At 47.4% G+C, this 130932-nt stretch overlaps 1 protein-coding gene and 2 non-coding genes across 6 annotated transcripts; 2 read left to right on the top strand and 1 right to left on the bottom strand.

Moving 5' to 3' along the window:
• Positions 1 to 582: 582 nt before the first annotated feature.
• Positions 583 to 110816, top strand: LRRC20 (leucine rich repeat containing 20). 4 transcript variants are annotated; one of them, XM_049855827.1, is made up of 5 exons: positions 583 to 689; positions 6798 to 6942; positions 55037 to 55186; positions 84562 to 84729; positions 108284 to 110816. In XM_049855827.1, exons 2-5 carry the CDS (start codon positions 6861 to 6863, stop codon positions 108436 to 108438), a joined length of 555 nt encoding a protein of 184 aa, XP_049711784.1. In that variant the 5' UTR covers positions 583 to 689; positions 6798 to 6860; the 3' UTR covers positions 108439 to 110816. The 4 variants fall into 4 exon arrangements, with proteins under 4 accessions (XP_049711784.1, XP_049711785.1, XP_049711783.1 ...); XM_049855826.1 differs by lacking the exon at positions 583 to 689 and adding an exon at positions 37035 to 37280 and having other exon boundaries at positions 6873 to 6942; XM_049855829.1 differs by lacking the exon at positions 583 to 689 and adding an exon at positions 37035 to 37213 and having other exon boundaries at positions 6873 to 6942.
• On the top strand, positions 27026 to 27127 carry LOC126060069 (U6 spliceosomal RNA). The gene has a single exon (XR_007513533.1). It is a non-coding gene; the product is annotated as a U6 spliceosomal RNA (small nuclear RNA).
• On the bottom strand, positions 93277 to 93347 carry TRNAR-UCU (transfer RNA arginine (anticodon UCU)). The gene has a single exon. It is a non-coding gene; the product is annotated as a tRNA-Arg (tRNA).
• Positions 110817 to 130932: the final 20116 nt, after the last annotated feature.

The following is a 130932-nucleotide window of genomic DNA, read 5'->3' on the forward strand; positions in this document are numbered from 1 at the left end:
CTTTCCCTGAGTCAGTCTATCATGGCCAAGTGCTGTGTTAAGCATTTCACAGATGAATCCTCACAAGGACCCTGTGAAGTAGTTATTTAGATATTTTAATTCCTATTTTATAGCTGAGAACATTAGGCTTCAGTGAGGTGAAGTACCTTAGTGGAGCCAGAATTATTTTCTCTAAAAACGTGAATGGACTCCTGAAGGCATCCACGTGAGTTTCCTATCCCTCATCTTCAAGTTTTTCAAAGTACTCCTGATCCGGCTAATTCAACTCCATTTCCTCAAGGAAAACAAACCTGGAGCCTCAGTCCTACGGGTCCTAGAATCTGCTGCTTGTTCCGGGCTGCACTCCCCGGCTTCCCCAAGCGCTTTCTCTCCAGAAGCCGCACACAAAGCGGACCGCGCTTCCGCACGAGAGCGCGCCGACCGCCTTTCCGCGCGCGCCGCTGCAGGGCGAGGGGGTGAGGACTTGCGCGCGCTGATTGGTTGCGCGCGGCCAAGGGCCTCCGCTTGCTCCCGCCCCGGCGCCTATCCTAGCGCGGCGATTGGTCAAGCTGTCGTGCGCGCGGCGCGCAGAGAGCGCATCCCCGCGCGCCCCTCCCCGCCGGCAGGAGCTCCCGAGTGTTGCATGGGGCGCTGGCGGCTGCCGAGGAGGGGTGACTGCGCCGTGCAGGGCGCTAGGAGGCATTGTCGCCGTAAGTGGAGCAGAAAGCGGCCGGAACTGGGCCAAACGCTTCGTGCCCCGCAAAGGAAACGTAGTCTGAGGCTAAGCGTCTGAGGGCTGGGGGAAGAGGGAGAGCAGTGTCCCTGTTTTTTGCAACGCACCTTCCCCCTCCCCCAGGTCGTCCCTTGGAAAAACAGCGGTGCATCAGCTGCGGCTTCTGCAGTGCCCGGGGCCGGGCAGCGCACGGGCTCTCGCCTGACTGTGGCTGGACCCTAGATGGCTCAGGGGAGTGGGTGCAGCGGTACCAGGGAAGAGGAAGCCGGGGAAGCGCTCCCGGTCGGGCCTCCATTCCCTGCGGAGGCGCCCTTGCTGGGAGAGGCTGCTGTGTGTTTCGTTCTCAAAGCAGCATTTTCGGGGTTTGCTTCCGCTCTGGGGAGCTGCAGAAGCCTGCCTGTGAGCGTGCCTTTCGGCCTCCGACGCCTTTTCCTGCGCCCCTGGCAGCTCGGGGGTGCCAGGCCCTCTGGGCTCACCGCCTTCTGTCCCCTGCCTGCTTTCTGATCCCCGGTCCCCGCCTGCTAGGCGAGCGGAGGGCCGACGACGAGGAGCCATTGGCTGCGGGCTCCAGGGGGTGGGGTAGGCGGGTGAGGCGGCACCCTAGAGCGTGGGGCGTTGGGACCCCGGCCTGGCCACCGCACAGAGCCCTGGGGATCATGCGCAGTGCTCCCCGGAACCCCCTGGCGCAGAAGCGAGGTGCCAGTCAGCCCCGCTCACAACCTCAGGGGGCTTTTTTCCTTGAGGCGGGAAAGTGGGTCAACTCTCCTCTGGCCTCGAGTGGGCTTTTGGGGCTACGTGGGTCGGATCCGTTCCTCCACCCCTCACCTCCTCACAACTCCCCCTCTTGGGGTGGTTCGGAGGACCAGCTAGAGGCAGCGGTAGGGGGAGCTTGCACACATGGCTCCGAAAGCTAGGGTTGCCGGTCTGCGTGGCTGCCAGGCTCTAAAGTTCCCGAATGACCACACCAGTAACTAAATATAGGAGCAGCTGGTGCGGACGGGGTGTCGCAGCAGCTCCTTTGCACAGACAAGGTAGAGTTCTTGCTGGTAAGGGTCAGATGGTGGCGGGGGGCGGTCATCAGGCTTTTAGCAAAAATCATTCCTCCTCCCAGGCTTGTATCCAGGTGAAATCAGGTTATGGGGATGGGAGGGCAGCATTGCCAGCTCCTATAAAACAGGGCGTTTTTTTTTTTTTCTGGCATTCAGTTTACTATATCCTAACTTCCTGTCTGAACCTAATTCACCTATGGGTAATGCCTTAGTGTGGGAGGCACTTAATGGTTTGCAAAGTTCTTTCTCAAAAGTTACGTGTCATTTACTTCTCACAACAACCCAAAGAGGAAGGTGGTCTTTCCATTTTACAAATGGAGCTGCTCCCAGCATTGTAATTTATCAAAAACACCGGTTGGATTAGGCTGCTTTTCTCAAAAACTTTCCGTAGCTCCCTGCAGAGAAACAGAGGACAGAGTTGTAAGAGGTCATCCACCTCAATAATCTGGGAACAGGTTGGCTGCTTGTCCACCTCTCTCCTGTATCTCTTTGGGCACCTGCTACTCAGACCCCTTCTGTGTTCCTTCTGCCCCCGCAATGCCGTGCACCTTCATGGCTGAGCGTTAGGTCACATGCTCCTTGCACCTGGCATTGGGCCCTCGTGGCATCCGGCTCACTCTGCCTCTTGTCAGTGAGTCTCTCTTACCCAGCGGTAAGCTCATTCCGGTCAGTACCCTTTACTCCTCCCAGCGTGGTCCCTAGAGAAGATGCCCAGGAGATGTTTGTTGGATTTAAACACTTCATGGGAGCACTATCTGTACGCTGCTGAGGAACGGGGAGTTGGGGATGTGTGGAGGGGGACGTGTTGCAGGGGAAGCAGTAATGTGAATATGAGCATAGCTTAGGCCCTGTGTCAAAGGGTCCTCAGGATTTGGAGTGCTTTCCTTGGAATTTTCTAAGTGCTTGGACTGGCTGGAGCCAACAGTACTATCAGGTTGGGGTGCCCCAGTGCTGGGCCAGATCTGAATGGGCTGGCAGTTCCTGTTTCTCCCCTTTGGGACCTCTCAACTCTCTGCTACCACCACATCTGCATATGAGGTTGACCAGATGCCCTGACAGGCCCAGCACTTGGGCCTATAGCATTGTCCCAGGGCCCCACAGCTGGGTTTTGGTTCCAGAAGGGCTGCCTTGTGAACTGATTGCTCCCACTGGTTGATGTGATATTTCTTTCCGGGGATTGCATGAGATTGGGCCAGCAGATGGTATTGACACACTGATTTTGGGTGATTGAAATTGTTTATATAGACCAGGGCCACTCAGACTAAGGGATGGCCCTGTTTAGCAAGCTTTGCATCAATCAGAGGTGGGTCCATAGCTCTGTCTCTTATATGTGACTCAGCCAATTTTCTGTCTTTCTTAGAAACAAAGAGAACAGAAGAACAGCTTCGTTTCTTTTTTCCTTTCCCCTGTTCTCTCTTGGCTCTGTTACATGCTAAATAAATTCTTAACTATTTTTGCCACACAGGCCCGGCCCCAGGGGTGAAAGGAGCAGTCAGTGAAGTTGAACAACCTTGTAGGGGCCCTTTTGGCATCCCAGAAACCGCTCCAGTCTCCTGTCTTCCCAAGTTTGCACTTCCCTCGTTTCTGGGGCCCCTTATCCCACCTTGGAGTCCCTGGGTGGTGCAAAGGTTAATGCATTTGACTGTTAACCAAAAGGTTGGAGATTTGAGTCCACCCAGAGGTGCCTTGAAAGAAAGACCTGGCTATCTGCTCCCAAAAAATCGGCCATTGAAAACTCTAGAGCACAGTTCTACTCTGACGCACGTGGGCTGCCACAAGTTGGAATTGACTGGACAGCAACTGGTTTGGGGTCCCCCCCCCATCATGGGACTTATACTACATGTGGCCCAGCCTCCCTCCCGTCTCACAGCCCTGCCTGTGCCAAAGGATGACAGGCTTTGCCATCTGACCTGGGAGAGGAACTGTCAGTTGGACTTTATAAAGGTATTCTCCATTGAAGGAAGTAGTTTGAGGTGAAGTGAGGGTGGGTTCCCAGCCAGTTGGTAAAGGCTGCCATTTTGGGCAGGAGAAACCTCTTCGGTGTTCTAGGGCACATCTGTGCTGTACCCAGGGCACCCTCTGGTATGCCAGGGGCCTGCCTCTTAGTGACTTTCTGACACCCAGACTTTACTGATTGCTCCTGTTCCTGGTCCTGTGTCCAATCTGTGACCCACACCGTTTTGAGCAGGGTGAGGTTTTGAATTTGGCCGTTGTGGCGCAGTGGTTAAGCATTCAGTTGCTAAGCAAAAGGTCAGCAGTTTGAATCTACCAGCTGCTCCTTAGAAACCCGATGGAGCAGTTCTACTCTGTCTTATAAGGTTGCTGTGAGTCAGAATCCACTGGATGGCAATGGGTTTGGTTTGTTTTTTTCTCCATGGTCCACCTGGTGGCAGCTAGTAGAATTGCAGGCATGGTGCCTGATTGAAAGTACCCTCATCATCCTAGAAAATGCCATGAGGATTAGCATGGACCCTGAGCAGCATCAAGATTTATCTTCCCTTCCCCCTCTGCTGTGAGGCTGTGTTGTCTCAGTGGTATTCTTCAGAAAGCCGTTCCTCATCAGAATATCACAATTAGCTCACAATTAGAGCTATTTCCTGTATTTCCTTCCTCTTCATTCTTCTGCCCTAATGAGGCTCACAAATGTTTATGATTGTTGGTGATGAATACTGGAGATGGAGAAAGGATGGAGTATGATACTATAGGAAGAGTCTTAGCCTGGGTCCTTTGTTTCCATCTAGCTGATTCATCTTGCCCCTTGGGTTCTCAGTTTTTCAGTCCACTAACTGAGCAACGTCGCTCTGATTCTGGCTGAGGGAGATGATCTCAAAGGTAACATGGTAAAGTTGTTGGGTCCAGTTTGCCACAGTCCTCACCACTCCTACACTGCCTGTCTTACCCAGGTTGCCCATCTCGCGTCTTTAGGCATTTGAATTTATGATCCTCCTCATTTAGAGAGTGTCTTAGATTTGTTGTGAGAGGCAGTTGACCTGTATTTGGATAAATGGTGGCTATTTATCGTCATCATCGGGGCATACTAATTGAGCATCCGCTTTGTGCTCGGTGTGTGGAACCGCTCCCTGCCCCAAGTTGCCCACAGGCCAAAGGAAGAAATATGTATGTACATTTTTTCTAAAAAGCTCATAAACCACCCAAGTGGTTTGTGCTAAGACATTAAGTACTGTTGGAGCTTAGAGGGAGGAGAGAGCAGTGAGGGCTGGGGCAATCGGGGAAGCCTTCCTGAAGGTGGAGAGCTGCTAGAAATTCTACTCATTCCTCACAGATGAGTTCCGTTGAGTTGTTTGTCCAGAGTCACACAGCTGTTGAAGTGATTTAGATGCTGGTGTTGTGTCCACATGTGCACTGTTTTACCTTCTCCATTAGCATTTATTGAGTACCTCAGGGACCTGGGCTCTGGGTTAGACAGGCATGTCCCTTTTTGTTCAGTCCTCATATGAAACCACGAAGATGGGTATGACACCATCTCCTATTCAGTTTAACAAACTGGGGCTCCGAGTGGTTAAGAAACTCCCCCAGGACTTCTCAGTTAGTAAATGGCAGAGCTGGGGATTAGGCCTGTCTCCAAAAAACAGTCTTTTCCCACTGCGTTGTGTGTCTTAAACCATCACCGTCAGCTTCCTTGGTGAAACACACAAACGCTGAACACACCACTAATTCTCCCCTAGCAGGTGGGTGGGCCTGGCCCTGCTTGTCCAGTTGAATACATGGGGCCTTCTTGGTGCTTGTTAGCAGCTCTGAGCACCGCCCTCACCCTTTGACTAGCCGAGTGAGACTGTGGGAGCTCTGGGCCATCCATAATGCTGGAGGTGGGGTGGGGGTGGGGAAGGCAAAGAAGGGCACTGACTGGGGAGCTGTCCTTGGTCATTTTCTCTCTGTGGGTGACTTTTGTAAAAAAAAAAATGAACACTGGATATGGAGCTGGGCTCACCTGATGTTGTTAGTTGCCATCGAGTCATTTGTAACTCGTGGTGACCCCATGTGTGCAGAGAAGAACCGCGCCATAGGGTTTTCAAGGCTGTGAACTTTCAGAAGCAGATCACCAGGCCTGTCTTTCGAGGTGCTGCCGAGTGGGTTTGAACCATCAACCTTCTGATTACTAGTTGAGCACTTAACCATTTGCTCCACCCAGGGACTCCAGGCTGACCTGGTTATTGCTACTTATTCACTTTGACCTTGACCAGGACACTTAGCCTCTCTCTATGCCTCAGTTTCCTTCTCTGTTATAAATATGGAGTTGGGGATCTTTCTAGGGTCTCTTAGGGCTCTAATACCTTATAAATCCGTTTGTCCTCAGCCTTCTTTGAGCCTCTTCTCCTCTAGTGATGCGTTTTCCCTTCTTCTTTCCGTAACTCCCTCCCCCTCCAGTCCACCTCTCCTCTCCCTTGGAGTCTTGCAGTTATACTCAGTTGATAATCAGGCCTGCAGGATGACACTGTAACCCCCCTTCCATAGTTACAGGTGAGAAGGGAATTCTTAGAGCCTGGCAGACAGTGAGCTCCAACCGGGCAGGGCTACAGTCTGGTCACTTTTGTGTTCCCACTTCCTGATACACAGAAGAGCTGGATAGATGAGTGGGGGGAGCTGGAGGAGTTGTCCTAGAGGGCCCTGAACAGGGTGCCTGCTCAGTGGTGTGGGTGGGGGACAAGTGTCTTTCTCTGGCAGTTAGCTGTGCTCTACCTCCTGCCACTGCTCCACCCTTTGAGTGAGTCACAGGCCAGCACACACCTGAGCCCTCACTGGCTACCCGTCCAGGCCAGGCCCCAACTGGTGAGGTCACACATGTCCATCCTTCCAGGAATCCTGTAGGGCCCGATTGTCCCCACCTCTGACAGGCAGACCGCCCGCTCCCAAGGCCACCCTGGATGTGGCCTGGGCTCTGGGCCCCACAGGAGGAGGTGAGCAGCTTGGGCCTCTCCTGGCAGCCTGGATCCCCCAAAAGGAGGACATGTAGGGATGGACACATGGGTGGGTCCTCTCTTGCTGGCGAGAGATTCATGGCCCTGCGTCTTCCCCAGGCACAGGCCCCCTTGTGAGCAGCAGCCCAGCCAGGGAGCTGGCGGCAGGACACCCTCGTCTGCATGCTGAGGAAGATGGGGGAGGCCGCGGCCAGAGTTGCGCGGAAGGTCAATGAGACGGTGGAGAGCAGCTCCGACACCTTGGGTGAGTGAGGCCAGGGCTGTGCCAACTGTGGGCGCCCTGGTAGCGGTTTGTGCAATCAGTTTAGAAATGAAATAGGAAGAGAAAATGAAAAGAATTGTCAGCATGCACCCCTCCGTCATCACAAGGAAAGAGTTTTGTGGAACTTGTGTTGCAATTATGTTTAGTTTAAGGAGCCCTGGTGGCACAAAACGGCTGAGCACTCAGCTGCTAACTGAAAGGTTGGCGGTTTGAACCCACCTAGCTGCTCTGCAGGAGAAAGACCTGGCAGTCTGCTTCCATAAAGCTTAGAGCCAAGAAAACCCTATGGGAGTTACTATGAATCGGTATGACTCAATGGCACCTAACAGCAACAGTATTTAGCTTGTATATACCGAGTTCCAACGTAAGATATACTTCTTATTATGGGTCATGGTCAAAAAGGTTAGAAAAACGTTGAGTGAGGCAGTTCTGCCTGCCTGGGGCCTGTCTGCTTGCCCTTGGACTGAACTGTTGATGACTCTGTGGGTGGGTGGGTGTACACCCTTGAGCCAGGTGACAATAAGGAGATGGCGCTTGCTGAGTGCCACTGTGCTGCGTCCCTCTTGAACGTTATCTTATTTCATCTTTACCACCTTCCTGGGATGAATGATATCTACCAGGTACGATTAGCCTGGGTCTTCAGATAAGGACGACATGGCAAAGGGGGCTTCTCTGAGATCACTGAGCCAGGAAGCCGCTTTGCACTCCACAGATTGGCTTGAACTGTGGCTTAGGTATTTTTTGCTTTGAATTGTTCGTAGCATTTTAGCTGGTGCAGTGAACCCAAAATGCCAGACATTTCAACAAGGATCTTCCTTAACTGGATTCAGCAGATACTCATTGACTACTGCCATGTATAAGGGCATATAGAGCAGTTACCCCGTGTGTGTGTGTGTGTGTGTGTGTGTGTGCGCGCGCGCCACTGGAACGTGTGTGCCTCGACACAACCACAGACATGCTGTGGGGACCCAGAGGAGGGAGCACAGTCCTGCCTTGGGGGTGACTGTGCAGATGGAATGGGTGGGATTTGAGTTCAGCCTTTGGCACAGGGAGAGGAATTTGACAGACAGGTAAGTGTGTTGGCGGGGGGGAGGGGGGGGCGGTTGTCTACCTGCCTGTCTCATGAAGGAGCATTTCTGTGGAGGTCATTGCTTAAGCACAGACCCAGAGACTGGAAAATAGAGTGTTTCTGTGAGTAGTCACTTGTTAGTTTTGTCTGGAATGTGGGCTCCTGAGGTAGGGGGTGGTGGCCCAAGAAGTGGAGGGACACTCACCCTTCACGAAGAGCTGGGTCATCACCTCTCTCAGAATGCTTTCAGTCTCACCCCACCCTTCCTTTGCTGTCTTCCTCCTGGTAGCTCTCATTCAGGGCCTGGCATGGTGCCAGGCACTTGGTAAGCTCTCGGAGGTATTCGCTGGAAGGTGGGAGAGGCATGTCCTCTATCAGCAAACTAACTTGAAAGTTGTTTATTTTGGAGGAAAGTCTCTGGAGAGAGCATTAAGTTTGTGAGCTGGCGGCTGTAGCTCCTCAGTAAAGGAATTCTGGGGTCCTACACCCGTCACTTTTGTGGTTGTCCTCACTCTAGCATTCAAGGCTCTCTACCACTAACTTGGGTTACGTGGACCCGACTTTCAGTCCCCACTCTGCTACCTACTAGCCTGGTACCTTAGCAGGTTTCTTACCCTCTCTGAGCCTTGATTTCTTAATCTATAAAATGGGGATGGTGATTGAGCTGTCTTGTCAGGGAGGTTGGGGGTAATTGTAATGCTGTAATGTGCTTGGCCTGTAGTGAGCTCAGTGAATGGCAGCTATTATTTTTAATTTTTAAGTCCAACTTCCCCAGCCCCCATACCTCCTCCTGGTGTCAGCCAGCCAGCTCTCGGCTGAGTCTGCTTCACATTGCCTTCAAATGGGGTGGAGGGGCTACTGGTTCAGTGCAAATCAGCAAATCTCTGGAGTGAATCCCCTAAACCAGTTGCCAATGAGTTGATTCCAACTCATAGTGACCCCATGTGTGTCAGAATAGAACTGCGCTCCATAGGGTTTTCATTGGCTGTAATCTTACAGATGTAGATCGCCAGCCCTTTCTTCCACGGCACTTCTGGGTGGATTTGAACCACCAACCTTTCAGTTAAGTAGCTGAGCACAAACTGTTTGTACCACCCAGGAAGTCAGTGAATCCCCTGCCCCTACCTTAAAACAGTTGGGGGAGATGGACATATCTGCACCTCGATCTCACCCAGATGTGTGAAGTGCTGTAGGGGCTGGAGGCAGCGGAGAAGGGAGAGGTGAACTCTGACCATGGGTGAGGTGCTGTGCAGAGCAGATTCCAGGAGGCAACATTGGGGGGATGGCTAGCAGAGGCCACCACAGAGATGTGACTGCAGCATGGGGTGGTGATGAGAGATGGTGTCCAGCTGGTGGAGAGCCTTGAGGGCTGAGCTGAGGAATCTGGACTTCAAAGTCCGTGGCCCAGGCATTGCAAACCCTGATGCTTCTGCAGGCCTGGGAGGTGTTCCTGTGACCTGAAGCATGGACACCCTGCCACGGGGTGGAGGTAGCACATGCTCCCCTGCACTCCCCAGGGGATGTGCCTACCTCGGAACCCACCTTGGTGCCTGGGATTGGGACTCCAGCTGTCTGACACAGAGCCGGGCCTGTCTCCCCACGTGCCACCCTGGGGTGTAGGCGTGGGTGGTTGGTGATTATGAGGTCATCAGCATGGCATCAGATCAATCACGGAGCTGGGTAAACCTGTTAGCCATGGGTGGTCTTGGCCAAAGCTGTGACTTCATGTGGAGGTGACTGGTTCTTTAAAGTTAAGTTAAAACTATAGGGGGGACGTTTTAACCTCTTAGCAAACTCTATATACAGCAAGATATCAATTAGGTCCCTGAGTGGTGCAAGTGGTTTGCGATCATCTGCTAGCCTAAGGGTTGGTTGGTGGTTGGAACCAATTATATTAAATATGTGTGTATACCTGTAGAAAAAGTTGGAAGGAAATAAAACGAGATGCAAATGAGAGTTAGAAGTCAGCTTGTTCTAAGAGAAATGAGCTGCATATCCTCTGTGGTGGCCTCTACCGCCCGTTCCCCCACTGCTGCCTCCTGGAATCTGCTCTCCACAGCACGTCGCCCACGAAGCTGCCGACTCCCTTGGTCAGAATTCATCTCTCCCTGCTCCGCTACCTTCGGCCCCCGCAGCACTTCACACATCTGGGTGAGACTGGCTAAAGAGCAAGCAAAGTCTCCGACCAGGCCACCGTGAGCGCCTGCAATCCTAGTCCTTGGGAAAGTGGAGCCAATCAGTCTCAGTGCGAGAGGCCTGGGCTCTAAATGGTCAGCATGCATTGGGCACCTGCTGTGTGCAGAGTGGGGAGGGGACTCCCAGGCATGTGTGTAGTAGAGTACTGCACCAGAGACCAGCCCCCTCACCCATGAGACAGTCAGAGAGCAGTGACTGACACATGGGATCCACGCTAAGCTGTGTTGTGAAGATCACAGGTTGTTATAATTCAGAGGTGGGAGATGGTGCTGGCTATGGAAGTAGTCCAGGAAGTATTCCTGGAGGAGGTGGGAATTGAACTGGGTCTTGAAACATAGGTGAAGTAACTCAATATGGTTCTTATTTAAATAGCAAACAATCTGAAGCTTTGTTGTTGTTAGGTGCCTTTGAGTCCGTTCCGACTCCTAGCGACCCTATGCACAACAGAATGAAACACTGCCCAGTCCTGCGCCATCCTTACAATTGCTGTTACGCTTGAGCTCATTGTTGCTGCCACTGTGTCAATCCACCTCGTTGAGGGTATTCCTCTTTTCTGCTGACCCTGTACTCTGCCAAGCATGATGTCCTTCTCCAGGGACTGATCCCTCCTGACAACATGTCTAAAGTATGTAAGACGCAGTCACGTCATCCTTGCTTCTAAGAAGCATTCTGGTTGTACTTCTTCTAAGACAGATTTGTTCGTTCTTTTGGCAGTCTATGCTATATTCAATATTCTTCGCCAACACCACAATTCAAAGGCGTCAGTTCTTCTTCGCTCTTCCTTATTCGTTGTCCAGCTTTCACATGCGTATGATGCAATTGAAAATACCATGGCTTGGGTCAGGCGCACCTTAGTCCTCAAGGTGACATCTTTGCTCTTCAACACTTTGAAGAGGTCCTTTGCAGCAGATTTACACAATGCAATACGTCTCTTGATTTCTTGACTGCTGCCTCCATGAATGTTGATTGTGGATCCAAGTAAAATGAAATTCTTGACAACTTCAGTCTTTTCTCCGTTTATGATGATGTTGCTCGTTGGTCCAGTTGTGAGGATTTTTTTTTTCTTTATGTTGAGGTGCAATCCATACTGCAGGCTGTGGTCTTTGATCTTCATTAGTAGGTGCTTCAAGTCCTTTTCACTTTCAGCAAGCAAGGTTGTGTCATCTGCATAATGCAGGTTGTTAAAGAGTCTTCCTTCAATCCTGATGCCCCCTTCTTCTTCATATAGTCCAGTTTCTCAGATTATTTGCTCAGCATACAGATTGAATAGGTATGGTGAAAGGATACAACCCTGACACACACTTTTCCTGACTTTAATCCAATCAGTATCCCCTTGTTCTGTCTGAACAACTGCCTCTTGATCTATGTAAAGATTCCTCATGAGCACAATTAAGTGTTCTGGAATTCCCATTCTTCGCAGTGTTATCCATAGTTTGTTATGATCCACACAGTCAAATGCCTTTACATAGTCAATAAAACACAGGTAAACATCCTTCTGGTATTCTCTGCTTTCAGCCAGGATCCACCTGACATCACCAGTGATATCCCTGGTTCCATGTCCTCTTTTGAAACCGGCCTGAATTTCTGGCAGTTCCCTGTCAATATACTGCTGCAGCCGTTTTTGAATGATCTTAGCAAAATTTTGCTTGTGTGTGATATTAATGATATTGTTCTATAATTTCCACATTCGGTTGGATCACCTGTCTTGGGAATAGGCATAAATAATGGATCTCTTCCAGTCAGCTGGCCAGGAAGCTGTCTTCCATATTTCTTGGCATAGACGAGTGAGCACCTCCAGCTCTGCATCAGTTTGTTGAAACATCTGAACTGATATTCCATCAATTCCTGGAGCCTTGTTTTTCGCCAATGCCTCCAGTGCAGCTTGGACTTCTTCCTTCAGTACCATCGGTTCCTGATCATACGCTACCTCTTGCAATGGTTGAACATTGACTAATTCTTTTTGGTGTAATGACCCTGTGTATTCTTTCCATCTGCTTTTGATGCTTCCTGTGTCACCTAATATTTCCCCCGTAGAATCCTTCACTATTGCAACTCAAGGCTTGAATTTTTTCTTCTGTTCTTTCAGCTCGAGAAACGCTGAGCATGTTCTTTTGGTGTTCCGTCTCCAGCTCTTTGCACATGTCATTCTAATACTTTGTCTTCTCGAGCAGCCCTTTGAAATCTTCTGTTCAGTTCTTCTACTCCATCAATTCTTCCTTTGCTTTAGCTGCTTGACATTCGAGAGCAAGTTTCAGAGTCTCCTCTGACGTCCATCTTGGTCTTTTCTTTCCTGTCTTTTCAGTGACCTCTTGCTTTCTTCATATATGACGTCCTTGATGTCATTCCACAACTCGTCTGGACTCCGGTCACTAGTGTTCAATGGGTCAAATCTATTCTTCAGATGGTCTCTAAATTCAGGAGGGATATACTCAAGGTCATATTTTGGCTGTCGTGGACTTGCTCTGATTTTCTTCAGTTTCAGCTTGAACTTGGATATGAACAAGTGATGGTCTGTTCCACAGTCGGCCCCTGGCCTTGTTCTGACTGATGATATTGAGCTTTTCCATCGTCTCTTTCCACAGATGTAGTCAATTTGATTTCTGTGTGTTCCATCTGGCGAGGTCTATGTGTATAAAAAAAAAAACCCACTGCAGTCAAGTGGATTCCGACTCATAGCGACCCCATAGAACGGGTAGAACTGCCCCATAGAGTTTCCAAGGAGTGCCTGGCGGATTTGAACTGCTGACCTCTTGGTTAGCAGCCGTAGCACTTAACCACTAAGCCATCTGGGTTTCCGTCCATGTGTATAGTCGCTGTTTATGTTGGTGAAAGAAGGTATTTGCAGTGAAGAAGTCGTTGGTCTTGCAAAAAATCTTATCATTCAATCTCCGGCATTGTTTCTATCACCAAGGCCATATTTTCCAACTACTGATCCTTCTTTGTTTCCAAACTTGTGCATTCCAATCACCAGTAATTATCAGTGCATCTTGATTGCATGTTCCGTCAATTTCAGACTGCAGCAGCTGATAAAAATCTTGTATTTCTTCATCTTTGGCCCTAGTGGTTGGTGCGTAAGTTTGAATAATAGTCGTACTAACTGGTCTTCCTTGTAGGCGTATGGATATTATCCTATCACTGACAACGTACTTCAGAATGGGTCTTGAAATGTTCTTTTTGACAATGAATGCAACACCATTCCTCTTCAAGTTGTCATAGTAGACTATATGATTGTCTGATTCAAAATGGCCAATACCAGTCCATTTCAGCTCACTAATGCCTAGGATAGGTGAAGTAACTCAATATGGTTCTCATTTAAATAGCAAACAATCTGAAGCAGCACCAGAAATTTGCCTGAATAGTGTTTCAGCTATACAATGCAGATTTATGTAGTCGTTAACAGTGGTGCATAAAATCCCATTGCATGCCTGAATGAAGACTAGCAGATTCCCGTGTATGATGTGATTTGGAGAAACAAACAAACAAACAAAAAACCAAGGATCCCAAACTATATATACAGTAAGATAACATTTAGGTCCCAGGGTGGGACAAGTGGTTTGCAATCAGCATTTGGGATTTTACATTTTCTAAATGTAAAAAAAAATAAAATAAAATAACATAAAATTTTTTTTTTTAATGTGGTAAACATGTTATAATTAGAGAAATCTGTAAGAATAGATTTTAGATTCCGCTATAGAAGGCGGAAATAAAGCGCATTTCCTAACAGTCTAGAGTTTCAGGAGCAGCTCATCCTCTAAGCCCCGCCCCTGGGAGTGGTCGGGGCTCCCCTGGCTTCTCTCCTACTGCTGGGTCCCGGCCCTGTCTGTCCCAGTGTGCGCAGGCCCCGTGGCTTGGCTGCTGCGGAGCTACAGGTGTCTGCAGAGTGGGCAGTCCCCTGCAGAGACGGGCTGGGAAGAGCTCAGTTACTGGCTCCCTCTCACCTTACCCAGGGAGTTAGCTTTGCACAGGTGTTGCTCACATGTGTCCAGGTGTTCCTGAGCGTACCGGAGGCGGAGCTGGGCTTTCTCCTGCTGTAACCTGAGCTTTGGATCGTAGCCCTTCTTGCCGCTCCAGGCCTCTTCATACCTGGAGAAGCAGGCACCTCCCCACCTGGCCCTGGTCTGCCCCTCAGCTTTCCTCCCAGCCCCCACCTTCCTCAGGATCATTTCTGGACTCCTCCAACATGCTTCCAAAGAGTCGAGAACACTCTGCACCCGGTATGATACTTAGCCTGCCTGAAGCAGCCTGTCCTCCCTGACCACTTGCTGACTCTCTTTGCAAAGCCTCTTGCCCGTCTGGGCTTCCCTGGGGCCTTGTACCCTGGGGGGGCCTCTGTCTGACCTCAGTTTTCCCTCCTGGCCGCAGAGGCTGCCCTGGACCCCACTCCTCTCCACAAGGAGAGGCTTCCAGGTCTGCTGTGACTTTAGAAATGGTCATTACTGCAGAGGAGTGGGGTCGAGAAAGGCCTGAGAGAGCAGGGAATGGAGGGCACAGCTGGTTGGGTTGGAGACGTTGGCAAAGATCGGAAGAAGGGAGGACCAACATGGGCCAGGAAGGCAGGGGCCCAGGATTTATCTGGAGCCTGCTGGGGGTCAGGCCGCTGTGCTGGGCATGTCACATTTGATACCTCTTTCAGCTCTGTCTGAAGTCTTGTGTACCTCCTGACCCAAGAGTCTTGTCTGTTCATTTCTAGGAAATTCCAAGCTATTAGCTCTTGGCATATTGCCCTCCCCCATCCCGCAAGCCTCCCTTGCCTAGAATTCCTCTTGGGACTTCCCCTTCTGTGCTTCTGTAGCTCTTTTTTTTTTTTTTTTAATTGTGCTTTTAGGTGAAGACTTACAGAGCAAATTAGCTTCTACACAAATTGTTCCGTGACATAGATCGCACTTCCTGAAATGTGTCTGTGTTCTTCCTATTAACACCTTCAGCTCCCCATTTCTGTTCCTCCGGTTTTCCTGCCCCTTCCTGCCTTCTCATCTGCTTTGGGCAGATGTCCTTTTAATCTCATATAGATGATTGTTCCAAGGAACACTTTCCTCACAGGTGTTATTGTTTATTTTATAGGTCTGTTTATGATTTGGCTAAAAGGTGGTATCTGGGAATGGCTTTAGTTCCAAGCTAGAAAGGCGTCTCAGGGCTACAGTCTCAGTGGTTCCTCTGGTCTCCCTCGAACTAGTAAATCTGGTCATTTTTATGAATTTCAATTTTGTTCTATATTTTTTCCTCTGTAACTCTTTCATATTTTCCTTTTCTTTTTTTCCCTGTGCTACTGAAACCCAAACCCATTGCCATCAAGCCAATTCCGACTCATAATGACCCTGTAGGACAGAGTAGAACTGCCCCATAGGGTTTCAGAGGCTGTAATCTTTATGGAAGCAGATTGCCACATCTTTCTCCCATGGAGCAGCTGGTGGGTTCAAACTGTCGACCTTTCAGTTCGCATCTGAGCACTTTACCCCTTGTGCCACCAGGGCCCCTGTCTGTGCTACAGTCTGAGAAATTTCCTTAGGTCTGCCTTCCATTTCACTGTTTGTGTCTTTATTTGGGCTTAAGCCACTGTATAGTTCATCTGTTGGGTTTTTAATTTTCAAGACAGTATTTTTTATTTTTAAAAGTTCTACCGATTTGGAAACCCTGGTGGTGTAGTGGTTAAGTGCTACGGCTGCTAACCAAAGGGTCGGCAGTTCGAATCCGCCAGGCGCTCCTTGGAAACTCTATGGGTCGCTGTGAGTCGGAATCGACTCGATGGCACTGGGTTTGGTTTGGTTTGGTTCTACCAATTTAAAAAAAAATTGTTTTAGAAGAGTAATGGGGTGTTCCTTTCTCGTGTTTTCAGCTCTTCTGTTTCCTTAATCATTTGACTAGCTCTGTCAGCTCTACTGCTGCGTCTGTAACAGGCGATCCTTAGGGGCCCAGGTCTGCTGTTCCTGCTGACTCTCCCTCACAGCCAGCTGCTCGGGGCGCGTGTTGTAGTTTTGGACCCCGCGCTGCTATCTGGTGGAGCCTTACCTGCGTCATGCAGGATTGAGGGGTGTGTCCTCGGGGGCGGGGGTTGTTTGCTTCTGTCAGATGCCTGTGTGTGACCAGCCTGGAAGCATGGCTTCTATTGATTTCTCAGTCCCTGGGGGGGTTTCTGGATCTTAAGGGAACTGAATGTTAAAACCCTAAACCCCATTGAAGAAAGGCCTGCCTTTGATTTCAGAATCTCAGGGGAGACCTTTTTTTTTTAAATCCATTACCTAGGCCAAGAAAAAAAAAAAAAAAAAACTTTCTGATTATTAAACAGTCTTGGGACTTCCCCTTCTGTGCTTTTTTTACTAGTTTACTCTTTCACTTGCTTTCGGGTCTTGGCTTCGGTTTTCTGCTTAATCAGACCCAAGGCAGTCTTTCCAGTCCCCTTTAAAACTGAGCACCTGGTTACCAAGACTGTCCTCCTGGCCCAGGGCAGTGACGCATCAACACCTGCCCACCAATCAGTCTTCTAAATTCCTCTCTGTTTTTGGCTCCTGGGGTTCACTGTTATTAAGTGCTCAGAAACCCTGGTGGCCCAGTGGTTAAATGCTACAGCCGCTACCCAAGAGGTCGGCAGTTCGAATCCGCCATGCACTCCTTGGAAACTCTATGGGCAGTTCTACTCTGTCCTGTAGGGTCGCTATGAGTTGGAATTGACTCGACGGCAGTGGGTTTGGTTTTTTTTTTTTTTTTTTTTACAGGTATTGACTAATTTAACCCTCACAGCAGCCCTGACAGAGGTGACGTTAATATCACCATTTTGCAGATGAAGAAACTGAGACACACAACATTATTTTTATCTGTTTCTAAGTGTTTTGTAGCAGGATTTAGAGAAGCTTGTTTCCTCTGGGAAACCCTGGTGGCATACATAGTGGTTAAGAGCTACAGCTCTTAAAGGTTGGGAGTTTGAACCCACCAGGTGCTCTTTGGAAACCCTATGGGGAAGCTCTACTCTGCCCTATAGGGTTGCTATGAGTAGAAATCGACTTCATGGCAATCGGTTTGGTTTGACTTTGGGGTGTTTCCTCTGCCATGTTGCCAGCCACAGCCACCACTTGTCTGTCGGTAGAGGCTTGTGTGTTGCCATGTTGCCGAATGGGTTTCAGTGGAGTTTCCAGACTAAGGTGGACTAGGAGGAAGGGCCTGGTGGTCCAGTTACAAAAAATCAGCCCGTGAAAACCCTGTGGATCACAATGGTCTGATCCTGTTGTGCGTGGCCTTGCCGTGATCTGGGGGCCAACTGGCCGGCAGCTGGTAACAATAATGATATCTGCCTGGCCGTTGTTAGGACATCTCAGGTGGTAAGGAGAAGTGGAGGCAGCCCTGTGGAGTGCTTCCATGGGGCGAATGACCTTCCGTCAGCTCCCTCTCTCCTGCAGCGTTTCCTAAAGTGTAGGTCTTATGTCACCTGCATCAGGATCTGCTGAGTGCTGGTTAAAAATGCATATTCATGGCCCCTACTTCAGAACTTTGAAAGAGGATCTCTGCTGGTGGCCTGGGGTTCTGCATTTTAATTGGTTTTCCGGATGATTCTTCTATGCCTGGAACTTTTTATTGGTTTGTTTGTTTAATTGAGAGATAATTTACATAAATAAATTAATCTTCTAGGTGTAGAGTTCTGTGATTTTGACAAATGCATACAGTCATGTAACCACTTCCACAACAAGATTCAGAGCACTTCCATCGTCTCCAAAAATACCCTTGTGTCCCTTAGTAGCTCAAATCCTCCCCATTCCCAGCACCTGGGATCCACCGATCTAGCCGCCTTTTCTAGAATATCAGTGAAATGGAACCATATGGTCTGTAACCTCTTGAGCCTGACTTTCACATTAGCGTAATGTAATTGCGATTCATCCATGTTTTGTGTAAATCAGTAGTTTGTTCCTTTGTATTGCTGATTTTTAAATAATATTATTGTATTCCATTGTAGTGATGTTCCGCGATTTGTTTACCCATTCACCTGTTAAGGGACATTTGAATTGTTTCTACTTTTTGCATATTGTAAATAAAACCTGTAAACATTCACTTGCAGGTTTTTGTGTGAATGTAAGTTTTCATTTCTCTTGGGTAACTACATGGGAATAGAATTGCTGGCTTGTATAGTTAAGTGTGTGTTTAACCTGCAGAATCTGCCAAACTGTTTTCCAGAGTGGTTGAGAGTTCCAGTTCTGCCACATACCTGCCAACACTTGGCATGGTTTTTCATTTTATACATTCTAATCCCGTCTGGGCTTACTGGTATCTCATTATGGTTTTAATTTATATTTCCCTGATGAACTGATATTCAACATCTTTTTATGTATTTATTTGCCACCTATATATCTTCTTTGGTAAAAATGTCTATTCAGATCTTTTGCCCATTTTAAAGATTTTTTTTTTTTATTATTATTATTAAGCTTTGAGGGTTCTTTACATATTCTGGATGCAAGTCCTTTATCAGATATGTGTTTTGCTCGTATTTTTCCCAGCCTGTGCCTTGTCTTTTCATTCTGTTAAGTGTCTTTTTTTAAATTGTGCTTTAGATGAAGGTTTACAGAACAAATTAGTTTCTCTTTAAACAATTAATACACATGTTGTTTTGTGACATTCGTTGCCAACCCCACAATATGTCAACCCTCTGCTCTTCTCGACCTTGGGTTCCCTATTACCAGCTTTCCTGTCCCCTCCTGTCTTTTCGTCCTTGCACCTGGGCTGGCGTGCCCGTTTAGTCTCGCTTTGTTTTATGGGCCTGTCTAATCTTTGGCTGAAGGGTGAGCCTCAGGAGTGACTTCAGTACTGGGTTAAAAGTGTGTCTGGGGACCATACTCTTGGGGTTTCTCCAGTCTCTGTCAGACCAGGTAAGTCTGGTCTTTTTTTGTGTGTTAGAATTTTGTTCTACATTTTTCTCCAGCTGTGTCTGGGACCTCTGTTGTGATCCCTGTCAGAGCAGTCGGTGGTAGCCGGGCACCATCTAGTTGTGCTGGACTCAGTCTGGTGGAGGCTTTGATAATTTTAAGTGTCTTTTGAGGAGCAGGAATTTTTATCATTTTTTTTCTTTTATAGATGGTGTTTTTGGTATTGTATCTAAGAAATCTTTGCCTAACCCAAGGTCACAAAGATTTCCTCCTATCAGAATCGTCTGGGCACTGGTTAAAAATGCAAATTCATGGGCCCTACTCCAGAGCTTGGAAAGTAAAATCTCTGTGGCGGGCCTGGTGATCTGCACTGTAACATGACCCCTGTTTGATCCTTGAATTGTGAGAATCACTGTTTACAATTTGGAACTTCCTTCTGGTGGCTTCTGAAGTGTGTGTCTGTGTGTAGGTGTGTGTGTGAGAGAGAGAAGGAGTATGTGTTTCCCCAGGGTGCTGAGCAGCCTGGGAGTGGGAGACCATTCAAGGCTAGCAAGAGGCGGCCTGTGTGCCCTCTGCTCCTTCCTCCTTCCCTTCAAGCGCTTGTCTCCTTCTCTCCTTACCAGCAGATGGCGACCTGTCACCGGCCCACCAGGTGAAAGGAAGCAGAATCCCCAGACTTGTCAAGGCTGTTGCTACGTGTGAGCTCCCCAGAGCCTGGCAGGGGACTCACTCCCTGCCCAGCTCATTTCCTGCACTTACGTTCCTGTTCCTGTCTGACCCCCCCATGGACCTGATTTTGTGGCCCCTGTCTTGAGCAAAAAGGATTTGCCTGGTACTCAGGAAACAGTCAGTGTATACTCGCCAAATCAGAACTGTTGTCTTGCTTCAGAAACTGCCCAGGCTCCTTTTTCAGCAAACGCGTATTGAATGCCTATTGTGTGTGCCCCACCTGGAGGAACCAAGTGCCCCAGGAGTGCCCAGTCAGTGGGGGAGACAAATGCACGCACGCACACACACACACTCTTTCTCTCATATAAAGACACACACACACTCATGCTTTCTCACATACACACACACTCACACTCTTGCACACACGTTCTCACACATACCACACTCACACACGCACACATACACACTGAGGGAGGGGAGCAGCAGCTGCCAGGGGCCTTGGTGGAAGCAGCTTTTCTGACTTGATGGGGATGGTCTTGGCCTTAGGAGAGGCTTGTCTGCCTGCAGTTAGTGGCCTGAGCCGAGGAGGCTGGCACTTAGTGGGGAGCGTGTTTTGCTGTGATGTTTCCTGGCCTAAGGAGCCCTGAGGGTCAGCCAAGCACAGCCTGGTGTGGAGGATGGAATGAGGCTTTCATGGGCAGCCCTCAGACGAGCCTGCAGATGATCCAGGGCTGCCTGTCTGTACACTGTTAGGGTTTCTGCCATGCTCAGCTCCTGCCATCCATAGCTCCTGCCGTCCTCAGCCCCTGCCATCCTCAGCTCTTATCATCCTCAGCCCCTGCCATCCTCAGCCCCTGCCATCCTCAGCTCCTGCCATCCTCAGCCCCTGCCATCCTCAGCCCCTGCCATCCTCAGCCCCTACCATCCTCAGCCCTTGTCGTCCTCAGCCCTTGTCGTCCTCAGCCCCTGCCGTCCTCAGCCCCTGCCATCCTCAGCCCCTGCCATCCTCAGCTCCTCTCATCCTCAGCCCCTGCCATCCTCAGCCCCTGCCATCCTCAGCCCCTGCCATCCCCAGCCCCTGCCATCCTCAGCTCCTCTCATCCTCAGCCCCTGCCATCCTCAGCTCCTCTCATCCTCAGCCCCTGCTGTCCTCAGCCCCTACCATCCTCAGTCCCTGCCATCCTCAGTCCCTGCCATCCTCAGCTCCTCTCGTCCTCAGCTCCTGCCATCCTCAGCCCCTGCCATCCCCAGCCCCTGCCATCCTCAGCCCCTGCCGTCCTCAGTCCCTGCCATCCTCAGCCCCTGCCATCCTCAGCTCCTATCATCCTCAGCCCCTGCCGTCCTCAGCCCCTGCCATCCTCAGCTCCTATCATCAGCCCCTGCCATCCTCAGCCCCTGCCATCCTCAGCCCCTGCCATCCTCAGCCCCTGCCATCCTCAGCCCCTACCATCCTCAGCTCCTGCCTCTCACCTGGGGAAGCAGACTGGGCGTTTGCCAGCAGAGGCGCAGGATAGAAATACCTTTTGTTCAGCCCCTTTCTGCTGTCAGAGGGGAGTGGTTTCCCTTGGGAGGAGGCACCCTTTCCCAATTCTGCTTCCTACATTGCATGATGTAAAGGGGTGACTAGAAGCCTTCTGCAAAATTCCATCTCCAGAGGTGGTCTTTCTGGATTGGAGGTCCTGGAAGGCTAAGCACTGGCCGTTCTTTATCTTCTCCCCTACACCCCTTAGCAGAGCGCTTTTCTGTCTCATGGGCTTGGAATTCGTTTGAAATGAAGGCTTTATATCACTAGACCAGAGTTTCTCAACCTTGGCAATATTGACATTTTGGGCTGTTTTTTTCCTTGTTTGGGGGGCTGCCCTGTGCTTATAGGATGTTTGATGGCATCCCTGGCCTCTACCTGCTAGTTGCCAGTAGCAACTCGCCCACCAGTCGTGACAATGAAATGTGTCTCCAGACCTTGGCAGACGCCCCCTGCGATGGGGGCCGAATCACTGGTTTGAGAGCCACCGCTCTAGGAGATCATTCCCTAAGTGTCGAGTCCAGTGTGGTCAGGCCAGCTCTGCCAGGCCAGGGCTGGAGCCCTGCTGAGTGTGATCTGTGAGCTGAGGAGAAGATGGGAGCTGTGTTTTGTAGGAAAGACTCTGACTCAGAAATCCAGAAGCTGGGGTTCTGGGACTGTTTCTTGTTTGTAAAATGAGGGGTTCAACTTGGACCTTTAATTCTGTCTGTGTTAAACCCCGCAGTGGCTTCCTATTGCATAGAGAGTAAAACCCAAGCTCGTGCCACAAAACTGCAGATGCTGACTTCTGCCGCGCTTTGAGCTACTCACAGCTTTGCGGTTGCATCCCAGAGAGCCTGGCCTCCTTTCAGTGTCTTGAACCGCCAAGCCCTTTCAGCCTCAGGGCCTTGCGTATGCTGTTCGCCCTTGCCTGCATGCTCTTCCCTGTTTGTCATGTGGCTGGTGACTGGGTCCTTCTCATATCTTAAGTCTCAGCCTAACGTTTCTTCCTTCCTTCCTAAGAGGCTCTTGCTCAATCTTGTTCTGAAAAAAAAAAAGAAGTCTGTGAAAATTAATTTATGGACAGAAAAGTACATAAAACAATACACTCATAGTTCAGCTAATAGTTGTAAAATAAATGCTCACGTAACTATCATCCAGGTCAAAATATAGAATAGTACCGGAGTCCTAGAAGCCTCCCCAACTCCCAGAAGTAACCACTATCCTAACTGTTGTGATAAGCTTTTCCCTGCTTTTCTTGACAGTTTCCCCACCCGTGCACTCACCGCTAAACAGCACAGCTTAATCTGCTATGTTTTTACAATTTATATGCATGGGTTCATAATATCTACATCTTTTACTTTATTTATTCCTCAGCAGTATGACTGTGAGAATCCTCCGTGTTGTTGCTTGTCGCTGGAATTTACTCATTTTCATTGCTGTATAATATTCCATTGCATGGATATACCACCACTTGTTGATCCATGTCCCTGTGCACAGATAGATGGGGCTGTTACAGGCACTGCTGCCATGAACATTGGTGTGTGTGTCCCTGATGTACATGTGTGTGTGCTTCTCGAAGGATATTCATAGGGATGGAGGTACTGGGACCCAGTTCCCTGAGCCTCGGGATTTCTGGCCCTCAGGTTTTGGAGAGCGCAGGCTATGGGGGATCAGGAGGTGTGCGCCTGGCAGGGCGGGCCGCACAGAGAGGGTGGTGTAGGTGAGACGCTGGCAGAGTGCTGTGTGAGGGTGTTATTCAGAGATAAGTAACCAGCTTGGAAAGGAAAATCAGTAAAGCTTTCAGAGAGCTGGACGGCTTTTGTGGCGGCAAATTAGCACTGGGTGAAAGCCTGTGGTGCAGAAATGCAGGGCCTGGGGCTGGGGAGCCCTTCTTGTTTCAGAGGCGAGTGATTAGTGCCAGCCCTCATCCTAGGGTGTCTGTGGAGCTCTGGCCACTTTGGAACTGGCCCCAAGAGCAGCTGTTGCAGAAGACCTGGACAGCGTGTGCCCAGAGTGCTCCTTAGGCCCTCGTCCCTTGCAGATGGGTGGGAACGAGCATACTGTTCAGGTAGGCGAGGCGGGGGCTGGTTGGGGGTTTCCGGCAAAGCTTTTAGACTGTGCCATGGTCTGGCATTGCCTCTCTGTCCAGGTCAGTGTGAGGTCAGTGGGGGTCTGTCTGGGTCCCACAACCTCACGAACAGGAGGGGCTGTGGAGGGAAAGAGAGCAGCTTACTATTGGAAGGCAGGTTTCAGATGGGAGAGAGAAAATTTGCTCCATGGCTCCAACCCTGGCATTTGGATAGGGAGGAATACTTTTAAAAATATATACATTTAATTTAAAAACAATAGGTAGTACACTTGCCTACCACACAAACCAAAAGGCATAGAATGATACACAGTGACTGGCAGGCATCCTCCATCCTGTCCTCTCACCTCTGGTCCCTTCCTCCCTGGAAACCTCTGATGTCTTTGTTAGACTGGGTTGCTCTAGAATTGCTAGGGATGAGTGAGGATGGTTCACTGGTGTCCTGAGGCTTTTCAAGTGTATAACAATGGTGACAGAGGACCCAGAGCATTACAGATATTGCTTGGATCTCTCTCTCTAGGGGTTTTCTGAGACCCTTTCTCTTAGTTATCTAGTGCTGCTATAATAGAAATACCACAAGTGGATGACTTTAGCAAACAGAAATTTATTCTCTCACAGTCTAGGAGGCTAGAAGTCTGAATTTAGGCTGCCAGCTCCACAGGGAGGCTTTCCTTTTCTGTCAGCTCTGGGGGCAGGTCCTTGTCATAAATCTTCCCTTGGGTGTAGGTGTTTCTCAGCACAGGGACCCTGGGTCCAAAGGATGTGCCCTTCTCCTGGCTCTTTTTCTTGGTGGCATGAGGCCTCTCTCTTCTATGCTTGATTCTCTCTTTTATATCTCAAAAGAAATTGACTCAAGATACAATCTAATCCTGTAGATTGTGTCCTGCCTCGTTAAGGTAACTACCCTAATCCTGTCTCATTAACATCATAAGGGTTAGGATTTACAACCCAAGGGAAAATCACATCAGATCACGCAATGGTGGACAACCACACAATACTGGGAATCATGGCCTAGCCACGGTGACACATATTTTGGGGGACACAATCAATCCATAACACCCCTTCTGGAGCTTTGGAAGCTCCAATGACAGTGAACCCCATCTGCCCCCATTTTGGCTCCTCTGTGGTACCTTGGACTTCTGGAAGGAGGGAAGATAAGAGTGGGGGTCTGTGGTGGGCAACCTTAAGCACAGCCAATCTGTTCCTGGGGTGCACTGCCATGGCGCCTGACACAGCAATGGTGCCCAGGGTACATTTGTTGGATGTATGGATGACTTCCTTTATACCCAGATATGAGAGCTGATCCAACCCTCAAGTGTCTCTAAGAAAGCCCAATAGGTATTACTTTCATGGTGAGGAAACTGAGAATGAGATTGCAAAATGACTTGTGGAGATGCCCCAGGCCCTGGAGACAGGCCACTGGACAGTGAGCCCATCATGTGGGTTGTAAAACACTTGCAGAATGTAAAATGTACTAAATAAGGATGAGTTTTGCTTCTACTGTCTTGAGTTGTGTGCACACTGGATGTTAGTTTAGCATCTGTGCTAAGGGGGTTGCAAGGAGGGGTGGCATTTCAGCTGACCCTTAGGGGATGAATCTGGTTTAGAGCTGTAAGCATGGGATGGGAGAGTGGAGATGGGGTGTCCACTCCTAGGTCTGTGTGAGCGAAGACACGGCAGCGTGCAGGTGGGAGGCTGCTCCCGGGGACTGCAAATGCTTACAGGCTGTGACGTGGAGGGGAACAGGGAGCCGGGGCAGAAGTGAGGCGGCAGTTGGCTTCTGATCTTGGAGGGCCTAGAGTGTCACCATAAGGAGTACATACAGTAAATCCTGTCTTACACAAGGGTTAGGTTCTAAAGAGAGCCTGAAAAGTGAGTATCACATAGAGTCAGAATCCTCCTTGAATACTGATGACAGCTCACATTTATTTAATCCCATGTGCCCAGCTCTATCTATTGTTTTACGTGTATTATCTCAGTCAGTCCTCGTAAAAGGCCTGTGATTTCATCATTGCTCAGCCTTTTGAAGTAGCTGCTATTATTATCCCCCATTTTACAGGTGAGGAAACTGAGGCACAGTGGGGCTGAACAACTTACCAAGGCCACACCTGGTAAGTGGGAGGGGAGGGCATTTGAACCCAGGCAGCCTGACTGCAGCACCCACTTCCTTACCCTCGTGTTAAACAATGAAAAAAAAAAATTTTTTTGAGTAAAAAACAAAAACAAACCCTGTTGCTGTTGATTTAATTCTACCTCATGGCAGCCCCATGAGTTACAGAGTAGAACCGCTCCATAGGGTTTTCCTGGCTATAATCTTTACAGCAGCAGGTCACCAGGCCTTACTTCTGCAAGACTGCCAGGTGGGTTTGAACCACCAACCTTCAGGTTAGTAGTCAAGTGCAAACCACTTGTGCCACCGAGGGACCCTTAGCATGGGGGTAGAATGTTTTTTTGGTTTGAGAATCAGATGAAGTCACTGGCTTATAAATAGCAAGCCCATGTTGTAGGGAAAATGTGTAAATCTTTAAATACTTGGCATCCAGTGTGGCTGGCTGCCTGAATTTAATAAGAGAAGTGGGTGTGTGAGCCGCCTCTGCTGTCCTTGTTCTGGGAGGCTGTTGGGGAGTCCCTGGCAATGTCTGAGCCAGGAAGTGATGTGATCCGGGCTGGGTTTGGGGAGAGCACTGCTGGGCATAGGATGGGTATGAGACCTGTGGTAGGGAAACCAGAATGAAGCACTTGGACACGTTGCATATGCCAGCACCTGTGCTAGTGTGGCCTTGCTGCGACAGGTGCCAGTGGGAGAAGAAATGCAAGGCTGTGGATGGGGCTTGGGCGACTGATCAGTTGTAGGGGGTGTTGCAGAGGGTCAGTGACTGCAGGTTTGAAACCTGGTCATGCCCTGACAGAAGTGGGGAAGTCTGGGCCATTGGGATGGGTAAAGGGATTCTGGTGAGTTGAGGTCCCAAGGGACACTCATGAGGAAGTCCATGGCAGGGGACTGGAAATAAGGGAGTAGCTGGTGAAATGGAGATTTCTGCAGAGGTGCCACTGCCCCTCAGAGGGCAAAGTCCCATGTGGCTTAGCTGCTTGCGCTACCCAGGGACTCCTGCCACAGATCTCAGTGGGACCTAATTCTGGGGTCACCGACAGCCAGTACATCCTTCCTCTCCATCTTTCACAGACCAGCCGGTGCCCCAAGGGGCAGGTGGTTAAATAGCCCACCCCAGGCTGCCTCCCGCCCTATGTATCACCGGCACTTGAAGCAGTGTTCTTGAAGGCAAAGAAAAATATTCTTTGAAACCACATGGATAATTACGCAGCTTCAAAAAGTGTGTGTTGGCAGAAGAATAAAAGTGTTCCATCTCAGAAGAGGTAACAGAATAGGTAATTTTGTGGCACAAGAGCTTGCGTCATCCAAGTAGGTAAGTGTTCAGCCTAAGGGAGGTGATTTAATGAGGCTGAGGAGTTTATTAAAATCGAAAACTTCCAGAAATGTAAACATGGCTCTGGCTGACAAGGCAGCCAGGGAGGGAGGTGCGTGACGCGGAGCCTGGCTCAGCCAGTCATTCTAGAACCGAATCTCCAATAGACCCCAAGATGTAAATGTGGTGACACAGACTTCAGGGCATGATTTCTTTGTTTTTCTCTAGAGGTGAGGACGTTATGGCCTATTCTGAGAGACGGCTGCTGCAATAGTCATTATCAGCACATACGTAAGAATTGGAACGATACAGAGAAGATGAACATGGCGCCCGTACAAAGAGGACATGCAGTTCGTCGAATGTTTTATATTTTTTGTAACTGAACTGTACACATGAAAAATATTGACTTGGCAAATGCGTTATCTATATTACAATAGTTAAAAAAAATTGCAAGTCTGAAAAAAAATCATTTGAAGATGAGGTTGAATTTCTAAAAAAAATTTTATTGTGCTTTAAGTGAAAGTTTACAAATCAAGTCAGTCTCTCATACAAAAACTTATATACACCTTGCTATATACTCCTGGTTGCTTTCCGCCTAACGAGACAGCACACTCCTCGCCTCCACTCTCTCTTTTCGTGTCCATTCGGCCAGCTTCTGACCCCCTCTACCCTCTCATCTCCCCTCCAGACAGACTATGCCCACATAGTCTCATGTGTCTACTTGATTCAGGAAGCTCACTCTTCACAAATATCATTTTCTATCCCATAGTCCAGTCCAATCCCTATCTGAAGAGTTGGCTTTGGGAATGGTTCCTGTCTTGTGCTAACAGAAGGTCTGGGAACCATGACCACTGGGGTCCTCCTATAGTTTCAGTCAGACCATTAAGTCTGGTCTTTTTACGACAATTTGAGGTCTCCATTCCCAATGCTGCCCTGTTCCATCAGGGGTTCCCTGTTGTGTTCTCTGTCAAGGCAGTCATCGGTTGTAGCCAGGCACCATCTAATTCTTCTGGTCTCAGACTGATGTAGTCTGTGGCTTATATGGCCTTTTGTGTCTCTTGGACTCATAATTACCTTGTGTTTTTGGTATTCTTCGTTCTCCTTTGCGCCAGGTGGGTTGAGACCCATTGATGCATGTTAGATGGCCCCGTGCTAGCGTTTAAGACCCCAGATGCCACTCTCCAAAGCGGGATGCAAAATGTTTTCTTAATAGATTTTATTATGCTAATTGACTTAGATGTCCCCAAACCCCCGCCCCTGCTACACTGGCCTTCGAAGTGTTCAGTTTATTCAGGAAATTTCTTTGCTTTTGGTTTAGTCCAGTTGTGCCGACCTCTCCTGTATTGTGTGTTGTCTTTTCCTTTACCTAAAATAGTTCTTTTTTTTTTTTTTTTTTACTGTCTAATTAGTGAAAACCCCTTTCCCTCCCTCCCTCTCCACTCTCGTAACGATGAAAGAATATTTTCTTCTCTGTTTAAACTATTTTTCGTGTTCTTATAAGAGCGGTCTCATACAATATTGACCTTTTGCAGCTGACTAATTTCACTCAGCGTAATGCCTTCCAGATTCCTCCATGTTAGGAAATGTTTCACGGATTCATCATTGTTCTTTATCACTGCATAGAACTCCATTGTGTGTATGTACTACCTTTTGTTTATCCGTTTATCTGTAGATGGGCATCTAGGTGGTTTCCGTCCTTTTGCTATTGTGAACAATGCTGCAGTGAACAGGGGTGTGTGTATGTCTATTTGTGTGACAACTCTTATTCTCTATATTCCTAGGAGTGGGATTGCTGGATCATATGTATTTCTATTTCTAACTTTCTAAGGAAGTGCCATATCGTTTTCCAAAATGTTGTATCATTTTGCATTCCCACCAGTAGTGCATAAGAGTTCCAGTCTCCCCACAGCCTCTCCAACCTTTGTTATTTTCTGTTTTTTTGATTCATGCCAGTAATGCCAGGGTGCGATGGTATCTCATTGTGGTTTTGATTTGCATTTCTCTGATGGCTAGTGATCGTGAGCATTTCTTCATGTGTCTGTTGGTCGCTTGCATGTCTTCTTTGGTGAGGTGTCTGTTCATTTCCTTTGCCCATTTTTTAATTGGATTATTTGTCTTTTTGTTGGAGAGGTGTTGGATTTTCTTGTAGATTTTAGAGATTAGACCTTTGTCTGATTTGTAATAGCCAAAATTGTTTTCCTAGTCTGTAGATTCTCCTTTTACTCTTCTGGTGAAGTCTTTTGATGAGCGTAAGCCGTTCTCTTTTCTTGACAGCAGTTCTCACTGTTTGATGCTCTCTCAGTTATTGGTCTCCCCACACTAGAGAGTAAGGTCGTTGAGGGTAGGGGCTTGGTCTTGCTCTCCGCCGTATCCTCGAACAGTGCTGGTGCATGGTGAGTACTCAGGGAACGTTTGTAGACTGAGAATTGCATCTGGTTTTCTCGGCAGCTCTGAGAGAGGTGGTATTTCTACCTCACTCACAGCAACACTGGGGTTACCGTAGGTCAGAATCGACTGGATGGCCACTGGTTCATAGAAGGGGAAACTGAGGCTCTGTGAGTTGCAGGGGTTTTCTGGATCCTCACAACCAGCAAGTCTGGTGCTGGGATTTGAACTGGGGTCTGTTGGCCAGCCCTTCCTCCTCTTTAATATGCCACACATCTTTCAAAAAAAAAGTTGCCGTCAAGTCAGTTTTGACTCATGACAACCCCATGTATTTCAGAGTAGAACTGCACTTCGTAGGGTTTTCATGGCTGTGACTTTTGAAAGCAGATCGCCAGGCCTTTCTTCCAAGGCATCTCTGGGTGGGTTTGAACCACATTTCAGTTAGTAGCCAGTGCTTAACTGTTTACACCACTCAGGGACTCCTACCACTGGTCTTGGTGGGACCTAATTCCTGCCCTCAAGGAAAAGTGAGACAAACACACTTAAGACAAAACAGGGTAGGCACCTGAGACAGGTAGCAAAAGTGCAATGGGGCTCAAGGGCGGGAGCAATTATGTTAATTGAGGAAGTGAGCAAGGGCATTTAAACAAGACCTTGTGATGTGGCACTGATGGGAAAAGTCCTTGAAGGTAAGGGAGGACGTCCTGCTCAGTGGAGCGGCCCCAGCAGAAGTATGGAGGTGGGAAAATGAGGGTGTTTGCAGAGAACAGTGGAGCGTGGAGGGCAGGAGTGTTGTTGGAGAGTTGTGGGAGGGGCGTCTAAGAGGGAGGTCACCCAGACCCCTCAGTGCCAATGCCAGGCTGCAGAGCGGGTTCAGTCTCAAATAGCATGGGGAATCCCTTGAGTGGGGGAAGACATGTAGAAAGAAGCCTTCAGGTGGTCTGGATGGAGGGTGGGGGTGGGGCGGAGGCCAAGGCGAGGGATTGCCCAGTGAAGATGCTGATGAGATCACTGCAGTTGTCGTGGTGGACTCCAGGCTCCTAAAGCTGCCTTTTCTCAGCTTACAGTAAAACCTCATTAGAGTAACTGTGGTTTCGCCTTGTGGGGTGATTATTACCATGAACTCAAATCCTAGACAAATATTAGCTCATTCTTCACCTTCATTCCCTGGAAGAGCATTTGTACCCCCATTTGACAGAGGGGACTGGGCAAAGCTTCCTGGCGGCGAGGGTGTGGCTAGGTTCAGAGGGGTGATTGGCAGGAGTGCACACTCCTCCTGCCATGGAGCTGACCCCTCACTGCAGCCTGACGCCAGCTCTGCAGGTGTGCACCAGCCAGGATGATGGTTCAGGACTGGTGCTAAGGCTTGAGGGGAAGTACAGTGGTTGGGGCACCATTCCTTGGGGAGGTGGGCTGGGCTGGCGGAGGATTCCAGTAGGCAGGGAAGAGAGGGAAGGGCGTTCCAGACTGTGGGGGCAGTGTGAGCTAAGTCCAGTTGGGGGGGGATGCTTGTTCCACACTGATGGTCGAGCTGGGGGATGGGAGGGTAGGGGAGACCGGATGGGTGGCTGGGCAGCCAGGCAGTGACCATTGGCTAGGCCCAAGGCTGAACACAAGAGCCTGGTTGGAGGCATTTGTTGCTGCTTCCTGGGTCCTATCAGCCATCCAGGAAGCCCAGTTACTGCTCTTGAGATGTTCCTAACTGGGACGGATTTCCTATCATTTCAACTCCTGAGACGTTGTTGGAGGTGGAGAAAAGGTGCTATAGAAACTCAGCCAGTCCATAAGTAACTGCAGCTCTGTCAGGCCAAGTGCCGCTTTGTTCAGTGAGTGCTGCCCTTCCCAGCTGTTGGCTGCAGCTCCTGCCCTCTGCCTTGTTCAGAAGCGGGCTTTGGGCTAGCTGAGTTTTCTGGCAGCTCATCATACCTGGAGAAGCCCTTTTGTGCCTGGAGAGTGTATGAAGGCCCCTGTCCAGTGGTCAGTGGTCTCGGCTATGGCAAGGGCACTGCCAGGACTGTCTTGAGGCTTTTCTGCTCAGCAAGTCAGATCAGGGAGACTTATTCTGGAACATGTATTGCCCCTTGCTGGGGGCCAGGCATTGCCTGGGCGTTACGGGTGTCAGAGAGGATGAGAGGTCAAAGAACACCGTCTTGCCACAAGGAACAAACATTGTCCAAACTTCGGTTGTGTACATATGACATTCACAGGTTTTGCCATGTCAGAGGGCCAGCTGCACACTTTTTTTTTCCTAAATTTTATTTTGTTTTTGTTGAGAATATACACAACAAAATATACACCAATTCAACAGTTTCTACATGTACAATTTAGTGACACTGATTACCCTCTTTTGATTCTCACCCTCTTTTCTGAGTTGTTCCTCCCTCATTAGTATAAACTCACTGCCGCTTAAGGTTTTTATCTGATCTTTTGAGTTGCTGTTGTCAATTGATCCCATATAGATAGTTCTTAAAAGAGCATAATGCTCAAGGTAGGTCTTTTTTACTAGTTAAGTGAAACTATTGATTGGTTTTAAGATGACTTCAGGGGATATTTTTGGCTTAAGGTTTAAAGATTATCACAGGGCAATAGTTTAAGGGTTTTATCCACCCTCCATGGCTCCAGAAAGTCTGAAGTCCATGTGTCTTAGGCTGGGTTCTCTACAGAAGCAAAACCAGTAGAGCACATAAATATATATGTAAAACACACATACACACAAAAACCCTGTTTCTGATTCGTAGTGACCCTATAGGACAGAGTAGAACTGCCCCCTAGGGTTTCCAAGGAGTGGCTGGTAGATTCAAACTGCTAGCCTTTTGATTAGCAGCTGAACTCTTAACCACTGTGGCACCAACGCTCCAAAAATACATATATAGAGAGATTTATACTAAGGAAATGGCTCATGTGGTTGTAGAGGCTGGACTGGGGGTCAGACTGGAGGCTTCTCATGATTCACGTAGCCTCAAGGGCTGGCAAACCCAGGATTGGCAAATCAGAGAGCAGAGCTGTGGCTCACAGCCTGAGAAGAAGACTGACGAATCCACAGATGGGCAGGCAATTAGAGAAATGCAAATCGAAACCACAATGAGATACCATCTCACCCTGGCACTATTGGCATGAATAAAAAAAAAAAACAGAAAATAACAAATGTTGGAAAGGCTGTGGGGAGATTGGAACTCTTATGCTCTTATGCACTACTGGTGGGAATGCAAAATGATACAACCATTTTGGAAAATGATATGGCACTTCCTTAGAAAGCTGGAAATAGAAATACATATGATCCAGCAATCCCACTCCTAGGAATATATCCTAGAGAAATAAGAGTTGTCACACAAATAGACATACACACCCATATTCACTGCAGCATTGTTCACAACAGCAAAAAGATGGAAACCACCTAGATGCCCATCTACAGATAACAGATAAACAAAAGGTGGTACATACACACAGTGGAGTTCTGTGCAGTGATAAAGAGCTGATGAATCTGTGAAGCATCTCACAACATGGATGAATGTGGAGGACATTATGCTTAGTGAAATAAGTCAACCACAAAAGGACAAATATTGTATGAGACCACTACTATAAAAATTCATGAAAAGGTTTACACACAAAAAGAAACAATCTTTGATGGTTACAAGGGAGGGGAGGGGTAGGGATGGAAAAATATTAAATAGACAATAGATAAGTGGTAACTCTGGTGAAGGGTGAGACAGTATACAATACTGGGGAAGCCACCACAACCTGTATAGACACATCCATACTCCCTGAGGGACGGAATTACAGGGCTGAGGGCTGTGGGGACCATGGTCTCAGGGAACATCTAGCTCAATTGGCTTTATATAGTTGATAAAGAAAGTGTTCTACATTCTACCATGGTGAGTAGCACCTGGGGTCTTAAAAGTCTGTGAGTGGCCATGTACTGGTCTCACCCCTTCAGGAGCAAGAGAGAATGAAGAAAACTAAAGATACAACAGAAAGATTAGTCCAAAGGACTAATGAATGGAGCACAACTACTACCGCCTCCACCAGACTGAGTCCAGTACAGCTAGAAGGTACCCGGCTACCACTACTGACTGCTCTGACAGGGATCACAATAGAGGGTCCTAGACAGAGCTGGAGAAAAATTCAGAAGAAAATTCTCACTCACAAAAGAAGACCAGACTTAGTGGCCTGACAGAGACTGAAGAAACCCCTAGAGTATGGCACTAGACACCCTTTTAGCTCGGTAATGAAGTCACTCCTGAGGTTCGCCCTTCAGCCAAAGAGTAGACAGGCCCATAAAACAAAACAAGACTAAAGGGGCACACCAGCCCAGGGGCAAGGACGAGAAGACAGGAGGGGACAGGAAAGCTGGTAACAGGGAAATCGAGGTCGAGGAGGGAGAGTGTTGACATGTTGTGGAGTTGTTAACCCATATCATAAAACAATATGTGTACTGTTTAATGAGAAGTTAGTTTTTTCTGTAAGCCTTCATCTAAAGATCAACTAAAAAAAAAAAAAAATCAGTATCACCCTGAGGTACTCTTTAAACTTGGAACCCAAACCACTCCCAGAGGTCACTTTTCGGCCAAATAACAGATTGGCCCGTAAAATAAATAATATCACCCATGAGTCCTGTGCTTCTCAAAATAATCGTCTACATGAAACCAAATGGTTAACATTTACTGTAGACCAAAGATGAGAAGGCAAGGGGGTACAAAGAATCCGGATATCCCGACTTGTTTTGTAGGGCAAGGTCTTCAAGAGGTGAGGCTCCACACCTTTCTTACTGTGTGACCTTGACCAAGTTCTTAACCTCTTTGGGCCTTAGTTTCCATAGCTGCTGAAGGATGCTAGTAATAACCCCCTCCCCCAGTGAAGGGTGAGGATTAAGTGAGATGAAGCTTAGTTAGTGTTGGCTCTTGGACTTGCCCAGGCCTCTCCAGGGTCTGGCTTGGACCAGCTGTCACTCGGAGCTGCTGGTGACCACACTGTCAACATCATGGTGACTGCTGTTTGTTTCTATTCTCTTTTGTACCTACGCATTGGCAATGAGTCACTGATTAAATTAAAATTATAGCTCACATCAGAGGCTATGTCATTTGATTTTATTCTCTGTGGGGGTTACTTTTGATTTTAATTAAATGTAATTTTGGGGGGGGGGCGGTGTGCGTGTTGTTTTTTTAGGATGGTTGGCCTGCTTGCCAGGAAGGAGCAGGGAGTTTTTTTAAAGCCCCACGTCCTGTGATAACACACACAGTTGGGTCCTTGTGGTGGGGGTTGTTAGAATAAACGCACTGCCAGGAATTCTGTTCCTCCTTCAAGGAGTAACGAGCCACAGAGAACGGAAGCACAGCTCTACAACGAATCCTCAGGGAGAAGTGATATATTCGCGTCTCATAGCAGTATCTCCTGTTTCCTGAGCACAAGCCGTCCGCCAGACACTGGGTTCAGGGTGTGGCAGACATTTTATTTCATGCTCAGAATGACCCTGTTAGTTGGATCTTTTTGTCCTCAAATTTTTTTTTTGAGATTTACCTCATATTCACATACCATAAAATTTACCGTTTACATCTGTAAATTACAGTGTACAATTTAGAAGTTTTTAGTATATTCTCAATGTTGTACAACTATCACTACTGTCAAATCCGGAACATTTTCATCACCCCAAAAAGAAACCCATACTCATTAGCAGTCGCTTCCCCGTCCCTCCCTGCCCCCAGCCTCTGGCAAGCACTGATCTGCTTTCTGTCATTATGGATTTGCTTATTTGTGGACATTTCATATGAATGGAATCGTACAGTATGTGGCCTTTTGTGATTGGCATTTTTCATTCAGCATGTTTTCGAGGTTCTTCCATGTTGTAGCATGTATCAGCACTTTGTTCCGTGTTATAGCTGAATAATATTCCGTTGTATGGATATAGCACAATTTGTTTATGCATTCGTCTGTAGATGGACATTTAGGTTGGCTCCGCTCTTTGACTATGTGAACATAATATAATAATTCACATGCAGGCTTTTGTATGAGCTCTTGTTCTCATTTTACTGAAGGGGATCCTGAAGCTGGAGTTAAGTAACTTGCCTGAGGTGCTACAGCAAGGAAGAGCCAGGTCCAAGAAAAGCCTTACCTTGGATCCCGAGAAAGTGGGTGCTCTCAGGCTCACACTGGAGCCACCTCTTCTTTTTTTAGGCTTCTGGATCTTCTTGTGGTTAGGACATGTAAGGACATGTTTGGGTGTGAGGACCACTGGCTGAGGTGCCTAAGCTCATCTCTGTTTCCTGAAGCAGACACTTGTCAGCTGTTTTACTGGAGAGGCTGGGGACTCGGCAGTCAGGCCCTGGAGAAAGCACCTCTGACACTCAGGATTCCTGTGCATTTGTCAGGGTGAGGCCGGCACAGGCCATGGGCTGTCAGGTGTGCTCTAGAATCGCCCTCTGAGGTTTGCCCTGACAGGATTTTAGCTTCTTCCCCAGTGTCCCCAGGCGTACTCCATTAAGACTGACCTACATTGACCCAACCTTCTTAGCATCTGAGTGAAAACTTCATCATATTTGCAAGAAGTAGTAAGTGTTTATTGTAAAAATCTTACATAATACAAAAATGTATGGAGAGTGAAATAAACAGCCCCCAAGCTCATGGCCACATTCAAGTTAAATGGTCTCCTCAGTCCCTGAAGACACATGCATGTCTCCATCTTTCTCCAAACCAAAACCAAACCCACTATGGTACAGTCAATTCTGACTCGTAGCGACCCTGTAGGACAGAATAGAACTGCCCCATAGGGTTTCCAGTCTTTATGGAAGCAGACTGCCACCTCTTTCTCTCCTGGAACAGCTGGTGGGTTTGAACCATCAACCTTTTGGTTAGCAGCCTTGTGCTTAACCACTGTACCACCAGGGTTCCTCCCATCTTTCCCAGTGCTCCCCTTTTCCTGAAGTGCCTTTCTGCCCTCCTTTCCCTAACTCCCCTTTGAACTCAGTATAAGTGCTGTAGCGGTGGAACTTTCTGGACTTCTGCAGCGCTCAGGGAGCTCATCTTCCTGTGACCTTCTCTCTACAGTTGGCATAATGTGTGGAAAAGCCTGGGAAGCACTGTTGTGGAGATCAGAGTTAAACACCAAAAGTGTCAATCCCTCAGTCTCTGAGAAGGTGAAAGTAGTTGCCTCTAGGGAAGGGGATTTGTCAAGAGGGAGTAGGGCTAGGGGCTGCTCTTTGTCTTAAACCTCCTAGAGCAACTTAGCTCTGTAAACTATGTGCACAAATTACCTTGTTAAAATAAAGCCTAATTGTGTGCAGTGCGTGCTGTTACTGGTCCTTTGATGCGGACACAGCCTTTGACGATCAGTTACTTTGCATGCTCTCTGCATCCGCACCTCGCACCTCCCGGCTTTGGAGATCAAGTGGCATTTCAGAGCCTGGCATCCCGAATCGCAGGAGGCCCGGCGGGGGATGTGGATGCTGATTACGGTTTTGCTTCTTACACCCAGGATGCCAGCCCCTAGCTCTAGAATTCACCTGGAAGCACCCAGAGTTCTGTCTTCTGGAAGAGAATGCTGGCTCTTCCCTTTTGGCCCGGGAGTAAGTTTTCATTTTCATGTTCTAGAAAGTTCTAATATCTTTTCTAGATCAGCTTCTTGAATGAGATTCCCATTCTGCCTAAGTCCTCTGTTCTGGTGCCTTCACACAATCCCGATCTTACTCTTTTAACTGCAAACTCCAATGCTCTCATTTACCCTCTGCCTCAGTTTCCACACAGGTAAAATGAGGATGAACATAATAGTTCCGATCTCATGGGGTTGTTGTGAGGATTAAAGTGGATAATGTGTGTAAAGTGCTTAGGAAATCTCTGGCACATAGCAAATGCCGTATAAGGGTAAGCTATGATTTTATTGCCTTTTTTTTTTTTTTTTTTTTAACAGTACCCTTCTGACCACGGAGTCCCTGGGTGATGCAGATGGTTAAGTCCTCATCTACTAACCGAAAAGTTGGTGGATTGAATTCACTCAGAGGCACCTTGGAAGGAAGAAGTCCTGGTGATCTACTTCCGAAAGATCACAGCATTGAAAACGCTATGAAACACAGTTCTATTCTGAAACACGTGGGTCACCTCGCCGTGAGTTGGAATAACTTGATGGCAGTGGCGTATTTAACTGCATATGACCATGGTAGGCAGAGCTGGTGTAACTAATGAGGTGGTGTAGAGAGACCATGGGCTTTGGAGTTTGTGTTCATTTCCTAGGGCTGCTGTAATAAATTACCACAAACTTGGTGGCCTCAAACAAAAGAAATTTACTATCTCACAGTTCTGGAGGCCAGGAGTCCTTCTAGGCGCTGAGGGAGAACCTGTTCCACCGCTCTCTCCTAGCTTCTGGTGGCTGCTGATGTTCCTTGTCTTGCAGACACATCACTTCAACCTCTGCCTCTGTCTTCACATCACCTCCTGTGTATGTCTGTGCCTCAAACCTCCTCGCTTTTCTCTTATAAGGACACTAAGATGTTCTCTTTGCAAACCCTTATTTTAATTATATCTGCAAAGACCGTATTTCCAAATAAGGTCACATTCACACATACCATGGGTGATGGTTGTTGTGAGGTGCCATCAAGTTGGTTCTGACTCATAGCAACCCTATGTACAAGAGAATGAAACACTGCCCGGTCCCATGCTGTACTCACAGTCGTTGTTATGCCTGAACTGCTTGTTGTAGCCACTGTGTCAGTCCATCTCGTTGAGGGTCTTCCTCCTTTTCACTGACCCTGTACTTTACCAAGCATGATGTCTTTCTCCAGGGACTGATCCCTTCAGATAACATGTCCAAAGTATGTGAGATGAAGTCTCACTGTCCTTGCTTCTAATAAGCATTCTGGCTGCACTTCCTCCAAGACAGATTTGTTCGTTCTGGCAGTCCGTGGTATATTCAATATTCTTCCCCAACACCATAATTCAAAGGCATCAATTCTTCTTTGATCTTCCTTCTTCATCGTCTGCTTTAACTTGCATATGAAATGATCGAAAACACCATGGCTTGGATTAGGTGCACCTTAGTCCTCAAAGTGACATCTCTGCTTTTTAACACTTTGAAGAGATCTTTTGCAGCAGATTTGCCCAATGCAATACATCATTTGATTTCTTCCCCCCACCTTTTTTTTTTTCGTGCTTTAACTGAAAGTTTACAGTTCAAGTCAGTTCCTCAGACAAAACCTTATACACACATTGTTATGTGACCCTAGTTGCTCTCCCTACAATGTGACAGCACACTTCTTCTCTCTACCATGTATTTCCCGTGTCTCTTCAACCCCTCCTTTCCCTGCCTGCCTACTCATCTCACCTCCAGACAGGAGCTGCCCACATAGTCTCATGTGTCTACTTGAGCTAAGAAGCACACTCCTTACCAGTATCATATAGTCCAGTCTGATCCTTATCTGAAGAGTTGGCTTTGAGAATGGTTTTAGTTTTGGGCTAACAGAGAGTCCAGGGGCCATTACCCCCCGGGGTTCCTCCAGTCTTAGTTAGACCAGTAAGCTTGGTCTTTTTACTAGAATTTGAGGTCTGCATCCCACTTTTCCCCTGTTCATCAGGAATTCTCTGTTGTGTTCCCTGTCAGGGTAGTTATTGGTGATAGCTGGGCACCATCTAGTTCTTCTGGTCTCAGGCTGATGTAGTCTCAGGTTTATGTGGCCCTTTTTTTCTCTTGGGCTCATATTTTCCTTTTGTCTTTGGTGTTCTTCATGCTATTTTGCTCCAGGTGGGTTGAGACCAGGTGATGCATCTTAGATGGCCGCTTACTAGCTTTTAAGACCCGAGATACCACTCATCAAAGTGGGATGCAGAATGTTTTCTTAATACACTTTGTTATGCCACTTGACCTAGATGTCACCTGAAACCATGGTCCCCAGACCTCTACCCCTGCTACTCTGTCCCTTGAAGTGTTTGGTTGTATTCAGGAAACTTCTTACCTTTTGGATTAGTCCAGTTGTGCTGACTTCCCCTGTATTGTGTGTTGTCCTTCCCTTCACCTAAGATAATTCTTGTCTACTACCTAATTAGTGAATACCCCTTTCCCTCCCTCCCTCCCTACCCTCATAACCATCAAAGAATGTTTTCTTCTATGTTTGACTCTTTTCTTGAGTTCTTGTAATAGTGGTCTCATGCAATATTTGCCCTTTTGTGACTGAGTAATTTCATTCAGCATAATGCCTTCCAGATTCTTCCATGTTATGAGATATTTCATGGATTCATTGTTGTTCTTTGTCATTGCGTCGTATTCCATTTTGTGAATATATCATAATTTGTTTATCTATTCGTACTTTGCTGGGCACCTTGGTTGTTTCCATCTTTTTGCTGTTGTAAACAGTGCTGCAGTGAACATGGGTGTGCATATATCTATTCGTCTGAAGGCTCTTATTTCTCTAGGATATATTCCAAGGAGTGGGATTGCTGGATCGTTCTATTTCTAGCTTTCTTAAGGAAGTGCCAAATCGATTTCCAAAGTGGTTGTACCATTTTACATTCTCACCAGCAGTGTGTAAATGTTCCAGTCTCTCCACAAGCTCTCCAACATTTATTATTTTGTGTTTTTTGGATTAATGCCAGCCTTGTTGGGGTGAGATAGTATCGCATTGTAGTTTTGATTTGCATTTCTCTAATGGTTAATGATTGTGAGCATTTCTTCATATCTGTTAGCTGGCTGAATGTCTTCTTTGGTGAAGTGCCTATTCATATCCTTTGCCCATTTTTTAATTGGGTTATTTGTCTTTTTGTTCTTGAAGTTTTGCAGTGTCTTGTAGATTTCAGAGATTAGATGCTGATCGGATTTGTAATAGTCAAAATTTTTTTCCCAGTCTGAAGGTTGCCTTTTTACTCTTTGGTGAAGTCTTTGGATGAGCATAAGTGTTAGGTTTTTAGGAGATCCCAGTTATCTAGTTTTTCTTCTGGTGTTTGTGCATTGTTAGTAATGTTTTGTATACTGTTTATGCCATGTTTAGGGCTCTTGGCATTGTCCCTGTTTTTTCTTCCATGATCTTTATTGTTTTAGATTTTGTATTTAGGTCTTTGATCCATTTTGAGTTAGTTTTTGTGCATGGTGTGAGGTATGGGTCTTGTTTCATTTTTCTGCAGTTGGATCTCCAGTTATGCCAGCACCATTTGTTAGAGACTGTCATTTCCCCATCATTTGATTTCTTGACCGCTGCTTCCATGGGTGTTGATTGTGGATCCAAGTAAAATGAACTTGATGTGTCTTCTTGGAGCACACAATTCAACCCACTACAGAGTTGGACTGGGTTCACATACCAGCTCTATACTCGCTAGTAATGCGATTGAGGCTTAAGTAACTTAAACTTCACCAAGCTTCAGATCCCTCATTGTGGTGCATGTTCTAAGGCACGGACAATTCAAGAATGTTTGGCTGCAGCTTACACTCTCCAAAGAGCCAGAGTCACAGGATGTCCAATCCAGTTACCAAAAACCAAACCAAACCCATTGCTGTTGAGTTGATTCTGACTCATAGTGAGTTTATAGGACAGAGCAGAACTGCCCTATAGGGTTTCCGAGGAGCACCTGGTATATTTGCATTGCTGACCTTTTGGTTAGCAGCCAAACTCTTAACCACTACACCACCAGGGTTTTACCAATCTAGTTATTTGGGAGCCCCAAAATCACACAGTCCAAAGCCTCATCTTACAGAGGAGGAAACTAGGCCCATGGAGAAGTTGTTTCCCTGAGATCCCATGGCTGATAGTGGCAGGGCTGGGATAAGAACTTGGACCTCCTTGTCCCAGTCCAGGACTGCTTCCACACCAAAGGTCACGGGTGCCTCTTTCACATCCAGGAACTGGAACAAGGCAAGACAGAGGATGAAGAGACAGTGGCTCTGTCTTGAAATAGTCTGGTCTGAGGAGGAAGCAAGAGGTACACAGGGCAAAAAAAGCTACATGAGTGAGTAAACGTAAACCTTAGCACAGGCACGGACCATCTAGTCCCCAGTAATGTGAGTTACTGTCATTATTGTCACCATGATCATCAGCAGCCAGGGCAAAGTCATCATGGCTGAAGGGAGGCCTTGTCCCGCTCTGCCGGGGATTCTCAAACACAGGTTGCTGGGCCCCACTCTCAGAGTCCCTGATTACGTAGGTCTGGGGTGAGGCCTGAGAAATTGAATTTCCAACACATTCCTGGATGATGTTGATGCTATGGCCTGGGGACTCCGCTTTGAGAACCACTGCCTTGGCCTAGCCTTGCTCCTCAGTGTGGCTCTTGGACCGGCCTGGTAGACACGCGGAACCTCAGGCTACTCCCCAGGCAGGAGCATCAAAGCTGCACTTCAGCGGGGTCCTCAGGTGAGTTGTTTACACATTCAATGTTGAGAGGTGATGGCAGAATGCAAGTTCCCCACCCTGGCTGCACATTAGAACCGTTTGGGGAGCTTTTAAAACTCCTGATTCCCATGCCCCAGCCCACACTAATAAATCAGAATCTCGGGAGTGTCCCAGGTGATTCTTGTGTGCAGCCAAGATGGGGGGAACCGCTGGCTAGAGCCCAGAGTGGCAGTGGAAGGGGTAGAGCGGCTACCGGCTCCAACTCTTGGCATTTTATGATGATGAGAACCAATGGTGTAAGAACCGCTGTGTCCTGCCCGAGGTCCCACAGCCAATATGTGATAAATCCAGGCTCCTGATACCCAGATAATTCTTTCACTAGCTATTTTAACTCTCCTCATTGCTGCTGATTCGATTCTGTGTCATAGAGACCCTATAGGACAGAGTAAAACTGCCTTATAGGGTTTCCAAGGCTATAAATCTTTACAGATTTCTTCCACAGAGTGGCCGATTGGTTTGAACCGACGAACTTCTGGTTAGCAGCTGAGCACTTTAATCACTGTGCCGCCAGGGCTCCTTTTAACGCTAAACCAAACCCAACCCAAACCCATTGCTGTCAAGTCGGTTCTGACTCATAGCCACCCTATAGGAAGGAGTAGATCTGCCCCATATGGTTTCCAAGGAGTGGCTGGCAGATTCTAGCTGCTGACCTTTTGTGCCACCAAGGCACCTTTTTAACTCTAAGCTCCATGGTAGCTGCAAGTACCAGTGCTCACAGAAATCCCTTAGAGGTCGTGGAAGATCTGCTCGTTGGAAACTCACCATCCCTCATTTTGTTGCAGAGCAGCAGACTGCCCAGAGTGATGGTTATGTCTTTCTCTAGGGAGGCAGTGTGGTATAATGGTTAGGGCATGCACTCAAGCTTAGCTCTGGCACTTGTTAACCATATGGATAATTATGCAGCTTCAAAAAGTGTGTGTGCCTCAGAGTCTTCCTCTGTAAAATGGGGACGATACTAATAGTACCAGTTATGGGATTGCTAGGAGTCCGGGGGAGCACAAACAGTTAAGCCCTGGGCTACTGACCGAAAGATTGGCGATTCAAACCCACACAGGAGCACTGTGAAAGAAAGGCCTGGTGACCTGCTTCTATAAGAATTACTGCCCAGAAGACCCTGTGGAGCAGTTCTATTCTGTAACACATGGGGTCACCATGAGTCAGAATTGATTCAATGGCAATGAGGTTTTTTTTTTTATTTCAATAACTGGATGACCTTAGGTAAATTATGTGACCGTGAGTAAATCATTTAAGTTCACTGTGACTCAGTTTCCTCATCTGTCAAATGGAGTAAGTATAGTACTGACCTTGCAGGGTGGTTGTAAGGCCTAGAGGAGATAATAGGTCTGAAGTCCAGAGCACTGTTTCCAACACATAGCGATGTCAACGAATGGTGGCTGCGGTTATGTGTTAGAGACTGAAAGTCTGTGCAGGAGTTAAGTTCTGGCTGAGTAGGCCTACCTCTCTGAGGGGAGCATTCAGAACCATGGGAATTGAAGGTTCTGGGATGTTTTTACCTGGAGAAGTTTCTGATGTCCTTTGTCCTCATATATGTATTGTCATATAGAGGAAGAGGCAGATATACTATGTGTGACTGAAGAGGGCAGAAGGATCAGCAGGTGGGAGGGAGGCAGTTATCAACATAGTTCATGAAAGAACTCTCTAACAGTTAAAACCATTCTGTGGGGGATAAGTTTCCCATCACTGGAGATGTTCAAGGAGAACTCTGTGCTCTCTGGTAGAGACATTTTGAGAATTTCAGGTCTCAGATCAGAGGTTATATCACTCAGTGTTTCTGCAGTTTGCCTGTTGGTAAGAATCACCTGGGATACTTGTTAAAAACATAAATTCCCTGGTACCATCTTATACCTAGGAGTACCTGAATGGCACAAACAGTTAAGTGCTTGACTGCTAGCCAAAGGTTGGCCGTTTGAACCTACCCAGAGGGGCCTTGGAAGACAGGCCTAGCGATCTGCTTCCAAAAGGTGACATACAGCCTTGAAAACCCTGTGAAAGAGTTCTATTCTGCACACATGGGGTGGCCATGAGTTGGAATAGACTCGACGGCAACTATTTACAACAACAGCCTTAACAACCACTAAAGCAGAATCTTAGGAGGGAGGGGCTGAGGAGCAGCCTCTCCAGGTGATTCTTTCTGGGAGATTTGGGAAACATGGGGCTAAATGACCACCATTCTCCATTTAATTCTGAGATTCCACGAAAAAAAAAGACATTTGTGAAAAAAGAAAATATTTCATGAAAAAAAATATTCCAGAAGGACCAGGTCACATCGGCCTCAGATTTCCTTCGTAGCCTTGGCCAGGTCATGGGATCCTTGCTCTCGCCAGCCTAAATCCTGACTCTGTCCTCCTTGCCCTGTGATATGGCTGTGGGGCCTCGTGACCCTTTCTGCTTACCCCTTGTGGGGCCCTATCACCAGGCACACCTCTCAGCAGGGACTGAGCCGAGGTCAGAGTTGTTTCACAACAAAACATCTGATGTCCAGCTGAATGTTCTGCGTGCTTGGATTTTGCTTGTTCTGGCTTGGTTCTGCCCATCAGCTACTTTTTATTAGGCACTCATTAGAATTAATGTGATAACCTTTAATAAAGAGCCCATGAGATTTGAATAAAAGGTCTCTTTATTAACCAAAATACTGCCCTAATTAGAGGTTTGGGGACATGCAGTTTGGCTTTCTTGTAATAATTGTAATTATGAGGGTAATTATGCCCTGTGTTTATTGTAGCACCTTCCCCAGGGATCTCTGTTCTCTATTACAGCCCAGGTATCAGCAGCTGGGGTTGCTGGGGAGAGGCACACTTGATTCCAGTTGCTGTCCAGATGTTGATGGAGGAGCCTGGTGTTGCCCCTTATAGTTAGAACCGCTACTGAACCCCCTAGGTCTCTTGGCCTGCATGCACCTCTAGGTAGCATGAGATGATTCCAGTACCCGGAGCCTTTCCTTCTGCAGACTCGTGGAGCCAGAGTGAGGCTCTTGGAAATTGTAGGAGAGGCAGGGATCAAAGGTGATGTCCCAGAGGAATGAAAGTGCTCTGGGCCTTTGCTCATGCCATTGCTAATACCTGCGCTTTCTCACTCCCCTTTCTGAGGGTAGAAATCTCTCATTCATCAGCATCCAGCTTGAATCTAGGGTGACCAACTGTCCTAATTTGCCTGGGACTGAGAAGAAAAACGTGGCAATCCACTCTCATAAAGATCACAGCCAGTGAGGACTGGGGACCATGGTCTTGGGGGACATCTAGCTCAACTGGCATAACATAGTTTATAAAGAAAATGTTCTACATCCTACTTTGGTGGGTAGTGTCCAGGGTCTTAAAAGCTTGTGTGTGGCCACCTAAGATACTCCACTGGTCCCACCCAGTCTGGAGCAAGAGAGAATGAAGAAAACCAAAGACATAGGGGAAAGATTAGTCCAAAGAACTAATGGATCACAACTACCACAGCCTCCACAAAACTGAGTCCAGCACAACTAGATGGTGCCTGGCTACCACCACGGACTGCTCTGACAGGGCTTACAATAGAGAGTCCCAGATAGAGTGGGAGAAAAATGTAGAACAAAATTCTAACTCACGAAAAAAGGCTGGACTTACTGGTATGACAAAGACTGGAGAAACCCTGAGAGTATGGTCCCCGGACACTCTTTCAGCTCAGTACTGAAGTCACTCCTGAGGTTCACCCTTTAGCCAAAGATTAGACAGGCCCATAAAACAAAACCAGACTCAGCTCAGGGCAAGGACAAGAAGGCAGGAGGGGACAGGAAAGCTAGTAGTGGGGAACCCAAGGCTGAGAAGGGGAGAGTGTTGACACATTGTGGGGTTGGCAACCGATGTCACAAAAAATGTGTATTGTTTAATGAGAAACTAATTTGCTCTGTAAACCTTCATTTAAAGTACAATAAAGATAAATAGATATGAAATTAAAAAAAAATCAGCTTTATACACCTTCTGGTTAAAAAAAAAAAAGATTGCAGCCAAGAAAACCCTATGGAGCAGTTATTCCCTGTAACACATGAGGTTGCCGTGAGTTGGAATCCACTTGACAGCATTTAGGTTGATTTTTGAGGAGAGGTTCACGGGATTTACAGTGCTAAAATTGGGAAAGTCCTGAGCAAACCAGCTGTTATGGATTCAGTTGTGTACCTCAAACGATATGCTAAAGTCCTAAGCCCTGCACTGGTGAATGTGACCTTATTTGGGGAAAAATGGGGTTTTCTTTGTAGATGTTAAGTTAATGAGGACATACCAGTGGAGAGCGGATCCTAGTCCTAATCTCTTGCGAGTGGTGTCTTATAAAAGAGAAGGATAGACAGGCAAAGAGTCACACACAGGGGAAGACACCATGTGAGAATCTGTCTGCAAGCAAAGGAACGCCAAGGTTGCCAGCAGCTACAAGAAACTAGGAAAGGGGCATGGAACTATTCCTCTCTCAAAACCTCCAGAAAGAATCAGCACAGCTGAGACCCTGATTTGGACTTATAGCCTCCAAAACTGAAAGACAATGAATTTCTGTTCTTCAGAGCCACCCACTTTGTGGTATTCTGTTATGGCCGTCCTAAGAATCTAAGAGCCTGGGATAGGAGGGTCACCCAAATGGAGGCTTTGCATCCGTCTTCAGCTACATCATTGTACAAACTGACCTTGAACAGTTTACCTACCAACACTGGCTGGGCATTTCTGGACTGATATCCTTAGAGAAGACTGGCTGCTTTGAGGACCCTTGGAAAGAAATTGAAAGGCCGTACCTCTTCTATCTTCATCATGAACACATTCTCTCTCCACTTTGGGGTGTACATGTATTCGTTGTGTGATTCTTCAATGATACCTGAATCTGGAAAGTTCCACTTCGTGGTGTCTACCCCAACCAATGCAGACAGTAATTGTCTTTTTTTCATGGGTCTGCCTTTCTCTGTTTATCTTCTTGAGGAAGAACTGTCTCCCCTCAGTTTATCCTTGAACTTGTTGGGTTCTTTTTCCAATAAAAGTTATTTTTAAACACTTGTTAAATTTATTTTTCCATTTTAAAAGTAAACTATCACTACATATATTTGACAAATGGTTTTACATAAATATACATACTAGTACTTTATTTATTTTATAAAAAATAAACACACAACAGGATTATAAGTAGTAACTAATTGCTCAAATCTCTTGTAATAGCAGCTGTTAGCATTCTGGCTATTTTTCCTTCCATCTTTTTTCCCAGCCATGCATACTTTTTACCCAGTTGCAGTTACAGTGTGCATATAATTTTTATATTCTACTTAAAAAAATAAAACCTAAACATTATAACGAACTGTTAAACAAGAAAAACAACTAACAGACATGAGTTGACTAATACTATTCAAGGAGCTCCACAAACAATATGGAAACCCTGGTGGCGTAGTGGTTGAGTGTTACAGCTGCTAACCAAAAGGTCAGCAGTTTGAATCCACTAGGTGCTCCTTGGAAACTCTATGGGGCAGTTCTACTCTGTCCTATAGGGTTGCTATGAGTTAGAATTTACTTGAGGGCAGCAGGGTACCAGCAATATCCATAATTACACAAGGAAGACCAGTTAATACAACTACTGTTCAAATTTATGCATCAACCACTAATGCTAAAGATGAAGAAATTGAAGATTTTAACCAGCTTCTGCAGTCTGAAATTGACCAAACATGCAATCAAGATGAATTGATAATTACTGTGATTGAAATGTGAAGATTAGAAACAAAGAAGGATCGGTAGTTGGAAAATACGGCCTTGATGATAGAAACAATGCCAGAGATCACATGATAAAATTTTGTAAGATCCAGGGCTTATTCATTGTAAATATCTTTTTTTGAACAACATGAATGGTGACTATACACTTGGACCTCACTGGATAGAATACACAGGAATCAAATGGACCAAATCTGTGGAAAGAGATGATGGAGTAGCTCAATATCATCAGTCAGAACAGGGCCAGGGGCTGACTGGGGATGAATTGCTCATATGCAAGTTCAAGTTGAAGCTGAACAAAATTAAAACCTTGAGTATAAGGTCATAGTTTGGCTTTTGTGTCCCACCTGAATTTAGAGACCATCTCAAAAACAGATTTGATGCATTGAACGCTAATGACCAAAGACCAGACGAGTTGTGGGATAACATCAAGGACATCATGCATGAAGAAAGCAAAAGGTTGTTAAAAAAACAGGGAAGAAAAAAGACAAAAATGGATGTCAGAAGAGACTCTGAAACTTGCTCTTGAATGTAGAGTAGCTAAGGCATATGGAAGAAATGATGAAATAACATAGCTGAATAGAAGACTTCAGACAGTGGCTCAAGAAGACAAAGTATAATGAAATGTGCAAAGACCTGGAGTTGGAAAACCAAAAGGGGAAGAACGTGCTTGGCATTTCTCAAGTTAAAAGAATTGAGGAAAAAATTCAAGCCTCAAGTTGCAGTATTAAAGGATTCTATGACTAAAATATTGAACGATACAGGAAGCATCAAAGAAGATAGAAGGAATACACTGAGTTGCTGACCAAAGAGAATTGGTTGACTTTCATCCATTTCAGGAGGTAGCATGTGGTAAAGGACTGATGGTATTGAAGGAAGAAGCCCAGGCTACACCAAAGGAATTGGTGAAAAACAAGGCTTCAGCAATCAACGGAATACCAGTTGAGATGTTTCAACAAACTGATGCAGCACTGGAAGTGCTCACTTGTCTATGCCAAGAAATTTGGAAGACAGCTATATGGTCAACCGACTGGAAGACATCCATATTTGTGCCCATTCCAAAGAAAAGTGATCCAACAGAATATGGAAATTATCGAACAATATCATATGCAAGTAAAATTTTGCTGAAGATCATTTAAAAGAAGTTGCAGCAGTGTATCGAAAGGGAACTGCCAGAAATTCAAGCCACATTCAGAGGAAGATGTGGAACGAGAGATATCATTGCTGATGTCAGATGGATCTTGGCTGAAAGCAGAGAAAAACAGAAAGATGTTTACCTGTGTTTTATTGACTATGCAAAGGCATTCAGCTGTGTGGACCATAACAAATTATGGATAACATTGGGAAGAATGGGGATTCCAGAATGCTTAATTATGCTCGTGTGGAACCTGTACATAGACCAAGAGGTAGTCATTTGAACAAAATGAGGGTATACTGTGTGGTTTAAAATCAGGAAAGGTGTGCATCGGGGTTGTATCCTCCTGCCACAATTAGGCAATTTGTATGTTGAGCAAATAATCTGAGAAGTTGGACTTCACGAAGAACTCAGCATCAGGATCGGAGGAAGATGCATTGACAACCTGCGATATGCATATGACACAACTGTGCTGAAAGCGAAGAAGATTTGAAGCACTTGCTGGTGAAGATCAATGAGCACAGCCTTCAGTATGGACTACACCTCAACTTAAAGAAAACAAAAATCCTCACGACTAGACCAACAAGCAACATTGTAATAAACAGACAAGATTGAAATTGTCAAGGATTTCATTTTACTTGGATCCACAATAGATGCAGCAGTCAAGAAGTCAAACAATGTATTGCGTTGGACAAATCTGCTGCAAAAGACCTCTTTAAAGTGTTAAAAAGCAAAGACATCACATTGAGGACTAAGATGCGCCTGACCGAAGCCGTGATATTTTCGATTGCTTCATTTGCATGCAAAAGCTGGACAATGAATAAGGAAGACTGAAGGAGAATTGATGCCTTTGAATTATGGTGTTGGTGAAGAACATTGAATATTCTGCCAGAAGAATGATCAAATCTGTCTTGGAAGAAGTACAGCCAGAATGACCCTTAGAAGTGAGGATGGTGAGATTTCGTCTCACGTACTTTGGACATGTTATCAAGAAGGACCAGTCTCCAGAGAAGGACATCATACTTTGTAAGGCAGAGGGTCAGCAAAAAAGAGGGATACCCTCAGTAAGATGGATTGACACAGTGGCTGCAACATTGAGTTCTAATAGGGAGACCCTCAGTGAGATGGATTGACACAGTGGCTGCAACATTGGGCTCTAACAGGGAGACCCTCAGTGAGATGGATTGACACAGTGGCTGCAACATTGAGCTCTAACAGGGAGACCCTCAGTGAGATGGATTGACACAGTGGCTGCGACATTGAGCTCTAACAGGGAGACCCTCAGTGAGATGGATTGACACAGTGGCTGCGACACTGGGCTCTAACAGGGAGACCCTCAGTGAGATGGATTGACACAGTGGCTGCAACATTGGGCTCTAACAGGGAGACCCTCAGTGAGATGGATTGACACAGTGGCTGCAACATTGGGCTCTAACAGGGAGACCCTCAGTGAGATGGATTGACACAGTGGCTGCAACACTGGGCTCTAACAGGGAGACCCTCAGTGAGATGGATTGACACAGTGGCTGCAACACTGGGCTCTTACAGAGCATGGCACGTAGGATGGCACAGCATTCCGTTGTGTTGAACATAGGGTCACTGTGAGTTGGAACTAACTCCACGACAGCTAACAACAACAACAACCAATAAATAATTGGGAGAACAAACACCAGAACTCCAAATAGAAAAATAGCAAGAGACACAAACTGGGTTTTCCACAGGGGAGATGAAAATGGTTAATTAGCCAGGAAAGGTAATCAGTCTTGTTATTGAAAGAATTTCAAATTAAATCCATGAGTACCTTTTTCCCTGATTATATTAACTAAGTTTTTTTTTAAAGATCCTATTACCTGTTGGGCAGGGTATTTATAAATTGGCATAAATATTCCAGAAAGCAGTTTGGCAGTACGTATCAGGAGGCATATATTTGTTCACTAATTACATTTTCTCTTTGTGGATATCCTATGTCCTTTGCCCATTTATTTGTCTCTTGGGTGGTCTTTTTCTTTTTCTTATCGATTTATATTAGCATTTTCGATAATAAAGATGGTAACTCTTTCTGTATCCTATTTACAGGTCCTTTTTCACACTCTGTTGCTTGGCTTGTTTTTTTTGTTTTTAAGCTTCCAGATGTTTTATATTTTTTATGCAGTCAGGTTTATTGATCTGTTTCTTTGTGATTTTTTTTTTTAATGGCTTCTAGGTTTAGAAAGTCATCCTCAAGAGTTTGTCAAGGTTTCACTATATTTAATTCTGATTTTTTAATTTGATTAAAAATATTCAAATTGTAATTCTAGCTAGAATTTATTTTTATTCTTCGGTTAACTGAGAGTCTCTTGCTCTCTCCTTTTTGTTTTCCCAAAATTGTGAATTGGTTATACTAACATCAGTTGATTAAACCTTCCTTTCTCAATTTGGAGCCCTAGTGGCATAGTGATTAAGAGCTATGGCTACTAACCAAGAGGTCAGCAATTCAAATCCAGCAGCGGCTCCTTGAAAAACTTATGGGGCAGTTCTACTCTGTCCTTAGGGTCGCTATGAGTAGGAATGGGCTCAATGGCAATGGGTTTTTCTCCAGTTTATTTGTGAAGCCTTCTTGAGCACTTGTTAAATTGTCACATATTATTTCTGGACTATTTGATCTATTTTTCCTACTGCCACTCTTAATTATTTTAGCTTTCTAATATTGGTTATCACCCACCTTCTCTTTAGAGAACCTTGCTTGTTTACTCCCCCATTTGAACTTTAAAACAATTTCACCGAGCTAAAAATAACTTTTTGGATTTGGGTAGATATTAAATAATCTACAAGTTAATTTCTTAAGAAAGCCAACATTTCAATATTTTGAAATGAACTTTTTTCTATCTTTACGTACAAATCTACTTCAAAAAAATCTTTGTGAATTTTTCTACTTTATTGGTCAGATATGTTTTCCGTTAGTTATTTCTAGAAAAAAAAAATATTTCTAGATATTTTATATAATTGTTGCTATTAACAACAGGATCATTAAAAACTGCGTTTTTTTTCTTTTAATTGTACTTTAGATGAAGGTTTGCAGAACAAACTAGTTTCTCATCAAACAGTGAGTACACACGTTGTTCTATGACATTGGTTAACAACCCCATGACATGTCAACACTCTCCCTTCTCAACCCTGAGTTCCCTATTACTAGCTTTCCTCTTCCCTCCTGCCTTCCAGTCCCTGCCCCGGGGCTGGTGCGTCCCTTTAGTCTTGTTTTGTTCCATGGGCCTGTTCAATTTTTGGCTGAAAGGTGAGCCTCAGGAATGACCTCATTTCAGAGCTGAAAGCGTGTCCGTCGGCCATACATACTCTTGGGGTTTCTCCAGTCTCTGTCAGGCCAGCAAGTCTGGTCTTTCTTTCTGAGTTAGAATTTCATTCTACATTTTTCTCCAGCTCTGTCCAGGACCCTCTATGGTGATCCCTGTCAGAGCGGTCAGTGGTGGTAGCTGGGTACCATCTAGCTTTACTGGACTCAGTCTGGTGGCAGCCGTGGTAGATGTGGTCCATTTGTCCTTTGGACTAATCTTTCCCTGGAATCTTTAGTTTTCTTCGTTCTTCCTTGCTCCCCAAGGGGTAAGACCAGTGGAGTATCCTAGATGACCACTCACAGGCTTTTAAGACCCCAGACGCTACTCACCAAAGTAGAATGTAGAACAAAACTGTGTTTTATTATTGGCACATAGGAATATTATTGGAATTTGCATATTTCTTTTGTTTAGCCACCTTTCTGAGCTCTTTTTAAGTTAATGACTACTTTGGTTTCAGAGATTATTCAGTCGTTTCATATGTATATAATAATAATAATTTTTTTCTGTTTTCAATGTTCCTAGTTTCTATTTCATTGACCAGAACTACCAAAATTGTATTCAGGGATACTGGTGATTGAAAGCATCCCTATTTTCTCTTTGTTTTAAAGGGAAAGCTTTGGATGTTGCTTCTGGCACGTGTGCTGAGATCTGTTTGTCCCTGTCCAAAGGGGCTGGTCAAATTTACAAGCACCACAACAAAAACTCCTTTCTGGCCCTTGGTGCATCTGGCTCACTAGGGCCACATTGTTTGGAGGAGTTTGTTCTTTCTAGACTTCCCAGCTTGCCTCAAACTCTGAGCCCACAGAGCTGGTCCATTTCTAACTCAGCCGTTGATCTCTACAGAAGGACTGACTTAGGGGGATTCATTCCTTCTTAAACAGGACTCTGCATTCTCTCCTTCGACCCCACCTGTTGATGTAAGAGAAAGTGCCTGACATTTGACAGCAGCAGGGCTGGAGTCACCTAGCACAGCACTGGACCACAGGAGGCATTCATGATCTTTCTTGATAGGTTGCCCCTTGGAGGAGTCCTCTGGAGCCTCAATCATCTGGACTTTTGCCTCTGCCCCTCGTGTCCCCTTTCTTTCCTCAGACCTCCTCAGTGAGATCCCCACAGAGCCCTGGGGGCCTTCCCAGTCCACTGGGAAAGCAGACATATGAGGGATTAATACAATACAGGGTGAAAAGCTCTCATTCACGTTATATGAGATGCAGAGGCTGTAGCAGCTAACTGCTCAGGGCAGCCAGTGAAGGCTTCATGAAAGCAAGACTAGAAGCTCTGTGAGGCAGATGAAGGAGAAGGACTTCGAGGCAGAGGGACAATATGCAAAGGCTTAGAGGCTTGAGAGAGTTCAGCCTCTTTGTGGAAAACCCCAGAGTTTGCTGAGAGAGAGATGGAGCAGTGCCATCTGAGGTGGGGAACTCTCCTGAAGCCCAGGAGTTAGAGGGTGATCACCAGCAGCAGAGTTGGTCCAGGAAGACTTCGGGAAGAAGTGGGATGGAAGCTGGCCTTGAAGCTTTGAGAAGATTTGGGTAGAGTAGGAAGAGGGGGAGTAAAGAGGAAGGAGAGGAAACAACACTACATACCTGCCAGGCACTTTATTAGCCCTTATTTCGTTGCGTTTCTTTTTCCCGACTGTACTGCTAGGTAGATAATGATACTGCCATTGTACAGATGAGGAAACTGAGGCTCAGGGAGCTAAAGTGACTTAGATCAGCTTCAGTGACTCAGATAGCAAGCTGGACAGCCTAATTTCTGAGCTTTCAGTGGCTCCCTGCTACTATTCACACACACACACACACACACAGACAGACAAAAAGCTTTTATTTATATATGTGTATATATATATAAAGAAATATATAAATATGAATAATAGCTTTATTGAGTTATAATTCACATACCGTGCAATTCCCATTTAAAGTGTACAATTCAGTGGTTTTAGTTTATTCACAGAGTTGTACAACTGTCACCACAGTCTAATTTTAGAACATTTTTATTACCCCTAAAAGAAGCCCCATACCCCTTAGCGGCCACCTTCCAATTCTGCCACTCCCGCCCAGCCCTAGCCAACCACTAATCTACTTTCTATTTCTGTAGCTTTGCCTAGTCTGGATATTCTGTATAGATGGAATCAAAGAAAATGTGGTCCACTGTGACTGGCTTCTTTCATTTAGCATAATTTTTCAGGGTTTAACCATCTCGTAACACGTATTAGTACTTCATTCATTTTTTATGGCTGAAAGTACTCCATTGTATATGTAGTCTGCATTTTGTTTATCCGTTTATCAGTTGGTGGACATTTGGGTTGTTTCCACCTTTTGGTTATTATGATGCTGCTATGCACATGTGTATGTAAGTCTCTGTGTGGATGTATGTTTCCATTTCTCTTGGGTATATACCTAGGGGTGGAATTGCTGGGTTACATGGTAATTGAGGATGACCTGTATCCTCTCTGTCAGTTTGTGCTCGGCTGTTAACCTAAAAGTTGGCTATTTCAGTTCACCCAGAAGCGCCATGGAACAAAGACCTGGTGATCTGCTTCCATAAAGATTACAGCCAAGAAGACCTCATGGAGCAGTCCTATTGTGTAACACATGAGGTCGCCATGAGTCAGAGTTGACTCCATGGCAATGGGTCATGGTAATTCTATATTTAACTGTGTGAGGTAACTGCCAGCCTGTTCTCCAGAGTGGCTTCCCTGCTGCCACTTGTGCAAGGCTTGCCTTCAGAGAGTCAGGACTGGGAAGATCAAACCACAAAGTCTATGTAAGTTGCCTGATTTCAAAGCAGTAAACCCAAAAAACCAAGCCATTGCCTTGGAGTCGATTCTGACTCATAGTGACCCTATAGGACAGGGTAGAACTGTCCCACAGGATTTCTAAGCAGTGGCTGGTCGATTGGAACTGCAGACCTTTTGGTTAGCAGCTGAGCTCTTAATCACTACACCACCAGGGTAGGCTATTGTAAAGTACTGTTAGGACTGCGGCGTCACTGCTGAGTCTGTGATGATCGCAGAGGCACTTGTGGATTTTGTGGGGCCTTGAGGGTGTGGCTATGAATGCAGGCTGTCATTGTGCCAGCAGAGCTCTGCCTTCTGCCTTCTGCCTTCCAGCTAGTACCTGTGGTCATAGAGAATGTGCTATAAAGAATCCTAAGGTCCAGGGTGTGAGGGAGGGACAGGTGTCAGTTAATGCTGCTGGGAAGGGCTCCTGGAAGAGGGGAGCAGGTTCTTAAGCCTGGTATAGGGCAGACAGATAGGAGACAAAGAGGCTAGGAGGAAGATGGGGTTGGTGTCCATGTGGGTTTAGGGCAAGTTCTTGGACCTCTGCGGCCAATAACTCTGGCCTGTCTTTGTCCTTTGGCTGCAGACCTGGCCGAGTGCAAGCTGGTTTCCTTCCCCATCGGCATCTACAAGGTCTTGCGGAATGTCTCCGACCAGATCCACCTCATCACGCTGGCCAACAACGAGCTCAAGTCCCTCACCAGCAAGTTTATGACCACGTTCAGTCAGCTCCGAGGTAGGCCCTGGTCAGCGCAGGCCAGGAGGGCGTGGCCACCTGTTGTCATTCAGGCTCTGACTCTGTCTGGGAGTGTCAGTAATTGGTCAGCTGGACCCATGAAATCATTCCCAGGGTAGGTTTTGAGGATGACTTGTGTTTTCCCTGTCAGCACTACTCCTGCCTCTGACTGGCTTGTGAATCAGATTGACCCAGTGTCAAGGTATAGACCCTGGAATGACTGTTGTTCTAAAGAGACTAGCAGGTGTTTGAGGTCCTGAAGCCTAGGGGTCATTATTTCTCAGTAGACCTGATCGAGTCTACTGAGACTTGTCTCCCCCAATTTAGCATTGTTCTCCCATGCTGCTTCCCCAGTTCAGCAGTGACAGATGCCAGGGATGTTGGAATTTCTCTGCAGGGCACATACAGAGCAAGTGGACCAGGGTGCTTGGAGGGGAGAGGGGCGGGAGGCCAGCAGGTGGGCATTGCAGATTGTTCTGAAATGGCTTCTCCGGATGGATGAACAGAATGTGCTGACCCCTGCAGTGCCCTTCTTCCTTCTCCAGAGAACTGTCCCTTCATCCTGCTCGGAGGGTCCCTGCTGCTCAGTGGCCCACAGGGCAGAGCTGCGGCCTGGGCACTTGGTGTGTGCATGGGAACTGGTGGGGTGGGAAAATAGGGTGGGGCACAGGGGACATAGGAGAGGCAATTCCTGCCCTCTGGAGTTCTCTATCTCACAGGGGCATGAAAAGGGTCTAAGATCTGTTTAGAGAAACAAATACAAACAATGTTGATGGAGCATGAGGGACGGGAGCCAGCCTCTCTCATACAGCTGATTTTAGGCTGAGCAGGCTTCCTAGAGGAGGCGTGGGCATTGAGCAGGGCCCAGAAGGAGAGGGAGGTGTGAATTAGCAAACATAGTCTGGTGAGGGAAGCAGCCTGTACAGTGGCTATCTAACAGGAGGGCACGAAGGAGGGACTGGTCTGTCCATTGTTTCTAAGTGAAGCTCACAGAGCTTGTTGCATTTGCACTAGAAAAGCTGGTGGAGGTGGTGGTGGTGGTGGCCCTGGTGCGAGGCTTGTTTTTTCCAGAGGCACCTATGGGTGCTCTTAACTCAGCCTGCTGTCCCCATCCTTTCTTTCCTGCTGTCTGCTTCTTTACACAGGGGCACAGGTTCCTCACAGCCAGCAGGGCCTTTGGACCAGTGGTTCTCATTCCTGGCTGGCATTAGAATCACCTGAGGAGCTATTCGATGAACACTGCCTTGGCCCTACTCCCAAGACCAGTTGATTCAAAATGTCTGGGCATGGGCCTGGATCTAGGCATCTGTTGGTCATTCTAAAGTGCTGGCAGCCAAAGTTGAGAACCATAGTTCAGGGATTGTAAATGCAAATGTCTAAGAGACATTGAGCATGTTGGTAATAAGTGACTCAGATTGCATATATGACAGTAGGGAGTGGTGGGGACTGTAGCAAACTAAAGAGTACGTGCCTATCTAGAAGGAACAGCTACTATTCATCTCCAGCCAAGTGTGCCATGGAGAAAATGGGCCAGAATAGTCAAGTGCTCTGATTGTTTTAAATAGAAGCTAGACATCTGGATTTTTATGTGAGTTTTCTCAAATTTTGTATAACGTCAAGCCAATAAAACACATTTGCAAGCTAGATTTAGTTCACAGGCCACCGGTTGGGAGAATCTCCCATAAAATATTAGAGCTGTCTTTGTCATCTTGTTCCATGGATGGAAAAGGGAGGTCTGGGAGGGACTTGTTCAGGGTCTCAGAGCAGTAGATCCAGGATGAGAACCCAGGTTGCCTACCTCCTACGCCAGGGCTGCCCTTCAAGGCCGTCTGCCTTAGCTCAAGGGCCCCCTACTGTTGTGTCCAACCAATTGGAATTAGGCGTTTGCTTTCTAGAAGAGGAGGATAGGAAGGTGGAAAATGGATGGCGGAGTGTTGTCTGGGGCCCCCAGGGAGGGCGCAGTCAGGCAGGGGCTTCCTCTGGGTGAGAGAAGAGCTCCTGGGTGCTTTCCTTCATTAAAACTGCCCTTGAGCACTGCCATGCTCCAGGCTAGTGTCCAGAGGCAGGGGAAAAAGACGGGAAATAGACCAGGGTCTTTCTGTGAAGAAGCCCAGCGCTGGGGGATACACGGTTCGGCAACACTGAGTACTACAGTACCGGCGCAGACAAAATGTGGACTGCTGGGAAGAGGAGTGAGTTCTTCCCGAGAGCAGCAGTGTGGGAAGGGGCAGTGGTGGATATGGAAGCCAGAGTCTTCAAAGGACTTGACATTTGGGCAGTGCCTTGTGGGACGAGCGAGTAGACCTTCTACAGGGGCAGGGTGGGGAGTGTGGGTCAGTGCTGCCTCAGTGGACTGACTGTTGATTGGTCATGGGAACCTGTTTTATCATAACGCCCCTCTGGTCAGAAGTCTGTGGGGGGATACTGTTTGAATTCCTTCTCACACTGCCAGCAGCTCCTGACTCCCCCTCAGTGTCTCGATGACAAAGGGAAGGCTGCAGTGTGCCCGCTATATGGATTTCACAGGGGCAGCTGATGGAGGGAGGGAGTAATCAGGGACAGGGAAGGGCTTCTGTGGAGATGGCTGTGGGCCAGAGCCTTTGTTGTGGCTTCTCTTTCAAACAGAAACATCCTCTCCTTTTATGTTTGAAGAGGATACATGAACAGGCTTTGCTTTGCTGTGTTCAGCCTGCCAGTGTCCTCTTCTGGGTTCTTGGCAGAGGTGGGGTTGCCCCGGTGCTGGGGAGAGAGCATGCTGTTTCTTCCTTGCCTGTCAGATTGCCCCCCTTGGGTGCTCTGGGATTATTTCCACTAGGCTCATTTCCCCATCATGGTGGGCCATCTTCGAAGTGCTTCCATGCTCTTGATGTCCTTCATGGGCAGCTGAGAGCAAGAGCAGAGAAAGCCAGCGGCAGAAGTGGGATCTGTCCAGAGGGCAGGCGGCCTGTGGGATTCTTGGCGAGGAAGGTGGGCCTCAATGTCTGGCCGTGGCTCTTCTGCCCCCTCCTCCTGGGCCTCTGCCTCCCCACTTCCCCCCACCGTAAGTCATTCAGCTCTTTTCATTGCATGTGCCCCGGGCCTGCTAGGCTGGAAGGGTATGAGGCACACCACTCCTACCCGCTCAGTGCAGCAAGTCCTCCTGAGCACGTGTTCTGGGCCCAACAGCAGGATGCACAGGTGAAGAATAACACAAGAGCCCAAATTCAAGGGGGTTCAGTGTGCCTGGCTTGGTGCCAAGTGCTTTACATGCACTATCTCATCCTCATAGCAGCACAACCAATGTTGCGGAATGATCAGAAAATCAGACCCTGACCTTGTCTTGAGGAGCTAGTCATCTAGCAGTGGAGGCAGGTGTATAAGGAAATAACCACCATATAATGTGGTTTCTCAAAGCCCTGTGGGAGCACCTGAGGAGGCAGAGGTAACTCAGCTTTGGGTGGGTGAGCAATCAGAAAACTCCCAGAGGCAACAACTTAAAGTGAGGGTTTATGGGATGGGTAGGAGCTTACCAGGTGAAAAGGGTGAGTTCCTGAGGCACCCTCCTTAGTTACCCGGTGCTGCGGTAAGAAAAACATACCACAAGTGGGTGGCTTTAAAGAACAGAAATTTCTTTTCTCACAGTGCTGGAGGTTCAAAGTCCAAATCAGGTCCTCGGCCTCTCTCCTAGTTTTCGGTGTCTGCTGGCAATCCTAGGCACTCTCTGCTTGTAGCTGGGTCCTTATATGGCACCCTTCTTTCTCCTGTATGTCCTTGTGTCTATTCTGCTTTTTATAACTCAGAAATGATTAGGCTCAGGACCCAGCCTGCTCAGCATGTCCTCATTAATATAACAAAAGAAAACTCCTATTTCCAAATAGGGTCAAATTTGTAGGTATAGGGGTTGGGACTTCCTCATTGCTTTTGAGGGGATACGATTCTATCCATAACAGCATCTTTTAGGAAGACGAGAGGTGTGTCTGGGCAATGACTAGGGAAATGGTGCTAGATTGAATGTTACAGAGCAGAGGGACAGAGTTTGTCATCAGGGATTGGCCCAAGGGAGCCTTCTGCCCAAGTGGGAACATTTGGGAGGGGTCTGGGAGGATGGGATGGGATAGGTTGCGTGGAAGAGGCAGAGGAAGGCATTCCAGGCAGAAGAAGCAGTGTGAGTGAAGGTGTGAGGCCAGGAATGTGGGAGAGCAGACGCAGGGGCCAGTGTGACCAGGCAGGAGATGGTCTTGTAGGCTGGATCTGTGTTGGGCAGGGCCTTGAATGCCAAGTCCCAGCATTTATGTTTCTCTGAATCCCAAGGGGGTGTGTGAGATCCTTCTGCCCTCCGAGGTCTGGGAGGAAGCAGCTGCTGGGGCTGCTGCGTGGCACGGTGATGGTGCCTGGACTGACTGAGTTTGGCTCAGGGCCAGGGTAACCAGTTGCCATGGAGTCCAACTCATGATGACCCCATGTGTGTCAGAGTACAATTGTGCTCTGTAGGGTTTTCAGTGGCTGGTTTTTTGGAAGTAGATGGCCAGGCCTTTTTTCTGAGGGGACTTGAACTGCCAGCCTTTCGTTTAGCAGTGAGAGTGTTGACCGTTTGCACCACACAGGGACTCCCGAGTTCAGCTTTGTTGTGGGCGTGGGAAGGCAGGAATCTGATCAGCTGAGCCAGGCACCTCTGTGGGCACTTGCTGGACGAAGGCCCTGAATCTGGAGAAAACCTGGTCTGACAGAGCCCTGCTGTCAGAGCTGTTCCCTCAGGGCTCTTAATTCGCACTGAGTTGGGGGAGCTCTCACCCCGGCCCACAAGCAGGGTGGAGAAGATATGTTCTCTTGGATCGCAGCTCATTTTGTATTGTGATTTTTCAGCAGCAATGGACTTCTTTTCCTCTTTCTAATGTTTACTCAAGTGTATGTTCTCTGAGCGCACCCTGACAGGGAGATGCCAGTCAGCCGTAAACTCGGAGCTTGCATGGCTTCCTCCTCAGTCTGGACCCTCACACTTGGTGCTGTCAGGAACATGCCCGGAGCCAAGTGCTTCCTGTGGAGGAGCCTGCCTGTGAATGGCTCCTGGCTCCTCACCAGATGGCGTTGTCCTCACCACAGGGCACTTTCCAGTCCTCTCAGCAGCTCCTTTGTTTGCTGCCAGAGAAAATGTGTCAATTTTCCTCATTACCTTGGCAGCCAGAGTCCCTGGATGGTTAACGCACTTGGCTGCTAACCAGAAGGTTGGAGGTTCGAGTCCATCCAGAAGCACGTTGGAAGAAAGTCTTGACAATCTGCTTCTGAAATATTAGCTTTTGAAGACCCTATGGAGCACAGTTCTGCTGTGACACACCTGGGGTCATCATGAGTCAGAATTGACTCAACGGCAATTTTTTTCCTTTACCTCAGCAATCAGGACAGGTAGGAGGGAAAAACTAAGGCTTTATCTTTACCTCTGGCCAACTGCATGGGGCCAGGAGACTGTGTTTTCTGCTTTGAGGGCCTCCTCTTATGCGTCTGGTGTGTGGGGTGGATGTGGGCAGAAGCTGATGTGAAGAAGCTGTGTTCACATAGACAGGCAGAGGACACCTCTCTGTCCTTAGGTCAGACCATCAAAGCTGCCCTTCTCCGTAGTCAGGAGTCATGAGAGGTATTTGGGAGCAGGAAGGGGCTGTGTACTGTGGGACAGTGTATGTCAGGGCTCCAGAGGGGAGAAGAGGAGGGGGTTGCTAAGCACCATAAACGATCCAAAGCCAGGGAATCGAGCAGCCCTAGGCAAGTTCGTCAGGAAGTAGCTGGGGGCTGGTGACCCAAAAGAAGAGAAGAATGGTGGGGTTGCAGCCTCATTCTTTCCCTACTCCCTGCTTCGCTTCAGCTCACTGGGCTTGCGTCTGTAGCTGGTGTCACTTTGTGGGTGGAGAGGGAATCCAGAAATGTGCTGAAAAAGTTGGGCTGACATTGAAGCTTTGCAGGGGTAAATTGGACATTGGCGTCTTGGCTTTAGTCTGGTATCAGGCAGATCTACTCTGTCCAGGGTGCACATCTTCTGGTTCCCTCAGTGTAGCTGAGGAATAGTGGGGTCTGGGAGGGTCCATCTTCCCCAGGTTATTTGCAAGGGGTACTCCCCAATTGCTGACGATCAAGAGTCCCACCTGGTATCTAGGTGGGGATAAGGTTGTGGCCTTCTGCATCTGTTTCTCCCATCAGTCCTCAAGAGCATCTGGCCCCTGGGGTTACCTGGCTTACCTCAATGGGGCAAAGGCAAGTGGTTTATGACCCCTGTGCAAGTGTTTTCGGTCAGTGGAGGCAGCCTGGAGGGGTATTCCTACCCACAAGCAGGAGAATGCCTATCTCTCCGTGGTGCTGCTTGACAACTCCTGGAAATCAGCCAACCCCAGTGGCCCCTCTGCCCACCCAGCCCAGGACTCATCTGTCAGGAGATTCGGGGGAGGAGGGCGCACCTGGAATACTGGGGACATGGTGACTCTGTGTAATTCTGATGCCTCTGTCCCCTAGGGGTCACACCAACACTTCTTGCCCCCGTGTGACGTGGCACTTGGCAGCTTTTCTTCATGTCCCTCTTTCAAGCTCTAAACACAGTCTCCCTTGCTCCTGACTTGAGATATGAAGAAGTTTCCATCCCCCCTTGGCCTTTCTAGCCTCCCTCCACCTGCATGTCTCTAGTTGTTGTTCATGCTCCCGCTACACTTTAAAGCTCTATGGCGTCATTTGAAAAAAATGTACCCTATTTATTCATTTTAATAATATTGTTGTTGTTGGGTGCTGTCGAGTTGATTCCGACTCATAGTGGCCCTGTTTGACAGAGTAGAACTGTCCCAAAGGGTTTCCTAGGTTGAAATCTTTACAGGCACAGATTGCCAGATTTTTTTCTCCCATGGGGTCACTGGGGGGTTTGAACCACTGACTTTTTGGTTAACAGCTGGACCTTAACCATTGTACCACCAGGGCTCCTCTATTTTAATAATAGGTATTACTATTTAATAGGTAATAGATACACACAATACAGTATTCTGAGGGTAGAAAAGGATAGTAGGGAAAAGTCCATCTCCCTCTCACTCCTGTCCCCAGACATCCAGTTCCCTTTCCCAGAGGCAACCACTGTTCCCAGTTGTAGAGATGTTCCATGTCTGGGTGAACATAAATGTATTTTATAATAGTAGGTAGTGTTCACAGTACACCTACCGTGGACAGGCACTGTTGTGAGCACTTTACAGAAGTATAAAATTATTTAAATCTTCACAATGATCCTGTGAGGTAGGTGCTGTTATTATCTTTTTTTTTTTTTAAGACGAGGAAACTGTCAGAGAGAACATAAGTGACTTGCCCAAGGTCACACAGCTAGAAAGAATGGGGTTGGGACTGTGGCTCCAGACGCAGACCTCGTTTTTCAGCTACTAATGGGAGTGGGGGAAACCCTGGTAGTGTAGTGGTTAAATCCTACTGCTGCTAACCAAAAGGTCAGCAGTTCAAACCCACCCGGTGTTCCTTGGAAACTCTATGGGGCGGTTCTACTCTGTCCTGTAGGGTTGCTATGAGTTGGAATCGACTCGATGGCAATGGTATTTTTTTTTTTTTTTAATAGGAGTGGGAGTACATTCACCGCTTTGCATCTAGCTTTTTTTACTTAACAATCTCTCTCAGAAATCGGTCTGTGTTAGTGCTGTTAGAGCTGCCTTGTCCTTTTCCCAGGGGAGGAGTGCTTAGCACTCCATTTGGGGTCTCTCCCAGACCAGGTTAGAAGAGTTTTCTCATGCTTCCACTCCATCCACTCCAAGGAGGGGCTGTGACTTGTGGAAGCTTCACCCCCTACTACTCACTCCTCTGAGCCCTATGGGCAGCAGCCCTCTGTGTGAAGCTTCAGCAGCACTGAGTGTGGGCACTTGGAGAGACACCATTCCCCTCCCTGCCATCTGACTTTGCAGGGTCTTTGTAGGCAGTGACAGTGCTTGCTTATTGACGTGGGTTGGAGCCGAGCTGCTTGATTGATCCTGGTGCCAGATATTTATGGGGCTGGCACATTTTCTCGCTGACCAGCTATATAATTACCACAGGCTGGCTTCGTTCCTTCGTCCCTTAATGGAATCAGCAGGGCCTCCTCTCTCCACCAGTGTGAGTCTGAGGCCTCTGAGTCAAACTTGGCAGTTGTCCAAGATAAGGACAATGTGGGAAGTAATAAGAGGAACTTGGGGAAGGAGAGGGCGATTCAACAGACATCGGAAATCATAGCAGGGATAATAAATAAGGAAATGTCATGGCCAGGGCCTCTCCTCGCGGGGCTGGGGAGCATCTTGAAAGCAGAGTCTTCTCCTAAGGCCCCTGGGCTGATCCTGAGAGTCTTGGTTGTTCAACTTGAACCCTGGCATAAGAGAGTGAGGAGAAGCCTAAGGCAGCCCCTTTGGGATTAGAGGGCCTCAGTCCTCTTTGTCCTTTCTGGAGGGTGGTAAGCCCCTGGGCAGCGGCCTGGCTGTTGTGACCTCAGGGGCGCAGAAGCAGAACCAGATACAGCTGTGGCTGCATTCAGAGCTCAGCACACCAGCCCCTCAGGTGGCTGGGGCTGTTTCCCATACTTTTGTTCTTTTTCTGAAGTGGAAGCAGCAGAAAGAACCTTGAGTGCCCCAGTTGGGCCCACATGGGAGATAGAAAAAAAGAAAGCAAAGTTGCCAGCAGCCTTGCTATCCCTGATTGGTGTCTCTGGACATCAGTTTCCCCATCTGAGAAATGGTGAAAGCATCTACTCGGTAGAGTAGAGATAACACACACAAAGTACCCTGTATAGCGCTTGGCGCACAGAAGGTGCTTGGTGAAGGATGGCTCTGATGTGGTGGAGATGATACTGGGGCTTCAGTGTCTGACCAAGGAGTCAGGAAGACAGTCCAGTCCTGGAAATCTTTGTCTCTGCAGAAAGGATTTCTGTGAGAACAGAATCACAATGATCCCTAAGCCCAAGCCTTCCCAGATGGGGAACCCAAGGCTCAGAGGGGAGAAACAGCTTGTCCAAACTACACCCAGCCAGATTCAAGATGGGGCCTCAGTGTAGTCTCCCTGGGCCCACAGTCAGGCTCTTCCTCATAGAAGCAGGCAGTTTGGCCACCTAGTGGTTGGCAAATGCCGAGGGGGCATTTTGAATTTGTTTTTACTCTGCCTCAGCGTGTAGGGACTTGTAAATTGGGAAGCCTGGGCACAGCCGAGGGCCCCAGGATAGGAGTGGATGTTACTCAGACCCCACTGGGTCATGACTTCTGGGAAGAGCTGGCTTTCCCGCCTGATCACTCATTCATATCAGGGAGCATGCCCCATCCTGTCTAATTCCAGGTCTTTTCCTAGGCTGCTTCCCTTCCACAGAGGTCAGATTTGGCTGCCTGTGAGATTCATGCTGACTTCTTTGATGGGACTTGGCACACACTCTGAACCGTAGAAAGTCCCCAGAGTTGGGCAAGGCTGGGTCATTGACAGGGATGAGGATGTCGGTCTCACAGGACCTGCTCTCTCCAGCCTTCTCTGGGAAGGGGGCCTGAAGCAGCTCCATGGTTAGGTTCCCATGGACCAGAATGACCCATGCAAAACCTACCAGGTCTACAGTGAACAACCTGACTCTCATAAATTTGACAACTTAGAAGAAATATACCAGTTCCTTGAAAACCACAAACTACCGAAACTCAACCAAGAAAAAAAATAGACCATCTGAGTAATCTTATTAACTATTAAAGAAACTGAATTCATAAATAAAAAGATCCCCATCCAAAAAAAAAAAAAAAAAAATCTCCAGGCCCACTGGAAGAGTCTTCCAAATTTTAAATAAGAATCAATGCTAATTTCACCTAATCTCTTCCAGAAAATAGAAGAGGAGGGAATACTTCCCAACTCTTGCCATTACCTCCAATTTACAGATAATGAAAGAAAACACAGAGATTACATAATTTGCCCAAGGTCGCATAAACTCATGCTGTCCACCCTCACCGTATTAACTTTCCTCTCCCACCCACCTAAATCAGAATTCGAACCCAGGCCAGCTGTGCCCAGAGCCCGACCCCTTGCCACATCATTCTACTGTCCCAGGGATGCTGCACCTCTCTCCTCCCCGGGGAAAATGGGCCATTCCAGTAGCTGCTTGACCCAGCTTTGGATCCCCAGCCCCAGACAGCCCCATTCTTAGAGAAGATTACTCAGCAAACCCCTGCTCATTCAGTGGTGAATGGAAGAAGGGAGAAGACACAGGAGGACCTGGTTCTGTTAACTATAGAAACATTTATTAAATACTTAACTACGTGCTCAGTCCTGTACTTGGACACGAAACAGGACAATCTTTTAAAAGTAAAAAATACTCAGTAAATGGAAAGAACCACTTTTTTTTTTTTTAGAGAGGACTACTGACTTCGTCTCTTTTCTTTTTCCAGAGATGAATCGATCCAGTGTTAGCTATTATTATTACTTTTTGTTGTAAGTCCCATACCCAGTGGACTAAACTTCTGGTATCTGACAGAAGAGCTGTCTTCTGGAAACCCTCCCCCACTCCAGCCCAGCACGTCCACATGTTCTTAATGCAGCCTGAGCCCGGTCACAGGAGTGCTGCTGACACTCCCTTTCCGGGAGCAGATCTGTGCCCCCTTGGAAGCTCAGTAATGGATAGCCTCCCCCTCTTCCCAGTTTCAATGCAGGAAGGGAAATTGCAGCCCCTTTGATTATCCTACTGCAACTAAGGAGCAGAACACCACTGGCCCGTGCCCACCTATCCATCCCTGGCTGCTCCCACTGCACCTTTTGCTTTTCAGAAAAGCTTCTGAAAAAGGCCTCTTTGTGCCATTCCAGGCTGAGCCAGCCTCTCCGCCTTGCAGCTGAGCCTTTCCTTAGAAGCTGCCACTAAGAAAGGCTGGACTTTAGAGACATCCTTCCCTGGGGAGCCTGAAGCTGGAGACAGAGTGCTGATTTTATATCCACAGCTCTCTTAATCTTTAGAGCAGTGAGCTCCAGAGAAGGACTCAGAAATCTGCTCTATTAAGTGAAAACAGCAGGTCTCAAAAGAGAAGCGGTTATTCTACTTTTGTTTTTTAAAAGAAAACTATATATACAATGAAAAGTATGGAAAATATACACCAAACAGTTGATTAACATTGCTTTTCTCTAAGGGTGGAAATACAGTGGAATTTTCATTTGTCTGTGTTCCACTTTTCTGTGATGTTCCTGTTTTTATCGTGAGCACGCACCGCTTTCATAAGCAGAAGATGCATTTAAAGTCCAGCTGTGTCATGTGGAAACGTTTCCACACAGAAAGAAACGACCTTTGATGGTTATGAGTGAGGGGATGGGTGGGGAGGGAAAAACATTAACTGGATAGTAGATAAGTGATAACTTTGGTGAAGACTAAGACAGTACACAATACTGGGGATGTCAGCACAACTTGACCAGGGCAAAGTCATAGAAGTTTCACAGATACGTCCCAACGCCCTGAGAGACTGAGCTACTGGACTGAGGGCTGGGGACCATGGTCTTGGGGGACATCTAGCTCAATTGGTGTGACATAGTCCATAAGGAAAATATTTTACATCCAACTATGGTGAGTATAGCACCTGAGGTCTTAAAAGCCTGTGAGCAGCCATCTAAGATATGTCTACTGATCCCATCCCAGCTGGAACAAAGGAGAATGAAGAAGACCAAAGACACAAGGGAAGGATTAGTCCAAAGGACTAATAGACCACAACTACCACAACCTCCACCAGACTGAGCCCAGAACAACTAGATGGTGCCCGGTTACCACCACTGACTGCTCTGACAGGGATCACAATAGAGGATCCCAGACAGAGCAGGAGAAACATGTAGAACAAAATTCAAATTCACACACACAGAAAAAAAAGACCAGGCTTGCTGGTCTGACAAAGACTGGAGAAACCCCAAGAGTATGGTCTGTGGACACCTTTTAACTCAGTACTGAAGTCTCTCCTGAGGTTTACCATTCAGCCAAAGATTGGACAGGTCTATAGGGTCAACAATAACATATGTGAGGAATGTTCTTCATAGTTCAATTCATGTATAGGACACCTTTGGGCACACGAGCCCAAAAGCAAAATGAGAAGGTAGGAAGGGACAGGAAAACTGGATGAACAGAAGGAGGGAACCTGGGGTGGAGTAGGGGAGAGTGTTAACATATTGCGGGGTTGGTAATGAATGTCACAGAACAGCTTGTGTATTAACTGTTCAATGAGAAACTAATTTGCTCTGTAAACTTTTACCTAAAGCACAATTAAAAAAAATTAATGAAGTATAAAATTTAAAAATAAATAAAGTTCAGCTGTGTCAGTCAGAATAGGCTAGGTTTGTATCAATGACAAATAAAACCAGATCTCAGTGGCTCAAAACAACATAAGGTTTATGCTTTCTCTTGGCACATGCTCACTATAGGTCATCATCATTTCTCCGGGACTCAGGCTGATGAAACAGCCACCTTCCTAAATGTTGTTGGGCACTGTGATAGAGGGAAAAGAGACAGTGGCAAAGCATGCCCTAGCTCTTAAAGCTTCTGCTTAGAAATGGCATGTAATTCTTCTACTCATTTCTTTGGCCAAAGCAAGTCACATGATAACATGTGACTTGTAAGTGGTCAGGGAAGTACAAGTCTAGGAGTGTGAGTAAAGTATTTGTGAACAGTGTTGATAACTACCACAGAATCCAAATGATATCCCAGCTGTAAATACAAGATTGAGTTTCATGGGTCCCTTTTTCCTCAGGCCCCTTAGTATAGCCCAAAGGTAGCTAAGAGAATGGAGGTCAGGAACACAGTTCCTCCAGGAAACTTCACCCTGTGGTCCTTGTGTTCAGTTCTCTGAGGGTCTTGCTTGAGTCAGCAGTTCCAAGGAGTACTCTGGCTCCCAACTGGGGGCATGGGGTGTATCAGTATTGTCTGGGGGCACAGAGTGCATAAATATTGTCTGGGGGGTCTTTTCCACATACCTACACCAGGGTGTACCTCAGAACCTCACTTCTGGTTCAAAGTCACTGGTGTAGAGAAGTTGATGGCAGCCTTTCCTTCATGAGTCCTCCATAAATACTTCTCACTTCCATGCTTTGGAGAAAGTTTAGGTGGCCGAAAGTTGAGGTGACCGCCTGAGACTAGGGCCTTTGGTTCAGCTAACTGATGGAGCAGATGGTGGATCTAGTCAGCCTAGCTGGGTGGACACATGCCTGATGCCCCTCGTTCAGTATCAGTGGACTCAGGATGGGACTGAAGGCTGGGCCATGACTTTTCTTCAGAAAACAGCTCCAGCACCAACAAGATCCAAAGGTTCTATGTGTAGAGTGGGAAAATATTAAAGCAGCAATAACCAAATGTCTCCTTTGGTGATAAAAATTTCAGCAACAATACCTAGTTTTAAGCAGTGTCCCTTTCTGAAGCTTCTTCAAGTAAACCACCTGCAAAAGTTATTGGTGGTAGCTGAGTGTCCCTGTGTGTATCCGGGGGTTAAGAGTCAGTAAGTGGAGTGGCTAAGAGCATGGACTCTGGAGCCTTTTCTAATATCCTTGTTTTGAATTGAATTGTGTCCCCTCAAAATATGTGTTGTAAATCCTAACCTCTATACCTGTGGTTATAATCCCAATTGGGAATGGGTTGTCTTTGTTATGCTAAGAAGGCAGGATTAGTGTAGAGTGTATTTTGAGTTAGTCTCTTTGGAGATATGAAAGAGATTAAACGAGTGAGCAGAGCAGAGATGCAGTAGGATAGATGCAAAGACACATAGAAATCTCCAAGGAACCAGGAAGCAGAAGCTGAAGAGACAAGGATCTTCCTCCAGAGCCGACAGTGAGAGAACGCCTTCCGCTAGAGCTCGAGCTCTAAATTCAAACTTCTAGCCTTCTAAACTGTGAGAAAATGAATTTCTGTTTGTTAAAGCCATCCACGTGTGGTATTTCTGTTATTGCAGCACTAGATAACTAACCGCCACTTATCTGTCAGTTTGTCATACTGTGGTGGCTTGCATGTTGCCGTGATACTGGATGCTATGCCATCAGTATTTCAGATAACAGCAGGGTCACCTGGGCTGGTTTCAGCGGTACTTCAGGACTAAGATAGACTAGGAAGAAGGACCTGGTGATCTACTTCTAAAAAAAAAAAAAAGGCCAGTGAAAACCTTATGAATAGCAGCAGAACATTGTCTGATATTGTACTGGAAGATGAGCCCCTCAGGTTGGAAGGCACTCAAAATACAATTAGGGAGGAGCTGCGTCCTCAAAGTAGAGTCGACCTTAATAACATGGATGGAGTGACACTTTCGGGACCTTCATTTGCTGATGTGGCATGACTCAAAATGAGAAGAAACAGCTGCAAACATCCATTAATGCTCCGAACGTGAAATATATAATAAGTATGAGTCTAGAAAAAATTGAAGTCATCAAAATAAAATGGAACGCATAAAGATTGATAGCCTAGGCATATTAGTGAGCTGAAATGTACTGGTATTGGCCATTTTAACCGTAAAACCATATGGCCACCTATGCCAGGAATGACAAATTGAAGAGGAATGGCGTAGCATTCATTGTCAAAAAGAACATTTCAAGATTTATCTTGAAGTACAACGCTGTCAGTGATGGGATAATGTCCATATACCTACAAGGAACACCAGTTAATACAACTATTATTCAAATTTACTCATCAATCACTAAGGCCAAAATTGAAGAAATGGATGATTTTTATCAACTTATGCAGTCTGAAATTGATCAAACATGCAATCAAAATGCATTGATAATTACTAGTGATTGGAATGTGAAAGTTGGGAAAAACAAAGAAGGATAGGTGGTGGAAAATATGGCTTTGGTATTAGAAACAACGTCAGAGATCAGATGATAGAATTTTACAAGAGCAACACCGTCTTCAGGGCAAATACCTTTTTTTCCAGCAATATAAGTGGCAACTGTACACGTGGGCCTGTCCAAATGGAATACACAAGAATCAAATTGACTACATCTGTGGAAAGAGACGATGGAGAAGCTCAATATCAGAACAAGGCCAGGGCCGACATCAATTGCGCATATGCAGGTTCGAATTGAAGCTGAAGAAAATTAAAACAAGTCCATGAGCACCAAACTACGACCTTCAGTATATCCCTCCCAAATTTAGAGACCATCTCAAGAATAGATTTGACACATTGCATACTAATGCCTGAACACCAGATCAGTAATGGGATGACATCAAGAACATCATACATGAAGAAAGCAAGAGGTCATTAAAAAGACAAGAGAGAAAGAAAAGGCCAAAATGGATGTCAGAAGAGACTCTGAAACTTATTCTTGAATGGAGAGTAGCTAAAGCAAATGAAAGAAATGATGAAGTAACAGAGCTGAACAGAAGATTTCAAAGGGGAGCTCCAGAAGACAACGTGAAGTATTATAATAAAATGTGCAAAGACCTGGAGTTAGAAAAACAAAAGGGAAGAACACACTCAGCATTTCTCAAGCTGAAAGAGCTGAAGAAAAAACTTAAGCCTCGAGTTGCAATATTGAAGGACTCTATAGACAATATATTGCATGACACAGAAGCATCACAAGAAGATAAAAGGAATGTACAGAGTCACCGTACCAAAAAGAGTTGATCAGTGTTAAACCATTTCAGGAGGTAACATATGATCAAGAACTGATGTTATTGAAGGAAGAAGCCCAAGCTGCACTGAAGGCATTGGCGAAAAACAAGGCTCCAGAAATTGACGAATACCAATTGAGATGTTTCAACAAACAGATGCAAAGCTGGAAGCACTCACTTGTCTATGCCAAGGAATTTGGAAGACAGCTACCTGGCCAACCCACTGGAAGAGATCCATATTTGTGCCCATTCCAAAAAAAGGTGATCCATTGGAATGCAGAAATTATTGAACAAGATCATTAACATCACATGCAAGTAAAATTTGCTGAAGATAATTCAAAAACAGTTGAAGAAGTGTATTGACAGGGAACTGCCAGAAATTCAAGCCAAATTCAGAAGAGGAACAAGAGATACCATTGTTGACATCAGATGGATCTTGGCTGAAAGCAGAGAATACCAGAAAGATGTTTACCTGTGTTTTACTGACTATGCAAAAGCATTTGACTATGTGGATCATAACAAATTATGGATAACATTACGAAGAATGGGAATTCCAGAACACTTATTTGTGCTCATGTGGAACCTGTATGTAGATCAAGAAGCAATCGTTCAAACAGAACAAGGGAATACTGCATGGTTTAAAATTAGGAAAAGTGTGTGTCAGGGCTGCTTCCTTTCACCGTACTTATTCAACCTGTATGCTGAGCAAAAAATCCAAGAAGCTGGACTGTATGAAGAAGAAGGTAGCATCAGAATTGGAGGAAGGCTCATTAACAAACTGCGTTACCTGGATGACACAGCTTTACTTGCTGAAAGCGAAGAGTACTTGATGTACTTATTGATGAAGATCAAAGACTATAGCCTTCATCATACGGATTACATCTCAACATAAAACAAAAATCCTCACAACTGGACCAATAAGCAACATCATGATAAATGGAGAAAAGATTGAAGTTGTCAAGGATTTCATTTTACTTGGATCCACAATCAACACCATGGAAGCAGCAGTCAGGAAATCAAATGATGTGTTGCATTGGGCAAATCTGCTGCAAAAAATCTCTTAAAGATGTCACTTTGAGGAGTAAGGTGCACCTGACCCAAGCCATGGTATTTTCAGTTGCCTCATGTGCATGTGAAAGCCGGACAATGAATTAGGAAGACCAAAGAAGAATTGATGCCTTTGAATTATGGTGTTGGTGAAGAATATTGAATATATCATGGACTGCCAGAAGAATGAACAAATCTGTCTTGGAAGAAGGACAGCCAGAATGCTCCTTAGAAGCGAGGATGGCGAGACTTCTTGTGTACTTTCGACATGTTATCTGGAGGACTAGTCCCTCAAGAAGGACACCACATTTAGTAAAGTAGAGGGTAAGCAAAAAAGAGGAATACCCTCAAGGAGATGGATTGATAGAGTGGCTCGAAGAGCAACAGTTGTGAGGACGGTACGGGAGCAGGCAGTGTTTTGTTCTGTTATACATAGGGTCGCTATGAGTCGGAACCAATTCCAGGGCACCTAACAACAACAATAGATAACTAAAACAGTCCTGTAAGATAGAACTCATTCTACACCTCCTTTAGCGGGTCTTTATATGGATTGAGGAAGTTAAAACACGTTAAGCACTCAGTGTGTGGCTAGTGCTCAGAAGTTTAGCTATGCTCCTTATTATGTCACAGAGGTCACCTGTGGGATTAGTCATATTCAAGCTCCTCCCAAGAACACTGACCTGAGGAGTCTAGACTGATAGTTGGTCAGGAAAGTCTGTTCCACTTTTTGGATGGATTGCCTACTAAGCTAGTATCTATACTTTGATAGGCATAAGCGTTGCCCCTTTTCAAGAATGAGGTCCAACTGGAAAACCCATGGATTAAAGGAGCACCAGGGATTATAGCCCCCCGTTCAGAGTGGCCCTTTGAGCAAACATTTCTGGACGCAGGAATGCCTTGTTTCCTTTGTGCTTTTTAATTTATGTTCTAGATGAGAGAGCAGTCTTAGTCTTCTGACACCTGGGGCATTAGGATTTAAGAAGTTGACACTGGTTTGCAAAGCTTGAAAGAGGAAGCCTCCCACCTCTGCCAGGTTGTGAGTGTCTTCAGCTTCAGGCCATCGCTTCCTCCGTTCGCCTTTGGCTGCTAAAGTCCTTTGCCCACTCCTTTGGAGGCACATGCAGTGTCTTTGGAGCCAGAGAGATCCAGTATTAGATTCCAGCTGCTCCACTTACTAGTTGCGTTATGTTAGAAAAATCACCTAGCCTCTCTGAGCCCCCAGTTTTTTCATCTCCAAAAGACAATAAAACTTACCTCGAAGTCGCTGTGAAAATTAAGTGAGATGAGATGTGTACGTAGCTTTTATGTGGCTTTGAGCCTGCCTCAGCTCATGATGACCCCACGTACAATAGAATGATACGCTGTCTTGTCCTGTGCAGTCATCACGATCACCGTCATGCTTAAGTCCATTGTTGCCTTCCAACCCAGAGTGCTCATCTTCCAGCACCATATCGGACAATATTTTGCTGTGATTCATACGTAGGGTTTTCATTGGCTAATTTTCAGAAATAGATCACCAGGCTTCTCTTCCTACTCTGACTTAGTGTAGAAGCTCTGCTGAAACCTGTCCACCACGGGTAACCCTGCCGGTATTTGAAACGCTTGTGGCATAGCTTCACCATCACAGTAACATACAAGCCACTGTAGTACCCAAACCAAAAGCTGTTAACACTGAGTTGGTTCGGACTCATAGCTACCCTTTAGGACAGAGGAGAGCTGCCTCATAGAGTTTCCAAGGAGCACCTGGTGGATTCGAACTGCTGACCTTTTGGTTAGCAGCCATAGCTCTTAACCACTACACCACCAGGGTTTCCCCACTATAGTACAGCACTTGGCGTATAGTAAGTGCTCAATAAACAGCTAATATCTTCTTTTCGATGGCACTGGGTTTTATCTTCTTTTCCTAAAATATAGGAGAAAGAACAAAAGAAATCACTTCATAGGCAAGGAAATTGAGACCAGCGAAGGGTGGCAGCTGCCCAGGTGGTCGGGAACTGGAGGAGAGAGCAAGGGTTTGATTAAAAGAAGACCCAAACCCGTTGCTGTTGAGCCTGTTCCAACTCAGTGACCCTATAGGGCAGAATAGAACTGCCCCATGGGGTTTCCAAGGGTATAAATCTTTACGGAAGCAGACTGCCAAACCTCCCTCCCACAGGGCCGCTGGTGGGTTTGTACTGCTGACCTTTTGGTTAGCAGCTGAGGGCTTGGCCACTGTGCCACTAGGGCTCCTGGGGTTTGATTAAAAAAAACAAACCTATTGCCATCTGGTTGATTCTGATTCATAGCGACCTTATAGGACAAAGTAGAACTGCCCCATAGGGTTTCCAAGGAGCGCCTGGTGGATTTGAACTGCCAACCTTTTGGTTGGCAGCCAAGCTCTTAACACTGCACCACCAGGGCTTTGGGGTTTGATTAGAGGTTCTCTTTTCATTTACGGAATCTGTAACCCCCATTCACTAGCTCTAGATCCAGCTCAAGAAATGTGTATTGAGCGTTTTGGGTAGAGAAGTTCCCTATCCCTCCGCTTCTCCCCCAGCCCTAAGAAAAGCAGGTGTGATTTGCCCTGTCTGGCTGTGTTTATTCTTTTGTTCAGCACACGTTTAGCTGGTGTCTATTATGCTAAAGCATGGGGATTGTCTTAGTCATTGTCTTAGTCACCCAGTGCTGCTATAACAGAAATACCACAAGTGGGTGGCTTTAACAAAGAGAAGTTTATTCTCTCACAGTCCAGTAGGCTAGAAGTCTGAATTCAGGGCGCCGGTTCCAGGGGAAGGCTTTCTTTCTCTGTCAGCTCTGGAGGAAGGTCCTTGTCATCAGTCTTCCCTTGGTCTGGGGGCTTCACAGCGCAGGAACCTCAGGTCCAAAGGACACGCTCTGCTCCCAGTGCTTTCTTGGTGGTGTGAGGTCCTCCTGTCCCTCTGCTTGCTTCTCTCTTCTATATCTCATAGAGAGTGGCTTAAGACACTACCTAACCTTGTAGACCTCATCGATGTAATTGCTGCTAATCCATCTTATTACATCGTAGTGATAGGATTTACAACATTTAGGGAAATCACATCAGAAGATAAAATGGTAGGCAATCATACAATCATACAAGGGAATCATGACCTAGCCAAGTTGACAGATATTTTTGGGGGACACAATTCAATCCATGACAGTCATCTAGCGCTGCTATAACAGAAATACCACAAGTGGATGGCTTTAATAACGAGAAATTTATTTCTTCATAGTAAAGTAGGCTAGAAGTCCAAATTCAGGGTGTCAGCTCCAGGGGAAGGCTTTCGCTCTCTGTAGGCTTTCTCATCAATCTTCCCCCAGACTAAGAGCTTCTCTGGGCAGGGACGTTGGGTCCAAAGGACATGCTTTGCTCCCAGTGCTGCTTTCTTGGTGGTGTGAGGTCCTCCTGTCTCTCTGCTTGCTTCCTTGTATATCTCAAGAGATTGCCTCAAGACACAGTACAGTCTTAGAAATTGAATCCTATCTCACTAACACAACTGCCGCCCATCCTCCCTCATTAACATCATAAAGGCAGGAAAATCACATAATACTGGGAATCATGGCCTAGCCAAATTGGTACACACATTTGCGGGGGGGACATAATTCAATCCATGACAGGGATGATTTTCATTATGGCATCCTATCTCACTAACACAACTGCCACCCATCCTCCCTCATTAACATCATAAAGGCAGGAAAATCACATAATACTGGGAATCATGGCCTAGCCAAATTGGTACACACATTTGCGGGGGGGACATAATTCAATCCATGACAGGGATGATTTTCATTATGGCAGCACATGCTGGGACAAGATTTGCAGAACATTTGAGTCATGGCTGGAGCAAGAATGAGATGCAGTGAAAAAGCCAGTGCATGGCAGGGAGGGAGGCCCGGAAGGACACGCCTAGCATCTATTAAAACAGTATTAGTTAGATGAAGGGAAACCCCGGCGGCATAGTGGTTAAGTGCTATGGCTGCTAACCAAAAGGTTGGCAGTTGGAATCCACCAGGTGCTCCTTGGAAACCCTATGGGGCAGTTCTACTCTGTCCTGTAGGGTAGCTATGAGTCGGGATCAACTTGACGGCAACGGGTTTGTTTTTTTTGTTTTTTTTTTTGTTTTAGTCAGATGAAAAGCTCCCCAGCCGATCATGGGCATCTCTCCCCAACAGGGTGACTCATGCTCGCTTTCTGTCCCGAGATATGCAGCCTTGGGCCTTCATAGTGGAGGTGTCTTCAGCCTCCCCCAGAGACTGTACTCCTTGGTTCCTCACCCCACCCCTGCATCTTGCTATCTGAATGCCCACCCCATCCTGTCCCTGCCCCACCTCTTTGAGGACTTGGGGCGGTCATAGGGAACATTGACCACCAGCCTGAATCTTTGAGGTATGTGTGACAAGCAGCCCCAGAAATGACCCTAATTATGCTTATCCTGACCAGGGTAAGAGACACTGAGGGCTTCCTGGACTTGTGTGACCTACATTTTCCAGAGCGCTGGGCAGAGCTCTCAGCTCTCACCTTCCTGGACTGGATGGGCCTATCTTTGCCTTCACCGAGCTGACTGAGGGCAGGACGCCCAGGTCCTGAGCAGCAGAGACGGTGAGGCGAGTGCAGCTGCTGCCCAATCAGGGATGCTGCTCTGGGTTCCCGGGTTGGTACAGGGGTGGGAGGCAGTGTGCTTAATGAGTGTTCTGAGCGTGCCCTCTGTAATCAGCTTCTACAGCCTCTGCCCTCCACCTCCCATCAGCCCTGACCTTATAGAGCCAAGCTCCCAAAAGGCTCTCAGGAGGTGTCTCTAGAGCTAGAAGCTTCTCACAGCTCTGAGCCTCTTTGGGGCTCTAATTAGACTCAGGTCTGAATTGGCTTGATTAAAGGCCCTCTTTTATTTTTTTAAAAAACAATTATTATAGTAAAATATATATAACAAAAAGCTTTAAAAAAATTGTGGTGAAATATATTTAACAAAAAGTTTGCCATCTTCACCATTTTTAAGGGTACAATTAATTGCTTTCACTGTGTTGTGCTACCATCACCACTATCCATTTCTAAAAGATTTTCAACACCCCAAATAGAAACTCAGTACCCCTTGGGTAGTAAGTCCCATTTCCCTCCTCCCACCAGTCCATGGTAACCACTACAAACTTTTGTCTCTCTATATTTGCTAATTCTAGATATTTTATGTAAGTGGGACCATATCATACAATCTTTGTCCTTTGTGACTTATTTCATTCAGCATGATGTTTTCCAGGTCCATCCAAGTTCTGGTAGCATGTATCAGAAGTTCATTTCTCTTAATGATTTGTTAATATACCATTGTATGTACTTACCATATTCTATTTATCAGGTTATTTCTACCGTTTGGCTATTGTGAGTAATGCTGCAGTGAACATAAGAATCCTGGCTTTTGTCTTCTGGGTGTATACCTAGGAGTGGAATTGCTGGGTCAAATGGTAATTCCGTGTTTAACTTTTTGAAGAACTGCCAAATTGTTTTCTAGGGCAAAAAGGCCCTCTTTTTTTTTTTTTAAATAATTTTTATTGTGCTTTAAGTGAAAGTTTACAAATCAAGTCAGTCTTTCCCACAAAAACCCATACACACCTTGCTACACACACCCAATTACTCTCCCCCTAATGAGACAGCCCGCTCTCTCCCTCTACGTTCTCTTTTCGTGTGCATTTTGCCAGCTTCTAACCCCCTCCACCCTCTCATCTCCCCTCCAGGCAGGAGATGCCAATATAGTCTCAAGTGTCCACCTGATCCAAGAAGCTCACTCCTCACCAGCATCCCTCTCCAACCCAATGTCCAATCCAATCCATGTCTGAAGAGTTGGCTTCGGGAATGGTTCCTGTCCTGGGCCAACAGATGGTCTGGGGGCCATGACCACTGGGGTCTTTCTAGTCTCAGTCAGACCATTAAGTCTGGTCTTTTTATGAGAATTTGGGGCCTGCATCGCACTGCTCACCTGTTCCCTCAGGGGTTCTCTGTTGTGTTCCCCGTCAGGGCAGTCATCGGTTGTAGCTGGGCACCATCTAGTTCTTCTGGTCTCCGGATAATGTAGCCTTTGGTTCATGTAGCCCTTTCTGTCTCTTGGGCTCCTAATCGCCTTGTGTCCTTGGTGTTCTTCATTTTCCTTTGATCCAGGTGGATTGAGACCAATTGATGCATCTTAGATGGCCGCTTGCTAGCTTTTAAGACCCCAGACGCCAGTCTTCAAAGTGGGATGCAGAATGTTTAAAGGCCCTCTTTTTTTTTTTTTAACAATTTTTATTGTGCTTTAAGTGAAAGTTTACAAATCAAGTCAGTCTGTCACATATAAGCTTATATACACCTTACTACATACTCCCATTTACTCTCCCCCTAATGAGTCTGCATGCTCCCTCCTTCCAGTCTCTCTTTTCGTGACCGTTTTGCCAGTTTCTAACCCTCTCTACCCTCGCATCTCCCCTCCAGACAGGAGATGCCAACACAGTCTCAAGTGTCCACCTGATACAAGTAGCTCACTCTTCATCAGCATCTCTCTCCAACCCATTGTCCAGTCCCTTCCATGTCTGATGAGTTGTCTTCGGGAATGGTTCCTGTCCTGGGCCAACAGAAGGTTTGGGGACCATGACTGCCAGGATTCTTCTAGTCTCAGTCAGACCATTAAGTCTGGTCTTTTTATGAGAATTTGGGGTCTGCATCCCACTGTTCTCCTGCTCCCTCAGGGGTTCTCTGTTGTGCTCCCTGTCAGGGCAGTCATTGGTTGTGGCCAGGCACCATCTAGTTCTTCTGGTCTCAGGATGATGTAAGTCTCTGGTTTATGTGACCCTTTCTGTCTCTTGGGCTCATAGTTATCATGTGACCTTGGTGTTCATCATTCTCCTTTGATCTAGGTGGGGTGAGACCAATTGATGCATCTTAGATGGCCACTTGTTAGCATTTAAGATAAAGGCCCTCTTTTTAAAATAATTCTGAATATGTAAAAAATTGGGTATAACAACATCGAGAAAGAGGAGCTTCTCTTCCCCAACTTCTCTGGTTACCTTGGTTACCCTGCCAAGCTGTGGTCTGACCCTGTAGCATGAAGGGGCTGGCCTAGCAGTTTGTAAGACCCCTTTCCAGCCTGCCATGCTGTGCATTCAGGTTGCTGTGACCATATTGATTAGCTCTTGCTGCTGCTGCTGCTCTAAACACCTGCTCCCCAAAGGTTTTCTGAAGCAACAGAGCTTCCCTATGGCTTCAGGCAAAGAGCACTTTCTTCTCTTCTAAGGCTAAACTTGGGTGGTTAGTAATAAAAGTATAGTAGGTAACTCAGTACTAACCAGATTACTAGATTAACCCAGGTACCCTACATGGTTTACCATATTTCTCTATCAGTTCATCCATCCATCCCTCTCTCTCATGTAAACCAGTTGCCATCAAGTTGATTCCAACTCATAGCAACCCCATGTGTGTCCGAGTAGAACTGTGCTCCATAGGGTTTTCAAGACTATGACCTTTTGGAAGCAGATCTCCAGGCCTGTCTTCCAAGGCACTTCTGGGTGGACTCGAACCTCCAGCCTCTTGGTGAGCAGCTGAGCACGTTAACTGTTTGTACCACACTGGGACACATGTCTGTTTCACAACTCATGTAGTATTTACTATGTGCCTGGCACTTTTCAAAGCCCTTTTCATGTATTAACTCATTCAAACCCACAACAGCACTGTTGAGAGGTTCTGTTATTGTCTCCCCACCATCCGTCCGTCAGTTTGTTGTACTGTGGTGGCTTACATGTGACTGTGATGCTGAGAGCTGTGCCACCACTATTTCAAATACCAGCAGGGTCACCCATGGAGGACGGGTTTCAACGGAGCTTCCAGACTAAGACTAGGAAGGAAAGCCTGGCAATCTACTTCTGAAAATTAGCCAATGAAAACCCTATGGATCACAAGAGAATATTGGAAGATGAGCCCCCTAGGCTGGTGGGCACTCAGAATACACAGCGGCTGCAACAATGTACTTGAGCATTCCAACAATCGTGAAGATGGAACAGGATAGGGCAACATTTTGTTTTATTGTACATGGGACTGCCATGAAGTTGGAGCAGATTTAACAGCAACTAAAAGCGATTATTTCCCTCATTTTACAGCTGAAGAAACTGAGGCAAAGATAAATAACAACTTGTCCAAGGTCCCACAGTTGGGAATCAGCTGAATCAGAATTTGAACCCTGGCCTATCTGGCTCCAGAGTCTGTGTGTAACCCCTGTACCACACTGCTTCTCACCACTAGCCATGGGAGAAGGGGTGCTGAGGTGTCTCCCCTGCATGGGGCTGTACCCTCACCTCTGCACGTTGGCCGTGCCATGGGTGTGGGTATAACCCAGCAGGAGGAGGCAGGCAGTCCCTGTCTCTATCTTGGTCCCTCACAGGGCCCTGGGGCTGAGGGGGCACATTGCATCTATGGAGAGGATGAGTAAACCTGCTAGTGGAATACAGCAGGTTCCAGAAACGGAGAAGCGAGGGCTAGGGGCAGGCTGTTAGGAAGGCTGCATAGAGATGAGTGAAAACATGATGATATTCCTAAACAAAACCAAACCCATTGCCGTTGAGTCGATTCCAATTCATAGTGACCCTCTAGGACAGAGTAGAACTGCCCCATAGAGCTTCCAAGGAGCACCTGGTGGTTTCGATCTGCCAACCCTTTGGTTAGCAGCCGTAGCACTTAACCACTATGCCACCAGGGTTTCCATTCCTAAACAAGGAAATGAGAAACAAACCTGGGGACAGCAGTGACAGTTTGGAACACTGGAGACCACCCTGTCCATAACTCTGAGTGGTGCCAGCTGCTGAGTTTGGTGGACAGAGAGCTATGCCCTTAAAGATGCCCTCTCATCACTGGCTGCTGCCCCAGGATGCCCAGACTGGCTCTCTAAGTGGCTCATTACAGCCCCTTTTGCAGACAGGGTGTGAACTGGGGATGCAGAGCTCTGTGTGCAGCCAGACCACACAGAAAACGAGGGCTTAGAGAAATGTACTAGGATAGGAACTGAATAGCCAGGAAAATTGGGCCATGTTCTCATCAAGAGCAAACTTACATTCCAGGAAAGTGGCTTCTGAGAGACTCCAGGAGATGGCTCCACCCCACCTGGCCCTGGCTGAGCTGGCCCCCTGCCTGGGCTCTCTACACCCCTCCCCACTGGTGAATCCCCCCTCTACCCAGACCCTTCCTCTGGCAGCAGTGTCCAGCGAGAATTGATAACTTTGTATTGATTGCATTTACTTCTACTTTCCACTTATAGAAAGCAATAACTACTTTTCCCTTTTCATATAACTAAAAAGTACAAATCAAATTAAGGACAAATACTATTATATGTGGAACAGAAATTTAGCAAAATTATTAGGGTGATACTCAAATTCATTCATTTATTTGTGCACTTATCAAATACTTATCAAGTGCTCTCTGTATCCTAGGTACTGTTGTGGGCACTTTTCTGTAATAGAGGCAAAGTCCCACCCTTATGTAGCTTATATTCTCATGAGGGAAGGCAGCCATTGTACAAACAAGTTAATATGTTAGGTAAAAATGGTTGCTATGAAGGCAAAAACTATAGGGGAAGAGGACAGAAGGCTGTGGGAGGGAATTCTATTTTAGATAGCATGACATTTGAACAGAGACACAAATCAAGTGAGGCGGTAAGTCTTATGAGTAAAGAAGATTCTAGAAAGAGAGAACTGCAAGAACAAAGGTTATGAGGCAGCAGTATGCTGGCAGGGCCTGAGCAAACACTGTTTGGGAAAGGCAAGTTTAGGAAACACTGGACTAAGAGTTCTTCAGTGTCCCTTCCAGCCCTGTGGCCTTATGACTAGGATCTGGATAGGGGCCCTCTCATGGTTTAAGGTGTGGCTATCTAAGAGCCTGGCTGCTGGAGGAGTCCTGAGTTTGTGTGAGCTGGGTGGTGGTTCTGCTGATAGAGCCGTGGATTCAGGATGTCTCCTACCCGTACCTGTTGCTGTTGAGTCGATTCCAACTCATAACAACCCTATAGGACAGAATAGAACTGCCCCATTGGGTTTCCAAGGCCATAATCTTTATGGAAGCAGACTGCCACATCTTCCTCCTGCAGAGTGGCTGGTGGGTTCAAACCACCAACCTTTCAGTTAGTAGCCAAGCACTTAACCACTGTACCACCAGGGTTCCTGGATGTCCCCTAAAGATGGGAAAATGGGAGGAAATCCAGGCCTCTGTAACCCAGGCATTAATGTTTGTCTTCTGGGGGAAGGCATCAAATATTTTTAAGGTGCCCTTCTGGGGGCGGGAAGCCTAGAGGTGTGTTGGTAAGTGTTACAGCTATTAACCAAAAGGTTGGGAATTCAAATCCACCAAGTGCTCCTTGGAAACTCTATGGAGGCAGTTCTACTCTGTCCCATATGGTCGCTATGAGTTGGAATTGACTCGACAGCAATGGTTTTTTTTTTCTTCTGGGGGCTGGATATAGGGGAACAAAGATAAATCAGAGCAGTTCCTGGCAGCCCAGAGCTCCAGCATGGCTAAGCAGGGGTGGGCTGGGGGAGACCAGGCAGGGCCTGAGGGCCGGAGGGCAGGAAAAACCCATCCTGGGGAGGCGGTGGGAGGCGAGACCACTGGTGAGCTAAGACCCCACGCCCCTGGCACGTGCTCCGTTTACAGAACACAGATTCAAAGATAACATTATTAAAACTTTCTAGACAGTGATGCAGAGCATTGGACCCCAGGTGGGGGCCGTTCTGAGCACACAAGGCTTGCACAACTGCACTGGTCACGTGTGTCCACGAAGCCGGCCCTGGAAGGAGAACAATACAATATTCTTCAGGTCCCGTGGCATTTCTGGGCCTGTTTCCTTTGCGTCACACAGTGTGGGGAGGCTCACCTGGTTCACAGAACAAAAGGGGATTCGTGTATGATCACATGTGGACCAGGGCCTGCAAACCAGAGGAAACAGAGGCCCCTTTGGGGGGACTCCTTTATCTCTCATGGGATTCTGTGTCTCCCTCATTCTCCTGATGTGCTGGCTCCCTCTGCTCCCATAGCGCTTCCCTGGTGTATTGAGCTCCTACTGTGTGCGGGACATTGTGCTAAGCTCTTTGCATGCATTTAATCTTCACACAGCTCTGTCACATAATAATGATGATGATAATAATAAAAAAATAGCATTTATGGGCGGGAGGGAAGGCAGAAAATTTTGTCATTTCTTAGGAGGTGTTGAGTTTCTGTTAAGGGTGGTAGAAACATTTGGAAACGTCTAGGTTATACAATGTGATGAAAGCAATTAAAGTCACTAATTTGTACATACAAAAAATGTTGAAATGGCAAATGTTTTGTTATATATATATATTTTTTAAATAATTTTTGTGCTTTAAGTGAAAATTTACAAATCAAGTCAGTCTGTCACATATAAGCTTATATACACCTTACTACATACTCCCATTTACTCTCCCCCTAATGAGTCAGCCCGCTCCCTTCTTCCAGTCTCTCCTTTCATGACCGTTTTGCCAATTTCTAACCCTCTCTACCCTCCCATCTCCCCTCCAGACAGGAGATGCCAATACAGTCTCAAGTGTCCACCTGATACAAGTAGCTCACTCTTCATCAGCATCTCTCTCCAGCCCATTGTCCAGTCCCTTCCATATCTGATGAGTTGTCTTTGTAATGATTCTTGTCCTGGGCCAACAGGTTTGGGGACCATGACCGCCGGGATTCTTCTAGTCTCAGTCAGACCATTAAGTCTGGTCTTTATGAGAATTTGGGGTCTGCATCCCACTGTTCTATTGCTCCCTCAGGAGTTCTCTGTTGTGCTCCCTGTCAGGGTAGTCATCGGTTGTGGCCAGGCACCATCTAGTTCTTCTGGTCTCAGGATGATGTAAGTTTCTGGTTCATGTGGCCCTTTCTGTCTCTTGGGTTGTTATATATATATTTTAACACAATTTTTTAAAAAAACACTTATGAATCCTTCTCTGGGTCAAACACTCTGCCAAGTGCTTTATACGTGTTTACAGATGAGCCCTCCAACAACCCTATGAGGCAAGTATTGTATTAGCCCCTTTGTACAGATGAGGAAACTAAGACCTAAGCAGGTTAAATAATGTTCTGAATGGATAGCTTGTAGGGGCATAGTCGGGGGTGGAGCCCAAGCTGTCTTTTGACCTCCATTATACCCCCATCGACTCATGGTTTCTGCCCTCATCCAGCCTCCTTGCACAGGTTCCCGTTGCCACCCCAACGTCTTTCCGTAGAACGTGGCATTTCAGCTTTGGCGTCTGCTACCCCTAACCCTCTTCTCTCAGCACTGCCTTGGCCAGATTCCCAACAGAGGGCTTCCTACTGGTCCAGCCCACCTTCTCAGACCTGTGTAGGTTGCTGGTCAGCTTTTCGAGCAGCCACTCTTGGGCCAGGAACCCACCCAGGTCTGGTCAGCTGTGGCTGGGGTGGGAAACAGGGTCCATGACACAGAAAGAACAGGGCTCGCCTCATGGCTCCTTGAGCAGGGACCATGAAGAGCTGAGGTCTTGTCTGAGGGAGGGCCTTAGTCTAGGCCCAGGCTGCTGCTGGAAAATCTTCCACCACAAGGCCAGAAGCAGATGACCACAGATGGAGGGATGGGCTACGGGTCCCAGGCAATGACGGGAGAGTTACCCCTCCTTTTGGAATCAGCCATCGGGGAGACTTTCTTTGTGGCCTGGGGCTTCCTCACTGCCTTTGTGGCCCAGGTGAGAGTGAGAGCCCTGGCCATCAAGTGGTCTCTGGGTTGTTCCCCCCTCACCCTTCCTTTCTCTTCTCCCCTCTGTGTGGCAGAGCTCCGCCTGGAAGGGAACTTCCTGCACCGCCTCCCCAACGAGGTCAGTGCCCTGCAGCACCTCAAGACCATCGACCTGTCCCGGAACCAGTTCCAAGACTTCCCTGAGCAGCTCACCACCCTGCCAGCGCTGGAGATCATCAACCTGGAGGAGAACAAGATTGTGGGTGAGTAGCGGGTGAGGGTCCCAGTGCCAACCCAGCCCATCTGGCCCCAGGGGCTGCTGCTGCCTCCTGTCTCACAGGGCTGGGGCTCTGGAGTGAGCCTCTCCCAAGTGTGAGGGGAGGGCTGGACTTTCTGGTCTAAGATTCTGAGCAAAGGGCTCTGGGCCTGGTACATAAATACCACACAGCCCTGCTGCCTGCCGGTGCTGGGCTGGTCACCTGAAGGCCTTGGCTGTCCTCACCATGCAGCCCTGAACTAGCTGGATGACTTGGGCCAAAGCTCTCCCTCTCTGGGTCTCCATCTGGCAGTATAGGCTGTCTCTAAGACCCTTCAACACCGACCATCTGTAAACTAATTACTACTCAAGTCCTCTCTCTCTTCCTGCCTTCACAGGGAGCTCCTCACCATTATTAGGCAGGGGCCATGAGGCGACCACGTTCAGAACAGCTTGTCTGTGCTGCGCACTGCAAAGTGTTCCCCCTGTCAGCCCAGCCTCAGGGCACCCCCCATCACTCTGGGTCTGAATTGTGCAGGTCCCAATGGGCCGGGTGCTGCTTAGGTGGGAGCAGTCCTTCTTTTCTCTTGCAGCAGTCACGTACCTCTCCACCTCATCAGGCTCTCAGGCTCCTCTCCAGCTCGCTGTCTAAGCTTCCCAGAGGACCGGCCCTTACCAGGGTCCCTCTGTGCTTCCTCCCGCTCCCTCCTGCAGCCTCCACATGCTCATCTCCAGCTCCACTGCACCCTCTCTCGTGTCGCTTCTGTTGTCAGTGCTGCCTAATGTCGATGGTGATAATAACCCCCTTCAGTTATGCTTTTATTTTCGTAAGCTCTTCCACAGCTATTATACCATTTGATTAAAATCAAGAGCTTTCTAGTGGCTGGGAGCTCTCTGGTGGGCATGGCCTGCCTCCTGAGGTGGGAGCAGCCCATCTCCCAGGGGTGCTGCAGAGGGACTCTCACCCTGTCTGGGTGGGAGAAGGGATCAGCAGAGCTCTGAGGGTCTCGGGTTGCCTGTTCCCATTCCTTCATAGACGAGTAAACCGAGGCCCAGAGAGGTTATGAGAGAGGATCAGGTCACACAGAGAGGCTGTGGAAGTGCCAAGATGAGAATACAAGACTCCAAAGCTGGGTCCTGTGCCTGGGTGGGGCTCCCTGGCCTCTGGGAAGACCCTGAGGGCAGACTCTGGCTCAGTCTTGCCCTCCAAGACCAGACCCCCGCAAGTGGCTTGCCCTTGGGTTGGTGGCGTGGTCACTTGGGCCTCTGTGGGGCTTGAACAAGTGAACAAGCCATGTCCAGAGTGCTGTTTCTCTGCGAGACCACCTCCTTTCTGTGCTGCCTGGATCCCCCAGGCTTTTGCCATCAAGCCCTGCATTCCGGCCCAGGCCTTCTTTGCTGGGATTTTGCTGTCCTTCCTCTTATTCATCGAGGCTTTTCCCGATGCCTCTGCATCCTTCTGCCTCTTGTCCCAGTGGGGCAGTGGCCTAGCAGGGGCCACTCCCACCTGGTGCCAGCACCAGAGCTGGGTGTATGGCTGGCTGCCAGGTGGGTCAGGACAAGCACCAGCCAATGGCTCCACCACTTCCTAGCTGTAGCCCTGGAAGACTTGCACACCCTTTCTGCACCTCAGCCTCTCATCTTAAGTGGAGGTTACCTCTCACCCTGCCCCTTGTTCTCTGCCCCCAGAGGTAGTCCGAGATGAGAAGGTGGCTGTTCGTAGGCAGGGGAGCAAGCTGGTGGCATCTGTACTGGCTGCAGCACAGGGTGACAGACCCACTACTGTATCCCCTCCCGAGGCTGACAGCATCCTTCAGCAGCAACAGCCCCAAGGCCAAGGCCGGCTGTGTTGCTTATGCTTTCGTATGCGTGCCTCTGCTTTTCTGCAGTGACAGTAATAACCCTTCCATGTGGGAGCATCTTACAGTTTACTAAGGGTGCTCAGGTGTACTCTCACGCATGATCATCCCCATTTGACAGATGTAGAAACTGAGGACCCAAAAAGACTCTCGTAGCCTTCATAGCCTAGTGCCCGCCTCACACCTGGCCAGGTAGAAGCCAAGTGCAACCACTGTGCTTCCTGACAGTTCAGCCTGTGACAGAGCCCTTCTGCTGCCCAGCCTGGGCCAGACCTGGGGGATATCTGGGGGCTGCCTGTGTCTGGGAGACACTCCTAGTTTTCCCCCCAAGTGACGAGCTGTTCCCCAAGATGTTTGACTGACCCAGGCCCCTCCCCACTGCGGGAGACCTTGGTCAATTCATTCTCCAACTTGCTCACTGGAGAAAAGGTGCGTATGATGGCAGCTTCCTACCTTCTACCTCCTACCGCTCCCTGATCCAGTGGTGCCCACAAATAGCTAGGAGTGAGGGGAGGATCAGCCACAAGCCCTCTGCAGCGTCCCAGCTGTCCTAGTTACTTGAGTGGCTTCTCAACTCCCACACCAGGGGAAGGGCCCGGCTTGGCTTTCATAGCCTGATCGGAGGGAAGCGAGCGTGGAAGGGCAGGGAGAAGGGGGCTGTGATTAGAGCAAGGAAGGCGAGGACTGCAAAGGCCTTCACTGTGGAAGTAGCTTGGCACTGTTTGCTGGTCTAGCCCATCTCCTGCAGGATCTCATTGGGATAATTGCAGTTGGAGCTTAGGATGCCTTCAGAGTGGCTTATTCTTCCCCTTCGGAGCCCTCAGGGAGTATTGGAAAATAAAAAACAGAATTTTTTTCTGAGAAATAAATATGAGGCATTCGAGTTCCCTTCGAGCCTTGGTTCAGTGAGCAGCAGCAGGTGATCCTGAAACCAGTCCCCAGGGGCGTCCGAATGAGCCCTTCCTGTCTGGACCGCTCCAGAGATAGAAGACTTGAAAGGCTTGCAGCACCCTGGGAGGCAGGGTGGACCCCAGCAGCCCCTTGTGTCTGAATAGTGCATATTCCTCCACCCTCTGGGCCATTCTGTCGGGAGAGGAGGCCGGAGGGCTCCAGTCTGTGAGAGGAGAAGGGACACGTTGGCTGCAGAGGGGCAGGGACATTTTAGTCTGCTTTTTTTTTTTTTTTATTGTGCTTTAAGTGAAAGTTTACAAATCAAGGCAGTCTCTGATACAAAAAGTTATACACACCTTGCTATGTAACCCTACATGCTCTCCCTCTAATGTGACAGCACATTCCTCCGCTCCACCCTGTATTCCCCGTGTCCGTTCAGCCAGCTCCTGTCCCCCTCTGCCTTCTCATCTCGCCTCCAGACAGGAGCTGCCCACATAGTCTCCTGTGTCTACTTGAACCAAGAAGCTCACTCCTCATCAGTATAATTTTATGTCTTATAGTCCAGTCCAATCCCTGTCTGAAGAGTTGGCTTTGGGAATGGTTCCAGCCTTGGGCTAAAGGAAGGTCCGGGGACCATGACCTGTGTGGTCCTTCTAGCCTCAGTCAGACCATTAAGTCTGGTCTTTTTACAAGAATTTGAGATCTGTATCCCACTCTTCTCGTGCTCTATCAGGGATTTTGTCTGCTTTCTGATGTCATCCCCAGGAGACATGGTGGTGCCCATTCTTGGAGCTTACTGGTGGCTGCATGGCCTCAGGCCTCACATCTGTGTGGCATAGGCTGCCTCGTTGCCTCCAGCTTGTGCAGACAGCACTCTGGCCCATGTGCATGACCCTTCTCTGTCCTCCAGGGTGGACTCCACATCCTTGCATCTCAGGAGCTGCCCTGCCCTCCGCTACACCGGGCATCTAGCGTGGTGTCTGGTGTCGGTTGGGACTCAGTGGGGATTTTAAAGCCTCAGTGCCCCTCCCTCCAAAATTACTGACACACAAGAAGGCAGATTTTGTCACTTTACAGGCTGGGACCCATTAGAGGTTGTCAAGTCAAATTAGTGGGTTGAGACCTGCAATTTTTTAATTAAACGGAATAGAAAATGTCAGCATCACATGTTGTGTGGTAAATACTCTCCTGGGGAGCCTTTTGCTTCAGTTTTACTACGTACGTCCACAGGTACATGTGCCAGGTCATGATGTAAAACGGATTTCTTATGTGGGTCCTGAGCACCCCTGAAAGCCACGCCCATGAATCGTCCACAGTGACCTGGGGAGTCTGTTAGTGACCAGCCGGGGCAGCTGTCCCGCAGCCCACACTCCCAGCCACACCGTGCATTCTTCCTCCTCTTATCCCCACCAGGGGCGGATTATCTAGTAGGCAAGGTAAGCAGGGTGCCCACCTTGCTTACCATATCATCTCTTTCACCACGTCTTTGTGAAATTGTTTACTACAGATGAGTAAGTAAGCACAAGTAAGCCCGTGCTTATCTTGCTTACTGGGTCATCTGCCCCTGTCAGGGATTGTAAATTTGAAAAGAGGGTTTGATTCTGTAGGAAGGTGCTGTGGGGTTGGGAGAGAGACAGATGCCAGCCATACCTAGAAGCAGAATCTCTGATGTGGTGAAAAAATGTGAAATTGTTCACTACAGGTGATGTGGTAAGAAAAGAAAGCACCATGCTTACCTTGCCTATTGGATAGTCTGCCTCTGATCGCCACCACTGTCTCTCTCTAGCGTGATCACATCACCTGCGACTGGTTGGAAGGGGTGGTGTGAAGGTGGACGAAGAGGCTCCAGCTGAGCCTGGAGCCAGGTGGCTGATGGGTTTAGCATCACCTACTGTTAATCCCTACTCCGCTCACCTATCCCTTCCTGGCCTGTGTGCTCAGCCTGGAAGACCTGCCTTATCTCTTACCGCTTTCTCTGCCTATAACCCAATCCCCTGAGTCTGAAGGCTTGGGCCTGCTTCAGATGAACAGGAGGCAGAGTAAGTCAAGGGGCTGCTTTCCTCTGCCCAGCTGGCCCCCTGGCAGACTGCCCAGTGATAAATGCCTCCCATCTTCCCGGGTCCCTGGGGACAGGCTTGCCAGTATACACTTTGTCCTGGGCCTTCCTAAGAGGGTGAAAAGGGTTTGTAGCTTAGAGGATTTGTTCAGACAGCAGTCATTTACAAGTTACTGGGATTTAGGGCAGTGCCTATATTTTCCAAAGCAGCAAGTGGTACATGGAAGCTTAGCAGTATGTATAAGCAAAACTGTTTGGGGAAATATAGCCTCTGGAGAGACAGGAGCTCCAGAGATGAATGGGATGTAGGTCCTGACCTCAGGTTGGTTCCAGACCGAAAGGGAAGTATGAGGACAAGCAAATATTAAACTACTGTATGAGACATGGTTGTAGCCGTAAGGGGAGCCAGAGTGCTGGGGAAAGGACTCATGGGCTGAGGGTGGCTGTCCGTCTGTCCTTGAGAGGATCCAAGGAGGGTTCCTTGGGCAGGGAGAGAGGTGTTTAAATCGGGCCGAGACAGACAAAGTGGGGACATGATGGTCTATGAAGACTAGTGGTCAGCTCTTGCCTGAGCAGCCGCCACGCCATGCTTAGTGTGGGTGCAGGAGCAGCATCAGGCCTTAACCACTTGCCCACAAGTGCTTGATGTCGCGTAGCAATTTAAGTCCTGGAACATGTGGGGGTGAAGAGAAAGCCAGTATTCAGTAAACTCCATTTTGCTAAGCAGGAGACTACTTTAGTTAAGCTAGAATTTAACTTTCCATAACCCTCAATTTGCTGTTTTTTTCCCCTGTGTACTCACTCGCTGTTTCAGAGAGAGCAGGAGGTCATAGGAGAACAAGTTCTTGCTAAGAATGTAATAAATAGAGCAGTAATACTTTCAGAAAGAAAGGTACTTGTATTAGGTAGGGATGCTTGGGCTGCATGTACTCAGTTCTGCCCTTGAACTGTTCTGCTTCTCACTACCTAGGCCAATGTTCCTCCACGTGCAGTCTCAGGTCCAGCAGCATCGGCATTAGCTAGGAGCTTGGTAGAAAAAAACCTGACCCCCTCCTCAATATCGAATCAGAAACTCTGGAGATGGGGCCCAGCACTCTGTTTTAATGAGGCCCTCCGCCCAGGTAATTCAGATGCACAGTGAAGTTTGAGAATCCCTGCCTTGGCTCTAAGGAGCTCTGGTGGCGCAGTGGTTAAGTGCTGGGGTGCTAACTAAAAGGTCAGTGGTTCAAACCTGCCAGCTGCTCTTTGGGAGAAAGATGTGGCAGTCTGCTTCTGTGACGATGACAACCTTGGAACCCTATGGGGCAGTTCTACTCTGTCCTACAGGGTTGCTATGAATGGGTTTGGTTTGGGTTTGTCTCGCTCTCCCTCCTCAGAGTATCAGCAGCGTGATCATTACCTGGGAGCTTGTTAGAAATGCAGAGCTCAGACCCCCTGCATCAGAACCTGCCCCTTTGCAAGGTCCCCAGGTGATTTGTACGCACATCAAGTCAAGCTCTGAAACGTGCTGGCCTGGGGACTTCCTCTGCTGTCCTCAGCTTCTTCCCAGGCACGAGGTCCACCTCGGGGCGCTGACTGTTAATGGTCCCCATCCTCCCAAGCACGCCTGCTCCTTAAAGCTCACAGAATTTCTCCCAGTGTCCTCTGCAGGTCCCACATCCAGATTCCCCGGAGGGCCTGTTACAAAGGCAGGCTCCTGGGTCCTGCCTCGGACTGACAGAATCACAGTCTCTGTGGCTGGGGCCGGGAATCCACATTTCTAGCAAGTGCCCTGGTGGGGGACAGATCATTCGAAAATCTCTGTGCACAGTTGTCTTTACCACTTTCTCCTCGCCCTCTCCCACGTCCATCCAGTCCCTGTGAGTCCTGCCCACTCCGCCTCCTGAATGTCTTTTTTTTTTTTAATAATTTTTATTGTGCTTTAAGTGAAAGTTTACAAATCAAGTCAGTTTCTCACATATAAACTTATATACACCTTACTACGTACTCCCGTTTACTCTCCCCCTAATGAGTCAGCGCACTCCCTTCTTCCAGTCTCTCGTTTCGTGACCGTGTTGCCCGTTTCTAACCCCCTCTACCCTCCCGTCTCCCCTCCAGACAGGAGATGCCAATACAGTCTCAAGTGTCCACCTGATACAAGTAGCTCACTCCTCATCAGCATCTCTCTCCAGCCCATTGTCCAGTCCAATCCATGTCTGCTGAGTCGGCTTGGGGAATGGTTCCTGTCCTGGGCCAACAGAAGGTTTGGGGACCATGACAGCCGGGATTCTTCTAGTCTCAGTCAGACCATTAAGTCTGGTCTTTTTATGAGAATTTGGGGTCTGCATCCCACTGTTCTGCTCCCTCAGGGATTCTCTGTTGCGCTTCCTGTCAGGGCAATCATCAGTTATAGCCGGGCACCATCTAGTTCTTCTGGTCTCAGGATGATGTAGTCTCTAGTTCATGTGGCTTGGGCTCGTAGTTATCATGTGACCTTGGTGTTCTTCATTCTCCTTTGATCCAGGCGGGGTGAGGCTCATTGATGCATCTTAGATGGCTGCTTGTTAGCGTTTAAGACCCCAGTAAATGTCTTTTTTTTTATGTGATAAAAATATACATAACAAAACATTTGCCAGCTCAACGATTTTTACATGTACAAGTCAGTGACATGGATTACATTCTGCGTTCTCACCCTCCTTTCCGGAGTTCTTCACCACCATTAACATAAACCCTGTGCCCCCTGAGCCAAATCTCCCCTTCTCCCCTTCCCACCCACTGCCGAGAGCCACTAACAAGGACCTCTCCCAGGAACTTGCCCTGACATCTTCAGCTTCTTCCCAGCTTTCTATGTGTTTGCCTATTTCATATATGTGAGATCAATATTTGTCCTTTTGTGACCGATTTCACTCAGTGTGGTGTTTTCAAGGTTCATCCATGTCGTGGCATGTCCGAATCGTTTTTAGTAACTGGTTCCCCTGGTTCAGTCCTTCATTGTGGTTTTTCTGGGCCAGGGCATCAGCTCACAACCATAACGTTTGCCCAAGTGCAGGACCTGCCCCTGGGGATTAGGATGGGGATCGGGGATCAGGGACTGTGGGGATTTGGAGGGGGCTCACCCTGCCCACTAGCCCATTGCTGAACTAGGGGCCCTGGACCCCAGACCCTTCCAGAGAACTGCAGATTCCCTCTCATCCCTACCAGGAGAAGAGTTGCTTCAGGGTGTGGTGTCTCCGTGTCCTCCCTAGCCTGGGGCACAAATGCCCAGCAGGGCTCTAGGGGATGAGACAGAAGCACTGAGTGCCCAGTGCTGAGGGAGTGGGGCACGTGGGGGGTGATCCAGGCAGGGAAGGCTTCCTGGAGGGGTGGGTGTGAGGATTGCTGGAGAAGCAGTGATGGAGCCTGACTGGGCTGGGGCAGAGTATAGACCCTGAGGCCTGATCCTTCCTGCTTGGGAAAGGGGCCCTCCTGCCCTTTCAGGCCTTTCACCCTCCTGGTCCTTTTGTTCCACAGCACCGCCCACTGCCCCTCTGGTGGGACAGGAGGAGAGTGTCACTACTGGTCCTTCAGCTGTTGTTGGTTGCTGTCGGGCCCCCCCCATGGCAACCCCATGCACAATGGGAGCCATAGGATTTTCATTGGCTGATTTTTGAAAGTAGATTTCCAGGCTTTTCTTCCTAGTCTGTCTTAGTCTGAAAGCTTTGCTGACATGCTCAGTATCATAGCAACATGCAAGTCTCCACTGGTGGACAGGTGGTGGCTGTGCACAAGATGCATTGGCTGGGAATCGAACCCTGGTCTCCTGCATAGAAGGCAAGAATTCTACCACTGAACCACCACTGCCTTCCAGTCCTTTGACTGGAGCCCAGGAAATGGATTTTAGACAGAGGAAACCTTGAAAGAGTAGAGGTAGAAATATGCTCGTTTGATCTAAAAAGATCAAAGTGCACAGACTTTTCAAACCTCCTAACTATGGACACCTAGCACAGATCCCCTCTAACTGTCTCATTTAATCAGCTTCCAGCCGCTCTTCTGGATAGGTGGTGTTAGCTCCACTTGACAGCTGAGAAGAGGCAGCTCAGAGAGGTTAAGTAGCCTGCACAGGACCTGGTGGAGGCAAGATTTGAATGCAGATCTTTGATGCACCAGAGCCCAAGTCCTCATGTGATGGAAGAGGGGGTGTGCTCCTTCCAGCAGCAACTATCTGCTAAATTGCAAGGGCTTTCCCACCCTGGCCTCCCTCAGCCTTGCAAGGGTCCTGCAGGTGCAGGGACAGCAACGCTCCCTGGGGGGGGAGTTGCACTGCAAGGCCTTGTTAGCTGGTGTTTTACAAGGGGGTAGCTGGAGAAAGCAAACACATCTTCCTGTGGCTCCCTGCCTGCTGGGAAAGGCTGCCAGCCCTTAAGACAGGTCAGAGTGGAGAAGCCAGTCTCTTCGCCTCCTTGCCGTTTCCCTACGAGGCAGCCAGGCTCTGTTTGGAGGCAGGGGCCGCTGTTCTAATCTGAATAGTTAGTAATGAGGCTCTCTACGTCCTCCAGCACCAACCAGCTGCTCTGTCGGCAGTCTCTGCTCAGAGCTGTAAAGCCACCTGTGAAACCTGGCTGGGTGAATCTCTGGAGCTGTACCATTTCCCGCCTTGTACCCCTTGTGGTTTAGCCAAGCCCTAGTCCTGGTCAGTTGGAGATGCCAGGCCTGGCAGAAGACCCCCTCCCAGGGAGATCTTGCCCTAAGTAGAGACCATGCCAAGGCTTCAAGGGCTTTGAGAGGTTGGGGCTCTCTGCCCATAAGCAGACTGACCAGCCGTCACCCAGAATGAGGAGGTAGGAAGTGGGGACTCTTGGCCAAAACAAATGCTCTAGACAGCAGGCCTTTCCCCCTGTCGGCCAGACACTGGCACCGTGGGAGGCTTCAGATCTGCCCAGCTTGCCAGTGAGGGCACCTTAATCTGCCAGCGCCCGCTGCCCTCAGAACTCCGCTGGGCCCAGGACGCAGCTTGAACCACTGGCAGGAAAGGCTTTGCGGCGTTTCCCTGGGCCTGCTGGCTGTCTCCTGTCTGGGTAGCACAGAAAGGGAGGCCTCTGGAGCGATGACGAAAGCTAAAGTCAAGGCGGACTGCTTTTCTGCCTGCCCCACAACTCTCCTGATGGTGCTCTTCAGGTAAATCTGACTCAGACTCTACTCAACCCTGACCGCTTTCCACCTTCCTCTCTTGCCAGTCCTCCTGCCCCGACCTTGGTTTCCCAAGTCTATAGCAGAAAAGGCACAGGTCTGAAGCCCTACTCATATTGGCATGAGCATGTCACCTCCTCTCTGAACCTCAATTTTCTCATCTGCAGAATGGGGAGAACACTTCCACCCTTTGGGTCTAAAGTCAGGGCTCACCATAATCGCTTCCTACAGTCTGCCTGTCCTCCTGCTGTCCAGCCCACCTGAACCCCTGACCCACATGCTGCTGTGCAGACTGTCCCCTCACTCCCTGCCCTCCACTTGCTGGGCCACTTCTTGGATTTACCCAGGAGCCAGGGCAGAGGAGGCAGGCTAAAGGGTAGGCCAGAGGCTAACCGGTGGACCACAGGAGTCGGCTGGCCGGGGAAGGCCTGCCACAGTCGCCTTCTGAAAGGTTCAGAGTGGCCAGCCCCAAGCAGACCTCAGCACCTCCCAGATCCCTTGGAGCCCACCTCCCCTTCCCCAGTGCCCACCACAAGAGACCCTGAAACTTGCTGCTTTATGTTTCCAGATCCCACTCTTGGGTCTCATTCTGGCTCTCAGGGGGATGACCAGATAATTTCTGTTGTGTGCCGTTGAGTCGATTCCAGCTCATAGCGACCCTACAGGGCAGAGTAGAACTGCCCCATAGACTTTCCTAGCCTGTAATCTTTACAGGAGCAGATTGCCAAGTCTTTTCTCCCAAGCAGCAGCTGGTGGGTTTGAACTGCCGACCTTTTGCTTAGCAGTGAAGTGTTTACCCGTTGCACCACCAGGCCTTCTTAAGTAATTCCTGCTGAGGGAGTAATTGATAGTTCAGGAGTTACCTAACTGCCAGCTTAAGATGATGGAAAGAACACTGGACTGGGAGTCTGAAGATCGTTATTGAAGTCCCAACTTTACCACTTGCTATCTGGGTGTAGTCATTTAACTGAAAATTGTAACTCAGTTTTCTCATCTGAAATATGGGAAAAGTAACCACTATATCCCCATCCCCAAAGCCCTGTTCAGAGGATCAGATGAAATTATGTGTTATAAAGGGTAAGGTCCCTCATGAACTTCTAAGGGATCATCACCCCTTCCCCAGTGTAAGTGTATTTTTAAAAGGGCTCCTCGTGGCACAGTGGTTAAGAGCTACTGCGGCTGACCAAAAGGTTGACAGTTTGAATCCACCAGCATCTCCTTGGAAACCCTATGGGGCAGTTCTGCTCTGTCCTGTAGAGTTGCTGCAAGTCAGAGTTGACTCGACAGCAACAGGTTTTTTTTTTTTGCTTTTCTTTAAGTCCGGGTTGGGTAGATAATTATAACTATAATTGTAACTCTATGAGTGATCTCTCCTGGTTATAAAGCACTTTTCCCAGCTTGGCTCCACTAAATCGCCCAAACGCATGATACGGAAGGACAGGAAACAGAAACCACTCTGGGCATTTCAGAAGCATTGAAGGACTGTAGCAGTGGGCTGCATTCTGGGTTGGCAGCAGTTCCTCTCCCAATGCCACTGATCCAACCCTCCAGAGGAGCTTGTTCCTCTGCCATAATTGGGAAGGTAGAGGAAAGGAGGCCCCAGTTCTGCTGAGGCTGTTGTGTGGGGTCGGGCAGCAGCCACAGCTGGGGCCTGGACACTGGGACCTTTGTCAGAAACCACCCCTGTGACCCGGCTGGCTAAAGAGGCGAGCCTCGCTGGAGCACTCATCAGCAGACCCTGACCACAAGGGTCAAGGAAATGGGGGCTTATCTGTCTTTTTAGCATGTTATTTGATCTCTCAGTGTCTCTTTCTTTCTCTGTAAAATGGGGAGAATAATAGAGTAAATAAGGCAATACATGTAAAGCACTTAAAACTGTGCCTGATGCAGAGTGAGCTCTCTGTGTGGTGGTGGTTGTACGCCCAGAGGCATGAAAAGTCAACTGCTGGTTGGTAAACTCTAGTCATGGGCCGTTAGCGTTGAGCAGAGCTCCAGTGGTCTTCTCATCCAATCCCCTCCTCAGAGGTGGCAAAGTTCCCTGTCACCCCAGCCCACCACTCTACTGCCCAGTTACTGGCTCTTATTCTTTCATGCTACACCAAGGTCACGTACTGCCCTTGCTGTGCCATCTTGCACCAGTCTCCTGGTTTTGCTGCCACCATTTTTTGCCATCTCATGCCATCTCCAGTGTTATAGCTCTCTGATTCCTTGGTCTAGGAAGTTCTTAGTGCATGGACCCCAAGTCCAAAGGATGTGCTCTGCTCCTGTCTCTTCCTGGTGTTAGTGAAGTCCCCTCTCTCCTTTGGGATTGGTGTCTTTTAAGCCTAGCGGGATGGCCAAACTGACCGATCCCTTTGTTAGGGTTCTGTACACCTTATTTCCATGGCCCCATCCCCACAGGGGTTCCATGCCCTCACTGTGAGTGTTAGATAAGTGCGCGCGCGCGCGCACACACACACACACACACACACTGCCAGCTATGAGGATCTAATAGAGCACCTAATCCAAGGAACGGAGAGCAGCCTCAGGGAGGGGACTGGGCCAGGGCCTTGCGGTGGCTGGAGTGTAGGAGAGGAGGGCCTGGGGAGGAGCAAAGACAGGCAATCTGACCAGGAGGATAAACACCAGGGAAGGGCCAGGCAATATGAGTCACTTGTTTGGCTCCAGAGTGACCAGTAAGAAGACCATATTTCTGAAGACGCCGGTTACAGTCCACCTTTGATTGCTTGTCCGATCCAGGATAGGAGTCTGTGGAAGGAGGAAGTGGTAGGGGAGCCTCTCGGTGTCTGTGAGCCCAGCTCTGCTGGCCAGCCTGGGGCAAGGAGGAGGACGTAGAAGCAGTGGCTTTTGTCCACCTTTGTTTTTCTTTCCTCACAACTTGTGCTTTAAAAAAATGCATCTCTAGGTGTATTAGAAAAACGCCACCCCCTTGATGCTGAGTCAGCTTTAACTCGTGGTGACCCTGTGCGTATCAGAGCAGAACTGCTCCACAGGGTCTTCAGTGGCTGATTTTTCAGAAGTAGATTGCCAGGACTTTCTTCTGAGGTACCTCTGGGTGGACTTGAACTGTCAACCTTTTGGTTAGCAGCCAAGTATGTTAACTGTTTGCACCACCCAGGGACCTTCTACGTTCATTAATGGATTCTTAAAACACTCTGGGCTTTCCATCCTCTCAGTGGGGGTACCTGCTATACCCTTTGATGCTCCACGGTAACCCTCTTTGTGGTCCCTCTGCTATCCTCTGTGGTCCCACCACACAGACCATGAGATGGGAAGGACCATTTTAAGGATGAAAGACTGAGTTTCACAGAGGTTAAGGGGCTGGCCTGAGCTTCCATGACACTTAAATGGTAGAACCAAGATTCAGGCCTGGGTCTCTGGCCCTGCCCACTCTTCTGGTGGCCTCTCTCAGTGGTGGACTGAGAACACTCCCAGCTACAAAGCCTTCCCTGAGGGCTGTGGAACTCAGCTCTTAGGATGGTCAAGAGCAGTGCAAGGTGCTCCTTGCTCTCTGAGGGCAGGGGCTATTCCTGCCCCATCCACTCCGGGATGCTGAGTCAGCCCAAGGCCCTGCAGAGCTGGGGAGGCCCCCATCCCTGTTTCCACCTGGCTCCCACACACCTTCTGAGGGGACAGACCCAGGCATGAATGTGGTCTGAGTGCTGTGTGCATGACCGTGCCCTGATTCTCTGTCCTCGCCATAGTTTGCCTGTTTGTCTCCTGTGGCATTTTGAGTGGGAGGATAAGGCTAAGGCTGGCATTCTTCTTTTTTTTTTTTTTTTTAATTGTACTTTAAATAAAGTTTTACAGAACAAACTAGTTCCTCATTAAACAATTAATACACATATTGTTTTGTGACGTTGGTTGCCAGCCCCATGACATGTCAACATTCTCCCCTTCTCAATCTTGGCTTCCCCATTGCCAGCTTTCCTGTCCCTTCCTGCCTTCTCGTTCTTACCCCTGGGCTGTTGCGCCCTTTTAGTCTCATTTTTTTTTTCTATGGGATTGTCTAATCTTTTGCCGAAGGGTGAACCTCAGGAGTGACTTTATTACTGAGCTAAAAGAGTGTCCGGGGGCCAAACTCTCAGGGTTTCTCCAGTCTGTCAGGCCAGTAAGTCTGGTCTTTTTTTGTGACTTGGAGTTTTGTTCTATATTTTTCTCCAGCTCTGTCCAGGACCCTCTATTGTGATCCCTGTCAGAGTAGTCGGTGGTGGTAGCGGGGCACCATCTAGTTGTGCTGGACTCAGTCTGGTGGAGGCCGTGGTAGTTGTGGTCCATTAGTCCTTTGGACTAATCTTTCCCCTTTTATCTTTGGTTTTCTTCATTCTCCCTTCAGCTTGGCAATTTTTTTTTTTTTTTTTTTTGTACTTTAGATGAAGGTTTACAGAACAAACTAGCTTCTCATTGAAAAGTTAGTACACATATTGTTTTATGACATTGGTTAACAACTCCACGATATGTCAACACTCTCCCTTCCCGACCTTGGTTCCCTATTAGAAGCTCTCTTGTCTCCTTCTGCCTTCTAGTCCTTGCCCCTGGGCTGGTGTGCCCCTTTAGTCTCGTTTAGCTTTATGGGCCTGTCTAATCTTTGGTTGAAGGGTGCAGCTCAGGAGTGACTTCATTACTGAGCTAAAAAGGTGTCCGGGGCCCTACTCTCGGGGTTTCTCTAGTCTCTGTCAGCACCCTGGCATTCTTGATCTCAATTGTTTTGGTATTCAGGCACCAAGGGCTGCCAAGAGGCTGAGGTAAGGGGGCTGACTCCCAGGGCCAGCCAGGGATTCTCAAGCATGAACGTGCCTGGGACCACCTGGCTGAGGCAGCCTCTTAGGTGCTGCCCCAAGGGCCAGGGCCCTGAATTTGGCTGGGGCATGGTGTCTGCACCTTGAAACAGCACCCCAGGTACATCGCTAGGCAGGTGTTCTGGAGACACTGGTCTGAAATTCACTGGCTGGATCTCCAGGGATGGAGGCAAAGAGGCTGAGGGATCCTAAAAACTCAGGCATTCTGGCCAGAGGATACAGTCTGGGCCAGCAGTGGGACAGACAACCGTGCACTTCAGCCTGGGCAGGTCAGGGTGCTGAGCTTTTTTTTTTTTTCCTCTCCATTTGTATGAATTTATTGAAAAATCCTATTTATTTGTAATGTCACCCTATTTCTGTTTTCTGTTTTTTTCAGTTGTGCAAATATACATAACAAAACAGGCATTGCTTTTAAGCTACCAAGTAAGCCAGAGAACTTGGGCTTTGGGCCACCAGGCTGGGGCGCCTAAGAGCCCAATTTTAGAAGGGACCAAAATGCTCCAGGGCCCAGCCCACCCGCTTTGGAGATCCACCTCCTCTGCTGGGTCACCTCAGTGCTGGAAGGCCCGTGTCCTCCAGCCCCTTCCGTGGGCGAGACCCCTGCATATTGGTGCACCACATACAGAGGAACGGCGTCCTGACGGTAGCAGCCATTTTTATCATCTTGCCTTCCAGCCGGTCCCACTGGCATGAAATACGTTTACCAGTCAATCATGCTGATAATCAGTGAGATGAGGTCAAGCTGAGCTCGGGGGAAGTAATTTTCTCTAAATATTGCGACTGGGTGACTGTCTGCCGGGAGAGGAGCATGGGTTCCACCTGCGTAGGCGGGAGATGGCCAGACAGGGGTCCTGGAAGCACCCAGCCACCCTCTCTGCAGCCTCTTGAGAGGTGAGACAAAGGCCCAGTGTGCTGTGACCCATCCTGCACTGGCCCATGTGGGTGTTTGGGCCTCGTTGGGGGTCCTTCTTCCCTTACCAGGGGAAGCTGGGTCTTGGCTTTTAGAGCTTGCAGCAGGAGCCCACCACCACCACACACTTGGGGGTAGTGGCAAAATTAAAGGGGTATCGCTGTGTTCACAAAAGGACCTTAGAACTTCACAGTCATACACTCTACAGTAGGAGGCTGAAGGAGATGGAAGTAGGCCCAGAGTGCCTTCTAGATGTGTAGCTAATAACCATTTGCCTTCGAGTCAATTCTGACTCATGGTGACTGTCATGGACTGAACTGTATCCCCCCCCAAAATAGGTGTCAATTTGGTTAGGCCATGATTCCCAGTATTGTGTGGTTGTCCTCCATTTTGTGATTTTCCTGTGTGTTATAAATCATAATCTCTGCCTGTGGTTAAAGAGGATTAGGGTGGGATGTAGCACCCTTGCTCAGGTCACATCCCAGACCCAGCCTAAGGGAGTTTCCCTGGGGTGTGGCCTGCACCACCTTTTATCTTACAAGAGATAAAAGGAAAGGGAAACAAACAGAGAGTTGAGAACCTCCTACCACCAAGAAAGCAGCACTGGGAGCAGAGCTTATCCTTTGGAGCCAGAGTTCCTGTGCGGAGAAGCTCCTAGTCCAGGGGAAGATTAATGAAAAGAACCTTCTTCCAGAGCTGACAGAGAAAGCCTTCCGCTGGAGGTGATGCCCTGAATTTGGACCTGTAGCCTACTGGACTGAGAGAATAAATTTCTCTTTGTTGAAGCCATCCACTTGTGGTATTTCTGTTATAGCAGCACTGGATAACTAAGACAGCAACCCCATGTGTGTCAGAGTAAAACTGTGCTCCACAGGATTTTCAGTGTCTGATTTTTTAGAAGTAGATTGCCAGGGCTTTCTTTCAAGGCACCTCTCAGTAGACTCAAACCATCAGCCTTTTGGTTCACAGTCGAGTGTGTTAATCATTTGTACAGGCTCTCCTGTAGACACATAGCCTCTCTTTATCCATACTGGTGAAAAGTTGGAAACAACCTGAATGTCCGTAACGGAAAGAAGAGCCAAAGTGTAGTATATCCACACCATGGACTGTGATGCAGTGATGAAAATGTCATTGGTTTGTAACCTGAACAGATGTTTGTATAAGGTGTCGTCAAGAAAAGCACGTTATGGAATGATACCTAGGAGACCATTTTTTTTGGCGGGGGGGGAGTGTGTATAGACACACATAACACGTGTAGACACACACATTCCTTATGAAGTTTGGGGAAACCAAAACATTAACCGTGATTAATTCTTGAAGGTGGGATATTTTATTTTTGCTTATCAATATTTTCTAAATTAGATTACTAGTGCTAAAGTGCCAGTGTCTTCTCCCTGCTTTGGTCCCTGGAGGCCTGGCCCTGACATGCAAATAGAGAGGGCCGGGCATGGGAAGAGCCTGACTCATGAGTGTAAGTGTGGCTGCAGAGTTGATTACCCAAACAGCATTGGTGGTGAGTCCACTGTGTGCCTGGACCAGGGTGGCCTCAAGCCTGAAGGAGCTTATGGTCTAGTTCTGGAGGCAAGGCATTCACTCATTCATACAAGAAATATTTACTGCGCACCCCTGTGGGTGCTGTGCTAGGTACCGCATTTACAGGCTGAACAGCCAGACTCACAGGTCACAAAGCATGATACAAGTATGGCGTAAAGAAAGTGCTGTGGGATTTCAGAGGGGGCCAAGGAGAGCGACATAAAGGAGGTGGGCTTTGGGCTGCGATTTGAGTGAGGTCAGCAGGACATCAGTGAGTGGTGATGATGGAATGGCACATGGCATGTAGGATGAAGCTGTGATGGTTAAGATTGTGTGCCAACTTGGCTGGGCCATGATTCTCAGCGTTCGCCTCCATTGCTGGGAGCCTTTAGACAAGGCACTAAACCTCCCTGAGTCTTGATTTCCTTCTGCTTCACATGACACCCATGAAATGCCTTTACGTCTTAAAAGCCAAATGCAGGGAGGTTGGTTAATTCTAGATTACCTGGGGCAGAAGGGGCAGGTCTGCCCCACCGCCTGCTGCCTGCCATGCTGAAAGGGATGACCCTTGCAAAGCTGACACTTGGCAGGGAATGTGAAGGTTCCAAGTTATTACCCCTTTCCTGCCTGGCCATTTTTGGTAGGAAAATGGGAGACCGGCTCACATGGAGAGCACTGAGAATGGCCATGAGCAGCCCTGTCCTTCCCCACACCTAGAAAAGGCAGCCCCTACCCAGTAAGTGGAGGCCCCTGACTCTACTATGGCACCTAACAACAACAACAGCTAACCCAAAAGTTGGTGGTTGAAACTTACACCAGCCATGCTGTGGAAGAAAGGCCTGGCAATCTGCTTTCGTGAAGATTACCACCAAGAAAACCCGATGGAACAGTTCTACTTTGTAACACATGGAGCTGCCATGAGTTAGAATCGGCTCCACAGCAGTTGACAACCCAGTAAGGGGAAGGGAGGATCTGGAGGCTGCAGGTTGGTGTGTAGGTGACTTGCATCCAAATGAGCTCCTGAGAAAGCGGAAGGGAGGTGGGTGGGCACCATATCAGTCCGTCCTGCTTTTCCTCCTCTCCCTGACATGCTGTCTGCTTAAACTTGCACTCTGGAAACAGCCGGGTCTCTGCCCTTTCCCCACTGAACCACGTCTGCCTTGGACTCTGCCCTTCCTCACCCCACCTTCCCTGCTCACTCCTGTCCTTCCCACCTGTCAGGCTGCTTCTTGCTTGCCCCACCGGTAGAGACCAGCCCCACCTGGCTACCTATAGCCAGTCTTCTTGCCTGGGGCCCAGCTCCCAGCCACTGCCTACCCTAGTAACTCCCTCCAAGCTGCCCAGAGTGTCCTTTGGTGGCCATCATGTGTGTGTGCCAGCTGTTTGCCTTGAGGTTCCAAAGATGAAGAAAAGACTGTCTCTGCCCTCAGCAGCTTTCCTGTGCTCCCAGGAGGTGCAAGGCCCCTGGCTGGGTGCTGGTCCAGTAAACAGAGCCCTGCCTTCAGGAGGCTCAGAGACCAGGTCACCCCAAGGGGCTACGGGAGGTTGAGAGGGGATCAGAGGACAGCTGCCTGTTAACAGGGCCCTGGGACTTACGCACATCCCTTTTCTCTGGCCTAAGCCAATCTCCTCTGTCTCAGCCTCAGCCCTGCGCCTAGTGGCTGGGTGATCAGGCAAAGCTGTTTCCTCCCACCCTGGCTTCGTCAATTTCAAGGGCCTTCCAGCTCTAATGGTCTCACCGCTGGGGTCTGTCCAGCCTCTGGCCAACAGTCCATGAAAATGAGCACCTCACGGACCAGTTGGCCCTCTCAGCAGAAGCCAAATCCAAGCTTCTAGCCTTCTGCGAGCGGTTGAGCAGCTCAGGCAGCTCTAGCACTTGCAGAAGAAACCTGAGGCTCAATGCCTGTTTCCTTCCCATGTAATCTGATATTCAGGCCATCTCTGTGGCTAACTCAGGCCTCAGTCTCCTCATCTGTAAAGTGAGCAGAGGAGCACCTGCTCTACACTCATGGCTGTGGGGAAGACCAAATATGGAAATGCTTTATAAACTCCAGTGTGACACGTAGGTGTGAGCTAGTGGCCACCCCTTCCCTTTCTCACCCGGAGGGCAAAGGGGTACCTATATCCAGTACCAAGCCCAGAGGGGAGGAGTGTGTCTGCCTTCAGGGGATTCAGGTGGAGGCTCTTTCCAAAGTGGAGATTGCAGAGCCCAGCACACCTCTCCCTGTGCCCTTCCTGGTTATAGAGCCCCAGGTACTGCCCCATCCCTCACCTCCAAGGAACGGAAATGGGATACTGCAGAAATTTTGCTGCAGGCCTGGAGCTCCCCTGCTGAAGGTCAGGGGCTTGGTGTGTGTCAAACTGGAGGTGAGATGCTGGCAGGCCCAGGCAGCTTCTTTTGAAAGCACTTGTGGCAGCAGGGTGCCTGGAGCTCCTGGTAGACTCAGCAGGAGTCCTAGAGAGCAGTCAGATATAGTATACACACATATCCTGTGACCCAGCAATCACCCCTGCTCCTGGGCCTACATCCAAAGACGTGTTCATCCTGGCCCGTAAGGGCAGGTGAGGCCCCAGGGTGCCCATTGCTGGCACAGGAGAGAGGTGGAGTGTGGGATGTGCACGGCCTGCTATTCCAGGCAACAGTCAAAAGCCAGCGGATGCAATGCATGGATGCCTTGTGGATGGGTTGAAAAGCACGCTTAGCCACCTAGCACGAAAGCCCTAGGAACCAGGGCTTTTTGGAGAAGTGGTTGCTTCCAGGACTGGGGCAGGGAAGGTTTGAGAAGAGCCTTACCAGAAACTAAGAAAGTTCATCAAAACCTGAAAGGGGCATATCAAAAGACACAGGAGCCAGATTGAAGGGGTTCCCACTGGCCAGATCTGGGACAATTTGGGCACCAAAGTAATTACCATGATGAGTTATAAACCTCTGGAAGCATGGGGGAAACCCTGGTGGCCTAGTGGTTAAGTGCTACGGCTGCTAACCAGAAGGTCAGCAGTTTGAATCTACCAGGTGCTCCTTGGAAACTATGGGGCGGTTCTACTGTGTCCTATAGGGTCGCTATGAGTCAGAATTGACTCGACGGCAACATGTTTGGTTTGGTTTAGAGGCCGTATTGATAATAAATTGATAAATGAGAGAGAAAGGAGAGCTTTGGCTTACAGCGGGATGTGGAGAACATGCTGGAGTCAGAAAGCCCTTTTGCAGCCATCATGAAGGTCAGCCAAGATGCTAAACCTCGGGGCAGTGGGTGCTAAGTTCTGATGAGGCACAGGATACTGTGTGTCCCCACAGACTGCTTGTTAGTTGCAAAGGAGAAAAAAAACCTCAGTGATGACACAGTGAGGAATTCAGGCAAAACCTTCGCTGATGATCAAAATGAACGTTACTGATGAGTGACAAATGGACGCCACGTGCCTCCTGGTGCGATCCTCTGAGGACACGTCACCTGTGCAGTTTTCTAGCCGAGGATACACTTTCGCAATTTAATCATGAGAAACACCAGGCAGACGCAACACGAGGAATGCTGCATTCAAAACCAAAGCCTGTGCTTTGAGTCAATTCCGACTCCTGGTGAAAAAGAGAAGTAGTCTTCAAAACTGTCAGTGTCATAAAAGGCAAAGAAAGACTGTGCCTCCAAATTAAAGGCGTCACCGAGACATACATGGCCCTAGATTGGGTCTTGTACGAGGGAGCGGGAGAGGGTGCTATAAAGGAGGTTATTACTGGAATATGGTCAATATATTGGATAAGAGCATTCTATCAATGTAGATGTGTGAAACTGATAACGGCACTGTGGTTACGTAAGAGAGTGTCCCTGTTCTTAGGGTATACACGCTGAAGTAAGGGCCATGGTGTGTATGGTATATGTATCCAGGGGCAGAGTACCAGTAAGCGAGGTAAGCACAGGCTTACTTGTGCTTACTTACTGATCTGTAGTGCACAGTTTCACATGCGTTTCAGCACAGAGAAGGACAAGAGCTGCCTCTCTCCATCACTGCTGGTTGTGAAGACGGGGGAAGGGTGAGGCCGTGGACTGAAGTGGACTGTCACATGGGATCTTATAGGATCTGGGCTGCTCAGAAAGTTTAGTTAGAGCAGAGGATGCAGCCAGTGGCTGCACCTGGACAGAGGTTGTCCGTCAGGTCAGCCCAGCCCTTCCCACCCATATGTCATAACAGTCACTCCTGTTATCTACTCCCTACTGGGTGTCCGGCCACTGTTCTGAGTGCTTTGTACTAACTCCTTTAATCCTCACTACAGCCCCATGGATTGGTACTATTAGTACCCTCATTTTACATATGAGGAAACTGAGTCACAGAAAGTTTGGTTATCTTGCCCAAGGATAAACAGCTAGAAAATGGCAGAGCTGGGATTTGAATTCAGGTGGTCTGGAGTCACTCTCTTAACCACAAGGTCCCTCTCCTAAGTAGAGACTCCCCCATACTGGTGGTCCAAAGTGGGGAACAGAAAGACAGACCAAATTGTCCCACAGGCTGCCTGGGACCAGATGGGAGTGCCCGGCTCCCTGGGCTGAGAGGTCCTGCAGTCCCTGCTGTTCCAGACTGCCCACATGGTTGGGGCCTCGGAATCTGGGCCTGGAAGCCTCTGGATGCCGCTGAGTCCACCCTTTAGCCACTGTCCTTCCTGTTCTCTCTTGGGCATCCTGCCCTACTCCTTTGCGCCTGCTTCTCTCCATCCGGGTCCCTGGGTGGTGCAAACTGTTTATGCTCGACTACTGATCAAAAGGTTGGCAGTTCACATCCACCCAGTGGCACCATGGAAGAAAGACCCGGTGATCTGCTTCCTTAAAGGTTATAGCCAAGAAAACCCTGTGGGCCTCGGTTCTGCTCTGGAACGCACGGGGTCGCCGGTTCTGCTCTGGAACGCACGGGGTCGCCGTGAGCCGCTACTGGTTTGACAGCAACAGATCTTGTTGTTTGTTTTCCCTCCAACCACATTCCCCTCCATTCAAATCCGGCCCATCCTCCAACAGCCTGTCAGCTGCCTCTTCCAGGCTCCGCCTGGCCACTCTCTCCACTGAACTCCTGCAGCCCTTCTGAGAACCTGGGTTCAAATCTCAGCTCCGCTAATTACACGCTTGTGACCTTAGGCAAGTTATTCAACTTTTCTGGGCCTCAGTTTCCTTTAATAATAATATCTAATATTCATTGAGTACTGTGTGGAGTATATATATCATCTCATTCATCCTAAACAGTCCTGCTAGGTATGTATATATATTATTATCACCCTAATATGAAGTTTAGTCATTTGCTTAAAGCCACACAGCTGTTAAGTGATGGACCTGGGATTTGGACATCAGACTGAGTGCTCCTAAGGGTTAAACTCACTGCTGTCGATTCCAACTCATAGTTACTCTATAGGACTGTCCTATAGGGTTCGCAAGGCTGTAATTTTTATGGAAGCAGACTGCCACATCTTTCCCCCATGGAGAGCAGCTGGTGGGTTTGAACTGCCAACCTTTCAGTTAGCAGCCGAGTGCTTAACCACTGCACCACCAGGGATCCTCCTTCTGGGTGTGAGGAACTGTTAAGTGTCATCACGTGTTTAATATGGCTGCTATCTTGTCCTGATCCTTATTTTTCCTTATAAAGGTGAAGTTCACATAACATGAAATTAACCATGTAAAAGTGTACAGTTCAGTGGCATTTAGTACATTCCCAGTGTTGTACAGCCACTATCTCGTTCCAGAACATTTTCATCACCCTGAAGGGGACTCCATTGAACAGTCACTCCACATTCTCCCCTCTCCCAGTCCCTGGCACCGCTAACTACTTCCTGTCTCTATGGATTTGCCTATTCTGGACTTTTCGTATGAACGGAATCATATGATATGTGGCCTTTTGTGGCTGACTTCTTTCACTCAGCATCGCGTTACCGAGATTCAGTCACGTTGTAGCATATAGCAGAACTTCCTTCCTCTTTATGGCCCCCAAATACTCCCTAGTGTGTATATACCATATTTTGTTTATTCGTCGTCCTCTGATGGTCATTCAGGTTGTTTCCACCTTTTGTCTGTTGTGAATAATGCCGCAATGCACACGTCTACACGTATCTTTCTGCATTTCTGCTTTCAGTTCTCTTGGGTAAATACCTAGGAGTGGAATTACTGTGCCATAGGGTAATTCTGTGTTTAACTTTTGGAGGAACCTGGTCCTTATTTTTGTGATGCTTTCCTCCATGTGGTTGTGATACCCTGGTGGGCACCCAGGAGCTGACCCCCACGTGCTGTGGGGGCTGTAGAGCTACTCCCTGCCCCTGTGTCATTGTCTTCCTGGACCATTGTCCTGCATCTTCCCTGCTGACTTGGTCCCAGCCCTCCTAACCTGTCCCCTCTCCCCAACAGATGTGCCCGTGGAGAAGCTGGCCACCATGCCAGCCTTGCGAAGCATCAACCTCCGCTTCAACCCGCTGAATGCTGAGGTGCGCGTGATCGCCCCACCACTCATCAAGTTCGACATGCTCATGTCTCCGGAGGGCGCACAGGCCGCCCCACCTTAGGCCACCCTCCTCATGCCCACCCAGCAAGGGACAGAGGCCACTTGGCCTAGCACCCTGAGTGGGGGGATCCCATGGGCCCATGGGAGGCCAAGCTTGGGGGACTGGGAGTGGGTGGGCCTGACAGTGCATGAAAGGAAGGGATGTGGCCAGCCCAGGGCCCAGGATAGATAGCTTAGAGCAGTAGGGGGTTTGGCACACCTGAGGGAGGAGGCGAGGGGGCTGGGGCTGGAGCTGGAGCACTCGCAGCTTCTGCGCAAGTCTGGGCAGACCCTCCGCCCTCTGTCAGCCTTGGTATTTGGGAAACGGGGCTTTGGTGGGAGCCTTTGCCTCCTTCAGAGGCTTTTAGGAAATGCATGCCTCCAAATTGCCTCCAATCTTCAGGTACCTTATGAGCCCATGGAATGAGCACTGTTGAGCATTTTCTGGGCCTGCGGGTTTGAGGCCTTGTTTTTAGTGCTGAGAGCTGATCGCCACTCTGGGAGGGGTAGAAGACAACCTTCACCTATTTGTTGCTTCCTGAGAACAGATTCGGGGGAGGCGCACCCTTCACAGTGCCCCATCTTCAGCCCTGCTGGTCCCCGGGGTTGGCAGGAGCTGAAACCAGGAGTTATGGAAAAGCTGGGGTGAGAATCTGCCTGCAGGGCCTAGCAGGGCTGAGAACATTCATGTAGGAGCCTGAGGCCAGAGACTGGACAGCATGGCTGGTTGCCTCTGGGCTTCCTCTGCCCTGTGCTTCCTGGGATTAAAGAATGGGTGGGAGAGGAAGCTCTGGGGACTCTGTCCCTTCCTCGGGAAGGACCAGGTATGGTTGGCATCTTCCTTTGAGCCACAGGAGAAGTGGCCCCCAGAGAAACAGAGGCATTCACCCTGTGGCTCTGGTCCTAGGTAATTCGATGGTCACACTGACCAGTCTCCCTCAGGCTGCTGCTCACCTGCCGTGTAAGTGGTCACCTGCTGGCTCAGCAGACCACTGGATTTGTAGCCCTCTGGCCCCCATGTCACTACCCAAAGCCCTGATGACCTAATCATTTCTAGGTCCTCAACCTGGGGTCTAGGATGTGCCAGGCAACTGTCCTGGTTTGCCCAGGATTGAGGGGTTTCCCAGAATGTGGCATTTTTAGTGCGAAAACCGGAATAGCCGGCCATCCTACCAGGAGAGGACCTGGGCTCTTGCTTTCTGGCTCCACCTCTGGTTTGACCCTCCAGGTATTTAGGTATCTACCTCCCACCTTCTCCTCACCTGTGGAGCAGGCTGACTTGGAGCTGCCCCAGAACTCACCTGGCCTAGACCTCCGTATGGGTATCTGGAGGCAGCCTGAGACCCCAGGATCTGGGGCACAGCCAGGCCATGCAAGTCCTGTGTCCTGGGGACTAGTGGCCACTCAGACACTCCTAGGGTTAAGCTGTTCCCAGCCCAGACTAGCCCACAGGGCAGTAACCCAACCTCAAAATGCTCCCGGCCCATCGGTCTGACCCTGCCCAGGCCTCCTGACTCATGACAGGGAGCTGACCCATCACTGAGCGCTCTGTGTCCCAAGAGACACCTTGTTCACTCTGCTCGCTTCCCAAGGCCTGATTGGCCAAGCTCTGGGAACAGGGTTTTCAGGGCAAGGAGGTCAAGACGGGATCTCCAGGGCTGTGAGTTCAGCACTGCCCATTGGGATGAGCGGGGGCTGAAGCCCAGCTGGCCCCGCTCCTGTCCTAGAGCTAGCTTTTTCCTAGTCAGAGAAGGGCGGCTTCTTCTGGTACAAATAACGGCATTGTATAGCCGGAGCCTTGCAGCATCAGCCTCACCTGGGAGCTTGTTAGGAATGCGGAATCTCAGGTCGCACCCCAGGCCTCCTGAATCAGGGTCTGCACTTTAACAAGACCCCCAGGGGACTCCTGCAAGCCCTTTACAGTTTGAGAAGCAAGGTTCTAGGCATGGCCCTGGGGATGTCCTCAGATTCGAGGTGAAGTTCTCTGCGCTCCAACCTGCCACTTACAGGGCTTTGGGCCTGCTCATTCCCCGCCTAAACCAGCCCCGGCTGGGAGACCCTGGGCCTCTCAGGTCTTTCAGAGTCTGCCCCCCACTCCAGTGAAAGCAGTGGCCCACATGGGCAGGAGACGAGGGCTGAGTTTGCCTGACCAGGGCCTCATCACCTCTGGCCCCTGCCTTTCTGGTTAAGCCCTGCGTACCAAGCCACCTGCCCCCCAGGGCCTTATGTCAGGCCCTTTCAACGGGTTGCTTTCCGAAAGTTGTTTTCTAGTCTGCTCTTAGAGCTGGCTCCTCCCTTTCCGGGGAAGCTGGGGGAGTCAGAGAAGCCCTCTAAATCGGAGCTTCGGTGTGAGTGAGCACCCTTCGCTTTGAGCCTACAATAAAGGATGCATTGGTTTCACCTGCCTGGTGGGTGTTTGATTCATTCTTAGTGCACAGACCTCCCTTGCCTGGGTGTCAAACCTGCCCACCTGCAAAGAAGGAGGGCTGCCCCTCCTGTTGAAAGCAGGAGGTAAAGACAGCTAGAGCAGGGAGATACTCAGAATATTCCCAGTGGGCGCAGACAAGCAGAACTGATGCACGCCCTAAAGCTGTGCTACTGCAAAAACAGCTAAGTATCAGCCCCGGGGGGAGACCCCGTACTCCTGGGGGAGGGGGAAGGGACCCGCTGTCCCCAGATTTCTCTCTCACCTGAGCCAGATTTTACACCCTCAGCAGTTCATTCCCCTGGGTCAGTGGTTCTCCAAGAGGGGCCTCCTGGCCAGCATCAGCATCACTGGGGAGCTGGTGAGAAATGCAGATTCTCGGACCCTACCCCAGATTTATTGAACCAGAAACTCTGAGAGTATTTTAACAAACGCTCCGGGTGATTCTGATGCACGATCAAGGTAGAGAACCGCTGTGTGGATTCCGGGTTAAAATCAGTTTTTGTTTTTGAAATCTAGTGCTTCAAAAGGCCAGCTTGAGTTTGCCTGGAGTTAGGCCAGACACTCCATTCTTTCCAGTTAACAAACACAGAGGGCTTGGTCGGTACCTAAGCCCTTTATGTAGAAACTAAACTCACTTAATCCCCTTAACAACTGAACTAGCTTTGTGATTTAAGCAAATGACAAATTTCCAGGCCCCTTTCCTGTCTGTAGAGTGAAGAGGTTGCACTGGGAATTCCCCAAGAGCCTTTTTGGATCTCACGTAGCCACTATTTCTCAGATTCTAGGGTCCTGCTAACTGCCCCCTGGAGATTGGCCTGGACTCAGGCCACTGCTTCTTCCACCTCAAAGCTCAGAGAGAAGACGTCCTCTTGACTCAGTTTCTTTTTGTCAGATGCTGGCTCACTGAAAATATCACCGGATCAACCTATTGATCAGACAAAGCTGAGCTTACTCTTCCCGACCTAGGGGAGACCTCTACCTCCAGAGTCTCACCAGCATCTCAGAACGGGGTGGACAAGTCAGGAGAGTTCTCAGATTTCGGAGTCTGGTTTAGGTGGGGTTTCCAGTGCAGTGGAGGGGGCACAGACTAGGATTGGGCAAAGATCAGGGTATAGTTCAGGATCAGGGGACACAGCAAGGGGGGACTTTGAGGTGAGTCTTGGGGTATAAACTCTACTTTGATGCAATCTATTGAAGAGTTGGAGCCCTGGTGGTATAGTGGTTCAGTGCTTGACTGCTAATCAAAAAGCTGGCAGTTCAAATCCACCAGCTGCTCCTTGGAAACCCTATAGGGCAGTTCTACTCTGTCCTATAGGGTTTTTATGAGTTGGAATCAACAGCAACGGCTTTATTTTTTTGTTTTTTTTAATTTATTGAAAAGTTGAACAGGCCAACATTCCTTTAAATAATTTTTTAGGAAGCTCCTGGAATGAACAATAAGGTTATTTGCGACTTTCATCTTCCTGGCCAGGAGTTTCCTAGAACAGTAAGGTTATATTGAAGAAAACAATGGAGTAATTAAATCTTGTTACTGTAGACAGTAAGCCGCGTAGGGCTAAATGGTTTCAATTCTCTCTCCCAAAGAAGCCATGTTGGACCTCAAAGTCTTGCTTTGAAACTTCTCTTTTAAATAAATTTTGCCTGGTCCTTCTCTTTTCAGAAAACCAGCCCTGGAGAGCAGGGAGCAATTCCTGGAAGGGCAAAAGTTGGCAGAAGGCCCAGGCAGAGTCCTGGGAGGGAAGCCAAGGCCAGGAAGGGCGGGTCTGGGAGAAGAGTGTGATTTGAGGCTGCTGGGCAGGAAAACCTCTCGGGCCCACGAGAACAGACCATGCTCCAAATGTCTGTCTCAGGGCAGGCGGGTTGGGCCCATCCCTGAAAAAAAGGGACTTCAGCCCAGACGCTTTAAGTCCAAGCAAGGGCACTCATTGAGCTCCTAGTGTTTATCAGCACTGGGTAGGCACTTGTATGTTTTCTCATTTATTACTAGCTACTTTCCCCTTAGGAGCCCTGGCAGTGTAGTGGTTAAGAGCTTGGCTGCTGACCAAAAGGTTGGCAGTTCACATCCACTAGCCGCTTCTTGGAAACCCTATGGGGCAGTTCTACTCCGTCCTGTAGGGTCTCTGAGTCGAAATCGACCCAATAGCACCTAAAAACAACTTCCCTCTTGGTTCCAACACTACAGATGAGGAAACAGGTGTAGGGAGGTTGGCACCTGGCTAGGAAGGAGCGGAGCAGGGGCTCGCACAGGATGGCTTTGCTGCTGTAAGTCAGGGTCTCTGCTGTGTGCCACATCTCAGGAGACCTACCTCTCAGGAAAAGCGATTGTTTTCTCCAGCCTTCCTGTTCCCTCTCCCATCACATTCCTGTGAAGAGGCCCTAGGTTATTTACCCTCTCTGAGCCTTCATTTACTCATCTGTAAAATGAGGTATTAACACTGCCTTCCCTAATGTCACAAGGGTTAACAACAGATGGTATAAGTGGGTAGCCCTTGGCAGACAGCATTATTTCCATTCCACAGACCTGTGAGCTGCTTCTCGCTTCTGCTTATACCCACCTTACACCCGCCCTTGTGTGGGTACAGCTGTTAGTGCCAGACAAGAACCTGGCCTTCTCAGGGCAGTGTAGTCAGGCGTCCCTGGAGCCACATCTGGACACTGACGGGCGGAAGAAGACTGACCCCTCACTGCCGTCTTCACGGTTCTGGAATCTACGAAGCACCATCTCCGGCCTCCTAGGAGAATGAACAGCGCTTGGTGTTGAGATATTCAGTCCTTGGTTAGGAGCAGATGGGATCCCTTTATTCTACATAAAAGAATAAAAAGTTTTTTTTTTGTTTTTTTTTTTACCTACTCTCAAATTCTCACCAGCAGAGGGACTCGGCACCCTCTTTCCTGTAGACAGGAAGTGCCCTCAAGGGTGAACTCTGCAGGGCTGCCCTGTTGCACAACCCCAGGGGCCATCATTTCCAAAGTGTTCCAGGAAATTGCACCATTTATATAGAAAACAATGTAAATGGGGCCCCTTGGAATTGGGTGAGAGGTGGTACCTCAGAGCATGGTTGGCGGGGGGCGGGGGCGGGGGAAGGGGAATCAGAGATGATGCCAATTGGCTGATACTAATCATGAGTCCTGGAGCTGTCAGTTCATTTCCTCACTGGTGGGACCTCTAGACAATTTACAAGAGAATCAGTTGCTTGGAGTTTTTTTTTTTTTAATAATTTTTATTGTGCTTTAAGTGAACGTTTACAAATCAAGCCAGTCTGTCACATATAAGCTTATATACACCTTACTCCATACTCCCACTTACTCTCCCCCTAATGAGTCAGCCCGCTCCCTCCTTCTAGTCTCTCCTTTCGTGACCATTTTGCCAGTTTCTAACCATCTCTACCCTCCTATCTCCCCTCCAGACAGGAGATGCCAACACAGTCTCAAGTGTCCACCTGATACAAGTAGCTCACTCTTCGTCAGCATCTCTCTCCAACCCATTGTCCAGTCCCTTCCAGGTCTGATGAGTTGTCTTCAGGAATGGGTCCTGTCCTGGGCCAACAGAAGGTTTGGGGACCATGACTGCCGGGTTTCTTCTAGTCTCAGTCAGACCATTAAGTCTGGTCTTTTTATGAGAGTTTGGGGTCTGCATTCCACTGATCTCCTGCTCCCTCAGGGGTTCTCTGTTGTGCTCCCTGTCAGGGCAGTCATTGGTTGTGGCCGGGCACCATCTAGTTCTTCTGGTCTCAGGATGATGTAAGACTCTGCTTCATGTGGCCCTTTCTGTCTCTTGGGCTCATAGTTATCATGCGACCTTGGTGTTCTTCATTCTCCTTTGATCCAGGTGGGTTGAGACTGATTGATGCATCTAGATGGCCGCTTGTTAGCATTTAAGACCCCAGACGCCACATTTCAAAGTGGGATGCAGAATGTTTTCATAATAGAATTATTTTGCCAATTGACTTAGAAGTTCCCTTAAGCCATAGTCCCCAAACCCCCGCCCTTGCTGCTTGGAGATTTTTAAGATGCAGATTCCCAGGCCTACCTGAGCCCCACTAAACCAGACTCTGAAAGTAGTGCCCAGACCTTTGCACCTAAAAAAGTACCTGTATATCTTCCACACAGCACCCAGAGGATCCTTTTAAATCCTAAGCCAAGCATCTGCCCCAAGACCCTCAATGGTTCTCCATTTCACCTCCACATGAAAGCCAAGCCTTACGATGGAATTCTAGGCCCGTCGAGGCCTGCCTCCATTACTCCTCTGGTCTCGTGCTTCTCCCCATCACTGCACTCCAGGCACAAGGGCTTACGGGCTGTTTCTTGAACACACCAAGTGTGCTCCTGCCTTAAGCCTTTGCACTCGCTGTTCCTTCTGTCTGGAAGGCTATTCCCCAGTTATTGCCGTGGCTACCTCCCTTACCTCCTTCAAGGCCTATCCTTTCCACCCTACTGCAACCTGCTGTTTTATCTCCCTTACCTGCTCAACTTTTTCTTTGATCCATAGTGCTTATCATCTAATATACTTTCATTTATTTATCTCTATTGCTTATTGACCGATACCTTTGAATTATGGTGTTGGCAAAGAATATTGACTGTAACTTCACAGCGTCTGGAGTCTTGGTGGTGCAGTGGTTAAGAGCTCGGCTGCCAACCAAAAGGTTAGCCGTTCGAATCCATCAGCTGCTCCTTGGAAAGCCTATGGGGCAGTTCTACTCTGTCCTATAGGGTTGCTATGAGTAGGAATCAACTTGACAGCAATGGGTTCATTTTATTTTTTTGGCCACAGAGTCTGCATCTTTAATTTATAGTACATAATAAAATCACAATGACACATTCTCACCGGTGGGCCTGTGAAACAGTTTTTCAGAATGACTTTAAAAGGACACACAGTCATCATCTTGGCCTCATTTCCAAGTTGTGGTTATTTCTTAATAGCAGATTATCAGCTGCTCTGTCTCTGTAGGGGAAGAGGAAAGAACTGGAGGTACAAAAGGAATAGAAGAGCTGGTCTCATGGGGCAACTCAGTCAATTGGCATAACAGTTCTCAAAGTTCATGTTCTGCTACTAGTGAGGTGAGTAATATCTGGGTTTTTAAAAGCTTGAGAGCAGCCATCTAAGATACAACTGTTGGTTTCTACTCATCAGAAGCAAAAGAGAAAGAAGGAAACCAAAGTCTCAGAGATGAAACTAATCTATAAGGCTAATAGCCTACAGGAGCCAAGGCCTCATCTACCCTGAGACCAGAAGGACTAGAATGGTACCTCTTTACCACTACTGACCATTCTGATCAGGGCCACATAACAATGTGTGTATAAGTTTTTGAATAAGAAACTTAACTTGAATTGTAAACTTTGACTTAAAGCACAATAAAAAGAAAAAAATGACAAAAACAAAACAGTATAATAGGTGTTGGCGAGGTTGTGGAGAAACTGGAACCCTCCTCCATTGCTGGTGGGAATGTAAAATGGTGCAGTCACTGTGCAAAACAATTTGGTGGTTCATCAGAAAATTGAACACAGAACTACCGTATGACCCAACAATCCCAATTCTAGGTATACACACAGAAGCGAAAGCAGGAATACAAACAGAAACCTGGACACCAATGTTCACTGCAGCACTTTTCGCGGTAGCCACAAGGTATAAACAACTGAAATGTCCACCAACAGATGGATGGATAAACAAAATGTGGTACATACACACCGTGGACTATTACACAGCCATGAAGAGAAAGGAAGTCCTGATGCATGCCACAACATGGATGCACCTTGAAAACATCACATGGAGCAAAGTCAGGCACAAAAGGACAAATACTATATGATCTCACTTATATGAAATAAGCAAATACATAGAAGCCAAAGATTATTAGTGTTACCAGGTGTGGGAAGGGTGGGGAAAAGAGGGAGTTTTTGCTTAGGGGGCATGGAGTTTATTTTAGTGGTGGAAGAAAAATTTGGAAAATGTTAGTGAGAATGGTTGCACAACATGAAGAATGCGGTTATGTCACTGAATTATACATAATGCAGAAATTGTTGAATTGGTGTATGTCTTGTGTATATTTTCACCACAATAAAAAGTAAATAATTACAAAAAAAAAAAATGTGCTTCTTAGTTCAAGTAGATACATTAGACTAAATGGGCAGCTCCTGTCTGGAGGCGCGATGAGAAGGCAAAGCAGTACAGGAGCTGGCTGAATGGGCACGGGAAATCCGGGCTGGAAAGGAAGAGTGTGCTGTCACATTATAGGGAGAGCAACTAGGGTCACATAACAATGTGTGTATAATATTTTTCTACGAGAAACTAACTCGAACTGTAAACTTTACTTAAAGCACAATAAAAAAAAGAATGGGAGAAAAACACAGAACAGAACTCAAATTCTTAAAAAGTCCAGACTTGCTGGACCAATTGAGACCAGAGGACTCCCTGAGACTATAGCCCCGAGATACTCTTTAAACCTTGAACCAAAACTATCCCGAGACTACCTTTTAGGGGAATAACGGAGATGCCACAAAATAAAGGATATCACCTGTGAGTATGGTACTCTATTAAAAAAAAAAAAAGAACAATTACTCTAAAGCAAAGATGAGAAGATAGGGAGGTAGGAAAACTAGAGTACTGGAAACAGAACAAACAGAACGCAACGAAACAGAATGTTGTCTCGTAAAAAATATAACTAATGTCACTGAACAAATTGTATAAGAAACTCAAAACTAAACCCATTGCCGTCAACTCGATTCTGACTTATAGCGACTCTATAGGACAGAGTAGAACTGCCCTATAAGGTTTCTAAGGAGCAGCTGGTGGATTCAAACTGCTGACCTTTTGGTTAGCAGGTGAGCTCTTAACCACTGCACCACCAGGGCTCCAACGAATTGTATAGAAATTATCAAATAGGAGCCTAATTTACTGTGTAAAATTTCACCAAAAACACAATCAAGTATTGTTATTTAAGAAAAAGGGAATAGAGGAGCTGTAGAAAGCAGCTAAAAGGGTATACTAGCAGCTTACCATGTGCCAGTGACGATGCTAAGTCTTTTCCATTTATTTCTTTTAATTCCCCCAACATATGAGGTAGGTGCTATTTTAATTTCAATTTTACAGATGCAGAAACAGGATTGGTGAGAACCAGGAACCTGACTAATGGCAGACCTTAGTCAGTGGAGCAATCAGGATTCAAACCCAGGCCTTTGGCCAGAGTCCAAAGGTCAGAGTCTTAGAATCAGGGTCTAGGCCCAGGAAATGGTTTACAAAAGGCCCCACCTAACCTGGAGGAGGCCCCTGGGCTGCCCCCAGATGTCCCACAGAACTGCCCACCTTTTCCCAAGAGGCCTCCACACCTTTCCTAGATACGTCTTCTCTCTGACGTAGTGGAGATTGACCTGAGTCCTTCTTGACCCAGAATCCACCCCAGAAGCCCTTATGGCCACCACCCAGAGTACAGGCCCCACCAGAAAGCTGTGTTCCTCCAAGTCCCAGCAGGGGCCTCCCCTTGTCCCTCCTCAGGAAGAGGCTCCTTAAATATGGATTCTCTAGAGACAAAGGCAGATTGTCAGAGTGAGAAAGTTCTTTTGGTCCAAACCTCTCCCCACTTTATAGATGAGAACACTGAGTTTCAGAGAGGTGGAGGGCTTGCCCAAGGATGCATCAGGAGTTGATAGCAGAGCCCAGACTGATGCCCAGATATCCTGGCTCCCTGCCCTGGGTTTTTTCCGTGGCCCTCACTGGGTCCTGGCATTTGAGAGTAGTCTGCTTAGAACTCCCGCCCCTCCTCCTTGGCTAAGCCTATGCTGTGGGAGTGAGTCAGCCATTAGAACCCTCACTTGCCATTTATAAAATGCAGATAACAACACTGGCCTTCTTCCTTGAGGAGAACTCACTAAGAAGCAACTTTAAAATATTTTGAAGGAAACGCTCCTCGGAGGTTGACTAAGGAGAGGGAGAGGCACCTTCTTCCTGGCTCCCAGAGAGAGACCCCACTCCAGTCCAGGCCCCAGGCTTTCTGTGGCTCTATCTTCAAGGGGACAGCCCCTCCTCCTCAGCCCCACCAACAACAAACAGATGCTGAAAACGCCCACAGTGTGCTAGAGATCTGCTTCACACGGACCATGGTGGGACCAGGCTGAGATCCCCTTCCCTGTCCCCTTCCCTGCAGATTCTGAGCTTTCTCAAAATGGCTGCTATGCCAATGGACTTCCTTATTTCAAAGGGTCCAAGTGTGTTTCCAGCCAGGGAGAGGGATAAACTGTCTCCCTTCAGAGAGGCCTGCCTTCCCCACCACCTGGGAGATCTCTCACAGGGCATTCGGTAGCTCTCAGGCACCCAGAGCACACCTCCAACGCTACTTAGAAAGGAGAGTGTGTGTGACAGCCCAGTCCATAAACACCCACTGAGGGCCTGAGGGCCAGGAAGAATGCTAGGATGGGGCACACCACAGTCTGTGAGGAGGGGTCTCTGTTGTTCGTGAGTCACAGACAAGTCAGGGAGACAGACAGGAAGCATGGGAAGAGGGATGTTACTGAAACGTTGAAAACAGTGGTTCTTAAACTTAGACGCACATTGGGGATCTTTAAAAAAATACTGATCTGGTTCCCACACTCAGACATTCAGATTTAACAGGGAATGATCTAAGCATGAGAGGGGTTTAAATCTCCCTAGGTGATTCTAAAGTGCAGCAAAGTTTGGGAGCCGCTGGTCTAAGAGAGGATAGAACAGGGATGGACAGGTGGGCAAATGGTGGGCAGGAATGGGCAGAAGTGCAGGCAGGAACCCCGGCAGAGGGTAGAGCACATGCAATGGCATGGAGTCATTAAGAGGAATAGTGAGAGGCTCAGTGAGGAAAATGCTGGTGATCAAGGGAGAAGCAGGAGGATTTGAGGCTGGAGAAGAGGACAAGGACTTGGTCATGAAGGAACTTGTATGGCATGTGGAAAAGTTTGGGTTTAAACCAGGAGATACCTGGAAACCTGCAAGGAGAGTAGGCAGGGGAGAGGCACAATTAGATGCATGATTTGGGACAGTATGGGAGGTAGACCATAAGCAAAGTGATCATTTATTTATTCATTCACTTACCCCATCCATCCACGCATCCTTCCTTCCATCCATCCATCTGTCCGTCCATCCATCCATCCCTTGATTCATATCTCTCCACTTAAACGTGAGCTCTGTGAGGCCAGGATCCTTGTGGAAGGGGCAAAGCCAAGAGGCGTTTTAGCAGTAGTTCTCCAACCTGCCTGCACATTAGTCCCACCTGGGGAGTTTTGAAACCCACCGATGCCCAGGCCCTACCCACTAAAGATTCTGATTCCGCTGGTCTGCACTAGGGTCCCAAAACTGATAAATATTTTTTAAAGTTTTCCCACGTGATTCTAACGTGTATCCAGTGTGGAGAACAATTGATCTCTACAGACTTAAGAAGTTGCAAAAAAGCTTGGAGCTCAGTTTAGTGCACAGAGTTATTTTGTTTGGCCTGCACAGTGTTTAAAATAGCTTTAAATAATATTTTAAAATCAGGAGCTTTTTCATGAAAGATATCTGGATTCCTGGCTTCCGAAAAATCAGAAAACCTGGCAACCCTGGGCCTACATTCTCACGTGGCAGTGATCTTCTGGAGCTGGGGGCCAAAAGCAGGCAGGAGAGCCCAAGTGGCCACATCTCGCTGCTGTCATTTATGCATTTGCATCACCTGCAGGTACCTGAATTTGTCACCTGGTTTCTGCCCAGCCCCTGCAGGCAGGTGTCTTCCCCTGTGGGACAACACTGCAGAAGGAGCATGCAGCAAGGAAGGGGAGAGACGACAAGTTGATTTGGAACAGGTGGGACCTCAGGTTTGTGTCCACTGGAATCTAGAAATGTGAGTGGCGTTCACAAAATTCGAGGAGGCCAGGTTCATAATCTTCCAATGATGCTATTCTAATTCTACCCCCCTTTCCACACCGAGGCGCGGTGAGGCTGAGCAGCTTGCCGAAGCTTACACCATAAGCAGAGCTGGCCCTGGAACCTGAGGCTTCTGACTCCTGGACCACAGCATCTCACAGCCCAACACATTGGCCCCCATCAGCTCCGGACCTCAGCCAGGTTGCTTTGCTATGTATGCCTCGCTGTCTCCAGATTCACCACAGACCCTTACACCTTCCCTCCCCTGGGTGACAGTTGCTGCTTTGCTTTCTCCAAGGAAAAGGCAATTTTCTCAGTCGTGCTACTTCCCCTTAACCCCCTTCACTGCCCCCCAGAAAGCTGGATTCAAAGAAAATTGCCCTCCACCTCCTCACCCAACCCTTTTAGGGCCTTCTTTAAAAGGGTGTCTGCATAGTTTCTATTCTGCACAGGATGTTTTCCTTTCTTTAAGGACTTTCTCCTCAATCCTGCTTCCTCCTAACATCCAGCTATTCCGGTGGTAATCAGTTTCCTGGACGGTGAAGGCCCTTGGGCCACAGCCATATGAGCCCCGCCCCCACTATGGGGGGCTGGGGAGTGGGATGAGGAGCCGCTTCCCTGAGACGAAGGACGGTCAAGGGCTTGCCCAGAATGGATGGGGCTGGAAGCCCTGCAGGACAAGGGTACGGCATGGCTTTTCAGGATGAACAGGAATTGCTTCTATACCTTGGGTGACTGTGCCCAGCTGGTACTCGATGCTCCTAGAGAGCCAAGAACATTGAGAGGAGGGTGGAGTGGGGGCAGCCACTTCCTTCCATTATGCAGCTCTGTCATGTTGGGCCAGCCTTGGTGGCTTCGCCTGTGAAATAGGAGTAATGGCGCCTTGCTTGCCTGAAGGGATCTGGATCCAAGTTCGGGGCTAAGAAGTGTCCCAGACCTGTGGCCAGGTGAGTCTGGGAGGAAGGTATGATCTGAAACACCATTATGGCCCCGCAGGTTACCTGGGAGCCCCTTCTGGCAGGAAGGGAAGAAGAAGAAAGGAAAGAGGCAATTTTCTTTATCTATACAGAGAGACTTTTACCCAAACTATCTATTTGGCTTCCACCCATAACTCTTGGGACGAAGAATGGCACTGTGTTTACTGGCCACCATATGCCTGGCAACTGACTTTAAATCCTCACAGCAGCCTTGAAAAGAGGCATCGCAAATCCCACTTTACAGATGGGGAAAATGAGGTTAAAGGACTTAAGTGACTTATCCTGAGTCACACAGATAATAAACAAGGGAGAGAGAATTCACACCTAGGTCTTTGTATCCATGGCACCCCTCTGCCTGCCCCTCCAAGGCTGGACCCACTGAATTTGTTTTGTATGGTCCACATGTTCTGATGATGGAAGAAAACGTCTGTAGAATTGGGGGCAGGGGGAGGAAAAAAAGAGAGGCTCTGTGGTCTGGAACCATTCAAATAAAAAAGGCCAGGAATGGGAGTAATTGACCACAAGGTTAAGTTGAAGCACTAGAATGATGTGGCTGCTAAAGAAAGAAGAAGGGGAGGGGGAAAGGAAGGAGGAAAAGAAAAATGGAAAAGTGAGGCTGCATTATTCAAAGTCTAGTGCCCAAATATACAGCTCATATTTACAGAGCACCTACTATGTGCCAGGTACTGTTCTAGGTGCTTTGCATGCAGTAACTCGTGTATCAACAACTCTATGTGATAGGTACTACTATTAGCCCTATTTTACAGATGAGGGGAAACTGAGGCACAGAGAGGTTTTTGTTTTTTTGTTGTTTTGTTTTGTTTTTTTTATAACTTCCTCAATGTCACACATTTAGTGAATGGCAGAACTGGGCTGTACAAACCATACAGCAGTGCCCAGAGCTCTGCATCGCTCAGTGGGGCTTGATACGATCTGTGACAACTCTGAGCCCCGACTACATGAGGGTCTTCAAGAAATGTAAACACATCCACAGGAAGTTAGACTCAACCTAGTAATGCCATGATGTTGCTGTGTGCCATCGAGTTGATGCCAACTCATAGCAACCCTAAGTGACAGGGTAGAACTGCCCCACAGCGTTTCCTAGGCTGACTTTTTTTTTTTTAATAATTTTTATTGAGCTTAAGTGAACATTTACAAATCAAGTCAGTCTGTCACATATAAGCTTATATACACCTTACTCCATACTCCCCACTTACTCTCCCCCTAATGAGTCAGCCCTTCCAGTCTATCCTTTCATGACAATTTTGCCAGTTTATAATCTTCTCTACCCCCCTATCTCCCCTCCAGACAGGAGATGCCAACACAGTCTCAAGTGTCCACCTGATACAAGTAGCTCACTCTTCATCAGCATCTCTCTCCAACCCATTGTCCAGTCCCTTCCAGGTCTGATGAGTTGTCTTCGGGAATGGTTCCTGTCCTGGGCCAACAGAAGGTTTGGGGACCATGACCGCGAGGATTCCTCTAGTCTCAGTCAGACCATTAAGTCTGGTCTTTTTATGAGAATTTGGGGTCTGCATCCCACTGATCTCCTGCTCCCTCAGGGGTTCTCTGTTGTGCTCCCTGTCAGGGCAGTCATTGGTTGTGGCCGGGCACCATCTAGTTCTTCTGGTCTCAGGATGATGTAAGACTCTGGTTCATGTCGCCCTTTCTGTCTCTTGGGCTCATAGGTGTCGTGTGACCTTGGTGTTCTTGTTCTTCATTCTCCTTTGATCCAGGTGGGTTGAGACTGATTGATGCATCTAGATGGCCGCTTGTTAGCATTTAAGACCCCAGACGCCACATTTCAAAGTGGGATGCAGAATGTTTTCATAATAGAATTATTTTGCCAGTTGACTTAGAAGTTCCCTTAAGCCATAGTCCCCAAACCCTCGCCCTTGCTCCTCTGACCTTTGAAGCATTCAGTTTATCCAGGAAACTTCTTTGCTTTTGGTCCAGTCCATCTGAGCTGACCTTCCGTGTATTGAGTATTGTCCTTCCCTTCACCTAAAGTACTTCTTATCTACTAACTAATCAGTAAATAACCCTCTCCCACCCTCCCTCCCTCCACCGCCCATAACCACAAAAGTATGTGTTCTTCTCAGTTTATACTATTTCTCAAGATCCTATAATAGTGGTCTTATACAATATTTGTCCTTTTGCCTCTGACTAATTTCACTCAGCATAATGCCTTCCAGGTTCCTCCATGTTATGAAATGTTTCACAGATTCCTCACTGTTCTTTATCGATGTGTAGCATTCCATTGTGTGAATATACCACAATTTATTTACCCATTCATCCGTAGATGGACACCTTGGTTGCTTCCAGCTTTTTGCTATTGTAAACAGAGCTGCAATAAACTTGGGTGTGCATATATCTGTTCATGTGAAGGCTCTTATTTCTCTAGGGTATATTCCAAGGAGTGGGATTTCTGGGTTGTATGGTAGTTCTTTTTCTAACTTTTTAAGAAAACGCCATATAGATTTCTAAAGTGGTTGTACCATTTGACATTCCCACCAGCAGTGTATAAGAGTTCCAATCTCTCCGCAGCCTCTCCAACATCTATTATTTTGTGTTTTTTGGATTAATGCCAGCCTTGTTGGAGTGAGATGGAATCTCATCGTAGTTTTAATTTGCATTTCTCTAATGGCTAATGATCGAGAGCATTTTCTCATGTATCTGTTAGCTGCCTGAATATCTTCTTTAGTGAAGTGCGTGTTCATATCCTTTGCCCACTTCTTGACTGGGTTGTTTGTCTTTTTGTGGTTGAGTTTTAACAGAATCATGTAGATTTTAGAGATCAGGCGCTGTTTGGAGATGTCATAACTGAAAATTCTTTCCCAATCTGTAGGTGGTCTTTTTATTCTTTTGGTGAAGTCTTTAGATGAGCATAGGTGTTTGATTTTTAGGGGCTCCCAGTTATCTGGTTTCTCTTCGTCATTTTTGGTAATATTTTGTATTCTGTTTATCCCTTGAATTAGGGCTCCTAACGTCGTCCCTATTTTTTCTTCCATGATCTTTTTTTTTTAATTAACTTTTATTAAGCTTCAAGTGAACATTTACAAATCCAATCAGTCTGTCACATGTAAGTTTACATACATCTTACTCCCTTCTCCCACTTGCTCTCCCCCTATTGAGTCAGCCCTTCAGTCTCTCGTTTCGTGCCAATTTTGCCATCTTCCCTCTCCCTCTATCTTCCCATCCCCCCTCCAGTCAAGAGTTGCCAACACACTCTCCAGTGTCCACCTGATTTAATTAGCTCACTCTTCATCAGCATCTCTCTCCCCTCCGCTGACCAGTCCCTTTCATGTCTGATGAGATGTCTTCGGGGATGGTTCCTGTCCTGTGCCAACAGAAGGTCTGGGGAGCATTGCCGCCGGGATTTCTCTACTCGCAGTCAGACCATTAAGTATGGTCTTTTTATGAGAATTTGGGGTCTGCATCCCACTGATCTCCTGCTCCCTCAGGAGTTCTCTGTTGTGCTCCCTGACAGGGCAGTCATCGATTGTGTCCGGGCACCAACTAGTTCTTCTGGTCTCAGGATGATGTAGGTCTCTGGTTCATGTGGCCCTTTCTGTCTCTTGGGCTCTTAGTTGTCGTGTGACCTTGGTGTTCTTCATTTTCCTTTGCTCCAGGTGGGTTGAAACCAATTGATGCATCTTAGATGGCCGCTTGTTAGCATTTAAGACCCCAGACGCCACACTTCCAAGTGGGATGCAGAATGATTTCATAATAGAATTATTTTGCCAATTGACTTAGAAGTCCCCACAAACCATGTTCCCCAGACCCCCGCCCCTGCTCCACTGACCTTTGAAGCATTCATTTTATCCCGGAAACCTCTTTGCTTTTAGTCCAGTCCAATTGGGCTGACCTTCCTTGTATTGAGTGTTGTCTTTCCCTTCACCCAAAGCAGTTCTTATCTACTGATTGATCAATAAAAAACCCTCTCCCTCCCTCCCTCCCTCCCCCCTTCGTAACCACAAAGTATGTGTTCTTCTCAGTTTTTTACTATTTCTCAAGATCTTATAATAGTGGTCTTATACAATATTTGTCTTTTTGCCTCTGACTCATTTCGCTCAGCATAATGCCTTCCAGATTCCTCCATGTTATGAAATGTTTCAGAGATTCCTCACTGTTCTTTATCGATGTGTAGCATTCCATTGTGTGAATATACCACAATTTATTCACCCATTCATCCGTAGATGGACACCTTGGTTGCTTCCAGCTTTTTGCTATTGTAAACAGAGCTGCAATAAACATGGGTGTGCATATATCTGTTTGTGTGAAGGCTCTTGTATCTCTAGGGTATATTCCGAGGAGTGGGATTTCTGGGTTGCATGGTAGTTCTATTTCTAACTGTTTAAGATAACGCCAGATGGATTTCCAAAGTGGTTGTACCATTTTACATTCCCACCAGCAGTGTATGAGAGTTCCAATCTCTCCGCAGCCTCTCCAACATTTATTATTTTGTGTTTTTTGGATTAATGCCAGTCTAGTTGGTATGAGATGGAATCTCATCGTAGTTTTAATTTGCATTTCTCTAATGGCTAATGATCGAGAGCATTTTCTCATGTATCTGTTGGCTGCCTGAATATCTTCTTTAGTGAAATGTGTGTTCATATCATTTGCCCACTTCTTGATTGGGTTGTTTGTCTTTTTGTGGTTGAGTTTTGACAGAATCGTGTAGATTTTAGAGATCAGGCACTGGTCTGAGATGTCATAGCTGAAAATTCTTTCCCAGTCTGTAGGTGGTCTTTTTATTCTTTTGGTGAAGTCTTTAGATGAGCATAGGTGTTTGATTTTTAGGAGCTCCCAGTTATCTGGTTTCTCTTCATCATTTTTGGTAATGTTTTGTATTCTGTTTATGCCCTGTATTAGGGCTCCTAATGTTGTCCCTATTTTTTCTTCCATGATCTTTATCGTTTTAGTCTTTATGTTTAGGTCTTTGATCCACTTGGACTTAGTTTTTGTGCATGGTGTGAGGTATGGGTCCTGTTTCATTTTTTTGCAAATGGATATCCAGTTATGCCAGCACCATTTGTTAAAAAGACTATCTTTTCCTCAACTAACTGACACTGGGCCTTTGTCAAATATCAGCTGTTCATATGTGGATGGATTTATATCTGGATTCTCAATTCTGTTCCATTGGTCTATGTGCCTGTTGTTGTACCAGTACCAGGCTGTTTTGACTACTGTGGCTGTATAATAGGTTTTAAAATCAGGTAGAGTGAGGCCTCCCACTTTCTTCTTTTTCAGTAATGCTTTACTTATCTGAGGCTTCTTTCCCTTCCATAGGAAGCTGGTGATTTATTTCTCCATTACATTAAAAAATGTCATTGGAATTTGGATCGGAAGTGCATTGTATGTATAGATGGCTTTTGGTAGCATAGACATTTTTACTATGTTAAGTCTTCCTATCCATGAGCAGGGTATGTTTTTCCACTTAAGTATGTCCTTTTGAATTTCTTGTAGTAGAGCTTTGTAGTTTTCTTTGTATAGGTCTTTTACATCCTTGGTAAGATTTATTCCTAAGTATTTTATCTTCTTGGGGGCTACTGTGAATGGTATTGATTTGGTTATTTCCTCTTCGGTGTTCTTTTTGTTGATGTAGAGGAATCCAAGTGATTTTTGTATGTTTATTTTATAACCTGAGACTCTGCCAAACTCTTCTATTAGTTTCAGTAGTTTTCTGGAGGATTCCTTAGGGTTTTCTGTGTATACGATCATGTCATCTGCAAATAGTGATAGCTTTACTTCCTCCTTGCCAATCCGAATACCCTTTATTTCTTTGTCTAGCCTAATTGCCCTGGCTAGGACTTCAAGTACGATGTTGAATAAGAGCGGTGATAAAGGGCATCCTTGTCTGGTTCCCATTCTCAAGGGAAATGCTTTCAGGTTCTCTCCATTTAGAGTGATATTGGCTGTTGACTTTGTAGATGCCCTTTATTATGTTGAGGAATTTTCCTTCAATTCCTATTTTGGTAAGAGTTTTTATCATAAATGGGTGTTGAACTTTGTCAAATGCCTTTTCTGCATCTATTGATAAGATCATGTGGTTTTTATCTTTTGTTTTATTTATGTGATGGATTACATTAATGGTTTTTCTGATATTAAACCAGCCTTGCATACCTGGTATAAATCCCACTTGATCAGGGTGAATTATTTTTTTGATGTGTTGTTGGATTCTATTGGCTAGAATTTTGTTGAGGATTTTTGCATCTATGTTCATGAGGGATATAGGTCTATAATTTTCTTTTTTTGTAATGTCTTTACCTGGTTTTGGTATCAGGGAGATGGTAGCTTCATAGAATGAGTTGGGTAGTATTCCGTCTTTTTCTATGCTTTGAAATACCTTCAGTAGTAGTGGTGTTAAGTCTTCTCTGAAGGTTTGGTAGAACTCTGCAGTGAAGCCATCTGGGCCACGACTTTTTTTTGTTGGAAGTTTTTTGATTACCGTTTCAATCTCTTTTTTTGTTATGGGTCCATTTAGTTGTTCTACTTCTGAATGTGTTAGTTTAGGTAGGTAGTGTTTTTCCAAGAATTTATCCATTTCTTCTAGGTTTTCAAATTTGTTAGAGTACAATTTTTCGTAGTAATCTGAAATGATTCTTTTAATTTCATTTGGCTCTGTTGTGATGTGGTCCTTCTCATTTCTTATTCGGGTTATTTGTTTCCTTTCCTGTATTTCTTCAGTCAGTCTAGCCAATGGTTTATCAATTTTGTTAATTTTTTCAAAGAACCAGCTTTTGGCTTTGTTAATTCTTTCAATTGTTTTTCTGTTCTCTAATTCATTTAGTTCAGCTCTAATTTTTATTATTTGTTTTCTTCTGGTGCCTGATGGGTTCTTTTGTTGCTCACTTTCTATTTGTTCAAGTTGTCAGGACAGTTCTCTGATTTTGGCTCTTTCTTCTTTTTGTATGTGTGCATTTATCGATATAAATTGGCCTCTGAGCACTGCTTTTGCTGTGTCCCAGAGGTTTTGATAGGAAGTATTTTCATTCTCGTTGCATTCTATGAATTTCCTTATTCCCTCCTTGATGTGTTCTATAACCCAGTCTTTTTTCAGGAGGGTATTGTTCAGTTTCCAAGTATTTGATTTCTTTTCCCTAGTTTTTCTGTTATTGATTTCTAGTTTCATTGCCTTGTGGTCTGAGAAGATGCTTTGTAATATTTCGATGTTTTGGACTCTGCAAAGATTTGTTTTATGACCTAATATGTGGTCTATTCTAGAGAATATTCCATGTGCACTAGAAAAAAAAGAATATTTTGCAGCAGTTGGGTGGAGAGTTCTGTATAAGTCAATGAGGTCAAGTTGGTTGATTGTTGTAAGTAGGTCTTCCGTGTCTCTATTGAGCTTCTTACTGGATGTCCTGTCCTTCTCTGAAAGTGGTGTGTTGAAGTCTCCTACTATAAATGTGGAGGTGTCTATCTCACTTTTCAATTCTGTTAAAATTTGATTTATGTATCTTGCAGCCCTGTCATTGGGTGCATAAATATTTAATATGGTTGTGTCTTCCTGATCAACTGTCCCTTTTAGCATTATATAGTGTCCTTCTTTATCCTTTGTGGTGGATTTAAGTCTAAATTCTATTTTGTCAGAAATTAATATTGCTACTCCTCTTCTTTTTTGCTTATTGTTTGCTTGATATATTTTTTTTCCATCCTTTGAGTTTTAGTTTGTTTGTGTCTCTAAGTCTAAGGTGTGCCTCTTGTAGGCAGCATATAGATGGATCGTGTTTCTTTATCCAGTCCGTGACTCTCTGTCTCTTTATTGGTGCATTTAGTCCATTTACATTCAGGGTAATTATAGATAAATAAGTTTTTAGTGCTGTCATTTTGATGCCTTTTCATGTGTGTTGTTGGCCATGTCATTTTTCCACATACTTTTTTGTGCTGAGACGTTTTTCTTAGTAGATTGTGAGATCCTCATTTTCATAGTGTTTGACTTTATGTTAGTTGAGTCGTTACCTTTTTCTTGGCTTTTTTCTTGAGTTATGGAGTTGATATTCCTTTTTGTGGTTACCTTATTATTTACCCCTATTTTTCTAAGTAAAAACCTAACTTGTATCGTTCTATATCGCCTTGTATCACTCTCCATCTGGCAGTTCAATGCCTCCTATATTTAGTCCCTCTTTTTGATTATTGTGATCTTTTACCTATTGATTTCCATGATTCCCTGTTATGTGTATTATTTTATTTATTTATTTTTTAGAATTAATCTTAATTTGTTTGTTTTTGTGCTTTCCCTATTTGAGTTGATATCAGGGCGTTCTGTTTTGTGACCTTGTATTGTGCTGGTACCTGATATTATTGGTCATCAGGCTAAACAATCTCCTTTAGCATTTCTTGTAGCCTTGGTTTGGTTTTTGCAAATTCTCTAAACTTGTGTTTATCTGTAAATATCTTAATTTCTCCTTCATATTTCAGAGAGAGTTTTGCTGGATATATGATCCTTGGTTGGCAGTTTTTCTCCTTCAGTGCTCTGTATACGTCGTCCCATTCCCTTCTTGCCTGCATGGTTTCTGCTGAGTAGTCTGAACTTATTCTTATTGATTCTCCCTTGAAGGAAACCTTTCTTTTCTCTCTGGCTGCTTTTAAAATTTTCTGTTTATCTTTGGTTTCGGCAAGTTTGATGATAATATGTCTTGGTGTTTTTCTTTTTGGATCAATCTTAAATGGGGTTCGATGAGCATCTTGGATAGATATCCTTTCGTCTTTCATGATGTCAGGGAAGTTTTGTGTCAGGAGTTCTTCAACTATTTTCTCTATGTTTTCTGTCCCCCCCTCCCTGTTCTGGGACTCCAATCACCCACAAGTTATCCTTCTTGATAGAGTCCCACATGATTCTTAGGGTTTCTTCATTTTTTTTAATTCTTTTATCTGATTTTTTTTCAGCTATGTTGATGGTGATTCCCTGGTCCTCCAGATGTCCCAGTCTACATTCTAATTGCTTGAGTCTGCTCCTCTGAGTTCCTATTGCGTTGTCTAATTCTGTAATTTTATTGTTAATCTTTTGGATTTCTACATGCTGTCTCTCTATGGATTCTTGCAACTTATTAATTTTTCCACTATGTTCTTGAATAATCTTTTTGAGTTCTTCAACAGTTTTATCAGTGTGTTCCTTGGCTTTTTCTGCAGTTAGCCTAATTTCATTTGTGATGTCTTTAAGCATTCTGTAAATTAGTTTTTTATATTCTGTGTCTGATAATTCCAGGATTGTATCTTCATTTGGGAAAGATTTTGATTCTTTTGTTTGGG

The sequence above is a fragment of the Elephas maximus genome, chromosome 16 (genome assembly GCF_024166365.1).
Source record: "Elephas maximus indicus isolate mEleMax1 chromosome 16, mEleMax1 primary haplotype, whole genome shotgun sequence".
NCBI classification, from domain to species: Eukaryota; Metazoa; Chordata; class Mammalia; order Proboscidea; family Elephantidae; genus Elephas; species Elephas maximus.

What these genes read in the sequence shown, in the direction of transcription:
- LRRC20 (XM_049855826.1), top strand. Translation starts at nt 37,064, where the DNA reads ATGCAGATGGTTAAGTCCTCATCTACTAACCGAAAAGTTGGTGGATTG. An exon ending in TTTAACTGCATATGACCATG is followed by an intron (nt 37,281 to 55,036) that starts GTAGGCAGAGCT and finishes CTTTGGCTGCAG; the next exon opens with ACCTGGCCGAGTGCAAGCTG. An exon ending in GGAGGAGAACAAGATTGTGG is followed by an intron (nt 84,730 to 108,283) that starts GTGAGTAGCGGG and finishes TCTCCCCAACAG; the next exon opens with ATGTGCCCGTGGAGAAGCTG.